The sequence below is a fragment of the Ylistrum balloti genome, unplaced genomic scaffold (assembly GCF_031769215.1).
Source record: "Ylistrum balloti isolate Yb309-2 unplaced genomic scaffold, AGI_CSIRO_Ybal_v1 Utg370600, whole genome shotgun sequence".
Classification (NCBI taxonomy): Eukaryota; Metazoa; Mollusca; class Bivalvia; order Pectinida; family Pectinidae; genus Ylistrum; species Ylistrum balloti.
In genome coordinates, this window is record NW_026782371.1 from 50,115 (window position 1) to 167,639 (window position 117,525).

General features: G+C 35.5%; 2 protein-coding genes across 4 annotated transcripts; both read right to left on the reverse strand.

Annotated features, from left to right (window-relative positions):
- Nucleotides 1–8,142: 8,142 nt before the first annotated feature.
- On the reverse strand, nucleotides 8,143–8,541 carry LOC132556910 (uncharacterized). Its single transcript, XM_060221367.1, has one exon. It carries the CDS (start codon nucleotides 8,539–8,541, stop codon nucleotides 8,143–8,145), a length of 399 nt encoding a protein of 132 aa, XP_060077350.1.
- A 12,931-nt stretch (nucleotides 8,542–21,472) lies between these two features.
- Nucleotides 21,473–108,894, reverse strand: LOC132556909 (uncharacterized). 3 transcript variants are annotated; one of them, XM_060221364.1, is made up of 10 exons: nucleotides 108,812–108,894; nucleotides 87,455–87,528; nucleotides 77,713–77,844; nucleotides 77,002–77,151; nucleotides 75,028–75,174; nucleotides 74,552–74,791; nucleotides 44,343–44,474; nucleotides 42,867–43,025; nucleotides 25,515–25,661; nucleotides 21,473–23,600 (listed from the first exon to the last, which is right to left on the reverse strand). In XM_060221364.1, the coding sequence occupies exons 2-10, from the start codon at nucleotides 87,525–87,527 to the stop codon at nucleotides 23,461–23,463; spliced, it is 1,320 nt and encodes a 439-aa protein (XP_060077347.1). In that variant the 5' UTR covers nucleotide 87,528; nucleotides 108,812–108,894; the 3' UTR covers nucleotides 21,473–23,460. The 3 variants fall into 3 exon arrangements, with proteins under 3 accessions (XP_060077347.1, XP_060077348.1, XP_060077349.1); XM_060221365.1 differs by lacking the exon at nucleotides 108,812–108,894 and adding an exon at nucleotides 108,590–108,780; XM_060221366.1 differs by lacking the exon at nucleotides 77,713–77,844.
- Between the last annotated feature and the right edge of the window lie 8,631 nt (nucleotides 108,895–117,525).

Sequence of the window (117,525 nt, forward strand, 5' to 3'; positions counted from 1 at the left end):
GCCATTGAATTTTCCATCAAAATCAAATTTGTGAGGGACTTACTAACAAGGCACGAACGGATGGTGAAAACCAGATATTCCTATTGCCTACAATACAGAAATAGGTCATCCAGAGCTCATTTGGAAGATAAATGACCATAGTACAACCATGAACGATAAAGAAAATGATACTAAAACAAAAATTGTTGACTTCATTTGGTAATAATTCATTCAGATTAACAAATTAGCATTACCAGATACTTAATCTTTAAAATTTCTTTCGAGCGAAGCCAAATGTCAGCTCGTACATCACATTGTCAAAATTACCTAAACTTTTCTCAACCAGTTTCGTTAGAAAAAAAAATCAATTATATAAGCTGTCTATGGTGTTATAGGTGGGAAAAACAATTGAAGATAACGTAACAAATATTGCGTTTATCAGGGTCAGCTAGATGGATGAGAGAGAAAAAAATAGACCACCCAAGTTTTCTCAAATACTTCACCCACCTGAGGTTGTGCACTTGAAGATTATATCGAGTATTACAATCCTGTCGAATTGCTGTAACTTTTTAGTGCCGTTTTGAAAGATTAAAACTGCATCTATACGCGAAAAATATGATATACGTGATTATATCGATTTCTCTATAGTTGTTTTTCCTTTTCTGGACAGCAAAATCCTTGCATCCACAAATATGGTTTTTACATGTCCCACTTAGGTTAATATTTCTTTATTTGATGTTAGTTATTCTTCACGGATAAGATGTATGTAATAAAATGTCGTAAATATATATAGCCTTTATATATATATTAGGTTTAAACGTCATATACACACCAAAACCACATATTGAAACAGACAAAAAGAAAAAAAAAAAGAAAAAAAAAACGATAACACCAAACTATACATGCCAGCCATGACTTTATGTAGAAACGCTTACAAACAATGTAAACACAAAATTTCAGTAGACATTAGACAAACAGGGAAGAAAGCTATGGCAGAGGCAAGGAAAGAGATGCATGGAGATGAAGACACACCCGTTCAAACAGGTGAAATGTGACTATACAACTGTTAGATTTATTTTTATTATTTTCCAGAATATGCGAAAATTCCCACCGAAAGGCCTATAGGCCTGAACAGTCACCGCATCCTTGGTCAAAATTAAAAATAAGAAATCCAAGCAAACAAACATCAAGATCATCTTGAGACTTCAGCTTCACAAATTCAGTTTTTATCATAATCATGGGATAATATCATCAAATTCTATATTGTATACTCGATAAAATTTTGGTGATAAAGATCAAATAATGAAAGGCTATTTTTTATAGCTTTTAGAACAATTGTTATTAATGCAGTTGTAATCCCAATGTCCTGTCTTGATGATGGGATTCACACTTCTGATCACTTTTTGACATTTTTATGACATCTACTGATCAAATTTCAGCATTCCATACTTATAGCAAACATTATTTGAACGAAAGTCTACATGTCTGTCAAGCAGGATTGTACATCAACCAGCTTCAGCTATTTATTATTGATGTTGAGGCTCCAATTCTGTGTACGTCTGAGATCGCAGTTGGGTAAGTTGACATCATTGCATGTCTTCAAACAGAGTAATCTTAACAAAATTGGTGAAAGGCACATTCATTTTCAGCAGAACAATACAATCTAGGTTTGTTTTTCAATTTAGTTTGCTTTTGTGCTAGGAAGTAAATGTTTGATTCATGTTGAACAGATATACTTAATTGTTTTTGAAAGTATGAATTACAGTGGTTCATGGTAATTTTATATTGTGTAATGTTATGTAAAAATTCTTTTAGCCTTTTCCAGTTTTTTATAAGTAGTGTACACATGTTAACTGTTAAGATGAAATAAATATATTCAGGCCATTACACCATAAAAATTGAAGGATGAATTTGTTCTGTGCTGACAGGCGTGTCTCAAACAGGGGCTTTTAGCTGTTGATATTGTTCGTGTTGCCTCTAAATCTTAAAAAAAATTATAGCAAGTTGAATTTTAGATATGTTGAATTTCACTGAAGTTGCAAATGCTATTATCTACTTTTGTTTTTAAATCAATTTATTACTACTGTCTGGTTTTATTACCAGCATTTTAAAAAATAAGTTTTGATTCATTTTTACAAATATTTTCTGTGAAAAACAAAATACTTCACTATCAAACAAATATTCATATTGTATTTTACTAGTTTGCATTGAGTTATATTTGGTTAGTTTCTCCAATATTTCTTTAAGGGGATATAAATCTATTTCTTTTTCTATTAAAATCAAAATATACTTGTAACTTTAACCTTATAAATTTAAATCTAAATAGAACAATTCCTTACTATCAAACTAAAAGCAAAAAATGTATATGCAATAATGAGTTACTAGACATCTAGCTGTAAATATATCATCAGCAGCTGTACAATGTACAGTATATATGTACTATATGTGAGGTCTACCTACACAGATTCTTTGTGTAATAAAAGAAACGAATGGATGGTTGGAGTAGATATTGTCATCAGTATTTAAAAAAAGATGATAAATGAATCTATTCACTCTTGTTCCAAATCAAATAAACGAGATAATGGCAGAAGGTTAGAATTATTATGTTATGACACAAACCAACTTCACTGTCTCCGGTGTGAATAACTTTATTACATCCCATGTGGAATAATGACATATTAGCAATAACAAAGCAAAAGATTGACGAGAAGGGAGATAAATCTGCTTTTAATTATCTATGTAAGGCAGCATACAGTCTTAATGGAATGAAGTATTAGTATGAGAAGATATGTAAAACGTATTTAGAAATGCAAGTAAAGCTTTCACAAATTTATTTTACAGATATAGGAAGACAAAGCTGTGTGTAGGTGTGTTTATATGTTTCTTTAAAAATTCTATTATATTCTAATCTTATTGATTGTTTTGTATTAGAGAAGATATCATTTGAAATGCTTTTATGCTATAGAAATTAAATCATTTTGATATATAAGTGAAATATGCTGAAACAAAATATCGGTCATGTTTTTCTTTTTTTTTCAGTATGGAAATTACCATTGTGGATCATAATTAAATGATTCTGTTTATAACAAATATTTGTGTAAATATGAATATTGCATTAATGCATGAAATGGTTTCTTAATTGTAATAATGCTAAAACACAGAGTAGAAAACTAACGATTACACTGCCACCATCAGAAACTAATGGTTTGAAATTTTTGCAAACAAATTTCTGCCTACAATTTTGATTATTTGGTTACTATGTCTCCAATCTTGATAGAAATAATGTTGTAGTATCTCTGTGTACCACGGGGTAGGGGATGGTCTAAAACAATACAAATCATAGTTAAGATTTTGTATGGTTTTCTTTTTGAGTGGTCTGAGTGTGGATGAACTTGTACATTTTGCAATTTGTAAGTTGGTACAGTCTGTATGTAGTTCTTTTGAGTGGAATTAATGTGGAAAATTTGTACAAGTTCATTTATGCCACAGTAATAAATTTTGTCCTTGATTTTTCTGCTGAAGAAAATTGACATTTTAGTGTTGATTTACAAATAAGTATTAGTAGTGAATTCTACCTAAATGTAATGTCTTCACGTGATTTTGAAATGTACTACATGTATTTCTGTGAGTTTGTGGTAATGTTGAAGTATAGATAGACATATGTGCTAATGTACAGTCATAATATGGTAGTTTTCTCGCTGTGGTATCTCCAGTTGATCATTAAATTTATCTGGTACTATACACCTCAGTTGAAGACCCAAGGTTCCTGGGTTGGTTTCAATTATCATTGTACATCCTGTATCATTAGGCAAGATGAAATGTGATGGACCTTCCTGGTAAGCTGGTCACCAGCTATAATAATTTAATGTTACTTTTTGCTTTACATATTCCAAAGATACAGAGTACACAATTCACCTAATATTGCAAGCGACACTCTTGGATGTTGAAGATGTTTCATTAATTTGGTTTCATTTCCTCATGATATGTGATTGTTTCTGAGGAATCAATGTCCTGTATATATAATTATCCATCTATGTGTATCATAGCCAACCTTCATGTAATTGTAACGTTAGAGGAATGCTTTTACAGCCAGTTGGACTAATGCAACCATGGAATTGTGTTGTTATATACCTATACAGCTAGCTGGATTAGAACAATCATGGAATGGTTATATATCTATCTATGCAGCTAGCTGGATTAGAACAATCAAGAAATTATCATATTATCTACTTATACAGTTAGCTGGATTAGAACAATCATTGAATTGTTACATTATCTACTTATACAGCTAGCTGGATTAGAACAATCATGGAACTGTTATTTTATCTACCTATGCAGCTAGCTGGATTAAAACAATCATGAAATTATCATTTTATCTACTTATTCAGTTAGCTGGATTAGAACAATAATGGAATTGCTGGATTAGAACAATACATTATCTATCTTATACAGCTAGCTGGATTAGAACAATCATGGAATTGTTAATTTCTACTTATACAGCTTGGATCTATTTTTTATACAGCTAGCTGGATTAGAACAATCATGGAACTGTTATTTTATCTACCTATGCAGCTAGCTGGATTACAACAATCATGGAATTGTTATATTATCTATCTATGCAGCTAGCTGGATTAGAACAATCATGGAGTTGTGTTGTTATATACCTATACAGCTAGCTGGATTAGAACAATCATGGAATTGTTACATTATCTACTTATACAGCTAGCTGGAAGAACAATAATGGAATGGTTACATTTCTTACGCATACAGCAATCATGGAACTGTATTTGAATGTATTTTTTAAATAATTTTTCAAACAGTAATACAACATAGAAGCAAATGTAGCTGGGAAACAATGTAGGTAGAGATTGAAAGAATCAATGACAATAGAAACAATTAAAAAAACAACAATAATTTGAATTTAACAAATTTAATAAACAAAATATACGAATGCCTTATGGCTGCTATGATTTTTATGGGATCTACATATATTCTTTTCGAATAAGGAACAGGTAAAATTTACAAATAATTCTATTTGTTTTATGAAAGGAATTATGAATTGATGCCTTTTGGAATATAACTAGGTAACATCAAGAATATAAATGTTCTTCAGTATTACTATTAAAACCTGCACGAAACAGATGTTGAAAATGTTAGATATAATCCTTAGAGTCACATATGTGTATACAAAACCCTCCTTGGTACCCTGTCCTCTTGTATTTCAATGATTGTCAGTTAATTAGTCCTCCCAAATATCACAGGATCAGGTTCATTGATATCACTAGCTACTCCATGTTTCTTCTACAGGAAAAGAAACTAGATTTAATTCACATTTTAATCTACTTTAATACTTAACAATCTGCAAAAAAAGTGATATCTTCACAAATTATTCATGTAAACAATCTAAAAGTAATATAAGGATATATCTCATTTTGTTTTTTTTTTTTTTTTATTTTTTCATTATAATTTTGATAATGATAGGTTTCGTGCTTGTCTGTTGATAGGTGTCGTGTCTGTCGTTGGTATGCTGGTCGGTAGGTGTCAGGTCTGTTGTGTGTATGTCAGTCAGTAGGTGTCGTGTAAGTCATCAGTAAGTTGGTCGGTAGGCGTTGTGTGTGTCGTCGGTCAGTCGGTCGGTAGATGCGTGTCCGTAGTCGGTCAGTCGGCCGGTCGGCGTCGAGTCCATAGCCGGGCAGTCGGTCGGTAGGCGTCGTGTCCGTCGTCGGTCAGTCGGTCGGTAGACGTCATGTCCGTCGTCGGTCAGTCGGTCGGTAGACGTCATGTCCGTCGTCGGTCAGTCGGTCGGTAGGCGTCGAGTCCGTAGCCAATAATAGTCTAGTCACCCGATGATAAACCCCAAACTAATTGCAACAGAAATAATTTCTATGCTAAACGTTACATCAACTAACCATAAAAACATATCAAAAATCGACAAAGGGGAAAATGATTCAATCTTCATAATTAATAAGTAGCTGAACGGTGGAAATCGCGATAATCTTCTCAGCACGTACGGGCAACCGAATTAAAAAAGAGTTCCACAAGGGCAATAATCTCAATGCAGAGGTTTCAGGAAACAGTTACTTTGTATTTTTCCTGAAATTATTTATCATGTTTGAGATTTACAGGTATAGCAGATTGGTTATGAAAAATACATCATTACATGTATATATATTTATAAACTGTATAACAATTACATTAACAGTAGAGAGATGAAATTTGTGTAAAAAAAATTTCCTCTGATTTCTGACATTTGATTGTCATGGTTACCTACTGAAAAAATGCTAAAAATGCAAAAATACTGCTAATTCCAACCTAACACAACTTTCTAGAAGAAATTTAATTCTAAACACCTATCTTACAATCAACAACACTGTCATGGTAACAAAGTACTTACATTTCAGGAAATTTCAACTCGGAAATTCTTCATAACATCACCACATGTAAACACTATAAAAATTTCACTTCCTGTGAAGCTAGTTTTTGGTGCATAGACACATATTCGAGACTGCCCATATAGTAATCTCCAACACACAACACAAATATTATCCTGAAAAAAATGAAACCACACATTGTCTACTTAAACATGACAGGACCAAGCAAGGATTTTTTTTCATTTTAAATTAAAACCTTTATAATGGGGTAATCTAATGAGCAAAAAAGGCACCCATGGCCACACCGAGAAACTGTGTACTGCTACCTTATACATCACAATTAGTTTTTTTAATTTGATGAAAATCCCTCTGAGTGTCTAGAAAATGATCAGATGAACAAATCGATATATCGCTTTACTGTGTATCTCGAATAGCTATCGAGTAATATAGATTTTTCCGCATGGTGTGTTTTGACCAATTCTGCTCTCAAATTAGGAAGAAAGGGAGGTAATTTGAAAAATTAAAACCTCAATAAGTCTTAAATTTACTTGAATAAAGTTGCAATTGAAACTGAATCGAGTAGTTTGTGCTTCTGTGGACATGAAAATCAATTGCATATATAAAGTCTCATGTTATGGTTTCACCAATGCATCAATTGTGATGTTTCACCAATGCACTGTGATGTCATAGTGAAGGCTAGAAATCCCACAAAAACTTCAAATTAGCATCTGACACATTTCTCGAAAGTAATTAACAGTGATATGACATTAGATATTCTTAAATGTCATGTGTATGATATCACAAACACCTATGCTTACTGTCCCCCCACCCTTCTTCAAGTGTGATATTAGAAACCCTATGACATTACAATATTGTTTGGAAAATAGTATTTTTTACAGCTTTACTATGGAAATGTAATTTTATGACAATATTAACATGATTGTATGCCCAATCTATGAGAAATACACACACATTATTGAGTAAAAATCATCAAAACAGAGAATTTATCCAAAATTCAAAAACTCATACTTTCCTTCTTAGTTACCATGGATAATCAAACATAGTAAAACACATTTTAAATAGATTAATTTTTTTTAATGTGCTATACATCACAACTAGTTTCGAGTAGTTTGTCATGTGTATAACATCACAAACACCTATGCTTACTGGAGACATTTTGTCTTCTTTACACTCATTTATTGTAGACTAGTAGTTGAATTAATGTTAATAGTGTGCAGTTAAAATCGCTAACAAATCTGGCGTCCAGGAATGAGTACATACCAACCACTACCGCAAATTGTGAGAAAACAAAATACCGCCATGTCAGCAGCTGGATACCTTCATTGTGGCCAAATGTCACAGCTTTTTTCAGCATGTCTTTAAGAAATTCTAAGAGAGGCCAATGACAAAACAATGTGAGCTGCCAATGACAAAATAATGTGAGTTATACTTTTAATAGAGGTAAACCTATCATTGATTATCATGTTATAATGTTAATAGAATAAAATATTTTTTTCTTGTTATAAGTTACAGTTATGCCGCTGTAAATGAGACTGTGGAACAACAGTTAACACTTCCTAGCGTTTCCAGAAGTAAAACAATCCAAGTATGACGTCATATATGACGTGCTTCTATCTATAAAATCTCCATGACTAAGATCAATCCTTGTTTGTCCTCCTTTTGTATGTTCGTAAGTCTCAAAACGCTTGCTTAAAACTCGAAGTTTCAACTATGCAGAGTTAGATGACATCATTATCAATTTCATGTCTTTGTTGAATCACTAAACACTCACTCACTCATGCCCGTTATGCCATGTGGCATGTAGGGCGGCTACGAAGGATTGCCACGTCTGCCGGTTCTGGGTCAGCCTCTGGATGGTACCCCAACTCTGTTCCATTGTCTTGAGCTCTGTCTCTACATTTCGGCGCCAGGTGTTTCTTGGTCTGCCTCTTTTGTGCTTCCCCTCTGGTGTCCAGTGAAGGGCTGTGCGGGTGATGTTGTCCTGATCTTTCCTCATGACATGCCCTATCCATCTCCATCGCCTTCGCATGATGATAGTCTCCATGTTGTCTTGACTACATCGGGCAAGCAGCTGTTGGTTTGAGATGGTGTTGGGCCAAAAGATTCTCAGAATTCTCTTGAGATTTTTAGTGTGGAACACCGACAGCTTGTTTATGTCGGTCTCTGTCATCCTCCAGCACTCAGAGCCCTACAGTAGTGGGGACAGTACGCAGCTCTGATAGATCCTCAGTTTGGTCTTGTTACTGTATTGAGAGGACTTCCACACATTGTTGAGCATTCTGAAGGTGTTTCTGGCCTTGTTCAGACGGTTCCTAATGTCACTACCAGCTCCTCCGTCATGCCTTACAGTACTACCCAGGTATGTGAACTCTTCCGGAGTCCTTTCCATCCACTTGTACTGGTATAGGATTGGTAACATTCAGCAGCATTACTTCGGTCTTCTTCTGACTGATCTTCAGGCCGATTTGCTGTGCATATGTGCTGAGTCGAGCTGTCTTCTCCTGCATGTGTTGATGTGTATGGGAGACCAAAGCTAGATCATCCGCAAAATCTAGGTCTTCCAGCGTTGAGAGGAGGGTCCATCTGATGCCCCTCGACTGGTCTTCAGTTGTATGTCTCATTACCCAGTCCATAGTCAAGTTGAAGAGCATTGCTGACATTGCACAGCCTTGTCTAACTCCAGTCTTCACTTCAAAGCTGGTTTCACTGCTGCCTACTCTGCATGTGAAGTTGTTGTAGAAGCTTTTGATGATGTCGACAATCTGCTGTGGTATCCCATACTCTCGAAGGATGCGCCATAAACTTATCCGATGCACACTGTCAAATGCCTTCTCAAAGTCTACAAAGTTGATGTATAGCCGTCTCTGCCATTCTGTGCACTGCTCAATGATGTTACACGAGGCGAATATCTGGTCTGTACATCCCTTTCCCTTCCGGAATCCAGCCTGCTCTCTTCTCAGTTTCTGGTCAACTGTGTCAGTTAATCGCTGGATAATTATCTTGGCCAGTATTTTGCTTGGAACTGATGGCAAAGTAATTCCACGCCAGTTGTTGCAGTTGTTGAGCGCACCTTTCTTTGGGATCTTTACAATGACTCCTTCTGTCCAGTCGTCTGGTAATGTCTTTCCCTCCCAGATCGCTGTAAAAAGAGGCTGCAGTAGGTCTGCTGCTAGCTGTGGATCAGCTTTAAATATTTCTGCGCTTAGATTGTCTTGCCCAGGGGATTTTCCATTCTTGAGTGTCTTGATGGCTGCTATTATCTCCTCTTTTGTGGGGGGTTCTGTGTTGATATCTAGGTCATTCTCTGCCTCTTGTATGTTAGCTTCTGTTGGTGGAGGTGGCCTGTTCAGGAATTCACCAAAGTGTTCTGTCCATCTTGCCTCCTGTTCGGCTTCTGTTGTTAGCAGTCTTCCCTGTTTGTCCAACAATGGTGCATCTGTACCTCCTCTGAACTTACCGCATACCAGCTTTGTGATCTTGTAGACTCTGCCTTGCTCTCCTCTGTTTGTTGCATCATCTGCAAGTTCTTTCATATAATTTCTCTTGTCCGACCTTGTCATCATCTTCACTGTTCTGTTTGCTTCCCTGCACTGTAGCTCGTATCTCTCCTTCAGTCGCTCGGATTTGGCCTCCATGACTTTCTTGAGTGTTCTTCTGTTCTCGATAGCTTGCCAGGTACCTTCTGTGATCCACTCCTTCTTCTTCCGCTGCTTTGTTCCAAGGCAGGATTTGCAGGTCTGTTCATATGCTGTTTTGAAATGCCGCCACTCGACATTGATGTCTACGGTGTCTGGCTGTGTCAGGTTTTCAGCATCTGCCAGCACCTGGAACCTGTTCCTCAGCTGTAAGTTGAAGGTATTCTTCACTTTAGGGTTCAGGAGTTTCTTCAGGTGAAAGTGTGGTCTGCCTTTCTGATTAGTTCCGGTCTTCCTCAGCTTCAGTTGCAGCTCCGCAGTCACAAGGTGGTGGTCACTTCCCATGTCAGCTCCTCTTCTAATCACTAAAAGTAACAGTTAAATACCTCTGTCGGTAGGCGTCGTGTCCGTCATCGGTCAGTCGGTCGTTAGGCGTCGTGTCCGTCGTCGGTCAGTCGGTCGCTAGGCGTTGTGTCCGTCGTCGGTCAGTCGGTCGGAAGTCGTCGTGACCGTCGTCGGTCAATCGGTCAGTAGGTATCGAGTCTGTCGTCGGTCAATCGGTCGGTAGGCGTCGTGTTCGCAGTCGGTCAGTCTGTCGGTAGGCGTCGAGTCTGTAGTCGGTCAGTCGGTTGGTAGGCGTCGAGTCAGCAGTCGGTCGGTAGGCGTCGAGTCCGTCGTCGGTCAGTCGGTCGGTAGGCGTCGAGTCCGTCGTCGGTCAGTCGGTCGGTAGGCGTCGAGTCCGTCGTCGGTCAGTCGGTCGGTAGGCGTCGAGTCCATAGTCGGTCAGTCAGTCGGTAGGCGTCGAGTCCGTAGTCGGTCAGTCGGTCGGTAGGCGTCGAGTCAGTAGTCGGTCAGTCGGTCGGTAGGCGTCGAGTCCGTCGTCGGTCAGTCGGTCGGTAGGCGTCGAGTCCGTAGTCGGTCGGTAGGCGTCGAGTCAGTAGTCGGTCAGTCGGTCGGTAGGCCGTAGTCATATCAAGCAAGGAATTTATTTCATATCTGCATTTCTTAAGTTCCTTTTTAGAAACATGACAAACTAAAATATTTATATTTATTGGGTAAGACAAGCAGTTGTTTCTGAACCTTTTCTCAATAACGGAATCCTACTTTGATGAATTCAAATGAAAAAGATTACATAAAAAATACAGAACTTTGGCTTCTTCATTATATACTTTTTAAAAATCATAAGCAGGGGAGTTAACACATTTTCATGCTTCTTAAAATATAAAAATTAACACTTACTTCACTTCTCAGGGTGTTGATTTGCTATAAGTGAGAAACATACTACTGAGTCCGTGATGTCTCTTCTGTGTCCTAACCAGTTTACCCAGGCCCGTTGAGCGTGCCCCAGGGTACCGCCGGTCAGAGACCCTGGATTCGTCGTGGGTTGTCGTCAGTAGTATGCTCATCGCCCGCTATCATCAGCATCAAATCACTCTGTCCATATGGTCCCTTTGTTCTGTATTAAAACAATGGAAATATTTTACAAGGGGAGACAACTCAAGATCCTTACAAAAACTATACATCTACATAAGTATATTATATATATTTTAAGATGTAAAGGTTGGATTCAGTATTGTGAAACATATTAAAATAACTTTTCAAACAACACAACAAATCTAATTTTAGCATTAGCCCGTTCATTTCTGAATCCCATGTGTTTATAAAGTAATGAAATTAACACTTACATGTATTTAAGCGGTTAAAAATGTAATAAAGATTATAATATAAAAATTAAAGAATCTCTGGAATTTTTCTTTTAATCAAACAAATAAAACAAATACAAGCATATTTCGACTTGAATCAAATCAATATTTAAAGACAAGAAAAATAAAATGTATGTGTAACTAACAAACTAACAAATGCAATCATATTATGAAATATGGTAAACATGGCAGTACTCGTAAATACTGAACATTCTACCAGTTATATACCCCCTTTTTTTAAAAAAAAAAAAAAAAAAACCAAACCCCCCAAAAAAACAATAATTTCCCATTGTGTGTGTGTAAACGATACAATTACAAAATAGAATTAATATCAACCATACGACCTCTTACGTGCACTGGCGTAGCCCAGGCCCGAAGCCCCCCCCCCCCCCCCCCCCTCAACTTGATGAAGGTTTTACAGGTTGAACATATATCTGGAAGCCATTTCAATACTTTCAAAATGTGAATTTGCTGAAAATACGACGTTCACAACAACATTTATATCAATTTTTATAATAATTATATACGTAATACATGGGTAAGTTGCTGAGAAGTAACAAATTTGACACAGACCTTATCCACAGAGGCAGCTCGTCTGGACATTTTTTAGCTAATGAAAAATGCGCCCAATTTTTTCACTGCAGCAAAACGTGCAATTTTTATATGTATCTGATTGGCTGTCCCTATGTGGAATTTTTCATTGGTCATTGTAATAAAATGACCAAGATATTCCTACTCGGTTTATAGATATATAATAAACGTTTGTGTATATAACAAAGGGATGGACATGGTTTAAATCTGGACACAATTAGTTCCTTATGTTAAGCAATATATTTGGCTAAATATGCGATACCAATATAATCTATATATATGGTGAAAATAAAGAGACATTTACAGAGTACATGTTTGTAACTAAAAGAACACAAAGACTTCAAATTGTAATCCGCACTATATGTATTACATACGTGTGTGTGAGAGAGTGTGCTTGGAAAAATTATGAGTAGATGTCACCGATTTTCACTAATCGTCCCAGTTACATGTTATATGTGTGGTATACACAATGTGTCGACTGAAACATTTTAAAAACTAGTTTCAACCTCTTCGTGCTTCTTTCAATTTGGTATGTCTGTAAAGAATCTGTCTACACATCTTTCAGTTTTCTGCATCTGTATTTACATAACTATATTTCAGTGATTTTATCAATCTACATTGTAGATTAATAATTTGAATAAGTCATTATACCACACAAACTACATTCAGCTCAGGTAACAGAATAAGATCCTCACCCCAACCCTAACCCCTGCCCCATCCCTCTCCTCACTCCTCCTTTGACACTTAGCTAATCATTTTATATTTAATTATCATGTCTAATAAGCCACTAGTCACTGTTTGGTTAGACATGTTTTTTATGACGCATTATTATACATTAAAAAGATACATGTATATTCTATTATGTCTTTGGATATCTTTAACATTGCGATTTCTGTGTGTTTATTATATATAAATACGATAGGATATGGAAAGGATATATATATCTAATATATTTAAATGTTGGAATTCTATATGATTGTAGCTTGATTGAATCATTCTGAACAAAAACCGTTTTCATTTTCTAGTTTTCCAAAAAGTTTTCAGACGACCTTTCCAGTAGATGGCATTCAGTTTACACGTATCGAGAAATAGAAGTTTGTCGACTAATACATTTAAATCAGTGATATAAGACTCCGATTTGAGCAAGAGACTTGTAACAAATATCCTCGAAATGTTGTATGCATTCCCCAGTACATGTGGCGTTTTATAGTTACTGTAACTGGTATAAAAATGCCGACAGTTGTTTCAATCGCCACACAATCTGTCAATTTAGAGAGCATGCCAGCAGGAAGCTTCCGATGAAATGTATCTCCAACTGATATTCTCTTTCTCCTCCTTCATTCCCTTGTTTCCATCATTCTTCCTCCCTTTTCCCGTTGTTTGGTTCGATTGTACCGGTAACGATTTATACTTAGCTCAAAAATTGTACAACGTCTCTGTCGCCGATACAATTTGTTTACATCACGTCGTACGAATCATGCTTTACTCAGAACACCTGCCAGAATTCAGCACGTGCACAGTAACACACCTGTCAAACTTGTTCAATATCCATCACGTGCTTCTCAGCAGAAACGTACGCGTGTTACATACGTCTCTGTTCTCAGCAAAGCGCACTGTATGTAATAATAACTCGTGAATAACATAGCTGAGCATAAAACCATGGAAAAATGGATTTCTAATGCGGTATCACTTTCCGTCCCTCCATCCATCCGTCTGTCCCATTTCTAGAACAGGTCTTGCTTTCAGTGCAACAACGGAGGTGGGGGCATCAATCGTGCCCCCGATAGTCCGGTCATTTTTGGCAAGAAGCTCTGAATATCAACGTTCATGAAGGAGATGTATGACTCTAAACACGGAAATTTCTTCAGAGTACGTAGATAAAGGGAACTGGGGTCATAATCACTTGATAATATTTTCAAATACATTGCAATTACCATATTAGGAACTACAGAGAAAAGAACAGGAGTATGTTATAAGTTTATATGCATGTGACGATGAAAAGACGATGATATCGAACTGCTGATACCCAGTATGAACGAAGAAAAAAAATAGTAACACAATAACACTCATGGCTGCGAGAAAGCAGAAAAGAAGATTTGAAAATTGTATTGTGAAGACGTGCATATGCAAAATAAACCAAAACGTGTACTGAGTGAAATAACATCAGCCAGGAAAAGTACTAGGAATTATAACCAGAAGGATTGGAAGGGGACAAATATAAGTTGAAGAGAGGCGTTATTGGGTGTCTGGAGGATTATTATGGAATTGTTGACCAAACCCATGCTTCTTACTACCCATTTACTATTTAACATTTGATGTTAGATCAATTACTGATTAAATTACTTCAAAATCCGGATATATACTATTTTGAAATTTGTATTTTGTTTATTCTTACTTTTAGGTACATGTATTTTATATAGGAAGATAACTTGATAGCAGTGAGACTTTTTGTAACTCTTCCCCATAAAGCGATATATATTTTCCCGCTATTTTTTCCCGCCAAGAAATACAGCATCTAAGAAAAATGGCAAAGAGGTACCGAATGGGAAATTACCCATGATTCCTAGACAGTCGGTTTACGGTGAAGTGATAGTCCATGATACGTATTATAAGGAATTTTCCATGTTTGGCCTCATTTTGTTCAGATTTACACCAGGATCACGAAAATATACCATAAGTAAATGTGGGGAACTAGAAAATTCCCCACAAACTGAATGAACCCCATAACGTTGGTCCTAAGACTGCTGAGAGTTCCCCACAACGTAGCGTATGCTAACCCAAACCCCCCCCCCCCCCTCTCTCTCTCTCTCTCTCTCTCTCTCTCAATAATTCAACGCTTTCAAAGAGAGAACATTGGACAGTGAACGTATACAATACTAGATATACCAAATCAAAATATCCACAATAGCAAACTAAGCAAACAGCACTAAAACAGTCCAAACGTGTCTGAAAAGGCCAAAACCAAGATCAAGAATTGCGGCCCTAAGGGAAGTGGTACCTATTAATCAGACGTAATTGGCATACTTCTTTCCCGACAGTGTCTTCACAATGCAACGACCAGACGAAAATGAGTACAGTATCTCCGGGGTACACCCTACAATGAACAGCAGGTTATGAAACCTTGTAAACTAGAGATGTCCTGAGCCTCTTCAAAATTTTGACCGTTTGGGATGAGCGGATTAAGTTGTTGGATTTAGGAGTTGATATTTGTGTGGATTTTATTAAGGCATTTAATAAGATTTTACATACCTTTTTACATGGCCTCATACGCAAGCTACATAAATACGGAATCGGGCCATATAAGGCAAATTGAATGGAATGCGTTTTGAACAATATACATCAAAGGATAGTTATAGATGATTTGTCTTCAAAGTATCAAAGTAACTACTCTGTGGAATTCCACAAAAAATATACAAAGGCTAATTTATTCTTTTGTCGTCATATCAACGATATGCCAGAAGATATCGCATCACTGGGCCATATCCCCTTAAAACCGGTCATGATGACATATGTGTTTAAGGTCTGGATCAACGACAGACATGGTCAAACGACTGATTGTTAAAAAATTCTCTCAAATAAATGTTAAATGCTTCATGTAAAAAAATACTGGAAAAAAGAGAAAGGAACTATCAACGAAAAGAACAGAATAGTGAAACTAGAAACACGCAGCATGCAGCGTACATGATAAAATAGAACCAAACTGTAGAAAATAACAAAAATGAACTACCTATAGTGAACGACTACAGAGAGGGTACAGAAGAATGGAAGGGAGATAACTGTTCATTAAATAACAAACATTTGAATGAAAGAGTTGCCTCAAACCTGGTGATAAAATGAAAGAATTCGAGGGCATAACGTTATTGATACTATATAGTATGTTAATGTTAGATTTAGAAGGTTTTATCCTGTCAAATTGCTATTTAATTCTATCAAAACATGTTAAGTGTTCCCCTCCTCCTTTCCCAACACACTCGTTATAAACGAATCACCAACACTCATTGCCGTTGGAAGCCCATTTGATTTTGATGAGATGTTTTTTAAGGATTCCATAAACGTTTTCGTCAGTGAGATGGTGTTGCATCGGTCTCACGAATGTGTTTACTGATTCCGATTTGAAGATTTGTGTGGGAGGCATCAAATGAATTGATTATTGTGTCTACAAACACTATTATATTTCCTATCTACAGTAGCAATTAGATTTGCTTAAGGAAAGCCTACCTATATATATTAGGGAATCATGCCTCCGTAAAACAAACCGCCTAGCTTACAAGTTTATGAGAATGAATGTACGGACATTCCGCGTTTATAATGGATTAGGGCATAGCGACAGCTTATTGGTGACTCTGTTAGTTGCTGAACCTTTACTATTACAATAGTGTAAACGTCCTAAGTTAATACTGTACACTCATATAGGTGTACAAGAATGGACTGTGGTTTTGAACTTTTAATGCCATGATGATCTGAATATTTCGAGAAGTTTCATGGTGCTTTATTCACCATGTCATCAATGTAAATTTCCGGAAAAGACTGATTGTCGCCAGCATGATTTGTGGGAAATATTCTGTTTCGTTTTGCGATATGACCTTAAATGTAGTATGTGATTGCTACTAGTTCCTTTGTTATTTCTGTGTTAGTATGTCTAGTGGTTCCTTTGTTATTTCTGTGTTTGTTAGTATGTCTAGTGGTTCCTTTGTTATTTCTGTGTTAGTATGTCTAGTGGTTCCTTTGTTATTTCTGTGTTAGTATGTCTAGTGGTTCCTTTGTTATTTCTGTGTTAGTATGTCTAGTGGTTCCTTTGTTATTTCTGTGTTTGTTAGTATGTCTAGTGGTTCCTTTGTTATTTCTGTGTTAGTATGTCTAGTGGTTCCTTTGTTATTTCTGTGTTAGTATGTCTAGTGGTTCCTTTGTTATTTCTGTGTTAGTATGTCTAGTGGTTCCTTTGTTATTTCTGTGTTTGTTAGTATGTCTAGTGGTTCCTTTGTTATTTCTGTGTTTGTTAGTATGTCTAGTGGTTCCTTTGTTATTTCTGTGTTAGTATGTCTAGTGGTTCCTTTGTTATTTCTGTGTTAGTATGTCTAGTGGTTCCTTTGTTATTTCTGTGTTAGTATGTCTAGTGGTTCCTTTGTTATTTCTGTGTTAGTATGTCTAGTGGTTCCTTTGTTATTTCTGTGTTAGTATGTCTAGTGGTTCCTTTGTTATTTCTGTGTTAGTATGTCTAGTGGTTCCTTTGTTATTTCTGTGTTAGTATGTCTAGTGGTTCCTTTGTTATTTCTGTGTTAGTATGTCTAGTGGTTCCTTTGTTATTTCTGTGTTAGTATGTCTAGTGGTTCCTTTGTTATTTCTGTGTTTGTTAGTATGTCTAGTGGTTCCTTTGTTATTTCTGTGTTAGTATGTCTAGTGGTTCCTTTGTTATTTCTGTGTTAGTATGTCTAGTGGTTCCTTTGTTATTTCTGTGTTTGTTAGTATGTCTAGTGGTTCCTTTGTTATTTCTGTGTTAGTATGTCTAGTGGTTCCTTTGTTATTTCTATGTTAGTATTTCTAGTGGTTCCTTTGTTATTTCTGTGTTAGTATGTCTAGTGGTTCCTTTGTTATTTCTGTGTTAGTATGTCTAGTGGTTCCTTTGTTATTTCTGTGTTAGTATGTCTAGTGGTTCCTTTGTTATTTCTGTGTTAGTATGTCTAGTGGTTCCTTTGTTATTTCTGTGTTAGTATGTCTAGTGGTTCCTTTGTTATTTCTGTGTTAGTATGTCTAGTGGTTCCTTTGTTATTTCTGTGTTAGTATGTCTAGTGGTTCCTTTGTTATTTCTGTGTTAGTATGTCTAGTGGTTCCTTTGTTATTTCTGTGTGTTAGTATGTCTAGTGGTTCCTTTGTTATTTCTGTAGTGGTTCCTTTGTTATTTCTGTGTTAGTATGTCTAGTGGTTCCTTTGTTATTTCTGTGTTAGTATGTCTAGTGGTTCCTTTGTTATTTCTGTGTTAGTATGTCTAGTGGTTCCTTTGTTATTTCTGTGTTAGTATGTCTAGTGGTTCCTTTGTTATTTCTGTGTTAGTATGTCTAGTGGTTCCTTTGTTATTTCTGTGTTAGTATGTCTAGTGGTTCCTTTGTTATTTCTGTGTTTGTTAGTATGTCTAGTGGTTCCTTTGTTATTTCTGGGTTAGTATGTCTAGTGGTTCCTTTGTTATTTCTGTGTTAGTATGTCTAGTGGTTCCTTTGTTATTTCTGGGTTAGTATGTCTAGTGGTTCCTTTGTTATTTCTGTGTTAGTATGTCTAGTGGTTCCTTTGTTATTTCTGTGTTAGTATGTCTAGTGGTTCCTTTGTTATTTCTGTGTTAGTATGTCTAGTGGTTCCTTTGTTATTTCTGTGTTAGTATGTCTAGTGGTTCCTTTGTTATTTCTGTGTTAGTATTTCTAGTTAGTATGTCTAGTGGTTCCTTTGTTATTTCTGTGTTAGTATGTCTAGTGGTTCCTTTGTTATTTCTGTGTTAGTATGTCTAGTGGTTCCTTTGTTATTTCTGTGTTAGTATGTCTAGTGGTTGTTATTTCTGTGTTAGTATGTCTAGTGGTTCCTTTGTTATTTCTGTTCTATTTCTGTGTTAGTATGTCTAGTGGTTCCTTTGTTATTTCTGTGTTAGTATGTCTAGTGGTTCCTTTGTTATTTCTGTGTTAGTATGTCTAGTGGTTCCTTTGTTATTTCTGTGTTAGTATGTCTAGTGGTTCCTTTGTTATTTCTGTGTTAGTATGTCTAGTGGTTCCTTTGTTATTTCTGTGTTAGTATGTCTAGTGGTTCCTTTGTTATTTCTGTGTTAGTATGCCTAGTGGTTCCTTTGTTATTTCTGTGTTTGTTAGTATGTCTAGTGGTTCCTTTGTTATTTCTGTATTAGTATGTCTAGTGGTTCCTTTGTTATTTCTGTGTTTGTTAGTATGTCTAGTGGTTCCTTTGTTATTTCTGTGTTAGTATGTCTAGTGGTTCCTTTGTAATCCTTTGTTATTTCTGTGTTAGTATGTCTAGTGGTTCCTTTGTTATTTCTGTGTTAGTATGTCTAGTGGTTCCTTTGTTATTTCTGTGTTAGTATGTCTAGTGGTTCCTTTGTTATTTCTGTGTTAGTATGTCTAGTGGTTCCTTTGTTATTTCTGTGTTAGTATGTCTAGTGGTTCCTTTGTTATTTCTGTGTTAGTATGTCTAGTGGTTCCTTTGTTATTTCTGTGTTAGTATGTCTAGTGGTTCCTTTGTTATTTCTGTGTTAGTATGTCTAGTGGTTCCTTTGTTATTTCTGTGTTAGTATGTCTAGTGGTTCCTTTGTTATTTCTGTGTTAGTATGTCTAGTGGTTCCTTTGTTATTTCTGTGTTAGTATGTCTAGTGGTTCCTTTGTTATTTCTGTGTTCCTTTGTTAGTATGTCTAGTGGTTCCTTTGTTATTTCTGTGTTAGTATGTCTAGTGGTTCCTTTGTTATTTCTGTGTTAGTATGTCTAGTGGTTCCTTTGTTATTTCTGTGTTAGTATGTCTAGTGGTTCCTTTGTTATTTCTGTGTTAGTATGTCTAGTGGTTCCTTTGTTATTTCTGTGTTAGTATGTCTAGTGGTTCCTTTGTTATTTTGTTATTTCTAGTGTTCCTTTGTTATTTTGTTAGTATGTCTAGTGGTTCCTTTGTTATTTCTGTGTTAGTATGTCTAGTGGTTCCTTTGTTATTTCTGTGTTAGTATGTCTAGTGGTTCCTTTGTTATTTCTGTGTTAGTATGTCTAGTGGTTCCTTTGTTATTTCTGTGTTAGTATGTCTAGTGGTTCCTTTGTTATTTCTGTGTTAGTATGTCTAGTGGTTCCTTTGTTATTTCTGTGTTAGTATGTCTAGTGGTTCCTTTGTTATTTCTGTGTTAGTATGTCTAGTGGTTCCTTTGTTATTTCTGTGTTAGTATGCCTAGTGGTTCCTTTGTTATTTCTGTGTTTGTTAGTATGTCTAGTGGTTCCTTTGTTATTTCTGTGTTAGTATGTCTAGTGGTTCCTTTGTTATTTCTGTGTTATGTCTAGTGGTTCCTTTGTTATGTGTTAGTATGTCTAGTGGTTCCTGTTATTTGTTATTTCTGTGTTAGTATGTCTAGTGGTTCCTTTGTTATTTCTTAGTGGCCATTTCTGTGTTATTTCTAGTGTGTTTTTGTTATTTCTGTGTTGTCATCCTTTGTTATTTCACCAAAATTTGTTCCTTTTCTGTGTGTGTTAGTATTAACATAGTGTTCCTTTGTTATTCCTTTGTTATTTTTGTTTAGTATGTCTATTATTCATCATAGACTCACCAAAATTTAAATATTTTCACAAGTGTTAATAACTACAACTTATTAACATAAAAATGTCTTTTGTTAAAGTTTTATTAAACAACCAATTACTCATAAGACAAAAAATTCAGACAAGCAATTCAATATTTGTGTATTTTTTTTTATTATCATAAACATTCTTCCAAACAATTTTGACCTAATAAAACATATTTAATACACAGGATGGGCCCATTGCAAAAGCAAGTACATTTTACACCAACAAGGGGAGATAAACCAGAATGGAGACATAGAATCATACATTCTAGCAAAAAGTATTTTCTAGTACTAAAACTAATGCAACCACCATGATAATTATAGGTTGAAAATTTTAAAATCTGAAACTTACACTGAAGTATGTACTTTGTTCAGTTATATATTAGTTACAAAAACAAGCACTGTAAATAAATTGTTAAAGTTGGTCAAAATGAATGTTTAAACAACAGGCCCATCACACAACCTCAGCATTACTACATTGTTTACATTAACTAAAACTAAACTATACATCTTATTGGTGATGATTTTTTTTGTGGTCGTATTATGATTTAAACAGAAAATCTATTTACACACCCTGTCACAAACTGTTACAGATTATATAATGTATATTTCTGACTCTCTAAATACATGAAATAATGCTGATCATAATGATACAACTACACCTGAAAACACTAAACAGTGTTAAAACAATACACCACAAATAATCACTGAAGTCATAAAAATACAGTCTGACCTGATTTGACAGGACATCAGATAAATGTTCGTAGAATTTGTAGCAAATGGAAGGATAATATTATGCTGGATAAGACAATATGTAAGCATATTTGAAAAATTCAATCCTAGCTCATATCTATATATATAGATAATTTGCAGAAAAGGTTAAACTAAACGTTTGATTTTAAAGATAATAGTTTTGCATATACATGCATTTTCATATGACTATTATGGTATAGATACAATAGTTGAATAGATATCTCAGTAATTATAGCAGTTCTTTTGTTTTTTTAATTGAAAAAGATTCATCCAGCATTATCCGTCACTGTAACATCAACACAACATTTATGACTGGCCAACAGGGTACTGAAAAAAACCTTCACTTACAGCTGTAGGTAAAATAGTTTCACTTTTCAGAGGAAAAAATCTTTATCTCATCACTTGGAGTGAATAATTTTTTATCTCATCTCTTAGGGGAAAGATTCTTTTATCTCTTCTCTTCGGGTTAAGATTCTATATCGCATCTCTTAGGGAAAATAGTTTCACTTTTCAGAGGAAAAAATCTTTATCCCATCACCTGGAGGGAATAATTCTTTATCTCATCTTTTAGGGGGAAAGATTCTATATCACATCTCTTAGGGGAAAGATTCTTTATCCAATATCTTAGGAGAAATATTCTTTATTTCATCTCATTGGAGAAAGATTGTTTATCTTATATCTTAGGGGAAAGATTCTTTTATCTCTTCTCTTTGGGGAAAGAATTTTCATCTCATCTTGTAGGGGAAAGATTCTTTAGCTGATATCCTAGAGGAAAGATTCTTTATCTCAACCTCTCATGGAAAAGAGTAAATGCCAAACCCTCAAGTTAACACTTTGCAAGTGAATGACATTGGAAAGAGCTGTATTTGTGTTTTGTATATTAATGTCCTCAGAAGCAACAGGAGCAAATGGAAACTTTCTGATGCGAACTGAAAAATTTCCTTTAAATAGCATGACACTTCCCATATACATTGATTTAGTTTATAATTTACATCACCATATGAGATGACTGAACTTAAAGGAACGACAAGTGAATATTGTAATGTATTGGTATATTAAATTTGATCAGAATTGACACACACCTATACACAATAGTCACTTATCTGTCATAGACCTGGCCTTAGTGGAAATATTCCTCTATTTTTCGTACATGGAATTTTCCTTAAAATCAAAGTAAAGATTTCAAATTGTTAACATGTAGGCCCTTTAAACACACTGAATCCTCTAAACATATCCAGATGTGCTATTTAAGTGTGAAAAGATCTAATGACCTGAATCTTACAATCAAATTAATTTTTAACATTTTTGCAAAGAATGTGATACCAATGACCAAAATAATCAGTAAAACACTATTTCTGCAAGTTTTGTTAAATATGTTTTTATGTGAAATGAAAAAAAAATGATGACAGAAACAGTTGGAAAAAAAATGAAACAAAATATACCGGGCATATGACTTTAAAACACTCATCAGTCTAACAGCTTCTCCAGCAAATCAATATGACAAATATACAATTTTAAAAGGACATTCTTCACAGGAAACTTCAAAAAACAAATGTTGATGCAGTTATCTGAAAAAAATGAAATGCCATTCTCCATTACAGACCTTTTCATCTGTGTTGATGTGCCTTGTTTACAAAACTATTGTACATTTTATTCTCCAATGATAAATATCACACATAGTTGGTATGAAAATGTTTCCGGATGTAGCATCCATTTACAACTGGTCTAGGATATCAGGATTTACAAACACAATCATAAATCCTCAATGTCAATTTAAAAAAAAAATAGAATTCAAATTAATGCTTTTATGATTTACAGTGTACTTTGTTTTGGTTTTTGGTCTGTGGTCTAGTGACAATGAAAACAGTTTGTGAAACTCTACAAATATCTAAAATGTTAAAACATCTTCTTTATAAAGTCTCATTTCAATAAAACTATAAAAGGAAATTTTCTGGCGAAAAAAAAAAAAAATTAATTTCAACACAGAAATTTATAATTATATTTTCTTTATGTAAATCCTTAATTTTGATGATAAAATTAAAATCTGACATCCTTATTTTACATCACAGCTGTGTTTTTTTATTGTAATAAAATCTGTTTTACTGTTTGATCAAGAGTTCTCAGTACATGATCTTGTTTTAACACGTTTGCGTTGACAATGATCTCCTCCCTGTAGGACCTCTCTCTGTTTACGCTGCACACCATTACGGCACTCTTCCCACTCTTGCCAAGGTCCAAAGAAACACCTCTCTGTGTTGAAGAAAGATGTAATTTAGTCGTGACGTAAAGGAAAAAGCTGAGAATATTTATTTTTTTCTCCAACAAGTTGATTCAATGAAGTATTAACATATAGCCCTTGATCTCCACTTATTTATAACATAAATTGGGATTTGATTACACACTTAAAATCACAAAAACTGAAATTTTAAAAGTCACACAAAATGTGAAAAATGTGAAAACCTTTAATTCATTGAAGTAAAAGTTGTTTATAACCGAGACGTATATATATGTGTTATAATAACCAATAAGACTGACAAAAAACTTTTTGTGAATGCAATCATTCATAAAATATGGAAACATGTCGAGAAAGTCCCGACTTTTCTAGCGCATTCACAACCAAATAAATGTCATACATTTATATCAGATAATGGCTGAATATGCATACAAAACTGGGTTCCCAGTGTCTGTTGAAAAACTTCAGATAAAGGGACATAACTCTCTTAAAATAGGAATATAGATTGACAAGTGTACACAGCTTCAGAGAAATCATGTGAATTTATTTTAAAAAGATGATCCTACAATACACCTCTTGAAGCTGAGAACCTTGTGTTCCATTCACCTCCACTTAAAAGATATCAACTTTCATCTACCAGTAAACAAACATACAGGCATTAGAAACAGGCAGCCACTGCGATCAGATATGTTTGCCTTTAATATAGTATACTAATATTTTAAAATGGTATGAATCAAGTAATTTTCACTTGTGCATTTTAAAAACTATTCTTTATTTTAAATATTCTTAAAGGTTCCGAGTTAATTGCTTTTGACATTAATTCATCATGTTATAATTTAGAAAGGAATACTGTTTTTATTTCCTGTGGATTTTATTTACTGTGGTTTAATCAACAAACAAAAGATGTAGAAACTTTTAACAGGTCCAACGTATTAAGATTTACCTTGTAAATGTCATGGATTGTAAATCAGCTCATGTCAATTTTGTTCTTTATGTTACATACTCCAGATCTGATAACACATTTGTAACTTCTCAATACAGTTACTCAGAAACTAATGTAATTAATTAGTACATGTCACCTCAGATTTTTCACCAAGCACATTTTTTGAAATTCATTTCAATAGAATAAACTCTATTCTACAGGATGAAATTAACACCAAGATACAAGACATGTACAGGAGCATCAATTAATATCTGATGTCAGAGTTAGAGAAAAAGGCTCAATTATTCTGAGACAATACCAAACTCATTCAAACATTGGGATACTGGTGGCCTTACAAAGTCACTACATCAGGTAATACAATGGGAATCCCATGAGATCAAGAACAGTAAAGTCATCCATCACAAATAAGAGCCACCCAATTTACCAATAACTCAAAATAATTCAGCCAGAAAATTAAGTTGGCCTATAAATTTTATCCAAAGATAGGGGTTATATGGCATTCTGGAGGTTTGACATTTGGTGCTCGCCAAAGTTCAGTAAACAATTTTGATTGGTCCTAATGTGACAGTGTGTGAACCCTGGCCTCTAGTGTTATCACAGGCTAGCTTCTTCTAAATACTGGCCAATTTATGTAGAGTGAGATTCATTAGGAAATACCACACACATTGTCATCATAGCTAATTCAACCATACGGTCATGGTCTGTTAGAGACAAAGAGACAGCTATCTAAAGATAACTTCAGCAATGAAAAATATAAAAATATTCAATTCTGATTTAAGTCATATCAAATTTTTACTGAAAATTATGATAACCACACTCATATGAAATATTGTTTTAAACAGCAAATATTCTGTACTGTTTAAATGTGAAGTAAATTGAAACAGAGTAATATGAATCTACATGTCACACCCAATGACAAATATTATCATTGTAAGTCTTTACCCCTTTACCCCTACACTATACTAGCTGGTCATTGTTGTTACCATACCTTGACCTCTAGGCCCTGCACACGGCCTGGACACTGTTTTCTCCAGTACACATTTCTTAACATCTCCTGTCGACAGTGTTTTTGTCTTTGTTCTCTGTCCACTCAGAACATTACATTCCCCCCATGGTCCAGACTGGTAAACACAACCTGCAAGTAAAAGTTTGGTTTTCTTACATTAGAACCTGAATAAGTCAAAGGGACTTTTTCTTTGAAGAGTTTGCTAAAGCAAAAATATCAAAAAGAAATTTCCAGATCCTATCCCTAAAATCCTCATCTAGTGGATGTCCTATGAGAATTAGAGTTGACATTGATAAAAGCTCACCTTATATGATTATGTATCCTCTGGTGTTTTTCTAACTGTATGATGCCATTTAAGCATAAAAACCTGTTAGTCTTACTATTTGTTGTTTAACACGATGCCATTAAAATAGAATGCCTGTTAATCTCACCATTCATTGTTTTACAAGTGCAATTGAATCAGGATACCTGTGAGTTTTTTACTGTTTTACATGATGCCATTTAACTAGAGTAGCTGTAAGTCTCACTATTTATTGTTTTACATGATGGCATTAACCAGGGTACCTGTTACATTCACTATTTATTGCTTTGAATGATGTCATTTCCACAGAGTGCCCCTAAGCTCTCTATTCATTGTTTTACATGATGCCATTTAACCAGGGTACCTGTTAGTCTCACTATTTATTGTTTTACGTGATGCCATTTAACCAGGGTACCTGTGAGTCTCACTTTTTATTGTTTTACATGATGCCATTTAACCAGGGTACCTGTTAGTCTCACTACCTATTGTTTTATGTGATGCCATTTAACCATGGTTCCTGTTAGTCTAAATATTTACTGTTTTACGTGATGCCATTTAAACAGTGTACCTGTTAGTCTTGTCACTATTTACACGATGCCTTTTAACCAGTTGCATTCACCATCTGTCAGAAGCAATCTTTTGTAGACAAAACATATCTACAAAAATTTCTCAATCAGACAAGAATGTTTTACAGCATTAATTCTGTTATTGAACATCTTAAAATAAACTATGTAATCGAGAAAGTTTATCTAAACTTGTCTGACATATGGAGAAGAGAGTAAGAATGTTGAGTTGAGGAAGCTGTCAGTGGCTTCCTGATGATTCATTTGGCTTACATGTGATGTATAAGTCACTTCAACAGCACCATTCACACCTTCAATGAGGGGCTAGAGTTTGAGAGCAGGAATGCATGTGTTTAGCATTTTTTTGTATCGGCAATGTAATTGAAATTGATAAAAGAAAGTAGTTATCCTGTAATCAGTTGGATTGAAGATGATATATTAAAGAGTACTGAAAGATTGGTTTTATCTTAAACATAGCTTCCCGTTGAATTTCGCTTTTTTGTAAGCCTGACACATAATTCTTGTTGTAATACAAATTAAGTTGATACCATTCTTTCACACCTGGCATTACTCCAGGGAAATTTCACCATGGTTATATATAAGTTTAACAGAATAAAATTGTTATAAACATTACATAATATTTCACAAAAAAAGTCAATAAGGTATTGTGTTAAAAGGGGCACTAGATGTACATGTATAGTGATACTGATATGCAATTGTTCTTCATAAATATATACAAACACCCTCAATGTTATCTTCTAATTATGAGCAGAACAACCTCAAAATCTGATTCCAATAAATTACCAAAAAACAAAGACTTCTGTGTACAAAAAAGACAAAATCTACCTTTAAATCAAGGGTTCACAGGTTTACCTTGTCTATGTTACATTATTCTTTTAGAGCGAGAACTTCAGAACTTAACAAAATATTATGAACATTTTCCTCTGGTTTCATATATTACAACCAGTATAAAAAGAATGGGACTTTAGTTGTTACATTTATCTCCACTGGACACCATTGAAGCTTAACTGTAATGAGATGTACAATGTGCACAGGACCGGACTTACAGTTTACAATAATTACCGTGAAAGACTAGTCATATACAGGTAAAAACTTAATATAGACATAGACTATTTATAGAAATAGTTATATATTGTAACAATTACTTCAAGCTATTGTATCTGTGATAAGGGCTACCAATAGACAATGTTATTGCTGATTCAGGAGTGATTACACCAGCACAATAAACCATGTGTATATGTTTTATGAAAATTCTGTCCTACTTCCATGGTATTTCAGAAATTGCGAGTAATTTAGCAGCTTTTTAATGATCCCATCAAACATCAACTGTCAACTAAATATCAGCTAATATTCCAGGAACTGAGTTATGGCCTCTGTTTTAGTGGTCTAGTGAACATTGTTGATTATTACCAATGAAGCTGATGTCAGTAATACTGAATCCAACGGATGTAGCACTTTCTATATTTGTCATATAGAGACGATTTAAGTAAAGAAAAATTCACACATATTGAATAGATTTAAAAAGCTTCTATGTTGAATAGACTTTATATTCTGGAATATCAAATGGCCACGTAATTGTTCATACATGTAACCATTTTTAAGACTTTCGTTATCAACAATATTATAAAACATATTTCCCAGCTCTCTTGGTTGACTTGTTTTTATTTTAAAACAAGGCTGAGTTTATCAAAGAGCTTATCAAAACAGGTCACAAAGTCCTTCATTTTAACTTTCAAATATATTGATGATGTCTTTTTTTTTTTTTACTTTAAAAGCAAGAAATTGTATATACCATCTACCATTGGAAATCAAGAACATGACAGACTCTGCTACATCAGCTGCTTACCTTGGTCTTTTCTACAACAAATTTTGATGATTTTAGTTCCCCTATTGTGAAATTTCCATTTCTGGATAGCAATTCCACACATCCCCAACCTATTTTGATCACATGCCATAAATGATTAATATTCTTCGGTCTACTCCCAATATCACAATTTCCATGCAAGATATTAGCAACTGACAGACAAACTCATCACATAGTATTAGGAGATATAGGTTAATGAATATAATGTGGAAGTTTCATGGTCATCATAATGATATCATTGAGAAATAATAATTTGTTTGTGTGATATGAGGCTGGACGTATGTGATTCTTGTTAGTAAGCCTGGTTGCTATAGTTTCAAATGTGTGCTACAAATAAGCTTATGTTAAACGTTTGGTATATTCTTTTGTTTTTGATGTCCAACTAAATGCCTTTTGTGTAAAAGACATGGCAGCTTCAAAGTGAAAACCTATTAGCATCAGTTTGTCAATAGCCAAAACATATCTGTTAGCCGTGTCTTCACAAGAACCTCATTAGAATATCAGTCAATAAAACTAAAACCTTCCCTTGTCAACAAGAACAAAGGTTACCTTGCTCAACTACAGTAAAGAATTCTGTGGTGAATAAGGACAAATGGTCCCATAGTGATTGAGAAGAAAGAAAACCCTCACCAACAACAGCAAAGGATCGCCTAAAAGGCTGCCCTGATCAACAAGTGCAAAACATTCCTTTATTGACAAAAATTAAGATTTCAGTCACAAAAAAAAATCACAGATGAAAACAAATGCCCTGTTAATGTCAGGATTCAAATGAAACATTTGTTGTTTCAATATGGTGGGCTATTGATATTGTCTCACTAATTTCTAATTAAGTACATACTAATCATAAAGATATTTATTACAAAGGGTCTTCGTTACAGGCCAGCAGTTTTCTTAAAACTGAGTCAACCTGCTTACTCAGGGAACCATTCCCTTTGGAAAAGTTTAGTGGGCTATTCAGTTTCCGATTCTATCCTCCTCATGTATAATATATACCATTAGGGAGTCTATACATTGGAGAGTTCTTGTCCCTATATAGTAATTCTGTATGGATCATTAACTTCTGATGGCAGACCTATTATCTTGATACAGAGGGTAATCAGTGTAATTGTCGGGGATATATATTCTGCTCATACCATATTCCATGGCAAATACATAGTACGTGTATATTCAACAGAGAAGTAACCAATAAACTGTTGTTTTCAAGTGATCTGATAAATACTATTTTACTATCTACAATATGGATGACTGGCCAGGCTGAACTTCAGATAGTAACCCCACATTCGTCCCTTAATTTAGGAATTATTGTCAGATTTGTAGTATATATATCTGGCACTAAAATTTCCAACATTTCCAATCTGCCCTTTCCCTCAAATGAGGGTGGTGCTGTCAGATATGTATACATCATGTATGTCTGAACTTCAAAGACAAATTACCCTAAAAATAAATAAAACAGATCTATATTTATGTAAGTACTTAATTAATCACATGAAGGAAGACACCAAACTCTCTAAGATGGCCAGACGATACAGACTCCTAGTGTGTAGCTAGCTGACAAAGTAAGGCCAGACGACACAGACTTCTCGTGTGTAGCTAGCTGACAAAGCAAGGCAAGACACAGGCTCCTGGTGTGTAGCTAGCTGACAAAGTAAGGCCAGACGACACAGACTCCTGGTGTGTAGCTAGCTGACAAAGTAAGGACAGACACAGACTCCTGGTGTGTAGCTAGCTGACAAAGTAAGGCCAGATGACACAGGCTCCTGGTGTGTAGCTAGCTGACAAAGCAAGGCCAGACATAGGCTCCTGGTGTGTAGCTAGCTGAAAAAGTAAGGCCAGACAAGGCTCCTGGTGTGTAGCTAGCTGACAAAGCAAGGCCAGATGACACAGGCTCCTGTTGTGTAGCTAGCTGACAAAGCAAGGACAGACAAAGACTCCTGGTGTGTAGCTAGCTGACAAAGTAAGGACAGACAACACAGGCTCCTGATGTGTAGCTAGCTGACAAAGCAATGCCAGACACAGGCTCCTGGTGTGTAGCTAGCTGACAAAGTAAGGCCAGATACAGGCTCCTGGTGTGTAGCTAGCTGACAAAGCAAGGACAGATGACACAGGCTCCTGGTGTGTAGCTAGCTGACAAAGCAAGGACAGACACAGACTCCTGGTGTGTAGCTAGCTGACAAAGCAAGGCCAGACACAGGCTCCTGGTGTGTAGCTAGCTGACAAAGCAAGGCCAGATGACACAGGCTCCTGGTGTGTAGCTAGCTGACAAAGCAAGGACAGACACAGGCTCCTGGTGTGTAGCTAGCTGACAAAGCAAGGACAGATGACACAGGCTCCTGGTGTGTAGCTAGCTGACAAAGCAAGGACAGACACAGACTCCTGGTGTGTAGCTAGCTGACAAAGCAAGGCCAGACACAGGCTCCTGGTGTGTAGCTAGCTGAAAAAGTAAGGCCTGACAACACAGGCTCCTGGTGTGTAGCTAGCTGAAAAAGCAAGGCCAGACACAGGCTCCTGGTGTGTAGCTAGCTGACAAATCAAGGCCTGACAACACAGGCTCCTGGTGTGTAGCTAGTTGAAAAAGTAAGAGCAGACGACACAGGCTTCTGGTGTGTAGCTAGCTGAAAAAGTAAGAGCAGACGACACAGGCTCCTGGTGTGTAGCTTGCTGACAAAGTAAGGCCAGATACAGGCTCCTGGTGTGTAGCTAGCTGACAAAGTAAGGACAGACAACACAGACTCCTGGTGTGTAGCTAGCTGACAAAGTAAGGCCAGATACAGGCTCCTGGTGTGTAGCTAGCTGACAAAGTAAGGACAGACAACACAGGAACCTGGTGTGTAGCTAGCTGACAAAGTAAGGACAGATGACACAGGCTCCTGGTGTGTAGCTAGCTGACAAAGTAAGGCCAGACAACACAGGCTCCTGATGTGTAGCTAGCTGACAAAGCAACGCCAGACACACGCTCCTGGTGTGTAGCTAGCTGACAAAGTAAGGCCAGACACAGGCTCCTGGTGTGTAGCTAGCTGACAAAGCAAGGACAGACACAGACTCCTGGTGTGTAGCTAGCTGACAAAGCAAGGACAGACACAGGCTCCTGGTGTGTAGCTAGCTGACAAAGCAAGGACAGACACAGACTCCTGGTGTGTAGCTAGCTGACAAAGCAAGGCCAGACACAGGCTCCTGGTGTGTAGCTAGCTGAAAAAGTAAGGCCTGACAACACAGGCTCCTGGTGTGTAGCTAGCTGAAAAAGCAAGGCCAGACACAGGCTCCTGGTGTGTAGCTAGCTGACAAATCAAGGCCTGACAACACAGGCTCCTGGTGTGTAGCTAGTTGAAAAAGTAAGAGCAGACGACACAGGCTTCTGGTGTGTAGCTAGCTGAAAAAGTAAGAGCAGACGACACAGGCTCCTGGTGTGTAGCTTGCTGACAAAGTAAGGCCAGATACAGGCTCCTGGTGTGTAGCTAGCTGACAAAGTAAGGACAGACAACACAGACTCCTGGTGTGTAGCTAGCTGACAAAGTAAGGCCAGATACAGGCTCCTGGTGTGTAGCTAGCTGACAAAGTAAGGACAGACAACACAGGAACCTGGTGTGTAGCTAGCTGACAAAGTAAGGACAGACGACACAGGCTCCTGGTGTGTAGCTAGCTGACAAAGTAAGGCCAGACAACACAGGCTCCTGATGTGTAGCTAGCTGACAAAGCAACGCCAGACACAGGCTCCTGGTGTGTAGCTAGCTGACAAAGTAAGGCCAGACACAGGCTCCTGGTGTGTAGCTAGCTGACAAAGCAAGGCCAGATGACACAGGCTCCTGGTGTGTAGCTAGCTGACAAAGCAAAGCCAGACACAGGCTCCAGGTGTGTAGCTAGCTGACAAAGTAAGGTCTGACAACACAGGCTCCTGGTGTGTAGCTAGCTGAAAAAGCAAGGCCAGACACAGGCCCCTGGTGTGTAGCTAGCTGACAAATTAAGGCCTGACAACACAGGCTCCTGGTGTGTAGCTAGCTGAAAAAGTAAGAGCAGACGACACAGGCTCCTGGTGTGTAGCTAGCTGACAAAGTAAGGACAGACGACACAGGCTCCTGGTTTGTTGCTAGCTGAAAAAGTAAGGACAGATAACACAGACTCCTGGTGTGTAGCTAGCTGACAAAGTAAGGCCAGACACAGGCTCCTGGTGTGTAGCTAGCTGACAAAGTAAGGACAGACAACACAGGAACCTGGTGTGTAGCTAGCTGACAAAGTAAGGACAGACAACACAGGCTCCTGGTGTGTAGCTAGCTGACAAAGTAAGGACAGACAACACAGACTCCTGGTGTGTAGCTAGCTGACAAAGTAAGGCCAGATACAGGCTCCTGGTGTGTAGCTAGCTGACAAAGTAAGGACAGACAACACAGGAACCTGGTGTGTAGCTAGCTGACAAAGTAAGGACAGACGACACAGGCTCCTGTTGTGTAGCTAGCTGACAAAGTAAGCCAGATACAGGCTCCTGGTGTGTAGCTAGCTGACAAAGTAAGGACAGACAACACAGGTACCTGGTGTGTAGCTAGCTTACAAAGTAAGGCAAGATGACATAGGCTCCTGGTGTGTAGCTAGCTGACAAAGTAAGACCAGACGACACAGGTGCCTGGTGTGTAGCTAGCTCTGAAAGTAATAAACTCTACTCACTAACACAAGATCTTCTCTGCTTACTCAAACACAGGACCCTGATATGTCCTAGCTTACAAAGTGGAAAACACTGCTCACTCAGACACAGGATCCTGATGTTTCCTAGCTTACAAAGGGAAAACTCTACTCACTCAGACACAGGAACCTGGTGTAGCCTAACCCAGTATAAAGGAGGAAAATGTGTCCATTCCAATATAGCTTGTTTAAATAGCTGAAATACAGTGCCTGGGTGTTGTATGACAAAGAACTCTCTACCAATAATGACATAGGGACCTTAGTTGTCCTTTTTGCAAAGACAGCATCTCTCTTGATTTAGTAATGGGATTTACAATTAGCTGTTGCTCTTTGATAAGAAAGATCAATAGACATTCTGCATGAACAGATCTGGGGACCTAGCTTAATTTATCTAAATGTATCACCAGTCCTTGTGACTAGCATCAGCAGCCCTCAACACTTACCCTCCTGTCACAGATAACGTCAACTGACTAGCATCAGCAGCCCTCAACACTTACCCTCCTGTCACAGATAACGTCAACTGACTAGCATCAGCAACCCTCAACACACTTACCCATCTGTCACAGATAACATCAGCTGACTAGCATCAGCAGCCCTCAACACACTTACCCTCCTGTCACAGATAACATCACCTGACTAGCATCAGCAGTCCTGAACACACTTACCCTCCTGTCACAGATAACATCACCTGACTAGCATCAGCAGCCCTCAACACACTTACCCTCCTGTCACAGATAACATCAGACAATGGTTGTTCTGCCCTGAAGTCCCCCAGAATGTTGTTTCTATAAAGTAGGTGTGTTTATACCTACAAATTGATATCACTATGGAGATAAAGTGCTGATATTTAAAGCGATGATATGGTACCAGCTATTAGGAGATGAGAATAAGATGATAACCTGTAGTTATGTTTTTCTTCTAAAAAGCCACAAAACATCCATCACGTTTAGATATATTAAACATAAAACCAAATTATTGTTTACAATGATAAGACTGCAACTTCTGCCATTTTTCTACATCTCTAAACCACACTTTTGTAGACCTTCCTAAACTCAGCGTTTGTGGTGTTTATGATTCACAGATTACGCCTTTTATATTCTCATAAAACTCATTTCGTTAACGTACAGATGGGTGTAATCCTGCAACATGAGTAGAAAAATGGGCCTAAATTTACTGATAGTATAAGTAATGGTAGCAATGTGGTGTCTTTGTTAAAGCTTTCTTCTTGTATATCGATTGAAAGGCCATTTTGTTGGGGGAAAATTGAAACAAACTGAATTGTTGTCCTATTTAAAGTGGTTTTTTAAATGATGTTTGTATAATAGTTTAGTGATGTTAAAGTTATGTTTATTGCTTGTGATTGATAAAATAATTTTTACACTATTTTCAGTACAGATAACGATACAAATATCAATTCCAGTCTGACCTTTATTGTCTTCAAACTGGAAAGTAACCTTTTATAACCATTTACAATTAACATTCCGCTATACCCTAGTCACATTCTACTACAGTATCCATCTACTGCCATAGTACAGAGCTATCCCACTACAAAACATATCTCACTTGTGAAAGTAATTGGTTGTGAAATGGTGCTTTACAGTGGAGCACCACCAACAATTAATATATCATTGAACATTTTGCTTGACAAGTGATGTTATAGGAAATGTACTGTACACTGGAGTATATTTGCTCTGAAAAAATGTCCAACGACCTTTACTTCATTCACTATTTGTAATTTGAACATCAGACATTGAATATATATTTTATAATGCACTAGATAAGAGATCAACATATGGACTGGCGTTTATTTATCAGAAGTATTCATGACTTGGAAATGTTGAGACACATGAAGGTAAATCAGCTTTATAAATGTATACATTAACAGTAGAAGGAAAACATGCAAATTTTACTGCTTTATTTTTTTGTGATTTTAAAAAGGATTGTTAAATTTGTAAAAATTAGATACCTGCACTAAACACAATATACAGTATGGGGAAGTATCAAACAGATAACATAAGAATTTGATACCTAATAGGGTTTTGTAGCTTAGCTTTAGTGGTGACAGAGCAACAAGGATGTTCTCAAAAATATCAAAACGTGTTGAACAGTACAATATTGGTTTTTCACTAGGCACTTCAGTTGGTACAAAGCCATGGAGGAACAACACCTCCATGTCTGTAACAGGGCTGATTCACATGACAGCCATATTTATCCTTAAACAAGTTTTTTCTTTACAGAAATGTTTGAGAAGTTTCCAATCTGTCTGAAGCATTTTCCACCCAACGTTCAACTGATCTTTGATGCATGCTGATGAAACTGGTACAAAATGATATAGATTCTGTTTACTGCCAACACTGGAAAAAAGAACGGTGATGAGCACTGCTGTTAAAATGCTTATGACATTTTGTTTGTTAGAAAGATGAGTACAGCTGAACTACTTGCAGGGCATGGACATGACAGCCTCCATCAACGGAACTAAAACATTTAAAATTCAAACTTGTGAGTTTCGTTTGGTCAAAGTATAAAATAAAACTTAAAGTAGTACCAGTATTGATGTGAAATACCAACACTGGTAAAAAACATACATATTTATATGATATTTTGCTCTGTATGGAGGGATGTCAGTAGTGTAACACAAATACAGGTTATTATGTAACTATTTATTGATCAATAGTTGATCAAGTTTTTGTAGATTCCACCAATGTCCCTGGACAGACAACACCTGTTCAAAGTAAAGAGAAAGTAAGATGGGGGTCAGGGGTTGGTGGGGTAGGGATGGGGGTTGAATATGTATCAATAATCATATATCCTATTGGGAGAGCAGAGGAGGGGAGGGGGAGGATGGGGGATGAATAAGTGTAAATATCATGTATCTCTAACGAAAGGGAAGTGGAATTGGGGGGGGGGGGGTGTGAATATGTGTAAATATTGTGTATCCTGTAGATATCTATGAGAGAGATGAAGACACCTAGACACTCCCTGATAAAACTGTCCTGTAGATATCTATGAGAGAGATGAAGACACCTAGATACTCCCTGATAAAACTGTCCTGTAGATATCTATGAGAGAGATGAAGACACCTAGACACTTCCTGATAGAGTTAGTTTCCTGGATTGTATCCAGACACTCGTGCCTTGAAGTAATTAAACGGAAATATCTGTTTGACAGTTGGGTATTTTGGGAGCATGCCAGGAAATATAGAATCAGAACAACAATTCCATCAACTATTCCTTAACAGGGAAAATGTTTCATCAATTATAGTTTCTTTCAAAAACAATATGAAATCAAACATACATGAATTATGCAACATCTAAATTTGAAATATCTGAAACAGGACAGAATTGTTTGTGTTTGATACCAGGACATGGAAACTCTACTGAATTTGAATTCGCTCCATGTCTGTTCCATTTATTCAACATTTATTGCATAACCACACAGCATGTATATTTCATTCATGAATGTTTAAATAGGAGCAGTTTATCACGGCTGTCATAATCATGTCAATAGAACCGCAGAAAATGTCATTTTCCTTGTCATGCTCGAATTTTGCACCACTTCAGTAAATTAGAAGCCTGTTGTATAAATTACCAAAGGCGTCTGACATTCTCTCAGTAAGATTATCTGATAATCGCTATAAAATTGCCTGTATACGATAATAGTATGTTTTTATCATGGAGTACAGGTATTTCTTAGCATATATTCTTATGGCGTAACGTCAGGGTCCTATGATACTACTGGTACAGCGACTTGTTGCTACAGCATGTAGGGTGAAAGCTCTCTTACATTACATCGTGCAGAGAGTAAACAGAGTGTTAGAACTAGGCATGTACACAGAAATTCTGGAAAGGCATAACTTTGAGGTATAACTTTATGTCTATGTTCACACAGTATCACATGCTTACTTCAGTGTTACCACTGTATAGATACTTCAGGTCCCCATTATCTATTGTTATAATCAGTGTCTCTGCAGTGTGTACAATGGCCTGTCTGGCTCTGTAACTACCACTTTTAAAATAATGTTTAAATTCTGACTTTCCCAGTAGCTATCATGATATTGACTGTATATTTAGCTGCACAAGAGGAGCTGCTCTTTGCCATGTAATTATTTTTATGTACAAGTTTAGGAGAAAAGACCTTGAAATGAAACGAGCTATTCTACAAAAGACATATATATTCAAAAAAGTTTTTGTATAAAGCAGTTCTTTGCAAACCAGATCGATCTAGTAGATAAAAATGTGTATTATCCATCCTACCGCTGCTGGCACAGTAAACTAGGAGTTCAAGATTAGCTCTTAGGTTACTTGGAGAGTGAGCTAGCTTAAGGGTTGAAATAAAGACACCAACATAACATTGTTCAGCTTCTATAACAAATTTTAGTTTTTAACAGAATTTTCATCTCAGTTTGGAATTTATTTAAGTTTAGAAAATTGCTGCACAAATGTTATATGAAGCACTATTAGCCTACATAAAGTATCTCCATCATTTTTCCTCCACAACATGCACAAATTGATGACTACACCTAAACAAGGCTATTGTCATTCTATTGAATCATTATGGTTTACAGTCTATATTTGCAGCCATTTCTGGTATCTATGACAACACATTGAATATTGTCGCAGTCATTCCTGGTAACTATGACAATATACAGGATATTGTGACTGCCATACCTGAAGACAACATGAAAAACAGATATTGTTGCAACCATTTCTGGTAACCATGACAACTCACAGTGTATTGTGGCAATTATTTCTTGCAACCATGACAAAATACAGGTTAAGGTGGCATCTATTCCTTTAACATTGTGTATGGTAGCATATTGTTTCTTGTCACCATGTTGTCACTACTAAGTCGTTATGTAAGAAAGAATGAGAAATTCATCGATCCTCCTCTGTTACAACATACATCATTTCTTAATTGACATCGTAATAGGATTTTTTTCCCCACTTTTTTTCTTTATATTGGTTTCTTGTTGATCGTCATAGAGACTTAAGTGTACCAACACAATTTTGCCATTGGAGCCTTGATTAATCTAATTTTCTTCGGTGTAATTTTGAAAAAGCAAATTTACATGGACACTAAATATTATAATGAAAGTAGAAAATTGGAATACATGACACAAACAGCATCTTTGACAATTTGATTGGATTTTGGAGAGCTAACTACAGCTGAGGACAATATTATCCTACTCTAGGTTAAACCAAATATTATTACACTTTGTCATGTGTAATAAATGAGTCCTAATGCACAGGTACTGTTTCACATTACCTATCCAATCATTGAATGACATTCACAAGCCTTGCTACTTAAACCAGCACAAATTCTCAGCAGGCAATCAAAATGGTTACAGGAAAGTCTAAATTTGTAACAATTAGAACTGTTTTTATTACAAAAGACTGCAACACAAATAATGAAATTGGCTAATTCAAGTGAGTAGCCGGAAAACTCACTGATATATGTATTACTTGATTAAGTACAGATAACAGAGAGATGTAATAGCTAGGAGGCAACGGTATCCATGCCACCCTATCTAAGGACAGTCTGCTAAACCTCCATCATGAATTAATGAGTTGGAGTGTTGGAATGTAATGATCCTTTAAGTCAAATGAATGGCTATATCTCCTAGCCCTAGCCTCCATTAAAACCCACAGAGAAGGTGCTAACCATGTTGGAAGGAATGAAGGCAATCACAAGAGGTGATATCTTACACAGACCCATTACCACAAAAAGTTCAGCATTCATCAGAACCCTGTAATACTAATCCCAGACTACTCTCTGTCATTATCAATGATAGAGACCATCGCTACCCAAACCTACACAGGCATCAAAGTGCTATTTACTTAGGACTGCAGGGGACAAAAATCCCCTGGAAATCTGAACAATCTCTCATACCACTTCTTCCTTAATATCCTCTTCTAAACTATTGAAGGATTGATCCTTGTTGGCTATCTATGCTTCATCTCTAAGGAACAGTGTTTTGATTTTATTTATCAGTCCTCCATCCCTTTCTCCCTTTAACAACCTGTTGATTTTATTTATCAGTCCTCCATCCCTTTCTTTCTTTAACAATGTGTTGATTTTATTTATCAGTCCTCCAGCCCTTTCTCCCTTTAACAACCTGTTGATTTTATTTATCAGTCCTCCATCCCTTTCTTTCTTTAACAATGTGTTGATTTTATTTATCAGTCCTCCATCCCTTTCTTTCTTTAACAACCTGTTGATTTTATTGATCAGTTCTCCATCCCTTTCTGCCTTTAACAACCTGTTGATTTTATTGATCAGTCCTCCATCCCTTTCTGCCTTTAACAACCTGTTGATTTTATTGATCAGTCCTCCATCCCTTTCTCCCTGTAACAACCTGTTGATTTTATTTATCAGTCCTCCATCCCTTTCTTTCTTTAACAACCTGTTGATTTTATTTATCAGTCCTCCATCCCTTTCTGCCTTTAACAACCTGTTGATTTTATTGATCAGTCCTCCATCCCTTTCTCCCTTTAACAACCTGTTGATTTTATTTATCAGTCCTCCATCCCTTTTTCCCTTTAACCATGTGTTGATTTTATTTATCAGTCCTCCATCCCTTTCTCCCTGTAACAACCTGTTGATTTTATTGATCAGTCCTCCATCCCTTTCTCCCTTTAACAACCTGTTGATTTTATTTATCAGTCCTCCATCCCTTTCTCTCTTTAACAATGTGTTGATTTTATTTATCAATCCTCCATTCCTTTCTCTCTTTAACAACCTGTTGATTTTATTTATCAATCCTCCATCCCTTTCTCCCTTTAACTATGTGTTGATTTTATTTATCAGTCCTCCATCCCTTTCTCCCTTTAACAACCTGTTGATTTTATTTATCAGTCCTCCATCCCTTTCTCCCTGTAACAATGTGTTGATTTTATTTATCAGTCCTCCATCCCTTTCTCCCTTTAACAAACTGTTGATTTTATTTATCAGTCCTCCATCCCTTTCTCTCTTTAACAATGTGTTGATTTTATTTATCAATCCTCCATCCCTTTCTCCCTTTAACAACCTGTTGATTTTATTTATCAATCCTCCATTCCTTTCTCCCTTTAACAACCTGTTGATTTTATTTATCAATCCTTCATCCCTTTCTTTCTTTAACAACCTGTTGATTTTATTTATCAATCCTCCATCCCTTTCTCTCTTTAACAATGTGTTGATTTTATTTATCAATCCTCCATTCCTTTCTCTCTTTAACAACCTGTTGATTTTATTTATCAATCCTCCATTCCTTTTTCTCTTTAACAACCTGTTGATTTTATTTATCAATCCTCCATCCCTTTCTCCCTTTAACTATGTGTTGATTTTATTTATCAGTCCTCCATCCCTTTCTCCCTTTAACAACCTGTTGATTTTATTTATCAATCCTCCATCCCTTTCTCCCTGTAACAATGTGTTGATTTTATTTATCAATTCTCCATCCCTTTCTCCCTTTAACAACCTGTTGATTTTATTTATCAATCCTCCATCCCTTTCTCCCTTTAACAAACTGTTGATTTTATTTATCAGTCCTCCATCCCTTTCTCTCTTTAACAATGTGTTGATTTTATTTATCAATCCTCCATCCCTTTCTCCCTTTAACAACCTGTTGATTTTATTTATCAATCCTCCATCCCTTTCTCCCTGTAACCATGTGTTGATTTTATTTATCAATCCTCCATCCCTTTCTCCCTTTAACAACCTGTTGATTTTATTTATCAATCCTCCATCCCTTTCTCCCTTTAACCATGTGTTGATTTAATTTATCAATCCTCCATCCCTTTCTCCCTTTAACAATGTGTTGATTTTATTTATCAGTCCTCCATCCCTTTCTCTCTTTAACAACCTGTTGATTTTATTTATCAGTCCTCCATCCCTTTCTTTCTTTAACCATGTGTTGATTTTATTTATCAGTCCTCCATCCCTTTCTCCCTTTAACAACCTGTTGATTTTATTTATCAATCCTCCATCCCTTTTTCCCTTTAACCATGTGTTGATTTTATTTATCAGTCCTCCATCCCTTTCTTTCTTTAACAATGTGTTGATTTTATTTATCAGTCCTCCATCCCTTTCTCCCTTTAACAACCTGTTGATTTTATTTATCAATCCTCCATCCCTTTCTCCCTTTAACCATGTGTTGATTTTATTTATCAATCCTCCATCCCTTTCTTTCTTTAACCATGTGTTGATTTTATTTATCAGTCCTCCATCCCTTTCTTTCTTTAACCATGTGTTGATTTTATTTATCAGTCCTCCATCCCTTTCTTTCTTTAACCATGTGTTGATTTTATTTATCAGTCCTCCATCCCTTTCTCCCTTTAACAACCTGTTGATTTTATTTATCAGTCCTCCATCCCTTTCTCCCTTTAACAATGTGTTGATTTTATTTATCAGTCCTCCATCACTTTCTCTCTTTAACAATGTGTTGATTTAATTTATCAATCCTCCATCCCTTTCTCCCTTTAATCATGTGTTGATTTTATTTATCAATCCTCCATCCCTTTCTCTCTTTAACAATGTGTTGATTTAATTTATCAATCCTCCATCCCTTTCTCCCTTTAATCATGTGTTGATTTTATTTATCAATCCTCCATCCCTTTTTCCCTTTAACCATGTGTTGATTTTATTTATCAATCCTCCATCCCTTTCTTTCTTTAACCATGTGTTGATTTTATTTATCAGTCCTCCATCCCTTTCTCCCTTTAACAATGTGTTGATTTTATTTATCAGTCCTCCATCCCTTTCTCCCTTTAACAACCTGTTGATTTTATTTATCAATCCTCCATCCCTTTCTCCCTTTAACCATGTGTTGATTTTATTTATCAATCCTCCATCCCTTTCTTTCTTTAACCATGTGTTGATTTTATTTATCAGTCCTCCATCCCTTTCTTTCTTTAACCATGTGTTGATTTTATTTATCAGTCCTCCATCCCTTTCTTTCTTTAACCATGTGTTGATTTTATTTATCAGTCCTCCATCCCTTTCTCCCTTTAACAATGTGTTGATTTTATTTATCAGTCCTCCATCCCTTTCTCCCTTTAACCATGTGTTGATTTTATTTATCAGTCCTCCATCCCTTTCTCTCTTTAACAATGTGTTGATTTTATTTATCAGTCCTCCATCCCTTTCTCCCTTTAACAACCTGTTGATTTTATTTATCAATCCTCCATCCCTTTCTCTCTTTAACAACCTGTTGATTTTATTTATCAATCCTCCATCCCTTTCTCCCTTTAACAACCTGTTGATTTTATTTATCAATCCTCCATCCCTTTCTGTATTTAACCATTTATCAATCCTGTGGGGAGAGGTAATCTGTGTGGGGAATTGTCTGTGGGGAGAGGGGATCTGTGTGGGGAATTGTCTGTGGGGAGAGATGCTCTGTGTGGGGTTTTGTTTGTGGGGAGTGGTGATCTGTTTGGGTAGTTGTCTATGTGGAGTGGTGATCTGTGTGGGTAGTTGTCTGTGGGGGGAGATGCTCTGTGTAGGGAGTTGTCTGTGGGGAGTGGTAATCTGTGTGGGTAGTTGTCTGTGTGGAGTGGTGATCTGTGTGGGTAGTTGTCTGTGTGTAGTGGTGATCTGTGTGGGTAGTTGTCTGTGGGGAGAGATGCTCTGTGTAGGGAGTTGTCTGTGGGGAGAGGTAGTCTGTGTGGGGAGTTGTCTGTGGTGAGAGATGCTCTGTGTGGGGAGTTGTTTGTGGGGAGTGGTGATCTGTGTGGGGACTTGTCTGTGAGGAGAGGTGATTGTCTGGGGAGTTGTCTGTGGGGAGAGGTGATCTGTTTGGGGAGTTGTCTGTGGTTTGTGGTGATCTGTGTGGGTAGTCGTCTGTTTGGAGAGGTGATTTGTATGGGGATTTTTCTGTGGGGAGAAGTGACTGTCCAAAGAAGTAATTTTTACGAGAAGTATGACCCACTTAGACTTACCTTTCTTGCTTTTCTTTGCTTTTTTGCCACACTTTTTGTGTATTTTCCTGGTGCTTTCACAGAAGTCCTTACTGACTGAAGGTTTGAGGGTGTCCACTCTCTCCTTCAGTTTGGTACTAGGATTACAATCTCCCCACTGCCCACGTGCATATTTACAAGCTGAAAGATACCACAAACATATGTCTCAGTCATCTCTAGAAACAACAGATTATTGTGTGTTAAGATCAGAAGAAAAATATGTACTCTTGGTGATCAGACTGGTTTTATCAGACATAAGGATGTACTCAGAGCAGAAAGAACTACTTGATTTTGGTTTGATCAGTACTGCTTGGTAAACAGCCTCAAAGCAGAAATACTTGGTAGACAGTCTCAAAGCAGAAGTGCTTGGTGGAATGTTTCAAAGTAGAAGTGTTTGGTGGAATGTCTCAAAGCAGAAGTGTTTGGTGAAAAGTCTAAAAGTAGAAGTGTTTGGTGGAATGTTTCAAAGTAGAAGTGTTTGGTAGACAGTCTCAAAGCAGAAGTGTTTGGTGAAAAGTCTAAAAGTAGAAGTGCTTGACCTCAGATATGTTATGTTGATGAATGCAATTCATGTCAGAAATCCTTGAAAATTATTTGAAAATGATTACAATTATCTTAATTTTCTCAACTTATCGGTCACTTGTCTGTGTTTCATTGATGGCTTGTGTGTAAACAATATTCTAAAAAGACATATGGAGTTAACAGTCAGTACTAAAGCAGGGGGTTATATATATTAGTTTATTACTATAACATACAGAATAAAAGTGACGCAGGGCAATATTTGTTGATTATCTTATGTTTTAATATCTTGGTACAGATATATTTGCATTGTGAACGATAAACATTTCTATACTACTACACATCTATCTCCCTGTTTGACCTGTTAAATTGATTTGGTTATCTGTGTTTTCACTACTGGTCAGTTTCAGAATTATCCTGTTGTTACAATGTGTTAATCAATGGTCAGTGTTTTCTTTGTTGTCACTGGCCTTTTTGGTTCCCTGTAAGACATGAAGCAGACATAAGACAACAGGATACAGAACCAGAATGACCCTGTTCCACAAATAGCTTCAGTTTTCCATATTTGTTGTATTCAGTGTAAATGTCTTTTCAATCTGTAATCAGAAATGTATCTTTATAGTATTTCTGGTCTATTTCAGCACCTCTCAGGTTTACATATGTCTGATATAATGTGTATGCATATAACTCCGCACAATTGGAATCTAGATATAACAATATGTTCTGTTATTTTGATAGTGTAGATATGTGCTACCTCATTATAGGTAATTGTATTGATATGGTGTTCAGCATGGTCTACTTCAATTGTAATTCTTATATAATTGCAGGAAAGTCCATTGTATCATTTTCTAGGTACTGATCAACAAAATAAATTGAAAGAATTCTAGAATTCTTTTACACAGTTTACTTATCTATATTAAGCTACTGTAGGATACTTACACTTTCTACATTTGCCTCTGACAATGATGGTCTGTTCACAAACATCATCCCCAGAGATCAGGGTCATTGTTCTGCTCATGGTGTCAGTTGTCATGTCACAATCACTCCAGTCCCCCTGGGTGTACTTGCATCCTGGAACAAATTGTAAAAACAAATTACCTCCCCTGTCACTTTCACAGACAGAAATGCCACTAGATTACACTCTGCTAAGAGAGTATTAAATGGTTGAAAATTACCAGAAATAAATACTAATGGCACATTGCTTACAGGCAAACATCAGATATAATGAAGCCAATCAATGTCATCCTGTCTTACCCATTAACAACCACTGTAACAAGAAGTATCCCATATATCATTGATTCTCACACAAGTTTTTCTGAAGAAATAAAAAGTTGACTTTTGAAATTCACTAAGTTTGATCTTCTTCGTAGAGCTCATATGAAAAAAAGGGTTTGTGACCTCATAGGAAGCAGAAACAGTGGAAAGAACTGGCTCAACATGTTACACAGTCATTTTACTGAGTCTCTTGTGAGTGAAAATGAAAAACTTGTGACAAGATACTTGGGTTATAAATCTCATGTGAATAGGAAACTTGTATAAGATTCTGTTTATCAATTAACTTAAACACTTTTGCAAAAATTTATCAAAACAGACATTCTATTAGACTGATACAAAGTGGCCTTTAGGCCTTTACAGTCATCTGATCAAAATACAAAGAGAATGTGAATGTAAGTGCTCTTTTCACAAAATATCAAACTATAATAAAATGTGAACAATCCAGTATTTTTTGGAAATGATTACAATCATCAAATGTTGTTTCTAGTCATGCTTGTTTGAAATATGTTCAGATATATGAAAGGAAAAGAATTTCAAAGGCTAATCCCCTGATTTCACCTGATCAGCCTGATCAGGGGATATTGGCCCTTAGGGACTCAATCCTTTACCTGATTATGTATCAGGACAAATTTAGCTGAAATCTATTCAGTCTTATTAGAGGAGAAAAATTTGAAAGCCTAATTCCCCAATATCCTCTACAGGGACTCACCCCTTGCAATTTGCCTGCAAGGTTTGTCCTTCATTTATATAGATTAAGATTGCACTACCTCAGTGATGTTTTAGACCAAATTTGGTTGAAATCAAATCTGGAGTAAGCAAACTTTAGCTGAATTCCTTATTTTGGACCCTACCCTCAGATCCTCAGGGGTTGAGTCAACTCCATTTATAAAAACTCTGATTGCCCTCCCGAGTGATGTTACTGACCACATTTGGTTGAAATCTGCTCAGGCATTAAGGAGGAGTAGCATTTTAAAACAAATTAAAGCAAAATTTAAAAGGATCCCTCTGTTTGGGCCCGCCCCCAAGCTCCAGGGATTTAATCTATATTATAAAAAGTGTGATTGCCCTACCTTAATGTTTCAGATAAAATTTGGTTGAAATCTGTCCAGACATGTGGAAGGAGAAACCTTTTAAAGTGTAGATGGCACACAATGATGGACGAAGCATTATGGAAATAGGTCATCTTGACCCTATAGATGACCTTATAAAATCTAAATAGGCAATACTCTCTTTCCATATCTCTCCCTTTGGTGCTGTTACAAACACGCATGGAGCCATGAATTTATGATGTCACAATTTAAACAATGGGAACCTTCAACCAATCAAAAATCTGCTGAATGTTATTGTGTGGTCATAAAAAATAATCCTGTAATTGGTAATGATTGACTAATAAAAGAGTAGTTAAATTATACCTTTCCTAGACATTTTCTCTTTACTGCTAAATCTATGGTTGCTGACCACTTTACACAAACAACAATGTCAGGATATCATTAAGATTTCACCATATCACCACACTACACTGCTTTGTAATGACAGCCTACACTAAGCTGACCAATCCTTGTAAACCAAAGTGATTTGTTATTCTAGTTTCTATATTAAGTGCATACAGCAGGTTAAAGTTAAACAATCAAATACAATAATCTGTAGCTTGTTAATTACTTAGAGAGAAAATATTTATTTGCGATCTGTTACCCAAAGGAAGAAGTATTTTTTCTGAGATCTGTAACTTTAATGAGGGAGAATTTAAGATTTTAATGACTGGGTTCTCCTACCACTTCGTCTATCCAATAAATAGATTAAACATCTGTTAACAAGAAATTTCCAATGACGTCAGGCTGCTTTTTTTTTCTAAGTAGGGCATCCTCTGACACATAGATGAAAAAAAAGTATGAGAAAGTAGTTAACTTCACACAGAATCCTACAGCAATTTTGAACCTAAAGCGAGTGTCATGATTCCAATTAAAACTGCTCAGTGTAAATATCTTAATTCCAACCCTCTTGAGTGTTACTATCCTAATAGAAAAGCTGTCTTGAGTGTAACTACATCGTATCTAAATTAAAACCCTTCAAGTTTTAACCACTGAACCAAAAACCTCCTTGAGAATCAACGTTCTTATAAAAGCAGTGGAGAGTATTCACCCTAACTGAAACTCACTTGAGGGTTAATATCCTAACTGAAACTCACTTGAGGGTTAATATCTTAACTGAAACTCACTTGAGGGTTAATATCCTAACTGAATTTCACTTGAGGGTTAATATCCTTACTGAAACTCACTTGAGGTTTAATATCTTAACTGAAACTCACTTTAGAGTTAATATCCTTACAGAAACTCACTTGAGAGTTAATATCCTTACTGAAACTCACTTGAGGGTTAATATCTTAACTGAAACTCACTTGAGGGTTAATATCCTAACTGAAACTCACTTGAGGGTTAATATCATAACTGAAACTCACTTGAGAGTGAATATCTTAACTGAAACTCACTTGAGGGTTAATATCCTTACTGATACTCACTGGAGGGTTAATATCGTAACTGAAACTCACTTGAGGGTAAATATCCTTACTGAAACTCACTTGAGGGTTAATATTGTAACTGAAACTCATTTGAGGGTTAATATCCTTACTGAAACTCACTTGAGGGTTAATATCATAACTGAAACTCACTTGAGAGTGAATATCTTAACTGAAACTCACTTGAGGGTTAATATCCTTACTGAAACTCACTTGAGGGTAAATATCCTTACTGAAACTCACTTGAGGGTTAATATTGTAACTGAAACTCATTTGAGGGTTAATATCCTTACTGAAACTCACTTGAGGGTTAATATCGTAACTGAAACTCACTTGAGAGTGAATATCTTAACTGAAACTCACTTGAGGGTTAATATCCTTACTGAAACTCACTTGAGGGTTAATATCGTGACTGAAACTCACTTGAGAGTGAATATCGTAACTGAAACTCACTTGAGGGTTAATATCGTAACTGAAACTCACTTGAGAGTGAATATCTTAACTGAAACTCACTTGAGGGTTAATATCGTAACTGAAACTCACTTGAGAGTGAATATCTTAACTGAAACTCACTTGAGGGTTAATATCCTTACTGAAACTCACTTGAGGGTTAATATCGTAACTGAAACTCACTTGACGGTTAATATCCTTACTGAAACTCACTTGAGGGTTAATATCTTAACTGAAACTCACTTGAGGGTTAATATCCTTACTGAAACTCACTTGAGGGTTAATATTGTAACTGAAACTCACTTGAGGGTTAATATCGTAACTGAAACTCACTTGAGAGTGAATATCTTAACTGAAACTCACTTGAGGGTTAATATCGTAACTGAAACTCACTTGAGAGTGAACTGAAATCTTAACTGAAACTCACTTGAGGGTTAATATTGTTACTGAAACTCACTTGAGGGTTAATATTGTAACTGAAACTCACTTGAGAGTGAATATCCTAACTGAAACTCACTTGAGAGTGAATATCGTAACTGAAACTCACTTGAGGGTTAATATCGTAACTGAAACTCACTTGAGAGTGAATATCTTAACTGAAACTCACTTGAGGGTTAATATTGTAACTGAAACTCACTTAACGGTTAATATCCTTACTGAAACTCACTTGAGGGTTAATATCCTTACTGAAACTCACTTGAGAGTGAATATCTTAACTGAAACTCACTTGAGGGTTAATATCCTTACTGAAACTCACTTGAGGGTTAATATTGTAACTGAAACTCACTTGACGGTTAATATCCTTACTGAAACTCACTTGAGGGTTAATATCTTAACTGAAACTCACTTGAGGGTTAATATCGTAACTGAAACTCACTTGAGGGTTAATATCCTTACTGAAACTCACTTGAGGGTTAATATCGTAACTGAAACTCACTTGAGAGTGAATATCTTAACTGAAACTCACTTGACGGTTAATATCCTTACTGATACTCACTGGAGGGTTAATATCGTAACTGAAACTCACTTGAGAGTGAATATCTTAACTGAAACTCACTTGAGGGTTAATATCGTAACTGAAACTCACTTGAGAGTGAATATCTTAACTGAAACTCACTTGAGGGTTAATATACTTACTGAAACTCACTTGAGGGTTAATATTGTAACTGAAACTCACTTGAGGGTTAATATTGTAACTGAAACTCACTTGAGGGTTAATATCCTTACTGAAACTCATTTGAGGGTTAATATCCTTACTGAAACTCACTTGAGGGTTAATATTGTAACTGAAACTCACTTGAGGGTTAATATCCTTACTGAAACTCACTTGAGGGTTAATATCCTTACTGAAACTCACTTGAGGGTTAATATCCTTACTGAAACTCACTTGAGGGTTAATATTGTAACTGAAACTCACTTGACAGTTAATATCCTTACTGAAACTCACTTGAGGGTTAATATCCTTACTGAAACTCACTTGAGGGTTAATATTGTAACTGAAACTCACTTGAGGGTTAATATCCTTACTGAAACTCACTTGAGGGTTAATATCCTTACTGAAACTCACCTGAGGGTTAACAAAAGTATCCTTAACAAAAGTTAATAATCTAATCAAAATCTCACTGAGTGTTAAAATGCTAATGAAAAATCTGAAGGGTTGTATTAATATCCTTATCGTAATCATCTGAAGTTTTCTAATATCCTCATTGAATTTTTTTTAAGTTTTCTAATGTCCTGTCTAAAATCATCGGGAGTGTTTTAATGTCCTATTACAAATCTCTGTATTGTTTTAATGTCTTAATTAAATCCTCTTGAATGTTAAGATATCCTTATTAAAATCCTCTGAAATGTTTTGATATCCAAATTTTTATTTGATTCAATGTGGTTTTTCCCTTGAAATCGTCTTTTTATCAGTGGTTTCAATTAGACAATTCTCAAAATATAATATCTCTAATCTTAAAATCACTATGTAAGTGCATTCATTAGAATCTGATATACACTCACAGACCTATCAAACCAAAGTAGGGACATTTCTTCTGCATGCTGCTAACTTTTATGGACTGTGCTGACTGTACAGGGACAATGACACAGACAATTTAACACGGACAAGGTCTATTGAAGGTTTCCCCACATGAAGGTATAGACCACACAGCCAGCATTAGATAGAATTCAGCTGTTTCCCAACCTTGCCAGTCAACCATCTCCACAAATCATAGACTGAGGATGTATTAAGATACCATTACTTCTCAATTCTTACCGTTCCATTGATCTACTACTAAAACTTTACGCAGAGAATTTTAAACCTTAAGCTTATTTTCTTATTCAAGATGTAATGAAGATGTATAATATTACGGAATTATTGAATAAAAGGATTCTTTTCATAGGTATTCACCTAGTTCCTGGAAAAATCATACTTAGTATTCAATAAATCAAATTGTCAACATCCCATAGGGTTTCATCTCTAACAAGGTAACCAATGGAGACAGTACAACAGTTCCTCAGCTTTATCCCTAACAAGGTAACAATGGAGACAGTACAACAGTTCCTCAGCTTCATCCCTAACAAGGTAACCACTGGAGACAGTACAACAGTTCCTCAGCTTCATCCCTAACAAGGTAACCAATGGAGACAGTACAACAGTGCCCCAGCTTCATCCCTAACAAGATAACCACTGGAGACAGTACAACAGTTCCTCAGCTTCATCCCTAACAAGGTAACCAATGGAGACAGTACAACAGTTCCTCAGCTTTATCCCTAACAAGGTAACCAATGGAGACAGTACAACAGTTCCTCAGCTTCATCCCTAACAAGATAACCACTGGAGACAGTACAACAGTTCCTCAGCTTCATCCCTAACAAGGTAACCAATGGAGACAGTACAACAGTGCCCCAGCTTCATCCCTAACAAGATAACCACTGGAGACAGTACAACAGTTCCTCAGCTTCATCCCTAATAAGGTAACCACTTTGAGACCGTACAACAGTTCCTCAGCTTCATCCCTAACAAGGTAACCACTGGCGACAGTACAACAGTTCCTCAGCTTCATCTCCAACAAGGTAACCCTGTGAGGCATTACAACTTCCCTAACTAGGTAACTAATGGAGGTGGTATCTTCACTAATAAGAACCAGAGGTGATGCCATAGCTTATAATCTTCATTATTCACCAGGTAGCAAAGTGAGGTGGACCTACAGTCTATTAAGCTTCATTCCTCACTAGGTAAACACCAGAGGTGGCACTATAGCCTCTAAGCTTCATTCCTCACTAGGTAAACACCAGAGGTGGCACTATAGCCTCTAAGCTTCATTCCTCACTAGGTAAACACCAGAGGTGGCACTATAGCCTCTAAGCTTCATTCCTCACTAGGTAAACACCAGAGGTGGCACTATAGCCTCTAAGCTTCATTCCTCACTAGGTAAAACACCAGAGGTGGCACTATAGCCTCTAAGCTTCATTCTTCATTCAGTATATATTCCTACATTCCTACTTCTACAGTGATAGAACACTCCACATTCAGTATATATTCTTACTTCTACAGTGATAGAACACTCCACATTCAGTATATATTCCTACATTCCTACTTCTACAGTGTAGAACACTCCACATTCAGTATATATTCTTACTTCTACAGTGATAGAACACTCCACATTCAGTATATATTCCTACTTCTACAGTGATAGAACACTCCACATTCATTATATATTCCTACTTCTACAGTGTAGAACACTCCACATTCAGTATATATTCCTACTTCTACAGTGGAGAACACTCCACATTCAGTATATATTCCTACTTCTACAGTGATAGAACACTCCACATTCAGTATATATTCCTACTTCTACAGTGAAGAATGTTAACTTGTACTATGCTGCATGGTGTTTTAGGAAGGAAATACAAGCTATGTTCCAATTCCCTAAGGTACAGGAGAAGCTGAAAACAGTATTACACATACTCAAAATCTTCCTTGATAAATCTGTATTTAACTTTAGTGTTTTATTCAATTTCAAATCCAATTAGGATTTAATTTAAAAAGCTGAATTTAAAAAAGTTTACTGTACAAAATTGAAGCCATGTTTTACAGTGTATTTAGAAAGTTTAGCAGTGAATTGCACTTTATCCCATGCTACAGAGGCTTAAATTTAAATTAGTTTGAGTTGAGTAAATCATTAGGCAGCATTAGTGCCAACAGCCAGAGTAAACATGGCTTTTAATGTTCTTCAGATTTGAAAGTCGATTTGACTGCAGGAAAGAAAACATTGGTTTGACAAATTATAATTTAATGTTAAATAAAATTGAATTTATGCCTTTAGGGCAAGGGATAAATTACACAGTATGAAAAACACATTATTTAAGGCTTACAGCAGGTAATCTGAGAGTTTTAGATACAATTAGGTTTATCTGTAAAACATGGTGTAAAACAGATTTACTAACAGAAGATAAGTATAGCCATCATTTGTACTTTACACTAGTATTTGTGTAAGTTTATCATATACTATGTATGTTATATCATCACAGTGGTAAGGAGCTGAAACAGTTATTATGCTGAGTGATAGGATGCTTTCCCTGGTATTAGAATATCAAGCTTTATTGATCAGTAATCAAATTTAAATCTAAATTGAACTTTTTTTTTAATATATTCAGTATTTTTCAAACGATATTCTTTGTTTGCTACTTTGTTCGAATTGGACTTAAGTGGTCATGGTACATATCTGTAGAAACTTGATAGGGGTACAGAATTAGGCTGGTAATGATTATCAAAGATCAAATATTGAGATGTGATCATAAATGGTAGATTTGGATCATTTGTTCCCTGCCTGTTCTGAACAACAAAACAAAATTTGGAATTGTTTCTTCACTGCCTGCTCTAACCAATAAAAGGACATTTTGAATGATAAATCTAGTCACTCATGATCTATTTAATTCTAATTTAGTCACCTCTAGTTAAACCAACACTAATACATTTACCCCTAACCCAGTGATTTAAAATCCATACACCCACTAATCTAGCCATTCCTAATCTATTAGCCACTGGTCCACCTTTTCCCAATTCAATAACCATTAATCAAGCGAGTCCTAATCTATTTACACTGATCCAGTTATACCTTTTTCAGCGATTCCTAATCCAGTCACCACTAACCAAGTGATTCCTAATCCAGTCACCACTAATCCTGTGATTCCTTTATCCCCTCACTACTAATCCAGTAACTCCTTTATCCAGTCACTACTAATCCAGTGACTCCTTTATCCAGTCACCACTAATCCTGTGATTCCTAATCCAGTCACAACTAACCAAGTGAGTCCTACCTAACCTATTTACACTGATCCAGTTATACCTTTATCCAGTCACTACTAATCCAGTGATTCTTAATCCAGTCACTACTTATTCAGTGATTCTTAATCTAGTCACTACTAATCCAGTGATTCCTTCATCCTCTCACCACTAATCCAGTGATTCCTTTATCCAGTCACTACTATTCCAGTGATTTCTTTATCCAGTCACTACTAATCCAGTGATTCCTTTATCCAGTCACTAATTATTCAGTGATTCTTAATCAAGTCACTACTAATCCAGTGATTCCTTCATCCTCTCACCACTAATCCAGTGATTCCTTTATCCAGTCACTACTAATCCAGTGATTCCTTTATCCAGTCACTAATTATTCAGTGATTCTTAATCCAGTCACTACTAATCCAGTGATTCCTTCATCCTCTCACCACTAATCCAGTGATTCCTTTATCCAGTCACTACTAATCCAGTGATTCCTTTATCCAGTCACTACTAATCCAGTGATTACTTTATCCAGTCACTAATTATTCAGTGATTCTTAATCCAGTCACTACTAATCCAGTGATTCCTTCATCCTCAGTCACCACTAATCCAGTGATTCCTTTATCCAGTCACTACTATTCCAGTGATTTCTTTATCCAGTCACTACTAATCCAGTGATTCCTTTATCCAGTCATTAATTATTCAGTGATTCTTAATCTAGTCACTACTAATCCAGTGATTCCTTCATCCTCTCACCACTAATCCAGTGATTCCTTTATCCAGTCACTACTATTCCAGTGATTTCTTTATCCAGTCACTACTAATCCAGTGATTCCTTTATCCAGTCACTAATTATTCAGTGATTCTTAATCAAGTCACTACTAATCCAGTGATTCCTTCATCCTCTCACCACTAATCCAGTGATTCCTTTATCCAGTCACTACTAATCCAGTGATTCCTTTATCCAGTCACTAATTATTCAGTGATTCTTAATCAAGTCACTACTAATCCAGTGATTCCTTCATCCTCTCACCACTAATCCAGTGATTCCTTTATCCAGTCACTACTAATCCAGTGATTACTTTATCCAGTCACCACTAATCCAGTGATTCCTTTATCCAGTCACTACTAATCCATTGATTCCTTCATCCTCTCACCACTTATCCAGAGATTGCTAATCCAGATACCAATAATCCAGTGATTTGTAATCTAGTCACCAATATCCAGTTGTCACACTATCCAATGCTTGATTTTCCGATTGTCTTGAGTTGTGTATGTCCTAAAAACAGCTAAGTTCATACTAAAAATTTTAACTGCAGATGATGAGACCACTGAAGGGCTGTTTTATAGTGTCATCATACTGAAATGTCAAGACCTGAACATGTTAACATGACACCTCACCTATTCACATTGCACTTACAATTGGCTTAACAGTCCTTACCATCAACTCATGAGCTATTTAATGTCAAGCAGAAAGCAATACAGTACCAAATATATAGACTTTAGCTTATTGAGGTCTGAGGACATGACCCATAATTTTCTTGTGTGAGTGAATGCTGAACATAGGTCAAACATAGTGTTATGTATATACACTGAGAAGATGGAAAAGTGCAAATTTTTGTTTCATCTTATGACCATGGAATGGGTTCAATAAGCACAATTCGTGAGTCCAATAGGAAGGGTGCTGGAAATTACCACATACCCTGTTTTCTTAATGAGAGATGAGCTAGATCCTGCATAAGTTTAATGCAGATGGTAGCTGGATACAGAGGGTAGCTGGGTATAGAGGGTAGCTGGATACAGAGGGTAGCTGGATACAGAGGGTAGCTGGATATATAGGGTACCTGGATATATAGGTTACCTGGATATATAGGTTACCTGGACACAGAGGGTAGCTAGATATAGAGGGTAGCTGGATACAGAGGGTAGCTGGATATATAGGGTACCTGGATATAGAGAGTAGCTGGATACAGTGTGTAGCTGGTTATAGAGGGTAGCTGGATACAGAGAGTTGCTGGATATAAAATGTAGCTGGATATAGAGGGTAGCTTGATATAGAGTGTAGATGGATATAGAGGGTAGCTTGATATAGAGTGTAGATGGATATAGAGGGTAGCTTGATATAGAGTGTAGCTGGATTTAGTGGGTAGCTGGATATAGAGGGCAGCTGGATACGGAGGGTAGCTGGATATATAGGTTACCTGGACACAGAGGGTTGCTAGATATAGAGGGTAGCTGGATACAGAGGGTAGCTGGATATATAGGGTACCTGGATATATAGGTTACCTGGACACAGAGGGTAGCTAGATATAGAGGGTAGCTGGATATATAGGATACCTGGATATATAGGTTACCTGGACACAGAGGGTAGCTAGATATAGAGGGTAGCTGGATACAGAGGGTAGCTGGATATATAGGGTACCTGGATATAGAGAGTAGCTGGATATAAAGGGCAGCTGGTTATAGAGGGTAGCTGGATACAGAGGGTACCTGGATTTGGAGAGAAGCTGGATACAGAAGTTAACTTGATGCATGGACTACAGAAGTTTACTTGATGCATGGACTAACTGGATTAGGAAGAAACATAGACTGTATTTTTTTGTTTGGTCTAATGGTTATGTATTTTCATGGGATTGAACAATCCCATTCTTGTAAGAGAAAATCTATATCTCTGAGGTCTCCTGTTCTGTAGTTCCAACAGCATTGGTTAGCATCTGTCTATTTGATTGCCTGAATTATTAAAAGCAGCACCATTCCCACTTGGAGAAGAGACAAAATTCTGCCTATTACATACCAACTTTAAAACTGAGTTGTTCTAGTCAGTTTGACAGCACATCCATTTGATAGGTTCATATAGACTGGTGTCACAAGAATCCATTTTTAGACACTCCAGTACTATAAACACCACATCAGCCCTTATAGAGCCAGAAATGTAGATCCTCCATCTTGTTTCTGTTACCTTAGTAACTTCTCTTTGACCTTTCAGGGGCAATGATAAAGATGAAAGTGCTAAGTCTCAATTTCAACAATCTCTGTAGTCTCTACCGACACTGGAGTTTTTACTTCTAATCCAAAATATAGCCACGTATAAGGACACAAATATTGTACACAAGTGTAGGGGCAAGCAATACATTAACCTTTACTTATTGTATTTAAAATAATTGAATTAATGAAAATTACCAAAAGAAAGTACACCTGAAGTACATGTACTCAGCATCCAAATCTGATTAGAAAATCTAAATTTGATGTGCATTTAAATTGAACTACAAAGCTGAATTTGGCTGTAAGACCATAAGTATGTATACACAGAACCCTGACCATTAGTATGTATATATTGAACCCTGACCATTAGTATGTATATATTGAACCCTGACCATTAGTATGTATACACAGAACCCTGACCATTAGTATGTATACACAGAACACTGACCATTAGTATGTATACACAGAACCCTGACCATTAGTATGTATATACTGAACCCTGACCATTAGTATGTATACACAGAACCCTGACCATTAGTATGTATACACAGAACCCTGACCATTAGTATGTATACACAGAACCCTGACCATTAGTATGTATATACTGAACCCTGACCATTAGTATGTATACACAGAACCCTGACCATTAGTATGTATACACAGAACCCTGACCATTAGTATGTATACACAGAACCCTGACCATTAGTATGTATACACAGAACCCTGACCATTAGTATGTATATATTGAACCCTGACCATTAGTATGTATACACAGAACCCTGACCATTAGTATGTATACACAGAACCCTGACCATTAGTATGTATACATTGAACCCTGACCATTAGTATGTATACACAGAACCCTGACCATTAGTATGTATACACAGAACCCTGACCATTAGTATGTATATATTGAACCCTGACCATTAGTATGTATACACAGAACCCTGACCATTAGTATGTATATATTGAACCCTGACCATTAGTATTGTGACCATTAGTATGTACACAGAACCCTGACCATGTATACAGAACACTGACCTGTTAGTACAGACCATTAGTATGTATACACAGAACCCTGACCATTAGTATGTATACACAGAACCCTGACCATTAGTATGTATAAACAGAACCCTGACCATTAGTATGGATATATTGTACCCTGACCATTAGTGTGTATATATTGAACCCTGACTTCTATCAAGTGTATACTGAACCCTGACCACTAGTTTGGTTATACAATGAACTTTGACCACTATTAAGAATACACTGAACTCTGACCTCTGGTATACTCTGACCCCTGACCCATAATAAGTGTACTTTAATTTTGATCTGCATGACCTCTGATAAGTATGAACTCTGGCCCTCAGTAAGGTGTGTGATACAAAATTATATATTTTGACATAATTTTTTAGTTTCTGTATCAATTTTGTACCATAGCAGATTACAGCTGACATTTCAAAAAATTATGGCACATGTGGTTCCATCCATCTATAGACAAGTGTATAAGCTGAGTCTCTAAGCTAAAACTGACATAAAAACACAGCATTGCACAAAATAGAGAATACATTATATGTCTCTGCTATCGGCATGGGCTGTATTAAACTCTTTTTGGCAGATGTTGCTGCCAATTCATACAGCTAGGTACCCAGCAAATCACAATTAAGATAGTAGATGTGTCAGTGAAGGATGTCATTTGGACAATAAGATATTCATTCTGTTTTTTTAAGCTGTACTATGAAATTACTGTACTGATGACATGCCCTTCATTTCCTGAAGCAATTAACACAATAAACCCTGTTACAGATGCTTGCAAACTACAAGATAAGACCCACCATATCCTGCAGTCATTTGATGCTTTCTTCTTCCATCTTTACAGATGCCTTGTGCGAGACACCTAGGGGAGTTAACTCTTTCCAACATATTTACTAACATCAGTATGATTATAAAATTGTTTGGATCCTAACAAGGAGTTTTAATTCATTCTTTGACTTCAAACAACTGTAAAACATTTATTTTCGTGAGGGATTTATTTTCATGGAATTCATAGGTACTCTGACTCCACGTACTTTTACGTCCACAAAATGATAAACAGATGACTTTTACATGGATTACAGTACCAGTGAATTTGAGAACTAGACTAAACCAAACTAAATGCCAAAATACATGATTTTAAAGTATTCAGTATCATATCAAGTGTGGTGAAGGACATCATCTTATTGAGATACAACACATTAAATTACATATTTTGGTCAATTAGCCAACAAGTAATGGAAACAACGCTAACAAATATATCTTCTAGTGGTAATCTCATTTTAGCAATAAAATTTTGCATTGAAAGAATTAGATTTAATTGATTATGTTAATTACAGTTCCTGTTGACGATAAAGCATATCATCGTTGTGTTAATTTGCCAAAAGGTGAACGTTGAATAAAATTTGATTGCATCAAAATAAGTATCCAGAAAAGGACATTAACAATTGTTGTAGAGCTTCTCAGTAATCCATGTCTGTCTAACATCCCAATGATTCACCTCTCTCTGTTCATCTCCCAAACTTCTAAATGATCAATGTCTGTCTGTTTGTCTAACATCCCAATGATTCACCTCTCTCTGTTCATCTCCCAAACTTCTAAATGATCAATGTCTATCTGTTTGTCTAACATCCCAATGATTCACATCTCTCTGTCTGATCATCTCCCAAACTTCTAAATGATCAATGTCTATCTGTTTGTCTAACATCCCAATGATTCATATCGCTCTGTCTGTTTGTCTCCCAAACTTCTAAATGATCAATGTCTATCTGTTTGTCTAACATCCCAATGATCTGTGTCTGTCTGCTTGCTTCCTGTTTGTCTAACTGCCCAATAATCAATGTCTGTCTGCTTGCTTCCTGTTTGTCTAACTGCCCAATGATCTGTGTCTGTCTGCTTGCTTCCTGTTTGTCTAATTTCCCAATAATCAATGTCTGTCTGCTTGCTTCCTGTTTGTCTAACTGCCCAATGATCTGTGTCTGTCTGCTTGCTTCCTGTCTGTTTAACTTCTTAATGTCTTTTGCCTTGCTTCCTGTTTGTCTAACTTCCCAATGATCCGTGTCTGTCTGTCTAACTCCCAATTATCAACAGTCGTCTTTCTGTCTCACAACCTGATGATCAATGTCTGTCTAACATCCCAATGATCAATTTTTGTCTTTCTGTCTAACTTCCCAATGATCCACACCTGTCTGTTGTCTAATACAGGTCCTGAGTTCCTGTGTGAAGTACATTTCAATGATACAGTCCAGACCAGCTGAACCTCTCACATTTGTACTGATATAGTCTTATATGGGTTCAGAGTTCCTGTGTGAAGTACACTCTATAATGATACATACCAGATCAGCTAAAACTCTCACACAAATTTCTGCTGACATGTTTACTTTGTGCTGCCATGTTCACTAATTGGCCAAGCTTATCACATTCACTTTGAATTAAAACTTTTTTGTTTCCATAGAAGCAAGCTTTGGAGCAGTTTTAGATATCTAATTGGAGAAGAAATTTATAAGATGTAGGGCTATAATAGCAGGTAATTGTCTGTTTGTCATCTAATTAAGAATGATTAAGGAGAATGTTTACAGATTACAGCAGTCAGATATGATGGAAAACTCTGTTCCAGTTCTGTCAATAGTAACTTAAAACATTGGTGTTACATGGGTGAACAAATCCTACTTTTATAATGAGCTAGGTTTTAATTACATCTATCAAATCTGATGAGTTTAAAACTCCTATTAATTACACAATTTCAGGGTCTGTAATGATACAATTCTACTTGTAATGACAGAACACCCTCTCTGATTTAAGGATATGTTGATCTCTTTTATCAATTTTGCTAATATAGGAATCGGTATAATTATGATTTAACCTTCTTTTTAATTGATGGCTTGAGTTTTTATTGAGATGCTGAGTAAATACCAGTAGAGCATTTTCTATTGTTAGAATAAGACAAGACATAACTCCTCAGATATCACACAGTTAAGTTTATGGCTCCTGGCAATCCTGCTTGTATCTTACGAGTAAAGAAAGAGGTAACAAATGGATCCTAGCCCTATAATGTGTTTCTGCATATCGGATGTACATTAATTGGTACAGGAGATGAGGGATAAAAACATCTTGGGGGCTTACAATTCCATGCCATCCTTCCCATCGACAGTCCCACCCTAGTGCTCAATCTCCTTCCAGCCAATATCGCACAGTTCACACTGTGAAGCACATTAACTCTAGACATTGTCAGCAACTTTGATATCTTTTATTTTCCCAGCTTGTGTAAGTTTGCCACTTCAAAAATCTGGTGATTTGCCTTCGTGGAAACCAATTTCTAACAATGAATTCTTGAAAGTTGATCTGTACATTGAAATGTCTTGATTAAAATAAAACTTTCCTTAGTCTTTATGATAACACAGAGACCTGATTTTGAGCTGAGGCAGTAAATGAGCCTGTATGTCATGGTGTTTTACATTATCAAATTTAAACTAAATATATTTTTGAAAGCCAACAAAAGTTATTTAGTAAGTAAAGAAAAGATAGCAGCTGAGAAGTTGTTTTAAAATGTCAGCACTGTTGTAGTTAGATCGTCTTTGCCATCAGTGGAACCCATGTTTAACAAGATTGATGTGGGTAGTATGCCCTACAGTTCTGGTCCCATCAGAGGGCTAACCCTGTATATAGCCTGCTGAGATATTTATTGTCACTGGTACAGAGACATTTAACCTTCCAAAGCCATCTAGTATATTCTCAGCTTTTGTTTCTCTGATTCAAGTGATCCCTACTTAAATAGTCCTGATTTAGAGTGCTGCAGGGTTGAATCAGCCTCAACAATGTGTATGTCTATACAGTACTTATTTTGGACACTCTTTCCCATACAGGAAGCTGTTCCAGACAGTCATTTAATCCACATTATTTTCAAGGATTTAATTTTAAAATTTGTTATTTGAAACCTCAATTTTCTGACATTGCCATTTTCTCTATACCTGCAGTATTTATTGCTGCAGATATTTCTTAGTCAAGAACTCCAGGGAAGTGAATGTGTTGCCTGCTCAGCAAGTTTTCTGGAGATGAGATTTATGGAACAATAGTCATAGATATTCATTGTATTTATTCCATTTATATAATTTGTCCATTTGTTTGAGATATGATGAGTAAACTTACAGATTAGATGTAAAGTGTCAAACTGAATCCTGAGGATAGATCTGTATACCCGGTATCACAATTACATGCAGAATTAGAATTAAAAAAAAAAAAAAAAATACTGATATGAGAGGAAGTGGGACAACCCATCTTAAAAGCAATCTCAAACAAGCCCCTTTGGTTAAGAAGCAATGTATGATGTTTGTGTCTAATTGTCCACAGAAAACTCAAGTAATCACACAAAACCATTTTTTTACAGCTACAATGACCTTGATCTTTGACCTTTTGACCTGAAAAGCAATCCAAAGCAAGCCCCTTTGGTGAGGAAGCACTGCAGTTTAGTGTAATTGTACCAGTAAAACTCTAGTAACCTTATAAAAACAATCTCCTATATATGGTAACACTGTCCTTGACCTTTGACCTTCAAACCTCAAGAGCAATCCAAGGAAGCACTTCTGATAAGGAAGCACTGTATGAAGTTGAGGTAGATCAGCCAAAGTGAATTCAAGTTATGGAAAAACCTTTGTGGGGACGACAGCTCCACTGGTGATATAAAGTGATACCTTTATGTCGCCTTTGGCAGATGACACAAAAATCAAATGGTCTTTCCCATTTACACAAGACTGTTAAATGACATTTTCTATGTGGACTTTCATCATTTTACTCTTTGCCTTTACAGTCTAGTGGACAAATGAAAGGATCACAATAGATAACTAGTGCCCCAAGATACGGACCTGTTGGGGTCAGTGTAGACCATGCACATACATGTTTTTAATTGATAGAGGCAGTATGTCATTGAACGACTAAAAGAACAATTCTTAAATAAAAATTTGTGTAAACTTCTATTCCTTTCAAATTTCTGAGAGTTTACCGAGATGTTTTCTGTAAGGGATTTATTTTCAATAATTACATGAGTATTCATAATTCACAAGTTCACAAACTGTCAAGTATAGGCAGAATTATTGAGGAATATTTATCCATATAATAATGTCCATGGAACAGAATTTCTTCTGAAAAACCATGATGATACATAATTTTCAGTAAAATAGGTTTCCATTCAATTTAATATTTTACTGCGTGCTCCTGTGTAATTTTCCTCCAGAGAAATAGAAATATCTGTATTATCTATTAAAATTATTGGTATTATCATACATATTCTCAAATGAAGTACTTGTACAAGGCGTCTTGAGGATAGGAGGAGAAATAATGCCCAGTGATATATATGTGATATCAGCAATCCAACACACTCATCTTCCCTACAACATGCTGTGATGTCTTCAAGATCAATATCTAATGGATATATTTATTCCCATCATCCAAACAGATTTGGTTTCTAGCTCCTGATATTAAAATGAACTTGTCCAATTTCAAAACTTCCACTATCTCAAGTGTGTTCTACCAATAATGTAACTGATATGTTGGAACAGCTGTTGAAGACAAAACCTGGTGCTCCACAGTGCACCACTTTGAGATACAGCAAAATGGCACAGCATTAATAGTGCAGCAGACAAGCCGACATGTACAAATCTGATATTGTCAGGATATCTCACTAAGCAAATTCCTTCCCGAAGGTCAAAGGATGTCTGTTTCATGCCAATCAAGAAATTCTAGTCAGAAATAAACTTACGATATTACAGCATTTTGGAAAATGTGAACCAGTTCTGGCATTTCTCCGATCAACCACTTATTGATTGAAACAGAAATGATTACAGAAGTACATATTCTACCATCCCCAGGAGAGTTTAGTATTGGTGGCCGATGGGCTGTGAGGAAATGCTGATTGAAGGATGATCTGATATATATGTCACTTCTATGAAAACATGAGTACACAATGAAGAATGTATCACATGATTTATCGGGTTAAAACTGGTCTGCTATAGTCATATTCCTGATTGACAGACTTCACTTTTTGTTTAAAGGTCAAACTAATCAAGGTCATACCAATCAAGGTCAAACTAATCAAGGTCATACCAATCAAGGTAAAACCACCAAAGGTCATGAAACATCTCAAGGTTGAAGAGGTCAATCTATTTAGATGAATTATTAGTGGCAGAGTGTTTTCTGTAGCATCAGTATGGTCATGCAAAACAGTGCTGTGTTTTGTTCTCATTCCATATCTATGCTTTTGTAATAAATTCCATAAAATCACATTTAAACGAGAATCTAGATATTTTAGATAACCTGTGCGTATTATCTGCTTGTTTTGCTATCTTAGCTTGATATTCAAAGTAAATTAGTCATTTACAAACTTCAAACTATAGTAGTATCACATGCAGGGATTTAATATTCCTGTAAAAGTCTTATTTACTAGTATATATTTAAAGAACTACTGTGAAGCATACAGAGGCACACAGGCAGTTAAAATAGACTGTTTTACACTCTTATGACCTTTAAACTGAAGTCAAGATCTTGACTAACTCAAGAATTCCTTGTAATATGTTGACAATGAGTTACATATCAAATGCTAATATCTTAACCCCAGAAGAGGTGTTACATAGTTTGATTACAGTAAACAGTAAAAAGTTTTATGACTAAAACAATGACATCTGCTGGTAACATCATACTCTGTTGCCATTTGTTAAAACTAGAATTCACTTCCTCTACGGGAGTAAGCTCATCAACAAGAGTGTGGAATATCCATTCTTAATACATGACAACATTAGTTTTTCTTGTACGAAAATCAAATGTATGAATTTCAAGAGATGTTCAACTATGGATCAACTATAGAAGAACTGATGAATTTCAAATGTCATGAGCAATTACTTGTAGTGTGATTTGGTTACAATTAAAGGAAAAACAGTCTAGACAATATCTTAATAGATATACAAGTGCTATTTATAGACTCATGTCTATAGAATAAGATGGTTCTACTCCAAATGAGATCTTCCCTGCCTTAAGGCGAGAATTAAATAAGGACTTGCCTTCTTTAAAGATCAGAATTAGATGTTTGTTTTTTTCATATAATAACATGTACTCTCCTTTAAAGGAATGATGCGGTTCTGTTCCAAAAACAACTTGTCATCTCTGCAGATGAGAATAATATGGTTCTATTCCAAATAAGGACTGGCTCTCTCTAAATAGAATTATATTTCATCTATTCAAAATGAGGACTTGCTCTGTCTAAGAAAGACTAATCCAAATTAGGACTTGTCCTTTCTAACAAAGGAGAAACAGATGGTTCTGTTCCATATAAGGTCTAGCCATCTTTAAATGGTTCTATTCAACCTTAAGTCTTGTCCTCCCTGATCAGAATTTAATGGTTCTATTTCAAATAAGGATTAGCCTTCTCTAAAGAGAATTGAATGAGTCTATTCAAAATAAGGACTCAGAGAAACAGTTCCATAACTAAATAAAGATTTACCGTCTCTAAGAATTTACAGGACAAAATTAAACACAGTGTGTTAACTGTATATCTGTTTTGTGATGGCTGGCAGCGGAGGTTATGAACAAGTGCAAAAAAACTGTACTTGTCAAAAAAGGAGAACGATAATCAAGATAGTGATAAAACATTCAAGAACTAATGTTTTTCCTTAAATAGGGAAATAATTGATAGATGGGGAATGAATTGGATCTACAGACAAAGACTCATAAAGATGCAATTTTATTCAAAGAGAGCAAAGCAATTTTAGAGGTTCAATATTTCTTCAAGAAATGTTTACAATGCTGTAGCATTACAAATTCGAGGTTCTGGGTTATGAATTTATTAAGTAATCATACAAACAATCTTCAGTGTAAGATATACAAAAAAGCAGAGATATACTGTCATATACTGTCTAAGGGTTACCTATATATGGCTCCATTAAGACAACTAGACAAATCTGGTTTAAAACCATTTCATTGTCAACCAACCATAAAGAAAGATTTCCACTCTCCACAGTTCTCAAATGTACAAGCATAACGTTTTCATTCACTGTTCAGCAATAAGTCCTATACTAAACAACCATTGAAGAGTGTTATCTCTTGTCTGAATCCACCAGAAGGATGGAAAGGAAAAGTAAAAACCTTGGGCTTTGCTGTACAGATCTAACAGTCGCACATACAGGCAGATAAGACTGGATGAGATAAGGTTTGGGAGCATGCTGGTCAGGGAGCCACACTACCATTCTGGGAATATGATCCTCTGTCCAGTCTCTTTGTTTTATCACCCAACACTTAGCAGGCAGTGTTCCCATTGGTTGTTCCAGACAACACAAAAAGCTCCAGCTGATTGATGTAGCTTTTAAGTTTTACTCGCTCGTCCCCTAAATAATCTTGTGATTTGATGATTGTTATAGCGATATCAGCTGATATAAAGGCTTAATTTGCTTCTGCTGTATGTTGTAATTTATATTGTAAGCCTTCGCCCACATAACAGTTTGTTGGCACATTTTGTCTATGATTGGGGTTCTACTAAACATGTCTGATAATGAGAATATCAAACCAGTACAGATACGCCTGATACAACCACACACAGGAGAGGGAGGAACACAAAACAGCCAAGCTGACATCTAACACAGGTAATGTCAATTCACAACCACACAAAGGATAGGGAGGAACACACAACAGCCAAGCTGACATCTAACACAGGTAATGTCAATTCACAACCACACAAAGGATAGGGAGGAACACACAACAGCCAAGCTGACATCTAGCACAGGTAATGTCATTACATAACCACACACAGGAGAGGGAGGAACACACAACAGCTAAGCTGACATCTAACACAGGTAATGTCATTACATAACCACACACAGGAGAGGGAGGAACACACAACAGCCAAGCTTACATCTCAAAGAAGTAACATCAATATACAACCATACATGAGAAGAAGGTACACACAATAGCCAACCAGATATCTCGAGAGAAATGTCAACCACACACAGGGGAGAACACAGAAAGGCTTAGCCTACCTCTCAGAGAACATGTCAACACGGGAAAGTGGAGGGAGGAACACTCAACAGCCAAGCTTTCATCTCAGAGGTAATGTCAATATAGATGTACAATCAGACACAGGAGAGGAAGAAATACACAACAGCCAAGCTTACATCTTGGGAGTTAACATCAAATTATAACCAAACACAGGAGTGGGATGAACAGTCATCACAACAGCTGAGTTGACATCTTGGGAGATGACACAAGAGAGGCATACAGTGCAAGAACTACAACATCAATATATATATCTAAAACCAGAATTCAGTATTACACATTACTTATTGGGGAAAGATAAATCCCAAACAAACTTACCACATTTTAAACAATGAACACGTTCAGGCCTTTAATACTACCTGAATCTGGAACTGTAGATAATCAGTTTTTGAGAGTTTTCAGATTTTAGTATTCATGAAAAAATTTAATTTACAGAGCCCGTAGACTGTCAATTTTCATTCCCCCCCCCTAAATTGTCTCTTATTTACTCCAAAGATAAAGCTGGAGGAGATCTTTTGTTTGTAAAGGTGTCATGGTTCTAGTGATCTACTGTACCAACTACAGGGCCCTGTGGTACCAGCTACAAAGTGATCCACTGTACCAACTACAGGGACCTGTGGTACCAGCTACCTGGTGATCCACTGCAGGAACTACAGGGCCCTGTGGTACCAGCTACAAAGTGATCCACTGTACCAACTACAGGGACCTGTGGTACCAGCTACAAAGTGATCCACTGCAGGAACTACAGGGCCCTGTGGTACCAGGTACAAAGTGATCCACTGTACCAACTACAGGGACCTGTGGTACCAGCTACCTGGTGATCCACTGCAGCAACTACAGGGCCCTGTGGTACCAGCTACCTGGTGATCCACTGTACCAACTACAGGGCCCTGTGGTACCAGCTACCTGGTGATCCACTGTACCAACTACAGGGACCTGTGGTACCAGCTACAAAGTGATCCACTGTACCAACTACAGGGCCCTGTGGTACCAGCTACCTGGTGATCCACTGTACCAACTACAGGGACCTGTGATACCAGCTACCTGGTGATCCACTGTACCAACTACAGGGCCCTGTGGTACCAGTTACAAAATGATCCACTGTACCAACTACAGGGCCCTGTGATACCAGTTACCTGGTGATCCACTGTACCAACTACAGGGCCCTGTGGTACCATATAATGTATATTTTACATCAATGCACTGGTCAGATGAACCACTATACATAGTCAGTAGGTGATCTTTACAAACCTTGGTAGGACTGGACTCATTAATATCATTAGTACTCCCTAGATGTATCTACCCCTATTATAGTAGCAAATGGATGGAGATGACTAACAGGACCTAATAGTCAACAGACATGACCACTTGACCTTTGGAAGAATTGTCCCAAGTGTCCTCTTTGAATTGACCTCTGTCAATAGAGTGCATCTGTTGGTGAATGACTAGAATGTCAGATGTTATTAGACTGTGTGCCAATCTGTCAGTACGGAGGACTATTCAAACACAAATAGTGTTACAATAGATACTCTTGTCCAATATTACCACTCCCAATATAGAAAGAAAATTGCATTTGGTTTTGTTATTTTGTAATGGAATTGAATGTGGTATGGTAAAAATATCAGGGGCTGAACTGTCTTCTAATGAAATTCAAAATAATATCAGAAATAGATTGAGGTTTCTTTCTGACAGAACTTCCATTGTTTAATAAATGAGATTTGTTTTATACTGACACCAATGCCATGCTGGTTTGTAAATCTATCTGTGTTTGTAGCTATTTGATATCTTATCTTCTGTATTTAGCTCACAAAGCAGCCAAAGGATCAACAGATCAATTCTGACTCAAACTTAAAGACCAATAAAATAGCAGCCACCAATAAAATAGCAGCCACCAATAAAATAGCAGACACCAATAAAATAGCAGACACCAATAAAATAGCAGACACCAATAAAATAGCAGCCACCAATAAAATAGCAGACACCAATAAAATAGCAGACACCAATAAAATAGCAGACACAATAAAATAGCAGACACCAATAAAATAGCAGACACCAATAAAATAGCAGACACCAATAAAATAGCAGACACCAATAAAATAGCAGACACCTATAAAATAGCAGACACCAATAAAATAGAAGACACCAATAAAATAGCAGACACGGATGGAATAGCAGACACCAATAAAAATAGCAGACACCAATAAAATAGCAGACACCAATAAAATAGCAGATACTTGTGAAATAGCAAGACACTGTTGAAATAACAAGAGACTGGTGAAATAGCAAGATACTGATGAAATAGCATGAGAACAGTAAAGTTGCAGCCATCAATGAAACAGCATGAGTTTGCATATCTGCTGATCAGCAAAATTATGGGCTTTTATCAGGTATTAGCTTAGATTGTTATTTAACAATTGTATTGCACATTTATAAAACTTTTATATCATGTAAATTGTGATGGAAGAAATGGTTACTTCTATTTCGATCTAATTTAGAGGATTATTTTCTCTCCTCTATAGCTCTCATATTAAGATAACAAATTTTCAGTATTGGAGATCCCTGTAGGGAAGAAACCTTGAATTGTGAGTAATTTATTGCCAAGCAGGAGTAATTGGCTTCATACATCAGACTGCAGTTGAGCATGCACAGAACACAATGTGTGAATTGTGCAACAAAACCAATGTCTGATTATCATCACTTCAAATCAAGATTCCACAATGTATTTTCTCCTAAAAGGAATACATTCAAATTTAGGTAATTATCTGATGAAATAAGTTAGATGTAAAGTTAAAATCCTCCAGTCATAAGTTACCAAGTTTATACTGATAAAAAAACCCCATAGGTTTGGTGAAACATTGAATTTCTTTAAACTGAACTAAAGCTCAGACGGGAGGATTTAGTTAAACACTGAATTTCTTTAAACTGAACTAAAGCTCTGACTGGAGGATTTAGTTAAACACTGAATTTCATTAAACTGAACTAAAGCTCTGATTGGAGGATTTAGTTAAACATTGAATTTCTTTAAACTGAACTAAGGCTCAGACTGGAGGATTTAGTTAAACACTGAATTTCTTTAAACTGAACTAAAGCTCTGATTGGAGGATTTAGTTAAACACTGTTATTTAGTTAAACACTGAATTTCATTAAACTGAACTGACTGGAGGATTTAGTTAAACACTGAATTTCTTTAAACTGAACTAAAGCTCTGATTGGAGGATTTAGTTAAACACTGAATTTCATTAAACTGAACTAAAGCTCTGACTGGAGGATTTAGTTAAACACTGAATTTCATTAAACTGAACTAAAGCTCTGACTGGAGGATTTCACTGAATTAAACTGAACTAAAGCTCTGACTAAAGCTCTGAGGATTTAGTTAAACACTGAATTTCATTAAACTGAACTAAGGCTCAGACTGAGGATTTAGTTAAACACATTTCTTTAAACTGAACTAAAGCTCTGATTGGAGGATTTAGTTTTGAATTTCATTAAATTGTGTGTGAATTTCATTAAACTGAACTAAGGCTCAGACGGGAATTTAGTTAAACACTGAATTTCTTTAAACTGAACTAAAGACTAAGGATGTTGATTTCTTTTATAAGTTAAACACTGAATTTCTTTAAACTGAACTAAAGCTCTGACTGGAGGATTTAGTTAAACACTGAATTTCATTAAACTGAACTAAGGCTCTGACTGGAGGATTTAGTTAAACACTGAATTTCATTAAACTGAACTAAAGCTCTGACTGGAGGATTTAGTTAAACACTGAATTTCATTAAACTGAACTAAGGCTCTGACTGGAGGATTTAGTTAAACACTGAATTTCTTTAAACTGAACTAAAGCTCTGATTGGAGGATTTAGTTAAACACTGAATTTCATTAAACTGAACTAAGGCTCAGACGGGAGGATTTAGTTAAACATTGAATTTCATTAAACTGAACTAAAGCTCTGATTGGAGGATTTAGTTAAACACTGAATTTCTTTAAACTGAACTAAGGCTCAGACGGGAGGATTTAGTTAAACACTGAATTTCTTTAAACTGAACTAAGGCTCTGACGGGAGGATTTAGTTAAACACTGAATTTCTTTAAACTGAACTAAAGCTCTGACTGGAGGATTTAGTTAAACACTGAATTTCATTAAACTGAACTAAAGCTCTGACTGGAGGATTTAGTTAAACACTGAATTTCTTTAAACTGAACTAAAGCTCTGACTGGAGGATTTAGTTAAACACTGAATTTCGTTAAACTGAACTAAAGCTCTGACTGGAGGATTTAGTTAAACACTGAATTTCTTTAAATTTCTGATTGGAGGATTTAGTTAAACACTGAATTTCGTTAAACTGAACTAAAGCTCTGATTGAAAATAAATGACATTCTTTTGTATTGTGTGTATCTCTTTGACTAATTAATGTTAAGATAAATGTTGATTTTATAATTGACACTATCATCTAGAATCCAAAATCCAAATGGTAGGATTATAAACAGGATTAACATCTTCACTTTACAATTAACTTATGCCATTAAAACCTCAGAGAGAAAACTGTTTCCAATTTTTTGTCAAATAAGTACAATCTGAAGTGGGTGTTTTTGAAGTACGTCATCCACAGCAATCTTAATGAGCATTTCACCCGGTCATTTCACCTGGTCATTTCAGCTAGTGCAAATAAGATACTTCTTTTGATTTCTTCTTGGTAAGTTTGTCTAATTCCTCTCTGAACACTCCACAGTGTCTTAATTTGTTAGGGTTGTGTAAGGTACGTACCATGCACCTTGTGCACTAAGTTGTATTGAAAAATTGATTAAATATTATTATGGTATTCTGTGGTACTAAAACAAACCAGTTTTGTGTCTAATACCCAGGTGTTATTGTACTACAGGGAAGACACTTCTATTCCCGTAGTGACATATGAAGAACATTTTACTGTTGAAGAGAGGTTCTGTTGCTTCCCAACATACTTCAATCATATTTTTAAAATGAACACTGACATTTTCGATCAGTTAATGATAAACATCATCCAACTAGTCTGAACTGTTTGGCAACAACAGGAGAGCTTCTCTATCCATGTTTATTTCACTGGGTACATAATCTAAATTCTCATGCAAGTACAGAGAAGCATTTTCCAATTTTCATCACGACACGCAAACTGTGACATTCTTCATCTCAATAAAATCATGCTCGTTATGTGTTCCAATGTTTTGAAAACAAAAGGTCCCTGTGACCTGTAATGCTCACCTGATCATTCATGTGACATGGCAGTCAATAAATTATGTTCTTTTTTGAAATCAAGGTCATTTATACACACATCTGATGACTTTTGATCCAAAAAATATACAGACACATATTGGGATATTTGTAGTCCTTGTTGTTCTAATGAAGAAGAGTTGAGAAATCAACTGCAGCGTTAAATAACTTGATGTTGGGCAGGAAAACAGAACATGCTCTTTAATATTTCATGACATTTAAGCTGATGCACAAAATGCTCAATGCTCGAGAAAATTGACAAAATGAACAGTTGTGTGTTAGTTTATTTTATTCAGCTAAATAGACAAAATTATATCAAATGCAGAGTACAGGCAAAAGATGTATGAACAATTCCAGACGATCAAATCCTATCATACAGAATTATGATTACTTTTTATACTGATCAAAGAAATATGTTTCTATATCAAAATGTTAAAAATTTTGGCTATTCTGGAATGGTTCATTAACAGTGTTTGTACTGCAGAAAAAACAACATGACAAACATATCAGTGTAAGCTATGAACACACTGCTTACCAATTATATATACACATTTATATCTATATAAGTACACCAACAACATCATGTAGAAACTACATCACAACAAGCCACTCACCCATCAATCTTTATCATGGTTATCAAGGACAACATCTTCTCTTTAAAGGACTAAATGGTTTGATTTCATTATTTTTTTTCCAATGTGTATGATTTTGGGCAAATTTTGTAATATCTAAAATTTGACTGTTTACAAAATTATTGCACTTTTTGAGAAAAAAAATGATAAAGATTATCAGCTTTAAACTAACACTGGTCAATGCTGATTGCTGTGTCTTCCACCATTCGCTGTTTTGATCAGAGACAGCAGAGTTCATCACGTGACCTTTTGGAACCCTGGTTGTAACCTACGGCTTTGTTATGATTTCTACGTCACGAATGCACAAACACTTTGTTTACACTTTGCAGACGATAATGAAATGAATTAGTCTTGGGTTGCTCATATTTTAATTAAAGTTTTTGATGTTTTCAATAAAAAGTTCATGAAAACTTTAAAATATCCTAATTAGGAGAAAACGCGTAACTTTTAACAGATATTTAAATTTTATAATGCTTTTTGTCAGTTATGAAATAAAAATCGAACTATTTAGTCACTTTAAATACATGCCTGATTGGAAGACTAATCATAATTAATTGATAACTATATGTCAGAAAAATTTTCTTTCCTAATAAAAACAAATATATAGAATTTTCAAATTAATGGTAGATGGTAAGATCTTTGTTGATTATTTAACTTTGTAACCAATTACTTAAAACGGTGAGAATAAAATTTCCTTCTCGGTCTTTTACTCCAGGGACATTTTCAGCAACTTATCATTTGTATGAGAATTAAAAGGAATGTTAGTTTGATAAAAGCCATTATTATTTGTAAATATTTTTATGTTTTACGAAGCTTAAATGGACAATAAGACATATATTAAATAACGAAAAGTTAGATAATGACAATAGCAAAATAATCAATAAAAATGAAAACGACGAAATATCATGTATTCAAAAAACCAGTAGAATTTATTGCAAACACATTTTGAAATAAGAGAAACATATGCTGCTTCAGTACATTGTGGTGAGTCATGCTCATGATTAATTGTTATATACAGATGTTATCTGTCTACATCAGAAATTCTCTTTATGTTTTGTGTCCTGTGTTAATTGCATCCATTGTCAAGTCTCAGAAAACAACATAATATGAATTAAGTTTTCACAAGTACGTATGATGCTTGTTGTAAAGTTCTTGACAATTATCTGGCAATTTACACCAACAAAAAACAGCTAAGCTTACAAGGCAGGCCTTTATAGTATGCACTTAAATGTAACAGGTACAGTTCTAATCATGCATTCACACAGGTTAATATCTGAATATTTTCTTCATGAGAAAATGATAATTTCACAAAAATCCATTTGCCATTTGCATGCTCTGTTTCAACAGTAATGCATGGACTATCATTGTTTTCATACATCTGATATAACATCCCCATAGCAACCATGCAAATGACAAAAGCATACAGGTGAATACACATGCCTAAGTACCCCTTGGAGCTCAGATAGTCTCATAGCTTATGCAGACTTTACATGCCTAAGGTACCAATAAGAGCTGCTTGGTCCACAGTTTGTGGTGATATTCCAACAAATACCTGCCAACGCTTAGAAATACAAATAAGAACTGGTCAACCCACAGCTTGTGAGGACCATTAAAACAGGTGGTTAGCCAACACCTTCTGTAGGCTTCCTGTTACATAAATGTCAAAGTACAGTTATAACTGGTCAGTCTATAGCTTGTGAGGACCATTAAAACAGCTGATCAGTCAACACCTTCTGTAGGCTTCCTGTTACATAGATGTCTAAGTACAGTTATAACTGGTCAGTCTATAGCTTGTGAGGACCATTAAAACAGCTGATCAGTCAACACCTTCTGTAGGCTTTATGTTACATAGATGTCTAAGTACAGTTATAACTGGTCAGTCTATAGCTTGTGAGGACCATTAAAACAGCTGATCAGTCAACACCTTCTGTTGACTTTCTGTTACATAGATGTACGGTTATAACTGGCCGGCCTATAGCTGTTTGGAATTTCAGTCACATCCATGCCTAAGCACCAATATGAAATGGTAGACCAATAGTTTGCTTGAACTTTTTGGTATGATAAAAACAGTGTGAGAAGCATCAACAGGGATGTGATACAGTAACGGACATTGACTCTTCAGTTAGAAAATGATGACATGTAATCTCATTAAAAGACTTTGAAATATAAAACAACAAGATTTTTGATATAAGCTTTAAAATGTTTTCAGGTTAAGAAGTATCTGCTCCCAAAAGATATCTAAAAATCTAGGGCTTAGTTTCAACTTTTTGTGTTGAAGTTTTGTTTAAAAGAAGGTTTAGAAACAATAGTGTTTACCACACAAAGGATGGACCAGTTATTTTCAATGTTAATATTTTATCTTATATATCTAAATTAGCTCTAGAAATAAATTTCACAGGAAAAGCTGTTTTTCACTTCTCATTTGGTTTGAAGGGAAATATCTTTTAAGTAGTAGATAGTGTCCCATATATCTGGTGAAACTATAATACGACATTGTATGGTATATACATAAAGCTGTGTGAAGTTTCCTGATCAATAGACACTCGCCCAGATAGTGGGATATGATCATGCTAACATTGAAACAACTACTGGAGAGAGTGGGTGTGATGTTGGAGGAGTTCTCTAATCTTAGTGTCGGGATCCTACACACAGCCTTGGTTACAATGTCACAGTACTAAATATATGTACATGGTCTATTCATTTGCATCAATGAAACCAGCACTACCTGGGCTGGCGTCCTTTCGATTCTGGCGACGCCTCTCCTGTCGACGTTGCTTCTTTTTTTCCTTCTTCTTGGTCTTTCTGTTCATTTTCCTTTCATGCTTTCTACATCGGACTGACACTACCCGTGTTGGTTCACATAATGTTGTGTCCTGTCCTGGTTTCAAATTCAAGGTCCTAGTGGCATTTCCCTGAGGACAAGCTGAGATGTCCCAATCAGCAGATTTATCGTACTTACACTTATCTGAAAATACATAAAGCCAATATCACTTAAAATTTATCTTCACAAGGTTTCATTGACGACAACAAATAGAGATCTTTCATAAGCAGATCAGAATCTAACTAGGGATAGAGCTCAATGTTATAAATCCACCAGATCTATTGATCCTTAGCTGACATTTTGAAGGGAGGATAAATATGGGTAACACTATGTTCCCCCAATGGAAGTGGCAACAAAACAATCACAGGAAGTTGACTTACTCTTGGGTTTCTTGCATGGCTTGGTTTTGCTCTTTTCTGGACAGCTGGGGTTCTGTCCTGGAAGCAGTGGAAAGGTGATCAACATAGTGTTTGTAGCCCTGTCACACTCTCCAATTATGCGCTTGCCATAAAGGCACTTTAAATTTGCTGCAACAAAAAAAAAATAAAAAAATCATTTCACAGTTGAAAGAATGTTCCAATTCTCATAAAATCTGGTTTAAAACAGAAGGTCCAAAGGCTTTAAAAGTGTTCTGAGAATCAAACATTCCGAGGAGTTAGCCAATGTAAAGTGTACCCATTTGAAACAAAAAATAAACACTAGATTAAAAGTCCCTGATAAAACCCGACCTCATCTATTGCCCTTCCTAGTGTTCATTCAGAGTAAATTTGAATGAAATCTATCCAAGTGTTTTAAAAGTTGGATCTTATCCTTTCATTTCTCTTCTCTGCTTTTGCTCTTAATGATAAAAAATTGAACATTAATCCTTTGCAGAAATAGGGATAATCTTAAACAGCCAAATTTAAGATGGTCTCCTGGATGCCATTTTCTTTTTGTGATCAGTTCCAAAATATAATGGGCACAATTAGAGACAAAGTGGAACCAACATATGAAATTTGAGAGAGATCCATCCAGTACTTCTCAAGAAATAACGATAACAAAACTTGTTTACAGAAGTATGGACATGCAGTGATTGGAAATTTGAATAGCCAATTGATGATGGTGGAGTAGCATTTAAGATCAAAATCACTGTCACTGCAATCTACAACCTACAGATTAATCCCTGTGTGGATTACAGTGACAGGGTAATCCCTGTGTGGATTACAGTGACAGGTTAATCCCTGTGTGGATTACAGTGACAGGTTAATCCCTGTGTGGATTACAGTGACAGGTTAATCCAAGGAAAGTTTACAGTGACTGGTTAATCCCTGTGTGGATTACAGTGACAGGTTAATCCAAGGAAAGTTTACAGTGACTGGTTAATCCCTGTGTGGATTACAGTGACAGATTAATCCCTGTGTGGATTACAGTGACAGGTTAATCCCTGTGTGGATTACAGTGACAGATTAATCCCCGTCTGGATTACAGTGACAGATTAATCTCTGTGTGGATTACAGTGACTGGTTAATCCCTGTGTGGATTACAGTGACAGATTAATCCCTGTGCGGATTACAGTGACTGGTTAATCCCTGTGTGAATTACAGTGACAGGTTAATCCCTGGGTGGATTACAGTGACAGGTTAATCCCTGTGTGGATTACAGTGACAGGTTAATCCTTGGGTGGATTACAGTGACTGGTTAATCCCTGTGTGGATTACAGTGACAGGTTAATCCCTGGGTGGATCACAGAGCCAGAATTACCCCTGGGTGGATTTCAGTGACAGGTTAATCCAAGGAATGTTTACAGTGACAGGTTAATTCCTATGTGGATTACAGAACCAGAATTACCCCTGGGTGGATTTCAGTGACAGGTTAATCCAAGGAAAGTTTACAGTGACAGGTTAATCCCTGTGTGGATTTACATCCCTGTGTGGTGACAGGTTAATTCCCTATGTGGATTACAGTTAATCCCTGTGTGGATTACAGTGACAGGTTAATCCCTGTGTGGATTACAGTGACTGGTTAATCCCTGGGTGGATTACAGTGACAGGTTAATCCCTGTGTGGATTACAGTGACAGGTTAATCCCTGTGTGGATTACAGTGACAGGTTAATCCCTGTGTGGATTACAGTGACAGGTTAATCCCTGTGTGGATTACAGTGACTGGTTAATCCCTGTGTGGATTACAGTGACAGGTTAATCCCTGTGTGGATTACAGTGACTGGTTAATCCCTGTGTGGATTACAGTGACAGGTTAACCCTTGTGTGGATAACAGTGACAGGTTAATCCCAGGGAAGATCACAGTGACTGGATTACCGCTGGGTGGATCACAGTGACTGGATTACCGCTGGGTGGATCACAGTGACAGAATTACCTTTATTTGGCTTGCATCTTTTCATCTTGATCTTGAAGGGTTCACAACTTAGTTCTGTAGGTACACCTGGAAGCAGTGCTTTTCTGACTTCCTGTGTCCTGTTAACTGGGTCACACTGTCCAACAACTGCAGCCCCATACCTACATACATCTGCAATTAACAAGAAATTAAAACACTGTGTTATATAAGGCAAGATAGATAAAGGTCAGACATGGATTAAATTTTATAGCAAGTAACTTTTATTGATAAATTTATTGTCACTGTATGTCCCTATAAGAACTCCCTGACCTTAATACAGGAAAGCAAATAGGTATGGTTATAGTCAAAACCCTTACAATGTGTTTACTTTTACTGATGTCCTGTGACCACATTCTGCCTTTGAACTCTTTCAGCCCACATACCCAGACACTAGTTTCAAATTCAAAATGAATTTGGTATTGTCACAGTTTAATGTCTTTCTCCCTGTAAATGATTTTAATAAGACATTCATTACAATCAACCTCTGTTCTGTTGTCACAAAATTTTTAAATGGATTAACTCATTTCCCAATATGACTTCAGGTAAGACTAAATGACATGACCTCCAAAGGTCTTTGATGAGAATAACTGGTAAATGGAGTAGATAGGGAGTGTGGAAAAAAGAGCAGAATTATAGGATATGTTCTTTGACTTCAAAATAGTACAAATGAGTGGACAGCTCTGGGACACCTACTGCAATTCTTTGTCTGGACTTTGGGTGAACTGCAGTCTGGGTGGTTGTTTGGCTTTGGCTGAAGTGTTCTTGTCTTTTTCCCTGTTACAGGATCACAATCACTCCATGCTGCTTTCTTGGAATACCTACAGCCTGAGACAAAAGCACTGATTAAGGTTTAGGTGTAACATTTTGATTTAAAGGGGAAAAAAAAAGTTTTATGATGGAATACACAACATGTGACTCAGTTTTTTCTCCCCCATCCCACTCATAACATCTTGCTTGGAACAATGGATACTGCAATCAAAGGTTAAGTTGTCACCTTAGTCCTTGATCTTTCATCTTAGGCTGATACAATCATGCATCAACATCATCATAGAAAATGTACAAGCAGAAGGTAATTTGCCTGCCGACTTTGGTTTTCTCCAGGTAAATGCTCTAGGTTTGTCCTACATTAAAACTACATACATACTTCCATCCAGGCTAACTAGAATACTTCTGATCTATTCTGCAAGTCTAAGGAGCCAATGTTGAAATTCTGACTACAAGTCAGGGGATTACATTTGTATGTAATACTACTGAACAGCAATATAAACAGGTGGGCTTATTTCAGGTGTAACAATGATATTTACTGAGGTCAAATACATTATAGACAGACATAGAATCACATCACAAAATGTAAACGTTCACAGTTTATCATTATCCGATAAAGGACTAGTATACTCTAAGAATGGAAAGGTATCAATTAAATTTGGTTAAAACAGTTAAACTGGACAAAATAAAAACAAAACAAACCATTATTGTCAGTTGATACCAAGGACAGCCCATAAAGGTCCATGAAAACCAATGAGGTCCATGAAACTTGATGGACTTATCAATGGATAAATATGGTAATAGAAATGTTTTATAATTGTTTAAAATAAATACAATTATTAACAACATATTGTTATAATAACATAGCTGATTATGTCTACATGTTTGTTTGTTTGGTCTTTCACCTTGTGAAGGTCATTTTGAGGCAGAGTCTCTTTGAAGTTGCTGATGGTTACCTCACTGAACAGCATACAGGAGGCCAATTTCATGTCCTATATAGTAATTAGATTAGGATACAAACAAAGACAACACAGATTGGTCCAATTCTCAGCTTCCTGAGAAACACAAAGCGCCATCATTAGGGAGAATTGAACCAAACCTCTCTGATATTTACCTGAGGTTACATAGGCTAACTCTATATTATCTGAGCTATTACAACCCTGATTTTGTCTTCTCTAACATCTTAATACACTGATCGTCTAAGAAGGATGACTGAGATCATTTATTCTATTTGATTGTTTTGGGGCCATTACATCACCAAATTTTAATGTATAAGATTTCTGTAGACAGGGTTATGCTATTATGGAAAGCGCTGCATGCAACGGTGATTATAGAACACTGCCAAACGACATTACTCACATGGTGCAATCAATTCTTTTTTTCTTACTCTTAGCCTTCATGAGTGATGTTTCTCTTTCGTGGAAATGCTGTGAGCAGACAGTTATCACATCACAATGAGTACTAAAACTAGAAGTCATCTGATAGTCAGGTGGTAAACATTCAAACTAACACCAGGGATAAGTAACACCAGGGAAAAGTAACATCTGGGAAAAATAACACCTAGGGAAAGTAACACCTGCGAAAAGTAACATCTGGGAAAAATAACACCTAGGGAAAGTAACACACCGGAAAAGTAACATCTGGGAAAAGTAACACCAGGGATAGGTAGCACCAGGGGAAAGTAACATCTGGGAAAAGTAACACCTGGGAAAAGTGACATCTGGGAAATGTAACATCTGGTATAAGAAACATCTCAGAAAAGTAACATATTGGAAAAGTAACACCTGGGAAAAGTAACACATAGGAAAAGTAACATCTGGGAAAAGTAACATCTGAGAAATGTAACATCGGAGAAAAGTAACACCCCAGAAAAGTGACATCTGGGAAATGTAACACCTGGGAAAAGTAACACATAGGAAAAGTAACACCTGGGAAAAGTAACATCTGGGAAAAGTAACACCTAGGAAATATAACACCTAGGAAAAGTAACATCTGGAAAATGTAACACCTGGGAAATGTAACACCTGGGAAAAGTAACATCTGGGAAAAGTAACACATAGGAAAAGTAACGTCTCGGAAAAGTAACATCTGAGAAATGTAACACTGGAGAAAAGTAACACCTCGGAAAAGGGACATCTGGGAAATATAACACCTAGGAAAAGTAACATCTGGGAAAAGTAACATCTGGGAAAAGTAACATCTGGGAAAAGTAACATCTGGGAAAAGTAACATCTGGGAAAAGTAACACCTGGGAAAAGTGACATCTGTGAAATGTAACACCTAGGAAAAGTGACATCTGGGAAATGTAACACCTGGGAAAAGTAACATCTGGGACAAGTAACACCTGGGAAAAGTGACATCTGGGAAATGTAACACCTAGGAAAAGTAACATCTGGGAAATGTAACACCTGGGAAAAGTAACATCTGGGACAAGTAACACCTGGGAAAAGTGACATCTGGGAAATGTAACACCTAGGAAAAGTAACATCTTGGAAATGTAACACCTGGGAAATGTAACACCTGGGAAAAGTAACACCAGGGATAAGTAACACATGGGAAATGTAACATCTGGGAAATGTAACACCTGGGAAAAGTAACACCAGGGAAAGTAACATCTGGAAAATGTAACACCTGGGAAAAGTAACACATAGGAAAAGTAACACCTGGAAAAAGTCACATCTGGGAAAAGTAACACCAGGGATAAGTAACACATGGGAAATGTAACATCTGGGAAATGTAACACCTGGGAAAAGTGAAATCTGGGAAAAGTAACACCAGGAAAAGTAACACCAGGGAAAAGTAACACCAGGATATGGTGACACCTAGGAAAAGTAACACCAGGATATGGTGACACTTAGGAAAAGTAACACCAGGATATGGTGACACCTAGGAAAAGTAACACCTGATTAAAGGTTTGTTTAACCAAAAAGTTTGGAACCTTTGAAAAAAAGGAATTTAGCCAAAATCTGGCTATTTGTTTGTAACCTGTCAATTCATTCAGTACTTCTATGATAAGCTGATAAGTAAATGTAATTGCACTGGAAAACAAATACCCTGAATAAAATCATACATGGTTTGTAATTACTTTGAATACAGTAAAACCACGTTACCACAAATCTTTATTTTAGTTTCTTATTCCGGTACATTTTCGAGCTGGAGAAAATATATTACCTACAGATATACATAAAATTTAATACTGAAAATAAAATTTAATATCACATGATTAAGATCAAACATGTAATTATGATCAGTGTCAAGGATTAATCTACTGTTGATCCAGTCTGTCATCAAAATGAGGGTCATTTTAGACTGCTTATGTACATACATTTTGTAATTAAGTTGATCTATTTGAACCACAGCAGGAAGCTTGAGGAATCACATAAATACTTGACACTTAATCATGTCTACATCCTGACATTCTTTTCTTTTCCCATTATATTGCAGAATCTAGAGAGCCACACCAAATCCCATTAGCCTCTGTTTTATGTTGTTTTTAAGAAGGCAGATAATTTGATCTTAGCTGAAAATGAGAAAACCCCATGTCAGGAGACTACAAAATACAAGTAGGTGTAATATGCTTCTATATTTGGAGACACAAATTCTGGTGATAACTGTCATAGGGTTAGCCAGCAGGTATCCTGGGACCAATATATGCTTCCTTATGTACAACGCAAAAATAAATTGCCAGTGTTAACCCTATTTGTGGACATTTCAATGTACAGAATCAATACGTCCCTAATGTGTGTGTTTGCAGTGACAATCTGTTGTAGGCAAATTATACCGCCAGTAGAAAGATTCTGACAGATCACTTGGACATCCAATATCATTTCTGCCTGCTGTTATGGATCATCATGGTGAATTTGGTTCACGTTTATATCGGCGTCCTTATTTTTACCTAATTATGATGACGAGAGGAAATCTTTGACAATCAATGAGTCCCTACTAACAATAAATCCATCAGAATGATGGAGGGCGCCGACAGACACACTGATGACACTCCGTAAATACATTACCTCATCTAATTATTCAATTATTTTCCAAATAATGTTTTTTACATTGCGGTAAAGTATCTCCACAGATTACAAGAAATGATTGTGGTGTGTATAGTGCCTGCTCTGGAGCATGAATCATGAATAAGAGCCATTTAATAAGGAATCAGCTTATAATAACCATTGCTTTATTGCTTTCCATTGTCTAAGCTGTAGTAGTGGCAGGAGATCTCCTTAGAGACAAAGGTCATCATGATTGGGGTATGCATGCACTTTCAAAGTAAACAGTCAAAAGTACCCTTGCTCTCATTCAGCAGTACAACACAACTCACTGATCAATCTGTAGAAAGCGTTTTCACAAGACTCTTTACAATATATATTGAGATCTGAAATTCTATTCATACTTCAGTACATTCCCTCTTCCAGAAATTTAATATTGCAATAACATACAAGAAATCCCAGAGGGAATTTGGCATCTATCATTGTTTGATCTTCATTTGTCATTTAAAAGTCTTCTTTCCTCTGTTGTTACTCTTTAGGATAGAGAATTTGAAAACTACTTTCAAGATATATATAGCGAAAATAATCTGCCACAGTCAAATCCAAGATGGTTGCCTCTTGGCCATTTTGTTTTTCTTGTCCGTTCCAAAATAGAACAGGCTCAACAAAGAGGTAAGGGTAACCTAGGGATACAATTTCTGAAAGATCCATCTATTTTTCTCAAGAAATAGCCATGGCAATCTTTCACTGTGAAATCCATGACAGCAACCTATCTGTCTTTTGTTTTTTCTGATAAGTCCCAAAATCAAAACAGCACATTTATGTATCAAAAGGGAGCTACAAGTACATATAACACTGAGAAAGATCCATCCAGTGCTTTTCAAATAGCAATAACAATCATTCAGAGTCCAAATCCAAGTTGCGTGCCTGTCAGCCATTTTATTCGTATACCCAATCCTAAAATTGGCAATGCACATATAGTCACTAAATAGAACTTACATGAGAATTATCTAGCCAGTACTTCTCCAGAAGGATGATAACAAACTCAGTCTTATATAATGCCTGTTCAAAATCAAGACAGCCGCCTGTCTGCCATTTTTATTTTCCAATCTGTCCCACAATGGATTTACATCCCCTGGTAACCTACATATGGAGTCTGTGAATGATCCACCCACTACCTCTCCACAGGTAACTACAGCAACCTGTGACTGTCAAAAACAAATATGGCCACCTGTTGTCCATGTTGCTTTTCCAATCAGTCCCAAAATGGACTTTCCACAACTAGGTACCATAAGGAACATAAAAATGAAATTTGAAATGGCCTTTCCAGTGCCAATCACAAGAAGCGTTTACAGTTGACAGACCACAGACAAAGAGTGACATGAAGAGCATTCCAACTGTAAAGGTGAGCTGAGAATACATACATATCTTCATATACTGCAAAACTAGATTTTGCAGAAGACATAGGAATGCCTATTATCAAAATGCTTTCCAAAAACTTATAGTAAGACAACCATGTCTTATAAATAGACCATGAAATAACATAATTGATGATCATTATTTAAGTATAATGACTGCAATTAAGTCCAGAAAGACAAGTAAATTTACAGAACATATAATTATCTCAAAAGATTTCTGATGTATAAATTGACATCACAATGACTTATTATAGCTGCAATCTTTTACTTTTCCTTGAAGATTCTAAATTATACTACAAAGATTTAGTCAGGACCTTAATATGAGAAAGGATAAATTCATTAACAGAATGTGAGTAATAAGGTGTCTACCAATGGTAACTCATGAGCAGATTTCAAGAGTAACTGTGTTATGAGTGTAAAGGGCACATTTGTAACTCATGAGCTAAGAGTAAAACAGTGTATTATCTGATACACCTCAGCCAGTGTATTATCTGATACACCTCAGCCAGTGTATTATCTGATACACCTCAGTCAGTGTATTATCTGATACACCTCAACCAGTGTATTATCTGATACACCTCAGCCAGTGTATTATCTGATACACCTCAGTCAGTGTATTATCTGATACACCTTAGCCAGTGCATTATCTGATACACCTCAGTCAGTGTATTATCTGATACACCTCAGCCAGTGTATTATCTGATACACCTCGGCCAGTGTATTATCTGATACACCTCGGCCAGTGTATTATCTGATACACCTCAGTCAGTGTATTATCTGATAGACCTCAGTCAGTGTATTATCAGATACACCTCGGCCAGTGTATTATCTGATACACCTCAGTCAGTGTATTATCTGATACACCTCAGCCAGTGTATTATCTGATACACCTCAGTCAGTGTATTATCTGATACACCTCAGTCAGTGTATTATCTGATACACCTCAGTCAGTGTATTATCTGATACACCTCAGTCAGTGTATTATCTGATACACCTCAGTCAGTGTATTATCTGATACACCTCAGTCAGTGTATTATCTGATACACCTCAGCCAGTGTATTATCTGATACACCTGAGCCAGTGTATTATCTGATACACCTCAGTCAGTGTATTATCTGATACACCTCAGTCAGTGTATTATCTGATACACCTCAGTCAGTGTATTATCTGATACACCTCAGTCAGTGTATTATCTGATACACCTCAGTCAGTGTATTATCTGATACACCTCAGCCAGTGTATTATCTGATACACCTCAGTCAGTGTATTATCTGATACACCTCAGTCAGTGTATTATCTGATACACCTCAGTCAGTGTATTATCTGATACACCTCAGTCAGTGTATTATCAGATACACCTCGGCCAGTGTATTATCTGATACACCTCAGTCAGTGTATTATCTGATACACCTCGGCCAGTGTATTATCTGATACACCTCGGCCAGTGTATTATCTGATACACCTCGGCCAGTGTATTATCTGATACACCTCGGCCAGTGTATTATCTGATACACCTCGGCCAGTGTATTATCTGATACACCTCAGTCAGTGTATTATCTGATACACCTCAGTCAGTGTATTATCTGATACACCTCAGTCAGTGTATTATCTGATACACCTCAGTCAGTGTATTATCTGATACACCTCAGTCAGTGTATTATCTGATACACCTTAGCCAGTGTATTATCTGATACACCTCAGTCAGTGTATTATCTGATACACCTCAGTCAGTGTATTATCTGATACACCTTAGCCAGTGTATTATCTGATACACCTCAGTCAGTGTATTATCTGATACACCTCAGTCAGTGTATTATCTGATACACCTCAGTCAGTGTATTATCTGATACACCTCGGCCAGTGTATTATCTGATACACCTCAGTCAGTGTATTATCTGATACACCTCAGCCAGTGTATTATCTGATACACCTGAGCCAGTGTATTATCTGATACACCTCAGTCAGTGTATTATCTGATACACCTCAGTCAGTGTATTATCTGATACACCTCAGTCAGTGTATTATCTGATACACCTCAGTCAGTGTATTATCTGATACACCTCAGTCAGTGTATTATCTGATACACCTCAGTCAGTGTATTATCTGATACACCTCAGTCAGTGTATTATCTGATACACCTCAGTCAGTGTATTATCTGATAAACCTTGGCCAGAGTATGAAGCATGTAATTGCCAACTTATATACCAAGACTGATGGATGTTCCTTGTTCTGGTTACAACACACCAACTTATATACTGAGTAACTCGACTTGAATGGGTAAATAATGTGTGACTAAATGGTAACTAATTAGTGATTAATGGTAACTATTCTGTAACTAGTGGACACTGATGTGTAAATAATGGGTAACTACTCGGTAATTTACTGAATAACTAATGTAAGAAGTGGGTAACTATTGGTTAGCTATTTAGTAATCAATGATAGTTAATGGGTAATTAATGGTAACTATTGGTTAGCTTTTGTGTAATTAGTAATCAATAATAGCTTATGACAAATTATGAATTAACGTTTACTAATGGGTAATTACTGGTAACTAATGGGTAATTAATAGGAACTGTTGGGCAATTACTGAGCACTGATGGTAACTAATGGGTAATTATTGGTTTTCTATTTAGCAATCAATGATAATTAATGGGTTATAAATGGTAACTAATATTCATAGTTAACTAATGGAAACAGGTAACTGATAGAGAACTTATGGACAACTATTGGGTAAAGGGACTGACATAAATGTGAGGAACATGTTGTGTGCTTGTGTCATTAAGTAATTAGAGAACAGAGAATAAGGCGGGTAACTTGTTAGAAGCCTAAGATTTAGTAGTCTGACATTTAAGGACAGGCAGAGAATGTTGGTGCTGGTAGTACTAATGTGACCCTCTGCTGCTCTTCCTCTTTCTCAAACTAAATATTTCAATACAGCAGCAGAATAATCAATTAGCAGAGAAACACAACAGTTACAGCCCTTGTTTAAAACACACATTATCAAGATGATATTTTTTTAGCATTTTCCTGGTGAATTGTCCCTCTTTATATTTTCTACAGCTATATGTAATTTAAATTGATCAGTGGAATTCTCTAACCAATCACAACTACAATCTGTAAGATATCTAAAGACTGTCTCTCCAGAATTCTACATGACAGTGTTTACATAAAATCTAACTAGATCTATTGTGTATAATACATATATAAGTAACACATGCTGGCTCTGATTGATATCCAGCATGAGTTTCCAGGTGGCAAACACTGCTGGTGGACTTTAAGTCCCCGAAGTTTGCCATAACCTGCTTGCCATGATTAAATTCACTTGAATAGTTGCACGGTTCAGAGGATGCACATGTACTTGATGCTATCATAAAATTATCTGATGTATGAAAATTACGAAATTTATCTAATTGTGGGGCTGCAGCACCTCCCCATCCAAATCTTGACTTTTTTGTTGATCACCTTGCATTCTCCTTAGGCTTTAAATTTTAGGCCCTTACACTGAAGTACATATTAGGATGTAGAGAATTTTCTCTAATACCACTATTCGACTCTGCCTCTCCTGCTCCAGGAGGCGGAGATCCACTGCTTATACAAAATTGATTCCCATTTACCAACAATGAGCAAGACCAAATTTGGGCAAAATCCAATCACTCCTACAGGAGGAGGATTTTAAAGAATTTTCTCTATTTCCTGTATTGGGCCCTGCCCCAGGAAAGCAAAACCCACTGTTTATACAAAATTGATTCCCTTTTACTCATGAATGCTTCAGACCTCATGTGGGGAAAATCAAATAATTCCTACAGGAAGAGTAGGACTTGAAAGAATATGCTCTATTTCCTCTATTGAGCCCCACCGCTTCCACAGCAGGTGGCCCAGATTTACTGTCTTACTTAGTGAAGTTATGTAATGGATGTTATAACACTGATATTAGGGAAGTTATGTAATGGATGTTATAACACTGATATTAGGGAAGTTATGTAATGGATGTTATAACACTGAAAATAGGGTAGTTATGTAATGGGTGTTATAACACTGAAAATAGGGTAGTTATGTAATGGGTGTTATAACACTGAAAATAGGGTAGTTATGTAATGGGTGTTATAAGACTGATAAAAGGGTGGTTAATTGATGATGTTTATTCACTGATAAGAGGTAGTTAATTGAAGGGTGTAATAACACTGGTAAAGTGTAATCTTTCTACCTTGTGTAGAGTACAATAAACATGTCTGATCACAGTGTTGGACAGATGAAAACTATTACCTCTGTTTCTCCTGCCACCAGATACAGCTACTGTCAGTACCATCAACACACATACTACGTAAATACTCTTCATTCTGCAATCAGAAATACATATGTAAATAAGTCATATGGGTATATTTCAATGTAACAAAAATAACAAACAGGTATCTGGGAAAGGCACAAAGACCAGTACTCTCCCAGGACACACTTAACAAAACAGTTACATTTTGGAACACAATTCTGGCATTCATATGGAGGAAGAAAGATTTGCTCTATTTTCACTATCTGGCCCACCAAGGGTCTGAGACCAATCTTATACAGTATTGATTACCTTTCACTCAAGGATGCTTCTGACCAAATTTGAGACAGAATTCTGGCATTCCTACAGGAGAATGCCTTTCAACTGGCCCTGCCCTCTGATCCTAGTGGGTCTATCAAAATGTAACATACTAAGGTACATTTTGAATGCACAACAGATTTCTACTATCATCTTTGAGGGATCTTGACAATTAGATGATCTTTATTGGTCAGAGATCTTGACAATTAGATGATCTTTATTGGTCAGGGATCTTGACAATCAGAAGATCTTTATTGGTCAGGGATCTTGACAATCAGAAGATCTTTACTGGTCAGGAATCTTGACAATCAGATGATCTTTATTGGTCAGGAATCTTGACAATCAGATGATCTTTACTGGTCAGGAATCTTGACAATTAGATGATCTTTATTGGTCAGGGATCTTGACAATCAGAAGATCTTTACTGGTCAGGGATCTTGACAATCAGAAGATCTTTACTGGTCAGGAATCTTGACAATCAGAAGATCTTTACTGGTCAGGAATCTTGACAATCAGAAGATCTTTATTGGTCAGGGATCTTGACAATTAGATGATCTTTATTGGTCAGGGATCTTGACAATTAGATGATCTTTATTGGTCAGGGATCTCGACAATCAGAAGATCTTTATTGGTCAGGGATCTTGACAATCAGAAGATCTTTATTGGTCAGGGATCTTGACAATCAGAAGATCTTTATTGGTCAGGGATCTTGACAATTAGATGATCTTTATTGGTCAGGGATCTTGACAATCAGAAGATCTTTATTGGTCAGGGATCTTGACAATCAGAAGATCTTTACTGGTCAGGGATCTTGACAATCAGAAGATCTTTATTAGTCAGGGATCTTGACAATCAGCAGATCTTTACTGGTCAGGGATCTTGACAATCAGAAGATCTTTATTAGTCAGGGATCTTGACAATCAGAAGATCTTTATTAGTCAGGGATCTTTATAATCAGATGATCTTTATTAGTCAGGGATCTTTATAATCAGAAGATCTTTATTGGTTCTATTACATCCTGTCTGTTCTTTTCTCTTTGCTATCTGTCACATCGGGAGTGATATCGAGTGAATTCAAAATTAAAATGGTCAGCAATCTTGAAAATTCAATGAATCTCAAAATTTGACAGGTGCAACTAAAACTTACACTGAATAGGAGATCCCTCATGCAAGTCTTGAGAGTAAAAAGTCTAACAAACTCCAAGAGTCAAAATCTTAAATGGATGCTGCAGCTGGCACTTTTGAAAATCTTGCTGCATTCCAAATATAGCAAACACAACTTATACTCCTAATGATCTTACTCATGAAGTTTTGATGGACGAAGCACAGAAATTTGATCAGAAATTAACACCATCGGGGCTCTCAAATGGCGAGAACATTTTCCACCGCAATTTTTGTTACTGGCCTTTTTTTTTAATAAAACAATAGATGAGCAATGAGGCTTTATGTAATTTACCATTATTAAATGCCTGTTCTTTGCATTTAGTCTGAAGAAACAAATCAGAGAGCTTTATTTGACATTTATTGATTTCCTTACAAAACTGAAAGCAGATTGTAAAGTTAAGAATAACATAAATAATGTCAGTTGTCCCAAATAAATACCTCTAAAATAATATATAAGGTTATTAAAACAATTACTGGATTAAAGGAAAGGAAATGAAGCCTGACTGTTTCAATCACGGCACAATCTCATTCTCTCAATAATAATGACATCATGTTTTTGTAAGTAAAACACCAAACCTATGTACAAGATTGAACAAGATTATTTATCTGTGTTTTACTATGGTTCCATGGAAACTGTCCTTTCAAGGAAGCTTAATGAAACGATGTAGTATAGTGCTATCACACTGAATTGCCATCTCCAAACCATTCAGTAACATAAGCATTTGTCTTTCCCTGACCTTTAGGGTCCAATATACCCTTATATGTACCTTAAACACAACAGCACGTCTCCTGACCTGTACATGCCTTCCAACTTATAGGGGTAAATATACCACTAAACCCTACAGTACATGCCTTCCGACTTATAGGGGTAAATATACCACTAAACTCTACAGTACATGCCTTCCAACTTATAGGGGTAAATATACCACTAAACTCTACAGTACATGCCTTCCAACTTATAGGGGTAAATATACCACTAAACCCTACAGTACATGCCTTCCGACTTACAGGGGTAAATATACCACTAAACCCTACAGTACATGCCTTCCGACTTATAGGGGTAAATATACCACTAAACCCTACAGTACATGCCTTCTGACTTATAGGTGTAAATATACCACTAAACTCTACAGTACATGCCTTCTGACTTATAGGGGTAAATATACCACTAAACCCTACAGTACATGCCTTCTTATAGGGGTAAATATAACATTCTAACCCCTGTCAGACATCTCACTAAATACCATATGTACTACTAAACCCTACATACAGGGGTAAATATACCACTAAACTCTACAGTACATGCCTTCCAACTTATAGGGGTAAATATACCACTAAACCCTACAGTACATGCCTTCCGACTTATAGGGGTAAATATACCACTAAACTCTACAGTACATGCCTTCTGACTTATAGGGGTAAATATACCACTAAACCCTACAGTACATGCCTTCCGACTTATAGGGGTAAATATACCACTAAACTCTACAGTACATGCCTTCCGACTTATAGGGGTAAATATACTTCCATATGTACCTTATACACATCAGTTCACATCACCCAATCTTTAGGGGTAATGACTGTCATTTTCAGACATGCTGATCAGTCAAAACAGGTCTTAATTATGATGTTACATCGAAACATGCAGAATCTGTGTAGGTTAGGTGTCACATCCACAGATTCTGCATGTTTCCAGGCATCTAAATGGTGATTAAAATATTAATCTATTTACGTGTCATGTAAGGCCTATCACAGGTAAATATAACATTCTATACCCCTGTCAGACATCTCACAGGTAAATATAACATTCTATACCCCTGTCAGACATCTCACAGGTAAATATAACATTCTATATCCCTGTCAGACATCTCACAGGTAAATATAACATTCTATACCCCTGTCAGACATCTCACAGGTAAATATAACATTCTATACCCCTGTCAGACATCTCACAGGTAAATATAACATTCTATACCCCTGCCTGACATATAACAGGTAAATATAACATTCTATACCCCTGTCAGACATCTCACAGGTAAATATAACATTCTATACCCCTGCCTGACATATAACAGGTAAATATAACATTCTATACCCCTGTCAGACATATAACAGGTAAATATAACATTCTATATCCCTGCCTGACATATAACAGGTAAATATAACATTCTATATCCCTGTCAGACATCTCACAGGTAAATATAACATTCTATACCCCTGTCAGACATCTCACAGGTAAATATAATATTCTATATCCCTGTCAGACATCTCACAGGTAAATATAACATTCTATACCCCTGTCAGACATCTCACAGGTAAATATAACATTCTATACCCCTGTCAGACATCTCACAGGTAAATATAACATTCTATACCCCTGTCAGACATCTCACAGGTAAATATAACATTCTATACCCCTGTCAGACATCTCACAGGTAAATATAACATTCTATACCCCTGTCAGACATCTCACAGGTAAATATAACAGTCTATACCCCTGTCAGACATCTAACAGGTAAATATAACATTCTATACCCCTGTCAGACATCTCACAGGTAAATATAACATTCTATCCCCCTGTCAGACATCTCACAGGTAAATATAACATTCTATACCCCTGTCAGACATCTCACAGGTAAATATAACATTCTATACCCCTGTCAGACATCTCACAGGTAAATATAACATTCTATATCCCTGTCAGACATCTCACAGGTAAATATAACATTCTATACCCCTGCCTGACATATAACAGGTAAATATAACATTCTATACCCCTGTCAGATATCTCAAAGGTAAATATAACATTCTATACCCCTGCCAGACATCTCACAGGTAAATATAACATTCTATATACCTGTAAGACATCTCACACGTAATTATAACATTCTATACCCCTGTCAGACATCTCACAGGTAAATATAACATTCTATATCCCTGTCAGACATCTCACAGGTAAATATAACATTCTATACCCCTGCCTGACATATAACAGGTAAATATAACATTCTATACCCCTGTCAGACATCTCACAGGTAAATATAACATTCTATACCCCTGTCAGACATCTCACAGGTAAATATAACATTCTATACCCCTGTCAGACATCTCACAGGTAAATATAACATTCTATATCCCTGTCAGACATCTCACAGGTAAATATAAATATGTCAGACATCTCACAGGTAAATATAACATTCTATACCCCCCAGACATCTCACAGGTAAATATAACATTCTATACCCCTGTCAGACATCTCACAGGTAAATATAACATTCTATACCCCTGTCAGACATCTCACAGGTAAATATAACATTCTATACCCCTGACAGACATCTCACAGGTAAATATAACATTCTATACCCCTGTCAGACATCTCACAGGTAAATATAACATTCTATACCCCTGTCAGACATCTCACAGGTAAATATAACATTCTATACCCCTGTCAGACATCTCACAGGTAAATATAACATTCTATACCCCTGTCAGACATCTCACAGGTAAATATAACATTCTATACCCCTGTCAGACATCTCACAGGTAAATATAACATTCTATACCTCTATCAGACATCTCACAGGTAAATATAACATTCTATACCCCTGTCAGACATCTCACAGGTGAATATAACATTCTATACCCCTGTCAGACATCTCACAGGTAAATATAACATTCTATACCCCTGTCAGACATCTCACAGGTGAATATAACATTCTATACCCCTGTCAGACATCCCACAGGTAAATAGAACATTCTATATCCCTGTCAGACATCTCACAGGTAAATATAACATTCCATATCCCTGTCAGACATCTCACAGGTAAATATAACATTCTATACCTCTATCAGACATATAACAGGTAAATATAACATTCTATACCCCTGTCAGACATCTCACAATATCCCTGTCAGACATCTCACAGGTAAATATAACATTCTATATCCCTGTCAGACATCTCACAGGTAAATATAACATTCTATACCCCTGTCAGACATCTCACAGGTAAATATAACATATACATTCTATACCCCTGTCAGACATCTCACAGGTAAATATAACATTCTATACCCCTGTCAGACATCTCACAGGTAAATATAACATTCTATACCCCTGTCAGACATCTCACAGGTAAATATAACATTCAATATCCCTGTCAGACATCTCACAGGTAAATATAACATTCTATACCCCTGTCAGACATCTCACAGGTAAATATAACATTCTATACCCCTGTCAGACATCTCACAGGTAAATATAACATTCTATACCCCTGTCAGACATCTCACAGGTAAATATAACATTCTATACCCCTGCCTGACATATAACAGGTAAATATAACATTCTATACCTCTATCAGACATCTCACAGGTAAATATAACATTCTATACCCCTGTCAGACATCTCACAGGTAAATATAACCTGAAAACTTTGTTTTATTAACCCTTGGTGGTGATATTTCCCTCCTGCCAAGCAAAATATCACCTTTGAGGTGAAGAAATGTATGTATTCACCTGATAACAGGTCAGTAATTTTATACTATATGCCTATTAAGTTATACAACTCTGAAAATGTAATGCACTGTAGAAACAGTTAATGTTAACAAAGCCTGGATACTCGATACAATTCTTCCTGTATCCTCTTAAAATTATCACTGTCACCCAATAACGTGTGAAAGACAATGCTTTACCATCTCCTAGATAAAGATAGATACTCTGAGACAGATGTTTCATAAAATGCTGCTTTAAATGGTACCCTACCACAGTCCAGACCCTGTAGAACCTCCTGTCTCCGTGTAATGTGTTATGTGCAATCATTAGTAATGTGGAACCTTCTGTCCCCCTGTAATGTGTTCTGTTCAGTTGTCAGTATTGTGGAACTTCCTGTCTCCCTGTAATGTGTTCTGTTCAGTTGTCAGTATTGTGGAACCTCCTGTCTGCCTGTAATGTGTTCTGTTCAGTTGTCAGTATTGTGGAACCTCCTGTCTGCCTGTAATGTGTTCTGTTCAGTTGTCAGTATTGTGGAAGCCCCTGTCTTCCTGTAATGTGTTCTGTTCAGTTGTCAGTATTGTGGAACCTCCTGCCTCCCTGTAATGTGTTCTGTTCAGTTGTCAGTATTGTGGAACTTCCTGTCTCCCTGTAATGTGTTCTGTTCAGTTGTCAGTATTGTGGAACCTCCTGTCTCCCTGTAATGTGTTCTGTTCAGTTGTCATTGTTGTGGAACCTTCTGTCTCCCTGTAATGTGTTCTATTCAGTTGTCAGTATTGTGGAACCTCCTGTCTCCCTGTAATGTATTCCGTTCAGTTGTCAGTATTGTGGAACCTCCTGTCTCCCTGTAATGTGTTCTGTTCAGTCGTCAGTATTGTGGAACTTCCTGCCTCCCTGTAATGTGTTCTGTTCAGTTGTCAGTATTGTGGAACTTCCTGTCTCCCTGTAATGTGTTCTGTTCAGTTGTCAGTATTGTGGAACCTCCTGTCTCCCTGTAATGTGTTCTGTTCAGTTGTCATTGTTGTGGAACTTCCTGTCTCCCTGTAATGTGTTCTGTTCAGTTGTCAGTATTGTGGAACCGCCTGTCTCCCTGTAATGTGTTCTGTTCAGTTGTCAGTATTGTGGAACATCCTGTCTCCCTGTAATGTGTTCTGTACAATTGTCAGTATTGTTTAACCTCTTGTGTCTGTGTTATGTATTTGGTCAGTTGTCAGTTCTGAACCAGCTAAATGGAAATCACCCTAAGTAGCAAGGAAAAGATTGGTACCAATATATATCTTTTTGGTACATATTTAATCAATTCTGAAGTTTTGCTCATAATTTCTGTCAAAAAAGCTGCCTTTTATCAGTAGTTGACACAGCAATTATCATATGATAAAACAGACACCATGAGTGTACCTCATCTGTTTAATTATAGTTTGAAGAGAATTTCATTCTCCACGCGAGAACCAATCTGACATTGTCATGACAGTAATGGTGATAATGTTTGTCCTTGGAAATCAATACCATGTGTACACATCCAAACAACTTTAACATGTGTCACACACTTTGAGACATAATGATAATCTCTACAGCAATTGTAAATGTTGATAGGTTGTAACAATGACTGCCCCTGACAATTTTACACACCACTGACATTCAATTACTATCCAACATCTCTCACCATAAAGTTCAGATGATAGAAGATTATTTCACTCATTTTTCATGTTACTAGTGATGACTAGGGGTTAACCCTTAGGTCTCTTAGCTTTATTCATGGCTGCATTTCATTGGATGTTTGTTCATCTTGTTCATCGATTGATGCCATCGTGAATGGTCATCAGCCAACAGAGCTCTGCTGGGAGTTGGACAAGTCAAACTTAATTTACTACAGATTCCTACAACAGTTATCAAGTTATAAGCATGTATAGGAAATCCCACACTGACCAAGTATATAGATAACTTAATAAACTGGTCTGAATATCTACCATATCTGACTAAACAGTCTCTAAAACACAGAACTTCATAAACTGGTCTGACTATCTACCACATCAGACTAAACAGTCTCTAAAACACAGCACTTCATAAGCCAGGTTAGAATATCTACCATATAGGTCCATACAATCTCTAAAACACAGAACTTCATAAGCCAGGTTAGAATATCTATCATATCAGACTAAACAGTCTCTAAAACACAGAATTTGAATACTTAACTTTATAAGTTCAGTCTGAATATCTACGTTTTTGTAACGTATTCCTCATACTCCTCATAAGTAGTAAAAAAAAATTAACAAATTTACATGTGAGGTGATGATATACCTTCGATATCAGGTGAGGTGATGATTTACCATCATCAATATCAGGTAAGGTGATGATTTATCATCATCAATATCAGGTGAGGTGATGATTTACCATCATCAATATCAGGTAAGGTGATGATTTATCATCATCAATATCAGGTGAGGTGATGATTTACCATCATCAATATCAGGTAAGGTGATGATTTATCATCATCAATATCAGGTGAGGTGATGATTTACCATCATCAATATCAGGTGAGGTGATGATTTACCATCATCAATATCAGGTAAGGTGATGATTTATCATCATCAATATCAGGTGAGGTGATGATTTACCATCATCAATATCAGGTAAGGTGATGATTTATCATCATCAATATCAGGTGAGGTGATAATTTACCATCAATATCAGGTACGGTGATGATTTATCATCAATATCAGGTGAGGTGATGATTTATCGTCAATATCAGGTGAGGTGATAATTTACCATCAATATCAGGTAAAGTGATGATTTACCATCAATATCAGGTGAGGTGATGATTTACCATCAATATCAGGTGAGGTGAGGTGATGATTTATCATCAATATCAGGTGAGGTGATGATTTACCGTCAATATCAGGTAAAGTGATGATTTACCATCAATATCAGGTGAGGTGATGATTTACCATCAATATCAGGTAAAGTGATGATTTACCATGGACATCAAGTGAGGTTTGGACAATAAAAACACACACACACACATAGGTTTTACAGTTTTAAACTCCTTGTAGTGTAAATGTGTCAGTGATCAGCCATTAGAAATGTTCTCACAAACATGAAATGAGTTTTATGTACACAGGAGGTATACACTCAATGTATCCCAAAAACCACTAATTCATATTCTTTCCTCCAGATTAATTAAATTAAATTTTGACCCCGTGAAGAACTATGGTTATGATATATGGGTACCTCTTGCCTCTGTCTATAGATGTCTGTGATAGAATTACTATGTTCAGGCACCAGCCAATTTTCTCTATCAGCCACCTAGTACACATACAGTACGTTATATCAGACATAATTACCATATCTCTACTCCAAATTATTTCTACTTTAAATGGTTAAAACATATTAATCATGTCCCCTCCTAAATAAATTTCTCACAATATGTGAAGCAGCTGAAATTGTCCTTGGCAGAAATAGGGTAATCTAATAAAAGAGATGACATATATTAAATAAAAAGTTTTTCTGAACTTAAGTGGCAAAGACACACCCATAAGGGTGATGAGTTTACCAGAATAGATCCAAATCATCCATTAAATTATACAGGACCCATTTCCTTTTACCACTTTTAACACATTCAAGCCACTAAAATTCAAAACCTGACAGTCCACATTGACATAAACACTAATTACATTAGCTCATTAGCATTAATCTCAATTCAAGTTGTTTTGCCAGCATTAAACCTCCAAGTGTGTCATCTGGTCAGCACTAAACCCCATCTGTGTTATCTGGTCAGCACTAAACCCCATCTGTGTCATCTGGTCAGCACTAATCCCAATCCATGTTATCTTGTCAGCACTAATCCCAATCCACGTTATCTTGTCAGCACTAATTCCAATCCATGTTATCTGGTCAGATCCCAATCCACGTTATCTTGTCAGCACTAATCCCAATCCATATTATCTTGTCAGCATTAATCCCAATCCTTGTTATCTTGTCAGCACTAATCCCAATCCATGTTATCTTGTCAGCACTAATCCCAATCCACGTTATCTTGTCAGCACTAATCCCAATCCATGTTATCTTGTCAGCACTAATTCCAATCCATGTTATCTGGTCAGCATTAATCCCAATTCATGTTATCTTGTCAGCACTAATCTGGTCCCAATCCCAATTCATGTTATCTTGTCAGCACTAATCCCAATCTATGTTATCTTGTCAGCACTAATTCCAATCTATGTTATCTTGTCAGCACTAACAATTCATGTTATCTTGTCAGCACTAATCCCAATCTATGTTATCTTGTCAGCACTAATTCCAATCCATGTTATCTGGTCAGCATTAATCCCAATTCATGTTATCTTGTCAGCACTAATCCCAATCTATGTTATCTTGTCAGCACTAATTCCAATCTATGTTATCTTGTCAGCACTAATCCCAATTCATGTTATCTTGTCAGCACTAATCCCAATCTATGCTATCTTGTCAGCACTAATTCCAATCCATGTTATCTGGACAGCACTAATCCCCAACTGTGCTATCTTGTCAGCACTTATTCCAATCTATGTTATCTTGTCAGCACTAATTCCAATCTATGTTATCTTGTCAGCACTAATTCCAATCTATGTTATCTTGTCAGCACTAATTCCAATCTATGTTATCTTGTCAGCACTAATCCCAATCTATGTTATCTTGTCAGCACTAATTCCAATCTATGTTATCTTGTCAGCACTAATCCCAATCTATGTTATCTTGTCAGCACTAATTCCAATCTATGTTATCTTGTCAGCATTAATCCCAATCTATGTTATCTGGTCAGCACTAATCCCAATCTATGTTATCTGGTCAGCACTAATTCCAATCCACGTTATCTTGTCAGCACTAATCCCAATCTATGTTATCTTGTCAGCACTAATCCCAATCTATGTTATCTTGTCAGCACTAATTCCAATCTATGTTATCTTGTCAGCACTAATCCCAATCTATGTTATCTTGTCAGCACTAATCCCAATCTATGTTATCTTGTCAGCACTTATTCCAATCTATGTTATCTTGTCAGCACTAATTCCAATCTATGTTATCTTGTCAGCACTAATCCCAATCTATTTTATCTCGTCAGCACTAATTCCAATCCACGTTATCTTGTCAGCATTAATCCCAATCTATGTTATCTTGTCAGCATTAATCCCAATCTATGTTATCTGGTCAGCACTAATCCCAATCTATGTTATCTGGTCAGCACTAATACCCATCCATGTTATCTGGTCAGCACTAATCCCAATCCATGTTATCTTGTCAGCACTAATCCCAATCTATGTTATCTTGTCAGCACTAATTCCAATCTATGTTATCTTGTCAGCACTAATCCCAATCTATGTTATCTTGTCAGCACTAATACCCATCCATGTTATCTGGTCAGCACTAATCCCAATCCATGTTATCTTGTCAGCATTAATCCCAATCTATGTTATCTTGTCAGCATTAATCCCAATCCACGTTATCTTGCCAGCACTAATCCCAATCCATGTTATCTGGTCAGATCCCAATTCATGTTATCTTGTCAGCACTAATCCCAATCTATGTTATCTTGTCAGCATTAATCCCAATCCATGTTATCTTGTCAGCATTAATCCCAATCTATGTTATCTTGTCAGCATTAATCCCAATCCATGTTATCTTGTCAGCACTAATCCCAATCTATGTTATCTTGTCAGCACTAATACCCATCCATGTTATCTGGTCAGCACTAATACCCATCCATGTTATCTGGTCAGCACTAATACCCATCCATGTTATCTGGTCAGCACTAATCCCAATCCATGTTATCTGGTCAGCACTAATCCCAATCCTTGTTATCTTGTCAGCATTAATCCCAATCCATGTTATCTGGTCAGCACTAATCCCAATCTATGTTATCTGGTCAGCACTAATACCCATCCATGTTATCTGGTCAGCATTAATCCCAATCCATGTTATCTTGTCAGCACTAATTCCAATCTATGTTATCTGGTCAGCACTAATACCCATCCATGTTATCTTGTCAGCATTAATCCCAATCCATGTTATCTTGTCAGCACTAATTCCAATCCACGTTATCTTGTCAGCATTAATCCCAATCTATGTTATCTTGTCAGCATTAATCCCAATCCATGTTATCTGGTCAGCACTAATCCCAATCTATGTTATCTGGTCAGCACTAATACCCATCCATGTTATCTGGTCAGCATTAATCCCAATCCATGTTATCTTGTCAGCACTAATTCCAATCTATGTTATCTGGTCAGCACTAATACCCATCCATGTTATCTGGTCAGCACTAATTCCAATCCATGTTATCTTGTCAGCATTAATCCCAATCTATGTTATCTGGTCTGCACTAATCCCAATCCATGTTGTTTGGTCACTCACATATAATTTGAATCCATGTTATCTGGTCAAGACTATTACCAATCCATGTTTCCCTGATACCACTGACTACTGACAAACTACTAACTGGTGTTAGAGTGAGAAGTATACTGGTAATAATATTCACCCTCATTTATCCTCTCTATTAGTTCTTATTCTTAACAATTAAGTTAAAGCCTCCATTTCATTTATGGAGGTTTTTGTAAATGGGAGGATGTCACACTAAAAATCTTAAAATATTTAGACATGTATGTCAGTTCCTTGTGACTAAAGTTCCGAGTAACTTGAAATGATTGTTGTTTGAGTACCATGGTAACTGAGAGAAATTTAAAGTAAACTGGTTACATGTTATATCTTTCATAGGCTAAAACATTTTGATCAATATGACCATATCTTGAAATGGTTCATTTTCTAGCTATACATGATTTGAATCATAAAATCATATCATGTATTGTATCATAAAACATAAGTACCACTGAATGCAGACCTCTGAAGGGAACTTTTGATTCTATAAACACTTAATAAACAATCCATTATCATTTATTCATAGATATTGGAGAAAAAGAATATTGTGAAGCAAATAAAATGACAGATGAAATCTGGTAGATAGGTACAAGTATGCATCACTGTTTCAGCGATCAACTGATCTTGTTCATGAATCTAAACCCATTAAAGGGAGCTGTGGAGACAACAACCTTCAAAGTACCTGTCTGATTAATTAAACCAACTCTCTCTTCTTGTAACTTATACAGCTCCCCAGTGCCCATCTGAGTCAGCAAGGATCAGTCAGGAACTTTAAACTATGACCATCTGGACATGGATGACAGATTGGTCAATATATTGACTTTCTTGACCACAGTCAGTACATTAAGTGGCCAATGATGTGATAATACAGGGGAGAATCAATAATATACAACACTTGGGGACCAGTAATATATCAGAATTATATAAGAAGGCAAGACATGGTAGTATCCCTAAAACAATAATGATGGTAACAGGACAATATCAACCAGAGGCCCAACTAGTCAGCTTTTCTCACATGTTGCTATTTAGGCAGTTGAGTTAAAAAGTGAAAAATCTTCAATATACATGTAAAAGGTACTACTAGAGCAGTGGTCTGAATTCTGATATAACCATCTGAATTTTCTCAAAGGAACTTAAACTAGAAAATGTCTATAAGACATGGTGCCCCACTCCTTTATATGTAAACCAGAATCTTGATGTTATGATATTATGGGGTATATCTGAGCCAATTTGTAGAGAAGTTAACAAGATAAGGTATTGATTCAGAATGGGACACAACGCAATGGAACCAACAGACTTGGACAGCATTAAATCCCCCTCCCCCCTACAGAAATTGCTCTATTTGCCATGTTGCAACCTTTCCTTCCCACCCCCAGGGGGCCAAGACCCACCGTTTAAACAAAATTGATTCCCCTTCACCTTAAACTCTTTCCGACCAAATATGAGCAAAATCCAATCATTCCTACAAGACAAGTAGAATTTCAAAATTTCCCCTTTTAGGCTCTGCCTGTCAGGCTCCTGGTAGTCAAGACACATCATTGATACAAATTTCTTCCCCTTCCCCAAGGGATGCTTCTGGCTAAATTAGGTCAAAATCCTTTTACCTGGTAGTGGTTTATGACTAATAGCAATTTGTAAGAAAAGAGTGCATTCTACTAAGACAGATTTTATTTGTACACAGGTTTTAACTTATAACTGAAACATTCTGGCTTTTAAAGTTTCTACCCATAGTTCATATGTTTCTGTTTTTTTTCAGATTTTATACACCATATACATTCAACTGGTTTTTAAAAAAACACCTGTTTTAAACAACCACCTGTTTTAGACAACCACCTGTTTTAAACACAACCACCTGTTTTAAAAACCACCACCTATTTTAAACAGGCACCTATTTTGAACAAGCACCTGTTTTAAACAAGCACCTGTTTTAAACAAGCACCTGTTTTATACTTTAATTCAGTTACATGTGTCTCACGGCCTTTCAAAATAAATGTCAAGGTTTTATGTAAAATTGGCTGAAAATGTTTTTATTACTTAACTCCAATATGTACATGTTATATGGATCTCAAATGATTGCAACAAGCAAGAACAGCAAGTCATAAATACACCATTCTTTACAATCATTTCCCAGAACACACATAACTTTCTTCTACCTAAAACATCCATCAAGCACATGTACCCATCTTACAAAAATATTTCAATGAAAATTAGACAGTCCATCATCTCCATGGAGGCATTAAAAGTTCAGTAGAGGCACTCCCTATCCAACAACTATTTCCTCTCCAATCTGATAGCAACGTTACAAACCTACAAACATGAATTATATATATTGATCCTGCAGTTGGGTAGTTGGACCACCATGTATGGCACATATCACAGTTTTAATAGACAAATTTGTTAAACAAACATCACACAAGACAAATGGCAAAGTGTATCTATTAACCTTTGTTATATGTAAGGTGCTATGAAAATATTTGCCAGCTGTATTCCTGACTGGTGTTTCAAGCCTCTTTACAGGTGATGAAGTAAGCTCACAAGTCTGGTATAATAAACTCACTTCCCCAACCCATCAGTCAATACATTACCCTCATTATTAGGACATCAGCTGACCATTTGTTAATCCTAACGCTGGTAGCCATATGTTGGTGTAGGGTTTAGAGTTCCGAGAGTAGCCACAAGCAATAGTAATCTAACAGTTTATGGTTGTATGGAAAGTGTATCCACAAGTCCTGGAAAACTGAAGGTTAGAATTCAGCTGGACAAAGTAGCCACAAGGGCCAAGAAAATCTGATTGTTTAGACTTTAGATGAACAGCCTTGCCACAAGTTGTAGAAATATGAGGGTTTAGATGGACAGTGTAGCCACAAGCCCTACAAATCTGATGGTCTTAGAGCTCAGATGGACAGCATATAACCACAAGTACTACAAATCTGATGGTTTATAAGATGAGATGGACAGTGAAGCAACCAGCCCTAGAAAATCTTATTCTCTCAACAATACTGTTAATATATCAGAAAAAATACTGTGATAAATCAAACTGTGATATATCAATACTGTGTGATATATCAATACAATACTCTGATATATCAATACAATACTGTGATATATCAATACAATACTGTGATATATCAATACAACACTGTGATATATCAATACAACACTGTGATATATCAATACAACACTGTGATATATCAATACAACACTCTGATATATCAATACAACACTGTGATATATCAATACAACACTCTGATATATCAATACAATACTGTGATATATCAATACAATACTGATACATCAATACAATACAATACTGATATATCAATACAATCAATACAATACTGTGATATATCAATACAATACTGATACATCAATACAATACAATACTGATATATCAATACAATACTGTGATGTATCAATACAACACTGTGATATATCAATACAATACTGTGATATATCAATACAATACTGATATATCAATGATATATCAATACAATACTGATATATATCAATACAATACAATACAATGATATATCAATACAATACTGTGATATATCAATACAATACTGTGATATATCAATACAATACTGTGATATATCAATACAATGTGATATATCAATACTGTGACTGATGATATATCAATACAATACTGTGATATATCAATACAATACTGTGATATATCAATACAATACTGTGATACAATCTGTGATATATCAATACAATACTGTGATATATCAATACAACACTGTGATATATCAATACAATACTGTGATATATCAATACAATACTGTGATATATCAATACAACACTGTGATATATCAATATAATACTGTGATATATCAATACAATACTGTGATATATCAATACAATACTGTGATATATCAATACTGTGATATATCAATACTGTGATATATCAATACAACACTGTGATATATCAATACAATACTGTGATATATCAATATACTGTGATATATCAATACAATACTGTGATATATCAATACAATACTGTGATATATCAATACTGTGATATATCAGTACAATACTGTGATATATCAATACAATACTGTGATATATATCAATACTGTGATATATCAATACAATACTGTGATATATCAATACAATACTGTGATATATATCAATACTGTGATATATCAATACAATGTGATATATCAATACAATACTGTGATATATCAATACAATACTGTGATATATCAATATAATACTGTGATATATCAATATAATACTGTGATATATCAATACAATACTGTGATATATCAATACAATACTGTGATATATCAATACAATACTGTGATATATCAATACAACACTGTGATATATCAATACAATACTGTGATATATACAATACTGTGATAATACTGTGATATAATACTGTGATATATCAATACAATACTGTGATATATATATCTGTGATATATCAATACAATACTGTGATATATCAATACAATACTGTGATATATATACAATACTGTGATATATCAATACAATACTGTGATATATCAATACAATACTGTGATATATCAATACAATATGATATATCAATACAATACAATACAATACTGTGATATATCAATACAATACTGTGATATATCAATACAATACTGTGATATATCAATACAATACTGTGATATATCAACAATACTGTGATATATCAATACAATACTGTGATATATATATCTGTGATATATATACAATACTGTGATATATCATATACAATACTGTGATATATCAATACAATACTGTGATATATCAATACAATACTGTGATATATCAATACATATACTGTGATATATCAATACAACACTGTGATATATCAATACAATACTGTGATATATCAATACAATACTGTGATATATCAATACAATACTGTGATATATCAATACAATACTGTGATATATCAATACAATACTGTGATATATCAATACAATACTGTGATATATCAATACAATACTGTGATATATCATATATCAATACTGTGATATATCAATACAATACTGTGATATATCAATACAATACTGTGATATATCAATACAATGTGATATATCTGTGATATATCTGTGATATATCAATACAATACTGTGATATATCAATACAATACTGTGATATATCAATACAATACTGTGATATATCAATACAATACTGTGATATATCAATACAATACTGTGATATATATCTGTGATATATCAATACAATACTGTGATATATCAATACAATACTGTGATATATATACAATGTGTGATATACAATACTGTGATATACTGTGATATATCAATACAATACTGTGATATATCAATACAATACTGTGATATATCAATACAATACTGTGATATATCAATACAATACTGTGATATATCAATACAATACTGTGTGATATATCATATACAATACTGTGATATATCAATACAATACTGTGATATATCAATACAATACTGTGATATATCAATACAATACTGTGATATATCAATACAATACTGTGATATATATACAATACTGTGATATATCATATATCAACAATACTGTGATATATCAATACAATACTGTGATATATCAATACAATACTGTGATATATCAATACAACACTGTGATATATCAATACAATACTGTGATATATATACAATACTGTGATATATCAATACAATACTGTGATATATCAATACAATACTGTGATATATCAATACTGTGATATATCAATACAATACTGTGATATATCAATACTGTGATATATCAATACTGTGATAATCAATACTGTGATATATCAATACAATACTGTGATATATCTGTGATATATCAATACAATACTGTGATATATCAATACTGTGATATATATCAATACTGTGATATATATATGATATATCAATACTGTGATATATCAATACAATACTGTGATATATATCAATACTGTGATATAATACTGTGATATATCAATACAATACTGTGATATATATCAATACTGTGATATATATACTGTGATATATCAATACAATACTGTGATATATATACAATACTGTGATATATCAGTACAATACTGTGATATATCAATACAATACTGTGATATATCAATACAATACTGTGATATATCAATACTGTGATATATCAGTACAATACTCTGATATATCAATACAATACTGTGATATATATACAATACTGTGATATATCAATACTGTGATATATCAATACAATACTGTGATATATCTGTGATATATATCAATACTGTGATATATCAATACAATACTGTGATATATCAATACAATACTGTGATATATCAATACAATACTGTGATATATCAATACAATACTGTGATATATCAATACAATACTGATATATGATATATCAATACAACACTGTGATATATCAATACAATACTGTGATATATCAATATATATATCAATACTGTGATATATCAATACAACACTGTGATATATCAATATACTGTGATATATCAATACTGTGATATATCAATACAATACTGTGATATATCAATACAATATGATATATCAATACAATACTGTGATATATCAATCAATACAATACAACTGTGATATATATACAACACTGTGATATATACAATACTGTGATATATATCAATACTGTGATATATCAATACAATACTGTGATATATCAATACAATACTGTGATATATACAACACTGTGATATATCAATATATACTGTGATATATATACAATACTGTGATATATCAATACAATACTGTGATATATATCAATACAATACTGTGATATATCAATACAATACTGTGATATATATCAATACTGTGATATATAATATCAATACAACACTGTGATACTGTGATATATCAATACAATACTGTGATATATCAATACAATACTGTGATATATCAATACAATACTGTGATATATATATACAATACTGTGATATATCAATACTGTGATATATCAATACAATACTGTGATATATCAATACAATACTGTGATATATCAATACAATACTGTGATATATCAATACAATACTGATACATCAATACAACACTGTGATATATCAATACAATACTGTGATATATATCAATACTGTGATATAATACTGTGATATATCTGTGATATAATACAATACTGTGATATATATCAATACTGTGATATATACTGTGATATATCAATACAATACTGTGATATATCAATACAATACTGTGATATATCAATACAACACTGTGATATATCAATACAATACTGTGATATATCAATACAATACTGTGATATATCAATATATATATCAATACAATACTGTGATATATCAATACAATACTGTGATATATCAATACAATACTGTGATATATCAATACAATACTGATACATCAATACAACACTGTGATATATCAATACAATACTGTGATATATCAATACAATACTGATACATCAATACAACACTGTGATATATCAATACAATACTGTGATATATCAATACAATACTGTGATATATCAATACAATACTGTGATATATCAATACAATACTGTGATATACAACACTGTGATATATCAATACAATACTGTGATATATATCTGTGATATATACAATACTGTGATATATCAATACAATACTGTGATATATCAGTACAACACTCTGATACATCAATACAATACTGTGATATATCAATACAACACTCTGATATATCAATACAATACTGTGATATATCAGTACAATACTGTGATATATCAATACAATACTGTGATATATCAGTACAATACTGTGATATATCAATACAATACTGTGATATATCAATACAATACTGTGATATATATACAATACTGTGATATATCAATACAATACTGTGATATATCAATACAATACTGTGATATATCATATACAATACTGTGATATATATCAATACTGTGATATATACAATACTGTGATATATCAATACTGTGATATAACAATACTGTGATATATATCAATACTGTGATATATCAATACAATACTGTGATATATCAATACAATACTGTGATATATCAATACAATACTGTGATATATCAATACAATACTGTGATATATCAATACTGTGATATATCAATACTGTGATATATATCAATACTCTGATATATCAATACAATACTGTGATATATCAATACAATACTGTGATATATCAATACAACACTGTGATATATCAATACAACACTGTGATATATCAATACAATACTGTGATATATCAATACAATCAATACAATACTGTGATATATCAATACAATACAACACTGTGATATATCAATACAACACTGTGATATATCAATACAATACTGTGATATATCAATACAATACTGTGATATATCAATACAACACTGTGATATATCAATACAACACTGTGATATATCAATACAATACTGTGACAATACTGTGAATATCAATACAACACTGTGATATATCAATACAATACTGTGATATATCAATACAATACTGTGATATATCAATACAATACTGTGATATATCTATACTGTGTGATATATCAATACAACACTGTGATATATCAATACAATACTGTGATATATCAATACAATACTGTGATATATCAATACAATACTGTGATATATCAATACAATACTGTGATATATCAATACAATATTCAGATATATTAATACAATACTCTGGTATAAAAAAACAATACTCTGCTATTATAGTACTCTTGGCTGATGATGCAATCATTCTGCACATCTGACAAGTATCTTCTAAACAAACTACACAGAAACCAATCTCTTAAAAACTAAACATAAAACATCACCTACCTCAAGGATTTAAATCCAAGAAACTAGAAGTCAGATGCTTTTAAAATCCAATATTAACTAGCTATGAGAGGCTCCACAGTACGACTGCCTGCTACTGGCAGAAGAGGGGGAAGTGATGGTGTTGTGCCCTGGGTTAGCAGAGCCCACTGTTATCAGATAAAACCTCCACACAGAATCATCTACTGGGTGCTGGCATTTAATCCAAATCCTGGTAGTACTCACCTGATCTATAACCTAAGGCTGTATCCACACTTTAGCCACTCAGTGTGTATAAATCCTGTCACATGTTCCCCAGGACTGGCTAGCCCGATCCCACCAGTTCTAACTGGTTGTCAGCTGATTATGGGTAGTTTGCCTGACTGACAGCCCCAGTTTGGGAGTAACAATCCAATAGCATGGGTCCTTTGCATCCCTTTACCCCTCCCCCATCGGTCACAGGGGCCATTTCAGGGGACAGATATATTCCAAATGCCACTGAAAATCAAAGTCAAAACCATGTTAGTATATAGGAATAGGCCAAACTTTCTTTTTTTATATACTTCACTGTAAATAATGTTTCTAATATGTCCTAAAATCATACATCACAATTTTCATGATAGAGATCAAAATAAAATATAAGGGAGCTATATAGCTAGTACTTCTTACGAAACATCAAGGATATCTCAAAACCTATTCAATTATCACGTTACTAGATATTCAATTATCAGTGATAACTGCACATGTGGCATGAAATTTCATATACAGAATAGATACTGAATTTCATTGATGAAACTGAGTGTTATTTGATTTTGCACTTGCTTGAATTCTTTGGATAAAATTGTACATTAAGATAAAAACACATTTTTGTGAAAAGTCTTCACTGAAAAAAATAATGTATTTCTATAAACAAAGTGTGTGTCTGTGGTATTTTACTATTGTTGTTGAGATACTGTTGTTAGTTTTATTTCTGAGACAACATTTACAACAACAATGAACATTTGATACTGACTTATTCATTTCCTGGTGGATATCAAATATGTATACCCATAAAGCCATCCATAACAACATGTTAATAACATGGACGAAGTGTTGAAGCAGCCTATTTCCCTGATGTATAGTACGCAGCAACGAGTCTTATAAACAAGTACCGGGGACAAAGCATGAGGAGCACCACACACTAGCACTACTATCAGGAGTCGTTACTGTACATTCAAACTGTAGTCAAAAACCTCACTTCAATACAGAAACTTATCAAATGAAACATAAGTTTTGCTGAAGCTTGTTTTGGATGTTAACTATTTTTTTTTTTATAAAAGTATAACCAAAGTAGCTTAGAACATTACATTATTCTAAAAATGTAACTGTAATACTGTAACATAGGATTGGTACATGGAATTTGTAACTGATGTATTCAGATTTTAAGTAGAATGAAGACATTACTGCTCCTATCATTATGTCATCCTTAGAATAATGAGCTTGAAGTTAAAAATAACAATTTAAACTAATTTATTTCTTTGAAAACAGCACAGCCTATAATTCTGTAACAAGCCATGTGGAGCTATCTTGATTTTAATGCCTTAAATTAGAAATGAACAGCATGTGATGTCATAGTTCAAAAGGTCAAATTACATTAGTAAGATGACATAAGAGGATATATGGTATCTGTGATGTTATCAGTACGTGATATACATCTTGATCAGGGTGAGGCATAGTATTGATCCCTAACTACAAAGTTTTATAACAAAAATGTGAAAAGAAACACGAAGACTTAAATTGTTTTCTTTAACCTGGAAGCTGAAATAGATTATTAATCAATATGATGGTTTAGTATATCCTACAAAACAAATCACACAGGCATTTACGCCAACAAGTCCTACAAAATGACCTGCTCCTCACCACATGAGTATACTGTATATGTGACTGGTGAGTATGTACTAAAAGCATGCCATACTGCCAATTAAGACTTTTGACCCTTGCTCCAATGTCACTTTTACCACGTCACTGTAAGCAATCTTATCAAAGGTTCATTTGGTATAAGTTAGTATTAGAGAACAACACAAATCGTACAGACCTTTTTACAACATGGGTCAGATAATCTTTAATATTCTAAATCTTTCAGTAATATAACAAAAACAACATGTTTACCAGAAATAATTTAGTACCTAATCCTGTTTGTGGTGTGGACTTTGGTCAACATCAGCTGACCAACACAGCTTTAGGTGCTAAGTGTCATTAAGTCTGTTAGACAGTGCTGATTGGCTGACAAAGTGGTCAAGTAAATCGCACCACAGAACCCACAGCCCTCTCATTATAATGTCACTTTAATGTTCAAAATGTTTCTTCTAGTCTCCACTGCTGTTACTGATATCAGAAATACATGTACTTTAATGATAAATTAGTAAATAAGAGGTTTTCTCTTTTAAATATGAATTAAATAAAGGTGTACTATAGACAGTGATTAACAAGGGTATGTGTACAGTAAACAAAAGTATTTTCAGGGTAGGCATATATTGTAAACAAAAGTGTATAATTTAGACAACATTATTTCAGGGTAGATGTATGGTAGAGTATCACTGGTGTTAGTTATTAGTCATACAATGGAACCAGCCTTGACTTAATGATAAGTTATAAACAGCCTATCAGGTGTCATAACAAGGTAATCCTGTGCTGGGTAGATAGCACTCGTTTGACATTTGTTTATTACAACCCTTAATCTTTCTCTAGTCAGGTAACACTGTCAGTGAACAAACAGCATTGTTTACACCCCTATACATCACAAAGCTAATCCCAAATTCCCAATCACTGACACAGCTGTTCAATCAAATCACAGTGTCTGTCACTAAAAGCTATCTATAAAGTATTGAGTTAGGAGATTGTAAACAAATTTCAAGTTCAAACCAAATATTTAAGAATTTTGTTAATTACATGCAGATTGAAATCTGAAGACTTTGACAAAGAGTTTCATCCCTCATACAATTTTTTAAAATTATAGCATAAAGGTAAAAAACAAATCTGTAAAACACCAAATTACCAAACACACAGAATGAAGAATAAAGAATACAACACGCAGTGATACAGCTCATCCTTTTCTTCCATCAGAACGTGAAATCAACCCCTAGAAAAGTTGCAATCTCATATTGTAGCAATCGGAATTGCTAGTATATTTAGGTCCCAAAGATCAATATCACTTTTTAGTAAATTTGATTGAGATGCATACGAGTGTATGGTGTAGGGTAAAATTCTCAGTCATTTATACATGTATGTGACCCAGGGGTGAAACATACAGAAATGAGACTCTCTTTACTACACTTCTTTTGTAATAATCTTATTTCAATTCTATTCACACAATGATAATATCAACAAATGTAGATAGTATGAAATATAGTATTGGCAGATTGTGAAATATAAATCATGTGACTTCTTTGATTTATAAATCACATGATTTCCCTTATGATGTAACCACCTCTGCCACTCCTATGGTGTGAATGTGTTCATCTTACCATGGTCATGTTTATAGGGGGAGGAGTGGATTAATTAAAATCTCAATCATTTTATCACACAGAGGCAGGGAGACAGCCCTCCACATATAATAAGCCAAATTAAATTCCTAGCTAGTTTGAGTGTAGTGTGGTTATATAACATGAATCTCCAATGTCTCTCTGTACTAGTTCCTGGGGAAAGGTCCAGACCCGAATGAAAAGCTGATAAATGTAGACAATGAACACAGCATTAAATGTCTCCAAATTTTCTACAAATGATATAACGGAAAGTTCAAAGCTTTTCTTTTCCAGAGATAGATATGGATAGAGAAATAGAATCGTCTTAAGCAAGACAAAGACAGATTGATCTTAGCTTCACTTCAAAGGACAGACACCATTTCTGACAAGAGTCATTTAATGTTGAACGCTCTTCTCAGAAGATACCTAGGTATGTTGTTATACAGTGTTACATACACTACGATTACTGTGGCAGTTTTATTGTATACTAACTACAATGATTCTCTTTTACTTTGTTTCATTGTTCACTTAATTATCTGTAAGATTTCAGAGATATTCTCATCAAGTGTAACTTGACAGTGATAAAACTGTATGATTGTATGCAGGGATCCTCACTACATCAAATAATATAAAAAGTTCAAAATATTGATCCATCCCTATCATACTCATCTTTAAAATAATCACACTAGTGTTGGTATAATAGGGGCGATAGGGTACACAATTCAAATGATGGTTGGGAAGCCAACCAACATGACACAGCCTTGATCAACCCATCTACAATTTTAATATGGAAAACATCTGTTTCTAATTAAACTGCTTATCTAGTAAACAATAAAGTCTTTATAAAAGTAACCATGCTTCAGATATCTTGTATTGATAGAATAATGTACAGATAGAATATATCAATGTATTAGAAATGTTCATCAAAATTGTAACATAAGGCTGATATATCTAAGAAGGCTGCAACTAAACTTTTCTTCTATTATTTACACGTGTTGCTTAATTGTGATAATCAAGACAAAATTCAATGACAATACAAATTCCATATCCTGTTCATTGTACAAGGTTTAAAATCACTAAGTTTATGGTATTAGACATAAATACCTCTGCCACAATGTAAGCCAGAATCAGATTAAGTGTAGAACTTGATGTTATGATAGTAAAGGGTCACCATAAACCAAATCTGTTGAGAAATTCTCAAGATATGACATTAATTTGGAACAGAATGGAATGCAACTAACCAGGACGGACAGACATGGTCACACAATATATCTTCCCAAAAGACTGTGGGGCATAAAAAAAATCATATTAGTAATTCATAAAAGAGTAAAAGTTTGAAGTGAAAATATGTATTTTAAAAATGAAAACCTCACCCAAATATAATAACATTTCCCTGTGTTATCTGAGTTTCTTTTATACTCTATATCAGAATTTTTTTTATATTAATTTTCTGTAGATTGTATTTGTTAAAAATAGTGTGTAGTTTTATAATATGTAAGGATCTAAATCTAAATATTAGAGATGAAGACTGTAGTTGTATGTCATTGGTTAGAGTAGCACAGTCTGGTCTTTAAACTCAGATATTTCATCCCAACTAAAAATAAACAAAATTTGTATACAGCATATTGATCTAACCTCTAGGCTGTTATTATTACACTAATTATTTTTCTACACTCCTTTTATACAAACCTACATCAATACACCGAATATAATTAAGAGGGCAGTGAGAACTGACGACCAGGGGTCACTCGAGTCTCAAGTTTACTGAAGATGAAGATAACAAGGCAGGGTGGGACAATCAGTACAATGGAGCATTATTCTTCCATCACAGCCGGATACATACAAATGTAATTTTAATCTACTTCACTAACAGTGAATAATGGAGTTTATCAGTTTGATGGGCATATCATGAGCTGCTGACTACATTCTGTGATAAAGTCCTCTAAACTTCCCTATATAATTGTATAGCCAATAGCTTGTACACATGTATGGCTACTCTAATGGTAAAATCTGTGTTGTTACACTGAAATCGGCCAATGCTCGAATCTGTATCAAACAGTACTAAAAGCTACACAAAGTCACATAAAAGTGTCATATTTCCATTTATTTAATAGCTATATTCCTGTAGCTGATTTTGAGATCATGACTAATGAAATAACAGATAGATATATTTCAATATATGTAATACTGAATACATGTCTGTTTCTTCCTGACTTAGATTACTGATATCTTACTTCCACCAACCATGTGCAATCCAAGGATTCATTTTATTCTTCCAACAGGTCCATTAGAAGTAGAAAAGTTAGATCAGTCATATTATGAGATACAAATGTTTAAAACTGTTCTGTTAATTTCGGATAACTGTCAATACTGGCTATATTTCATCCCAGTATTATTTAGGTTTGTCAGCCCTATCAATACTGCTGATGATATTTTGTCCCAGTATTATTTAGTTTGTCAGCCCTATCAATACTGCTGATGATATTTTGTCCCAGTATTATTTAGGTTTGTCAGCCCTATCAATAAGAAAGCGAGACCCTTCTCTATTATCCACATCCTGTCTACACACTAACAATGGTTTGATCGCTGATCGTTTTAAAACACCTTGTTGCATTCTGACTTTTCCATTTCCACCTGTTCACTTCTGCAACGAAAGGGTTTTATATTAAATATGTAATATATCATATGATTAATTTAATTACCCGCTATCTCTTTGGAGACTTCTCATTTGTGGTACATGATTTCAAACTTGACTACTGCACTTTTGGTACTTTAAACACAGTACTAAGTTGTTATTGTGTTAACTGCAGGTTTGTACCCATTATATCTATTTATATTACATGTAATGTGGGTCCATTAATTAATTCCTCATGGTGCTTATCAGGTACATTTACATTATTTAATTCAAAATAAACATGTACATGCATTCTGAACTTTATTACAAAATGACATAACATTAATTAGCTAGTGAACTTTGTGTATTTTGGTCCCTGCAGTAATCAGCCTATAAATATATATAAAATAATTAATACCTGCAATGTATACTTAAACTAATTTACATACCAAAAATGTCTTTTTACAGCTTGTTACTTTATCATGTTAAGATCCATCTTGCATTATGTCAAAAATTCAAAATTTTCCTCATTTATCTTTATTTAATCCTTCTCCACTTGATCCCATACACGTTTCACTAGTAATATGAAAGAATATCTATAATTCACATGAGTGAAACATATACCGGTATATATATGTATTCTGTCATAAAAATGAAATATATATAACAAGAAACCATTTAATTTCCTTCTTATTACATTTTTAGGAAATACAAATAATCAATTAAGATATGAAATAAGCTGATGTTAAAAAAGGTGGGAAATATTGGCACATTCTTTGAAATCAGACAGTCTTATGTTACGCTTGAAAACAAGACTATGCCATCTTGAATAAACTGTTTTATGTGATATGCTACCTAGAGAGTTTGTTTTATAAAAAGAAATATTGCCCATTTGAGAAACAAGAGACCCATGGTCCTTTATGATCACCTGAGGTCCCCTCATGGTTATTGAAGAGATAACCTCTAGATTATCTAGTAATTATTAATACAAAACTGCTTTTGTATACCAAATTAGAAAAAATTGAAAAGTTTCATGGGAAAAATGGATGAACATTTGCATATTGTGAAATTAGTTAATTTCAATTCAGTTACTGAAAGCACTATTCTGAATTATCAAGTAACAACATCACTTGAAAAGTTATGTCATCACTAGTAATTTTGTAAGATTTAGACTTGCATCATATTACATCATTACTGTATTTATAAGCAATGGAAATTTTCATTTAATTGATAAGTTCCTATTTTATGCTGGCATAAATTTAACAAGAGGCCCAAAGGTCTTAACAGTTACCTGAGTTACAATGCTTTTTGTTACATGCCAAAGAAATGATTTTGTTAAAAAAAAGTAATATAACTTTAACAATATTGTACACATAACACAAATGTAAATTGTGTATACATTAACTGCTGTCTAATGCTAAGGCTTCTAACCAAGTTTGAGTTAAAAGAAACAACACTGAATTTTCCTATGTAAAATCTTCTATCCAGGAACAGTTGAAATTTCAGTCAATTTGACCCACTTTTGGCCTTGCTCATCAGCCCCTGGGGCCAGTCAAGGTCAATATGTGCATCTCATCAAACAGTCAGCTTATACTAATAAAAAATAAATTCTAGTCAAGTTTGAACTATTTCTGAAAGAAAATTAGAACATCATGCTCAAATATGTAATTTTCCTATATAAAATAAAATAAATTTTACCCCCTCCCCAAGGGGAAATGTGAGACCCTGGAGTCATGAAATTTACAACTTTTATAAAGAGCACCATAAGACACTTCCATCCATGAAGATTATTTGGTTCTACATTATCTTGGTATTGCGAAAATGATTTTTAAAATTTCAGTCAATTTGACCCATTTTTGGCCCAGCCCGTCAGTCCCTGGGAGTCGGCTGAGGTCAATATGTGCATCTCATTAAAATGTCATCTTAAATTAATAATTCTATCGAGGTTTGAACTATTTCCAATAGAAAATAAACAAATAATGTTTCCCTAGGGAAACAGAAACAAAATGAGATACATGTAAATAGACACCCAGCACAGTTAGATGTCTGATCTAGTAGTTCTACTTAACCATAGATGTACATTACATATACCTGTAAATTTCCAGTAGTTGATAATCAATTTGTATACACCTTTGGTATGTTTTAGCATTCAAAATTTCTACTTAGTTTTTGTAATAACAACCAGCATAACACAACTTGTTTCCAGCTAGTAAGTTACCAACAAGGTAGTAAGAGTTATCTTTCTTGGCTTCTAAACCAGGTTGGTACATTCGTAATCCCTTAATTATTCATAAAGAATTCAGAGGCATGTGGTTTAAGCCTATTCATTATAAAAATTACAGCAGTAGACAAATAGGCGATACAGATAAATTATGTATAAGCTCATGGAAAAATATGTTTGATTTTTCCACTGAGATTTCATCCAGACAATCTTGTGTTTTGTCTAGGATTAGTTGGGGCAAAAAGAATCAATGCTCAATACAGTTAACTCAATCTGATCAGAGGCAATTAAAAAAGCTGTCAATGGCATGAATTAATCAGGTCCATAATATCCATGGCACATTCGTTTCGGACCCCTTAACAATCATTTTTTGTCCGCTACGCTATGTTGATGAACTGACACCAAGATAGCTTAAAGTGATCGTGAAGTAATACAGAAAGCATCATTTGAACGGGAATTACAATTTGATGACGGAAAAAGCAAAATAAAATAATAATATGAAAGTGATTGATATCTGTGTTGATGTGTGCACCTTTATATTTTGGTTGTTTCTTCTTAAATGAACCATATTTCTTAGCAAAACTCTTTTTATAAACTATTTAAATGAAGTTAATTTCATCTGTCG

Bases quoted from the DNA above. Each gene is read 5' to 3' on its own strand.
- LOC132556910 (XM_060221367.1), bottom strand. From the start codon at position 8,541: ATGACAGAGACCGACATAAACAAGCTGTCGGTGTTCCACACTAAAAAT.
- LOC132556909 (XM_060221364.1), bottom strand. From the start codon at position 87,527: ATGAAGAGTATTTACGTAGTATGTGTGTTGATGGTACTGACAGTAGCT. The intron at 77,845-87,454 runs GTAATAGTTTTC...CTTTTGTCTCAG, and splicing joins TGGTGGCAGGAGAAACAGAG to GCTGTAGGTATTCCAAGAAA. The intron at 25,662-42,866 runs GTAAGTCTAAGT...TTTTACTTGCAG, and splicing joins AGCAAAGAAAAGCAAGAAAG to GTTGTGTTTACCAGTCTGGA.